The sequence below is a fragment of the Stegostoma tigrinum genome, chromosome 9, assembly GCF_030684315.1.
Source record: "Stegostoma tigrinum isolate sSteTig4 chromosome 9, sSteTig4.hap1, whole genome shotgun sequence".
Classification (NCBI taxonomy): Eukaryota; Metazoa; Chordata; class Chondrichthyes; order Orectolobiformes; family Stegostomatidae; genus Stegostoma; species Stegostoma tigrinum.
This window is the reverse complement of record NC_081362.1, coordinates 22,378,322-22,508,670: the sequence shown is the minus strand read 5'-3', so window position 1 is coordinate 22,508,670 and position 130,349 is coordinate 22,378,322. Positions and strand designations below refer to the sequence as shown.

General features: G+C 40.6%; 2 protein-coding genes and 1 pseudogene across 4 annotated transcripts; 1 reads left to right on the top strand and 2 right to left on the bottom strand.

Annotated features, from left to right (window-relative positions):
• Nucleotides 1-27,480: 27,480 nt before the first annotated feature.
• mgme1 (mitochondrial genome maintenance exonuclease 1) lies at nucleotides 27,481-57,683 on the bottom strand. The gene is made up of 6 exons (XM_048535428.2): nucleotides 57,504-57,683; nucleotides 36,836-36,940; nucleotides 34,817-35,419; nucleotides 33,314-33,527; nucleotides 30,658-30,790; nucleotides 27,481-28,460 (listed from the first exon to the last, which is right to left on the bottom strand). The coding sequence occupies exons 3-6, from the start codon at nucleotides 35,373-35,375 to the stop codon at nucleotides 28,314-28,316; spliced, it is 1,053 nt and encodes a 350-aa protein (XP_048391385.1). The 5' UTR covers nucleotides 35,376-35,419; nucleotides 36,836-36,940; nucleotides 57,504-57,683; the 3' UTR covers nucleotides 27,481-28,313.
• Nucleotides 57,684-57,823: 140 nt separating this feature from the next.
• Nucleotides 57,824-110,441, top strand: snx5 (sorting nexin 5). Of its 3 annotated transcripts, XM_048536179.1 has the most exons (14): nucleotides 57,824-57,893; nucleotides 57,978-58,026; nucleotides 70,719-70,817; nucleotides 80,496-80,606; nucleotides 81,545-81,666; nucleotides 82,063-82,186; nucleotides 90,055-90,150; nucleotides 94,615-94,720; nucleotides 94,876-94,951; nucleotides 95,799-95,838; nucleotides 100,573-100,659; nucleotides 104,974-105,133; nucleotides 105,215-105,300; nucleotides 108,894-110,441. In XM_048536179.1, exons 2-14 carry the CDS (start codon nucleotides 57,988-57,990, stop codon nucleotides 108,942-108,944), a joined length of 1,197 nt encoding a protein of 398 aa, XP_048392136.1. In that variant the 5' UTR covers nucleotides 57,824-57,893; nucleotides 57,978-57,987; the 3' UTR covers nucleotides 108,945-110,441. The 3 variants fall into 3 exon arrangements, with proteins under 3 accessions (XP_048392136.1, XP_059504392.1, XP_048392137.1); XM_059648409.1 differs by having other exon boundaries at nucleotides 57,835-58,026; XM_048536180.2 differs by lacking the exons at nucleotides 57,824-57,893; nucleotides 57,978-58,026; nucleotides 70,719-70,817 and adding an exon at nucleotides 75,193-75,943.
• Nucleotides 73,390-75,051, bottom strand: LOC125454660 (transmembrane protein 267-like; annotated as a pseudogene).
• Nucleotides 110,442-130,349: the final 19,908 nt, after the last annotated feature.

Sequence of the window (130,349 nt, the reverse complement as noted above, 5' to 3'; positions counted from 1 at the left end):
TATCATTAGAGTAGTTGACCATTATTCCCATTCTGCCCCTTGCTGCAGCCAAACTTCTGAGTTCAATAATTTGCCTCTAATTCCACAAACACTAGCTTTAGTTGACAGTCTCTTGTGAGAGACTTCATCAGATACCTACCGAAAGTTTATGTAAATAATATCCAAGGACTTTATTTCAGACACTTCAAAATAATGGAGGTTTGTCAGACATGGTTTATAATTCACAAATCCTTCCTGATCAGTTGGAAAACTTCAGGCTATCCAGTCACTCTACCCATAATTGTAGACCTTAGTCATTTTCTGTGCAAAAATTTAGAAAATGTAATATGTTGACTAAGAATTCAGCTGTTTAGAATTTAATTACTCCTTACCAGTATGCTGCCCTAATATTTTGAAAACATAAGCTATTTCATGCAATATTTAAAGTTTGCAAAATGGACATTCATCTTCATAATATAATGAACCATACTGCTGTTGTTATTGAACTGCTCTTTTTATTCACACAAAATTTCCATTTTGCTCCAGGAGGTAAAGTTAGAGATCCCCAAGGAAAAAACAAAAAAATCTCCATGAAAACAAAGACCAGAAAGTGAGGGAAAACAAGCATCACCAACATCAACATTAGGGTCCTGCAAGAAACATTCAAATAGCCAGAAATAAATTTAGTCCAGGTGTACAGAATCAGGAAAGCCACAACTTAGTATGGCTGAAAATGGGCATATTTAAAGAAATACAGTGAGGAAAAACTAGCAGAAGAAGAAATCAGAAAAAAGATGTAAAAGGTTTGGAACTCCAATAAAATCATGACTCTATAACATTGGCAGCCATCTTGTGTAAGAAAGTGTTGGTGTTGTTTTGTAGAAAGATAAGAAAACATTTATTTTCTGAAGGAAGCAGGAAACTCCATCCTGGCTGTCAAAAGCAGAATCACCCTAGAATGAATGGATAGCCATTATTTTGTTTGTTAGAACTTGGAAAAGAGCAGGGAAATTCAGTAAGTAAATCAAGAAGCTTGGACACAATAACTTAGAATGGAATAGTAAGATTATCATTAGAATCCCTACAGTGTAGGAAACAGGCCCTTCAGCCCAACAAGTCCACACTGAGGCTCAGAGCATCCCACCAAGACCGATCCCCTGTAACCCACTTAATCTACACATGCCTGAACACTACGGGCAATTTAGCATGGCCAACCCACCTAGCCTGCACATCTTTGGACTGTGGGAGGAAACCGGAGCACCCAGAGTAAACCCATGCAGACAAGGGGAGAATGTGCAAACTCCACATAGACAGTCACCTGAGGATGGAATTGAACCCAGATCCCTGGCACTGTGAGGCAGCAGTGCTAACCACTGACTCACTCATAAGTAAATACAGTTTATAATTTTAATGAAGAATTTAATAACAGTACCAAGGCAATGGAAAATTTTAAAACTGACAGTGTCGTACAAAGTTTAACAATCTTCACAGCTGGTTTAAAGCTGTATTGATGATTGCAATAACATGAAATTAACAGCATATTTAAATCAATTTAAAATTATACAGTGAGTTAGGTTGCAAATCATGTTATTAACAGACAAAACATCAAATAGATTACAAACACTTTGGAAGATATCCTAAAACCTTTTGTCAATTCACCACCTTAAGAACAAAGCAAAATTTTACAGGAGTTCAATTTCCAGGGGATTTATAGAAAATTACATTTATGGTCTCTAGAGATTATTAGAAAGCTGTGAATAAATGCACAAGAAACAAGAGTAGACCACTTGGCCCTTTAAGCCTATTCTGCTCTTCAATAAGATCATGTCTGATCTGATTTTAACCTCAACTCTACATTCCTGCATATCCATGATAACCTGTCATCCCCAGAGAGATCAAAAGTCCATCTGCCTTTGCCTTCAAAATATTTAAAGATTCTGCATCCTCTGCCTTTTGAGAAAGGGAATTCCAAAGACTCTCAACCCTCTGAGAGAGAAAAAAGTTTCCTCATTTCTGTTTTAAACAGACGATCCTTTATATTTAAACTATGATCCCAAATTCAAGATTCTCCCACAAAACAAACATCCATGTGGTAGAGTCCCTTAGTATCTTGTACCTTGTGACTCAATGAAGTCACCTCTGATACTTATAAACTCCAGATGATACCGGCCTGGCCTGACCATCCTTTCCTCATGAGGCATTCTGCTAACTCCAAGTTGTAGTCTCATAAACCTTCGCTGAACTGTTCCAATGCATCAACATTGTTCTGTAAGTATGCTGACCAGTACTGTGCAATACTCCAGATGCAGTTTCACCAATGCTCTGTATAACTGAAGCATAATTTCTGGAGTCTTGCATTCAATTCCTCTCACAATAAACTGTACAATTCCATTAGATTTCTGATTACTTGCTATGCCTACATACTAACCTTCTGTGATTCATGCACTAGAACACCCAAATGTCTCTGCATCTCCAAGCTCTCACCATTGTGATAATATGCTTTACTAAATTCTTTCTGCCAAAATGGACAATTTCATACTTTTCCACATTGCTACATTTGCCAGGTCTTTGCCCACTCACTTAATCTACCTATTTCCTTTGTAGGCTCCTTGTGTCCTCTTCACACCTCAGTTTCCTATTTATCTTTGTGCCATCAGCAAATTTAGCTACCATAAGTTCATTCTCATCATCCATATGATTTACAGAAATTGTAAAGCATTAAGGGCCCAGAACTGATCCCTGTGGCACACTACTCATGACATCCTGCTTGCCTGAAAAAGACCCACATATTCCTACTCTGCTTGCTGTTAGAAAATCAATCCATGCCAATAAATTACTCTTTACACAATGAGCTTTTATTTTACACAATAACCTTTGATGTGGCATCTTATCAAATGCCTCTGAAAATCTAAATACATGCACTGGCTTCTCTTTATTCACAGCAGAAGTCACTTCTTCAAAGAACTCCAAAAAATTAGTTAAATATGATTTCCCTCCAGCAAACCATGTTGGTTCTACCAGATTATCTTGAACTTATCCAAATACCGTGTTATAATGTCTTTAATAATAGTCTCCTAACATTTTCCCTCTGACAGATATTAGCTAGCTGGCCTGTAGCTTTTTTTTGTTTGCTTTCTGCCTCCTTACTTTTTTGAGTTTGATACTACTAAGAAGAAGTTAGATTAGTAAATTTTCCAATCCAAAGGAACTTGCCCTGAATTGAATGTTTTGGAAAATTAAAACTAATGCATCAACTATTTGACTGGCTACTTCTTTTATGACTGTAGAATGAAATCCATCATGTTCTGGGATCTTGTCAACCCCCAGTTTCAACAATTTGCATCAGTACTACTTCCAGGGTAATTGTAATTTTTTTTGGGAGTTCCTTCCTGTCTTTCAATTCCTGATTTATTGCTATTTCTGGGATTCTATTTATATTCTCTCCAATGAAAACCAATACAAAATATCTATTCAATTCTTCTGCCATCTCTTTATCCTCCATTACTGATTCTCTCGTCTCATTTTCTATAGGATTAACACTGTACTCTTTAATTTTTTAAATATGTGTAGAAAATTTTTGTAACTGTTTTTACATTCCTGGCTAATTTCGCTTGTACCCTCATTTTCCCTCCATTTTAATATTGTAGTTTTTAAAAAAATACATATTCTGTGTAATCTTCTGACTCCCACCTACATTTGCAGAATTATATATCTTCTCTTTGAGTTTGATACTACTACTAATATAGAGCTTTGAAATCAGGATTTATGAGGGACAAACTGTTTTGTTGGAATTCTTGATGAAACTCCATGAGATTTCTTGCAGCCCAAGGAAGATTTAACTTTGGAGAAAGTTATTGGAAAAAGAAACCGGAGCAATTCACAGATCCTGATAGGAAACAAAAACAATACAATCTCAAGTGAGCAACAATGTCTACTGACTTTATAAGGTATGGACACTCTAAAAAGGCATGTGACAAGCCTACCCAGAGAACAAGCCAAACACCTGACACTGAAAATGCCGGCACAGCAGGGCTCACAGACTCAATAATGTCCAGCTCATGAAGAAATGTTACGTTTGCAAAACTGTCGATCACCTGCAGAAAGTTTACAGAAGTAATTGGCTTCAGAACATCAAAATAGTGGTGAACACACATGTAATACAATAGAATGGAATAGTCACTACCAGTAGATAAAATACCTGCATAAAAGATACCACCACTGCAGAAGATACCTAAGACATTCCTGGGGGAACTAACTAATCCAGCTGAGTCAGAAAAGGCAGTTCTTATCTATATCAATTCTGTTGATTTTGTGCTTCATACAGGAACAAGTTCTACATCATTGAAGTTACTTGGCTGAAGAATTAAAAGTTTTAGCCCAAAGAGATAAGACTACATAACTCACACTATCACAGTCATATGAAAGCAACAAGTTACATTATAATGAAATGCACATAAGATGATTGAGATGTGTACAATCAATCAATTTCACCATTGAGCCAAATGCATATCTCAGTCTTAACTTCATCCAAAGACTTGGAGGTCATCAACACCCTCCCAAAGAACAACTAGCTCAGAAACACACAGCTGTCTAAACACTGCACAAACTTTTACCGGCAAACTAGTTAAGAGGAAAACTAGAAGATGTTATTTAGGTTCACAGACTCACTGCAAAACACAAGCAGATGAAACAATCCTGTGAGATCACTTATGTTGTCATAATATAAGTAATATTGTCAACAAAGAAGTAGTCACAGACTTCACAGAACTGGTAGAAATGTTCAATCTTCTGTTTTTCAAAACAGAACAGTCAATGCCAGTGACAGAAAGAATCCAGAATGAACAACAACCTTTCAGTAACATGATAGAAAATCTGAAAGTTGACTTCTCCAATCAACTACAAAAGGTAATTGAAGATGTCCACCCTGACCAAGGGAGATGAAAACTGCATATGACCTATTGGAGTCAGACTCACACACTGATCCAGAATGAGGCTAAGAAGAAACTGCCTGGTCTGAGTATCCAGGTTGCTGCAGAAAAGAGACAACCTCATACAATTAGAAATCAATTGACTGATCCAGAGATCCAGGATAATTGAAGGAAGGAAGTATTTATTTCAACAGAGCAGTTGTCTTGCAGGATGGAAATTCGGGAGAAAGAAGATCCTTCCAGACAAGGTAATGGCCCAATAACATCTACAAAAACAGGATATTCCAAGCGAAAAAGATTCTTCTATGGAGAAATGATTCACAGATTAGAACAAAGATGAACAGTCCCCAAGAAAGAGACCCGCCCTTCTTCTAAGTTCAAAGAGATCAAGAGTCTGACCATCGGCATTTGTGAACCCAGACACTTGGGATGGGTAAGGTGGGATGGTGGTGAATTTAATTAGTTATACACATCATGGAATGCAGGCCATTCAGCCCTTCAAGTCCACAATGACCCTCCCACCCAGAACCCTATCCCTGCATTTATGGCAAATCTATTTAACCTACACATCCGTGGACACTTTAGGCAACTTAACATGGATGATCCACATGACCTGCATATCTTTGGACTGTGGGAGGAAACTGGAGCACCCAGAAGAAACCCATGCAGACACAGGGAGAATGTGCAAACTCCATGCAGTCAGTCACCTGAGGCTGGAATTGAACCCAGGTCCCAAGTTCTGTGTGGTAGCAGTGCTAACTACTGAGCCACATGATTGAATAATGGGGATAGGAGCTTGCGGAAAGATGTTGTTGGCAATAGTTTTGGTGTGTCAGTGCTCTTGTTACATTGTCTCTAATCATTCTACTAATATCACACAGTCTGTGGACACAAGAGTTCTACTCCAGATTTCAGACAGTGCAGATCTATTTGTACCACTTCCCTCAGGTCCTAGTAATCATGTCTGACTATATGTAATTGTACTTATTACCGTCATACAATTAACATTTTGTAATCTAAGGTAAAAACCTCTTCTGTGAAAACTTGATGGTAGTCTATCTCTACCAGTAATCATGAGGCAGACTAAAGACAAAAGAGGATTGGTGATGGTTAACTATCACAAGTAGTCATTGCCCAGTGCCGCATACTGATAGAGTGCCAAATGACACAAGGTATTAGGTGTTTGCATCTGGAAAAGCATTATAATCACCACTCAGCCATTGTGTAGACAAAGTCCTGTCTTCACCTTGGTGATACCGCAATCATGCTGTGCGGCGCTATCATGGTAAATTGGACAGACTTTGAACAGATTAGCAACTTAAAACTGAGCACTGATGAAACACTGTGGGCCATGAATAGCAGCAGAAGAATTTGCAGTAATTGGAATGAGGTCAGTTAGGTGGATATCAAAGAATATGAATTAGAGACAAAAAACACCACAGATACTGGAATCCAAAGTAGACAAACAGGAGGCTGGAAGAACATAGCAAGTCAGGCAGCATCTGGAGGGAAGAAGAATTCAATGTTTCAGGTATTAACCTTCTTCAGGCTTATGAGTTTCCTGACTGGGGGCTATTAACCTGGTTGTCATATATAACCAGGAGTGTCAGGGATTCTGTTCACTCTAGGAGCTGGTTTTGTGCTAGTAGGATCAGTGTCATGTATTAATCACATGCAAATAAAGGGTGAGTTGGGATACGGCCTTCGTGAAGTTATTTCAGAACTATGATCAGCAACAATGTTATGACCTAGTATGTCCCTCACTTAGCATTACCATCAAGCCAGGAGATCAATTCTTGCTGAAAGAAAAGTGCAGGCAGTTAGGCCATGAGCAGGCATACCTAAAAATGAGGTGTCAATTGGGCAAGCTACAATACATGCTGAACGGTGTAACGAGTGATAGGCAGAGCTAAGCAATCCCACAACAAATGGACCACATCTAACCTCTGCACATATGCTGCCTTTGGTTATGAATGGTCGTGGATAATTAAACCAACTAGCAGGAGATTGGTCCTCAATGATTGAGGGGACTGAAGCAAGATTCCCTCTGATCCACACACCATCCTGGCTTGGAGCTATATTGCCATTTCTTCACTATCACTGTTCTCAATCATGGAACTTTCTTCCTAACAATATTGTGGGTATCCCTGCATCCTAAGGACATCAATTGTTCAAAAAGGCAACTCACTACCAAGTTCTCCAGGGCCATTAGGGATGGATAATACATGCAGGCCTAGCCAGCAACAAATATAAGAAAAATTGTGCTGACTAGTATTTCAAATTAGCCTCCTCCTGAAGCCCTCCTCATCACCGATCTGACCTTCAAACTATCTGATTCATTCCATGGCTGAAGACATTGGATACTACAAAGGCTATGGGTCTTTGGCAACATTCTGGCAATAGTACTGAAGATTTGTCACCAGAACCAGCTGTGCCTCTATCCGAATTGTTTCAGTACAGCTGCAACACTGGCATCCAACCAAGGTAATGTGGAAAATTGCCCAGGTATATCCTGTACACAAAAGCAAGACAAAACCAACCTGGCCAATTATCAGTTATTGGGCTACTCTGATCAGCAGCGTTAATGACAAAAGGGATCATTGATATGCATTAACAGCGAAGAATTGCAAGGGTTACACCTACCCGCTTATTACAGCCCTGGTCCAAACATGGAGGAAACAGCTGAACATCAGAGTTAAGCTGAAGGTGATTGGCCTTGACAACAGGGAACAAGTAAAACTGGAGTCGATGTGAATCAGGGAGAAATATTCTGCTGGTTGAAGTCATACCCAGCACAAAGGAAGATGGTTTGGTTATTAGAGTTTAATTTTAAAAAAATTATGGAAAAAGGGCTTTACTGGCTGGTCAGCATTTATTGCCCAAACCAAGTTGTCTTTGAGAAGGTAGTGGTAAGCTGCCTTCTTAAATTGCCCTTATGCTGTAGGTAGACCCACATGCCCCTGGAGACGTAATTGCAGGATTTTGACACAGTGACAGTGAAGGAATGGCAATATATTTCCAAGTCAGGACGGTGAGTGTCTTGGTGGAGAACTTTCAGATGGCGATGTTCCCATGTATTTGCTGCTCTTGATCTTCTAAATGGAAGTGGTCATGGGTTTGGTAGGTGCTGTCTAAAGACCTTTAGTGAATTTCTGCAGTGCACCTTGTAGATAGTATACACTGTTGCTACTGAGTGTCAATGGTGGGGAGCGATGCCAAACCACTCTCTGGGTAGAGTCAAGCTTCATGAGTGCGTTGGAACTGCACTCATCCAGGCAAATGGGGAGTATTCTATCACCCACTTTGTGATGATACACAGGCTTTGGCAAGTTAGGTGCTGAGTTACTCGCTGCAGTATTCCTAGCTTCTGACCTGGTCTTGTGGTGTGACAACAACTGTTCTATCTGAGATAGTAGAAACTGCCACTGCTGGAGAATCTGAGATAACAAGGTGTAGAGCTGGATGAACACAGCAGGCCAAGCAACATCAAAGGAGCAGGAAAGCTGACGTTTTGGGTCTAGACCCTTCTTCAGAATAAGGTCTAGACCCGAAATGTCAGTTTTCTGGCCCCTCTGATGCTAACTTGGCCTGTTGTGTTCATCCAGCTCTATACTTTGTTATCTGTGACTTTAAGAGGTGTGTTTTGTCCTGGTTTCTTTAAGAGACAGATTGGGGGGAATAGGTACCCAGCAGTCTATGAGAAAATAAACAACTTCATAGAATCATTCCAGCATGGAAGCAGGCCATACAGCCCATTAAGTCCACACCAATCCTCTGAAGAGCTTTCCACCCAGACCCAGCCGCTACGCTATCCCTGTAACCTCATATTTCCCATGGCTAATCTATCTAGCCTACACATCCCGAAATACTATGGGTGATTTAGCATATCGAACCCACCTAACCTGCACATCTTTGGACTGTGGAAGGAAACCAGAGCACCCAGAGGAACACCACACAGACACAGGAAGAACATACAAATTCCACATTGACAGTCGCCTAAAACCCATGTTCCTGATGCTGAGAGGCAGCAGTGCTAAACACTGAGCCATCATGTAACTTGTAAATTTTTCTTTTAATGTTAGAACAATAGAAGCAGCCTGTACAGGTGTGGTCAAACTCCCACAAAGAAGGATTTTTAACTTAGTTTTTAGCTTAAGCTGCTGGGGTTGTGAGAAGCAGCTTCGTCTCTCTACTCCAGTCTCTCTCAGAATTGTCTTTTGAACTTCTTTCTTCCTGGGTTGGAGAATTGAATGTGAGACAATCTGCTTTCTGAATTTGCCTTTTGTGAAGGGTGTGTTTATGGGACATTGCTATACTGAAACAGTTAATTAGTAATAGTTGCTGTATCTGTTGTTCTGTTGAGTTTCCCAATAGAGTTGTTATTCCAATTCCTTATTTCAGAGAATCACAGGGGCCATCACCCAATTTTTAAAAACTCATCCTATGAATGAATTCTCTCCTTTGTCTCTCACAGCAGCCTGGGATACACCAACTTATTGAGACCTAGAAATTTGTCCTCTCTATATCCACAAAACTTCCAATACCACCTCACTCCCTATATTAATCTGCTCAAGAGCCCTACATTTTTCCTGGTTATTCTCTTCCCCTTGACATATTTGTAGAATATCTTGGGATGCTCCCTAATCTTACCTGCCATTGGTTTCTTGTGTCATCTCTTTGTTCTCCTTATAGGTTGGTTAAACTCCCCCCGTACTTTTTGTACTCAACCGAGGCCTGCATTGATTTGGTCTATTTGTATCTGTGGTACACATCTCTTTCTCTTTTTATCCAGTTCTGAATATTCCTAGACATCCAGTTTTCTGGGCTTGTTGCTCTGACATTTCACCCTGAAGGGAACATGGTGGGCCTGCACTGTCCCCAGTTCCTTTTTGAACACTGTTCTGCTGTACATTTACCTTCAAATAGTTGTTCCCAATCTACTTTGGCCAGATTCTGCCTTATTTTAATGAAACCTGTCTTACCCCGAATCCAAAACCAGTTTTTTAACAGATCATCTTTTTTCTTTTCCATAACACTATCATTAAAATGCTGCTCCACTACCACTTCAAATTCACATGGTTAGCACTGCTGCCTCACAGCGCCAGGGATCCAGGTTCAATTCCACCCTTCGGTGACTGTCTGTGTGGAATTTTCGCATACTCCCTGAGTCTGTGTAGGTTTCCTCTGGGTACTCCGTTTCCTCTCACAGTCCAAACTTGTGCAGGTTAGGTGAACTGGCCATGCTATAGTGTTCAGGGATGTATAGATTAGGTAGGTTATGGGGTGTGGGTCTGTGTGGGATGCTCCTAGGGTTGGTGTGGACTTGTTGGGCCAAAGGGTCTGTTTCCACACTCTAGGGATTTTAGTCTATTCAACGGGACGTTGGATGTCTTCAAGGCAGAGATCGACAAATTCTTGATCTCAGAAGGAATCAAGGGCTACGGGGAGAGTGCAGGGAAGTGGAGTTGAAATGCCCATCAGCCATGATTTAAATGGCGGAGTGGACCTGATGGGCCGAATGGCCTTACTTCCATTCCTATGTCTTATGGTCTTTATTATTTGTTGTATTTTAGCTACAGTGGATGAGTAAAATGTGTTTCGCTTTAAGTCAGGTAGCTTGACCAATCTAATTGCTTCTGAAACACAACATCTTACATTTACCTTTAAAATAAGAAAAAGTTAGGGTCTAGACTATCTTCTGAATAGCTTGAGGGGATTTGGTCTGACCCACAACTGTAACCACGGTATTTTTATGAGGGTCCAGTTGAGCTTCTGGTCAACGGTAACCCCAGGATGTTGATGGGGGTGGTGGGGGGGATGGGTGATGGTGGCAGGATTCCTGATAAAGTCATTGATTACTCAGGGGCAGTGGTTACATTGTCTCTTATTGGAGATAGTCATTGCCTGGCATTTGTGTGATACAAATGCTACCTGCTACTTGTCAGCCCAAGCATGGACATCGTCTAGATCTTTCTGCATTTGGGCATGGATGACTTCACTACCTAAGCATCATGGAATCATGTAGGAAGCAGGCCATTAGGCCCATTGAGTGTACACCAACCCTGCAAAGAGCATCCCACCTGCACATACTCGCCTACCCTATCCCTATAACGCTGCATTTCCCATGGCTAATCTACTTAGTTTGCACATCCCTGGACACTATGGGCAATTTAGCTGCGCATCTTTGGACGATGGGAGGAAACCAGAACACCTGGAGCAAATCCACACAGACACAGGGAAAACGTTCAAACTCCACATAGACAGGCGTCCGAGGCTGGAATCGAACACAGCTCCCTGGAACTGTGAGACAGCAGGAGTAATGAGTGATGTGTCACAAATAGTGCTGAACATTGGGCAACCATTGGCAAACATCCCCACTTGTAACCTTGTGCTAGAGGGAAAATCATTGATGAAGCAGCTGAAGATGTTTCTGTTAAGGATACTATCCTGAGGAACTCCTGCAGAGATGCCCTGGAACTGAGGCGACTGTCCTCCAACAACCACGACTGTCCTCCTAACTGTCAGGTATGACTCCAACCAAAAGAGAGTTTTCTGCCTGATTCCCATCGATTCCAGTTTTGCCAGGGCTCCTTTATTCCATTCTTGGTCAAATGCGGTCTTAGTGTCAATGGCTGTCATTATCACCTCACCTTCCGAATTCAATTTTAATTTGTCCATGTTTGAACGAAGGTTGTAATGAATAAAAACAGAGGTTGCTGGAAAATCTCAACGTGTCTGGCAGCATCTGTGTGGAAAAAAATCAGAATATACGTTTTGGGTCCGGTGACCCGTCCACAGAACTTGTTGTAATGAGGTTGTAATGATGTCAGGAGCTGAGGAACCCTTCTGGAATCCAAACTGGGCTTTACTGAGCAGGTTACTGCTGATCAGGTGTTGCTTGACAACACTGTTGATGCCACTTTCCATCACTTTACTGGCGATCAAGAGTAGATTCTTGGGGTGTTTAATTGGCTAATTTGTATTTCTCCTTTTTAAAAAAATGTATAGGACATACCTGGGCAATTTTCCATATTGTTGGGAAGATGCCAATGGTGTAGCTGTAATGGAATAGCTTGGCTAGGGGAAGAGGCAAATTCTAGAGCACAATTCTTTAGTACTATTGCTGGAACGTTGTCAGGGCCCATAGCATTTGCAAAATCCAGTGCCTCCAATTGATTTTGTGATTTCATGTGGAGTGAATCAATTTGACAAAAGACTGGTATCTGTGATGCTGGGGACCACTGAAGGTCAAGCTGGATCATCCACTCAGTACTTTTGGCTGAAGATTGTTGCGAAAGCTTCGGCTTCTTTTTATTGCACTGAGGTGCTGGGCCCTTCCATGATTGAGGATGGAGATATTTGTAGAGTCTCCTCCTCCAGTGATTTGTTTAATTGCCCACCATCATTCAAGACTGGATGTGGCAGGACTGCAGGACTTAGATCTGATCTATTGGTTACAGGGTTGCTTAGCTCCGTCTTATGACTTGCTGCTTATTTTGTTTGGCATGCAAGTTATCCTGTGTTGTAGCTTCACCAGGTTAACACCTCATTTGCAGCAACACCTAGTGCTTCTCCTAACATACCTTCCTGCATTCTCCATTGAACCAGGGTTGATTTCCTAGTTTGATGGTAATGGTTGAAGGTGGGACCTGGTCTCCATAAGGATAGTGTGGTGGTCACTCTTACCGATATTGTCACAGACAGATGCAACTGCAGCCGGCAAATCAGTAAAGATGAGATCAAGTATGCTTTTCTCTCTTGTTGGTTTCCTCACCACCTGCCACACACTCAGTCTAGCAGCTATGTCCTTTAGGACCCAACCAGCTCAATCAGTAGTGCTGCTGCCGAGCCACTCTTGGTGTTCGGCATTGAAATCCACCACCCAGAGTACATTTTGTGCTCTTCCAACCCTCAGTGCTTCCTCTATGTGTTGTTCAACATGGAGGAATACTGATTCATCAGCCAAGGGAGGACAGTATGTGGTAATCAGCAGGAGGTTTCCTTGCCTGCATTTAAGCTGATGCCATGAGGCTTCACGAGGTCTGGCGTCAATGTTGAGGAGTCCCAGGGCAACTCCTTCCCATCCAAGGATATCATTTCAGAATTCCTCAGGGTGCTGTCCTAGGCCCAACATCTTCATCTGTTTCATCAATGAGCTTCCCTCAATCATCAGCTCAGACGTGAGGATTGTTTGCCTGAAACATTGAACAAGTCTTTGTTCATTTATGGCAAGGCCCGGACAACATCTAGACTTGGTCTCATCAACAGCAAGTGACACTCTCCAAATCTGAGCATTCCCCTTGATGTTGAATGGCACAAGCTATCCCCAATAATCAATATTCTGGAGATTGACCAAACACTAATCTGGACCAGTCATATAAATACTGTAGCTACAACAGCAGGACAGAGATTGGGAATGCTATGGTAGGTAACTCATCTCCTAACTCCCAAATGTCTGTACACCCATCTTCAAGGCAGAAGTCAGCAGTGAGATCGAATACTTGCCTGGATGAGTGCAGGTTCAACAACACTCCAGAAGCTTGACATTATCCAGGATAAAGCAGCCCGTTCCTTCAGTAGCAATAGCTCAAAATCCAGGAACTCCCTTCATAAAATCAGTTGGTATATCTACATCCCAAGAACCACAGTAGTTCAATAAGGCGACTCTCTACCACTTTTTCCAGAGAAATTAGGGATGTGCAATAAATGCTGGCCCAGCCAATGGCACACATTCTGTGAATGAACAATAAGAAAGGTAAAACACGCAGAGTCAGTTGCAGAATGGACAGCAAGCTGACAGCAAGGCAAAATATATACCATATATATAAACTGTAGCTAAAGCACGAAGCAGAAGAGGGGGTCTACATGGCTCAATATAGGGTTCTCAGTTGTTCAGATTTTTTACTAACCATTTAGACTTTAGAATCTAAAACATAATTTCTCAATCAGTTAGGGGTGTGCAATAATTGCCACTCCCACATCCCATAAGTAAACATAAAAAAAAACCAAATATAGAGATGGGTGATAATGAGGTAGATTGCAATAAATGAGAAGACAATAATAAACTTGGACTATGGGTTGCCAAATAATTTTAATGTAGTAAATCTGGGCTACTACTTTTGATAAGAAAATAAGGAACTTAGATAGTTAGGAATCTAAATAGAATAGTGGAGCAAAGAGGCGCTGCACGTGGCAGTTCTGTGAAATTACAGATGGAGTAAGTTCACTGGGTGCCAGGCCACGGGTAGTTATGGTGGACTGGAGAAAATCAAATATACATAAGTTGTTTCCATTTGCAGCCCCTTTTTGGTTTAAAGAGGCCGATCCTTTAATTTTGGTTGCACTTCTGTTCCAACACTCCTGATCTACAGGCATCCAGTAGAGTGAAATATAGACAAGTTGGAGGGGCAGCTCATGAGTCTGCTCCTGAGCTAAGCAGTGGGTTGTAGAGGAGCTCATTGCTCCTGACTGTTTGCCCCTCTTTAGTGGTTATGTCTGCACTCAGGTGCCTCCGGACAGGGAACGTGTGTACTCACTGGCATGACAGTAGCCTTTAGAGACTGGTAAGCACCATAGAGGCGAGGATGCATTGTCAGCCCAGACAATGCAACTTTATAGAGTTGTAATGCTGTACAGCATGGAAACAGATGCTTCAGTCCAAGTCATCCCTGCTGACTAGATATCCTAAATTAACTCGATTAATTTGCCAGCATTTGGCCAATATCCCTCTCAATCCTTCCTATTCATATACCCATCCAGATACCTTTTAAATGTTGTAATTGGACCAGCCTCCACCACTTCCCCGGCACCTCATTCCATACAAACTCCACCGTCTGCGTGAAAAGGTTGCCCTATAGGTCCCTTTTAAATCTTTTCTCTCTCACCTTAAACCTATGCTCTCTAGTTTTGGACTCGCCTACCCCAGGGAAAAGACCTTGCCTATTTACTCTATGCATGCACCACTTTATTTTATAAACTTATTTAAGGTCACCCACAGCCTCTGACACCCCAGGGAAAATAGCCCCAGCCTGTTCAGCCTCTCCCTATACCTCAAACTCTCCAACCCAGCAACATCCTCATAAATCTTTTCTGAACCTTTCTAGTTTCATGACACCCTTCCTATAGCAGGGAGACCAGAATTGTACGCAATACTCCAACAGTAGCCAAATCAATGTCCTATACAGCCACAACATGACGTTCCAACTCCTATACTCAATGTGCTAGCCCCAAAAGCAAGCATACCAAACGCCTTGTTCACTATCCTATCTACCTGCGACACAACTTTGAAAGAACTATGAATCTGCACTCCAAAGTCTGTTTGTGCAGCAATACACCCCAGGACCTTAACATTCAGTGGCAAAGTTCTGCCCTGATTTACCTTTCCAAAATGCAGCACCTTTCATTTATCTAAATTAAACTCCTTCTGCCACTGCTTGACCCATTGGCCCATCTGATTAAGGTCCCATTGTACTCAGAAATAACCTTCTTAGCGGTCCATTACGCCTCCAATTTTGGTGCCATCTGCAAACTTACTAACCATACCTCCTATGTTCACATCCAAATCCTTTACATAAATGACAAAGAGCAGGGGACCCAGCACATTTTTAATAAGTTTCTGTTTCACTAAAAAAATTCTATTGAACTATTGATTTGTGATTTATTGCAATGCAGTATCTGAACAGGGGTTATTTCATTAGTTTGACTTTCAGTTTCACAAAGAATAGATGAAGACTTACTTTGTACTTAACCCTGTGCTGACCTGTCCTGAAGTGTTTGAGAGTCAGTGTTGAGAGACATTTACTTGCTGTTTGAAAGAGAAGATGTAGTTTTTCTTTCAGTTTAAAAGGGCAGAGGCAGCTTTTGTTTCCGTTTACATCTGTTTTAAAAAAAAGTAGAGGAGTAGAGAGATGTGGGAATACAAATATGCAACCAAACAAGTTGTAACACTCTTCCGGAGAGCTTTAACCAAACGCTCGTGTTTATATCAGGAATGAAATTAAACAGTATGGAAGTTATGTTAATCATCGTATTGAATGTTGGTCAGACTATACAGATTACACTCTGCAATTGGTCATTTGTTAGGATAGCCGTAAAAATGACTGCCATTTCTCAATTTCCATCATCTGATTTTAAAATCTGGAATATTCAAGGACTAAAATGGAAAATCATTGACATAGGATAGCCACAGTTGTCACCTGAATCCAAGCTTGTAAAACTGTAAATAAACAAAAATTAAACTAAACTAAAATTAATACTGTAACAGAAAGGTGTTGAGACTCAGCTCTGTACCTTCTATTTTATTCAGGGCTTTTTGCAAATTTCATATATTGGCCGGAAGCTGCAAATTCTCCAGTTTGAGAAAAAAATGAAGCTAGACATGGGAATATGCAAATGAACTGTATTTCAGACAACAGTCTTAGGACAGAGGTCAAGAGATAGAAATAGATTTGTAACAACAGAACTGGAAGGCTTGCTTTCTGTCTCTGAAAAAAGACAGTACTTAGTAATAAAGACAAATTGGGGAATAATTTATTCACCAAGAACTCAAGGGCACCTACAAATTTCACCACTGAAGAAACAGGACATCACTAGAACGACTGTGGCCTTAGGTTAAAAGTAACACCACAAAGAATCTAATTTTTTTAAACAAAGCTGTCTGGTCTTGATTTTCCTTTTTGTACTAGACACTCCCTTTATTTACAACTTTGTACCTGTTTTTGTATGTTGATGTCACACTTTATTGTTTTTGGTGAGAATACTAATATCATTCTTCTTTGTTTCACTCAAGCTAACCTTGGTTCTTCCATTTTAATTAGTAATATTTAAGTAATTAAAAATCTCTGTTATGGCCAACCAAGTGAAGTAAAAAGGGAACCAGTTCACTACCCAGTAATAGCCTATAATGAAAACACCAACAACAGGTTTAAAAGAATGAAACCAGAGTGATGAAATATCAATTGGAGAAGGATGAACAGGCTGGCTTTTCTTTGCACTTGAAAAGAAAAGAATACGTGGGGGGCCAGATGGAGGTGTTTAAAATTCTTGTAAGTTTTAATATAATAAACAGTGTTACTGCTTGTGGGCAAGGGCTAAACTAGAAATCACTGATTAAGATACTCACCAAAAATGAAACAGGGAATTCAGAAGAAACCTCTTTATCCAGAGTAGTGAAAATGCAAAACCTCCGAACACAGGATAACTGGGTCTAATAATACAAGTGCATTTAGGGAGGGCATGTTCTCTCATGAGGGAGAGAGAACAGGAGGGTTATTTTCTCAATTAGAGACTCAGGAATCTTGCTGCTTGCCTAAGAGGGAAGAATGGGACTCAGTTTAACATCTCACTTGGAGTGTCAGCTTGATTTTGAGCTTATGTCTTTGAAGTGGAAATTGAACGCACAATCTTTTGATTTGGAGTTGAAATTCCTAAGTGATTGCTAATAACATAAATCATCATTTACCAGTTTAAGTCTGTTATTCACTAGACGGTGTAATCCTGTTGTTCAGCCTTGTTACTGTGGAAAACCACTGATGGGGGCTAGGTACAGCTTAAGCAAAAACTAAAAAAAAATTCTAAAGCTTTTCCTGAGTGTTTCCCAGACACAAGCATGTCATAGTGTTGTGTTGGAGAAGATTTCAGCTCCAAACCATTGGTCCAATGAATACTCAATTATGGTGATGGGAAAACAAACAATAAGAAAACAATGAAATTTTCTTCGCACACTGGCAGCTTTATTAAACTAATGCCCATTTCTCTAGGATTGAATAATGACAGAATCTTCATTAGATTAACAGATAATACTAATTATCTGGATTTAATCAAATTAGTATTATCTCACTTCATTCTGCTGAGACACTGACGTTAACATCGCTATGACCCAGAGAAAAATAACAAGTTTAATTCAATGTTAAGCTTCCAATGTCATGGTCTGATTCTTAGATTTTCTGTCAGGTTAATTATCTTGTCCTTAATTTTACTACAGCTGATGAATTTAAACTGATCCATTTGTAGTAAAATCCTAGGACAGTCACTAGTCCAAATGTCTTAACTGTGCAGCTTGTTCTTTAGTATCTGCTGCTTTTCATCTAATGTCACTTGCTGATGATTCTAATAACTTTCAGTCGATCAAGTCTTGTTGGTAGTTTGCAAAAACTATCCAATCAATTTCACTTAAGATAACAAAGTGTGAAGCTGGATGAACACAGCAGGCCAAGCAGCATCTTGGGAGCACAAAAGCTGACTTTTCGGGCCTTCCAAGATGCTGCTTGGCCTGCTGTGTTCATCCAGCTTCACACTTTGTTATCTCGGATTCTACAGCATCTGCAGTTCCCATTATCTCTCTCAATCAATTTCACTTTCCCTGTTCTTTCCAATGTCCCTGCAGGTGTCACCTTCTCAAGTGCTTATCTAATTCCCTTTTGAAAGTTATTATAGCAACTGTAAATATTTTCAATCAGCCTGTCCAGACATGTCATTACACACCTCTGGAGTAGGTAAGACTAGAAATTGGGTCTCCTGGTTCAGTGGCACTGCCACTGTGTCACTCTGTTCACCTTGTAACTGTAATTATTGTAAATGTAATTATAGTTTTTTGTTATTGTAACTGTGCTCACCTTACTTCAGACAGTGCGTGTCACATTATAACAGCCTGTCGCTTAATACAAGAATATCATCACACTGATAATGGGAACTGCAGATGCTGGAGAATCCAAGATAACAAAGTGTGGAGGTGGATGAACACAGAAGGCCAAGCAGCATCTCAGGAGCACAAAAGCTGACGTTTCGGGCCTAGACCCTTCATCAGAGAGGATGAAGGGTCTAGGCCCGAAACGGCAGCTTTTGTGCTCCTGAGATGCTGCTTGGCCTGCTGTGTTCATCCAGCTCCACACTTTGTTATCTAATATCATCACACTTCTAATTTTACCAATTATTTTTAATTGGTGTTCTCTGGATACTGGTCCTCTTTCCAGAGAGTTTCTCCTGATCTACTCCATCAAAACCTCTCGATTTTCTGCAGCTTGATTAAATCTCTCCTTCTCTTTCTCTGTTCCAAAGAGAACAAGCCCAGATTATTTGTCTATTCTGCCTGTTACTCCCTGCTGACAGTGTCAATAATAGAAATATCCCTTTGATTTATCAACTGACAATTTACATTTCTCCTGGGGTAGAATTCAGTATGTGTGTGTGTAGTCTTTAAGCAAGTATCTGTAGCTAAACACCTGTTTACTCAGAACTGTTATTAAGACCATAAGACAGAGGATTGGAAGGCCATTCGGCCTATCAAGTCCACTCCACCATTTAAATCATGGCTGATGGGCATTTCAACTCTACTTCCCTGCACTCTCCCCGTAGCCCTTGATTCCTTATGAGATCAAGAATTAAGACACTCATTAAATGCAATATTGCACAATGAGTATTGACTAATATAAATTAGATAGAGGGATCTTGATTACTAACACATGCTACAGGCATGATTTTTTTCCTCTCTAGAGGCAGAGGGACAAATGGCAGGAGGGGCAAGTAATCTGGTGGGTTTCACTAGCAAGACATCTGCCTATTTTCCACCATTTTAACAATCAGGTCTATGGGTGACCCTCCCAATTCATCACTCATTTTGGCCCTTAAACTGTCAATTTTGGCCATTGGTAGTTTGACGCCCTTCAATAATAAGTGTGGAGCTGGAGGAACACAGCAGGTCAAAAAGGATCAGAGGAGTAGGGAAGTTGATGTTTCGGGTCGGGACCTTTCTTCAGAACTGGTGAGAGGAAGGGAGCTGGAAAATAAATAGAGGGAAGAGGGATGAGCCTGGGGAAATGTAGATGGGATGGTGATAAATGGGTTCGGGTAGAGTGGTGGAGATACAGTTGCTCTGATGTGGCCTCCTCTACATCAATGAGACCAAGCGCAGACTTAGGAACATGATAAATCAATAGCACCTTTCAGTCACCAACTATTTTAACTCCCCCTCAAACTCCCTTGGTGACATGTCCATCCTGGTCTTCCTGCAGTGCCACAATGACGCCACATGCAAACTGGAGGAGCAATACCTCATATTCTGCTTCGGGAACCTATAGCCTGATGACCACATCCAAACCTCCTTCTCATCCCCGCCTCCTTGACCTGACACAACCCATCCATCTTCTCTCCCACTTATCAACTCAACCCACCCCACTGGCCAATCCCCACCACTCCCTACCTGCATCCATTTATCACCATCCGAACCATCTTTCCCCAACTGGACCCCTCCCTCTACTTATTTCCCAGCTCCGTTTCCTGAGCCCAGTTCTGAAAAGCCCCGACCCGAAATGTCGACTTTCCTGCTCCTCTGATGCTGCCTGGCCTGCTGTGTTTCTCCAGCTCCACACTGTGTTGTCTCCGACTCCAGCATCTGCAGTTCTTGCTATCTCAAACTACCAATGGCTTCTTTATATGCTTTCTTGGCATGCAAGAAAAATGGCTTTCCCGACTTGCAAAATTAGATGACCTACCTACCAGGTTTTGGGGCCAGTGGTGTGAGGAGTTGAGGTGTCCCTCATTTGTCCAAACCTGAGGTGGAGGCAATCACCAAAAGACATCCAACCTGCCTTTATGTCCAACTCTCCACCTCACGCATCAATCCCTTCCCATTACACAAAGTGCCACCAGTTTAGTCTTGAATTAGTTGCCACTGAAGATGTACACCCACCACATTTATAATACTCAGCACTAAACTTCAGCTCCTTTTTTTTTGTTCATTTACAGGATGTGGTGGTCGCTGGCTGGTTCAGCATTCATTGCACATCATGTCTGAGCAAGGCTATAAAAGAAAAAGACTGGACAATACCTTGCAGAAATAGAGCTAAACACTCTGTCCTTAGTCCTATATTTCCAATATTTTTCCATGTCCACATTCAGAGTAGACTGCTTGGGTGAGCTTGTAAAGCTGTAATTATGACCTGCCCATCTATATTTTTATTACATGATTGGCATTCTGAAAAGCAACTTTAAAACCAACTTAAAATTCAGCCTACATATACATGACTCAGTGATCCTTGCCATTGATATAGGTCATGTGACAACTTGAAGTACAAGCCATCACAACAAAACTCAAGATCCGTCAAAGGAGCAAATACTGACAGTTTTATTTATGAAAAATTAAGCAAAGTCAGTTGTTTGAACATGCAGAGGCAATCTTTGTGTTTCGCTTTGTGAAGGGAAATAAAAAGGAAGTGGCAAAACAAAGTTTCAAAACAATCCAAACCTTTTTAATTTAAACTATTCTATATTAATAAATTAAGTAGAAATCTGCAAGGAGCTGCTGTTCACAGGAAGGAAAAGAGAACAAATGATCTAAAACAGAATGCAACTAAATATATAAGCAATTCAACAGAATAAAACAAATCAACCAGGTAGTGAACTAGCATGCATTAAATCGGCCAAAGGGGCTCCTTATTTGCTGTAATAACTCCATGCAATTGTATGTAGAATTACTTAGAATATGGTGCACAGAAACAAGCCATTCAGCTCAACTAAGGGTTGGCATTTACCCTCCACATGTCTCGTCCAACTCCTCTTGACTGTATCAGTATATCCATCTATTTTCACTCAAATATTTATCTGGTTACCCTCTAAATTAATCTATATTATTTCACCCCAATCACTCTTTTATGGTGGCAAGGTTCATTTTCTCCTTTCATTCTGGCCAAAGAACATTGACATTATGAATTGCCATTAATTTCTCAGAAAAGGGATAGATTCATTTCCTCTGTTCCCGTTCCCTGAAAACAAGATGACTGTGGCTTCTCAGTAAATACAGACTTTAAAGAAAAATGACATCAATAAAACAAAAACCAAAATCAAAATCAGTGTGTCAAAGATCAGAAACTTTGTATTGTCAATCAAGGAAAACAGGAGTTCTGCAATATAACTTCATATATAGTTGCAGATAAAGAGGAGCCAGCATGAAGCATAATTTTTATAATTGAGGGTTCCTAACCTTTCAGAATTTCCCTACAGTATCTCAGACTTTTATTTGATTAATTCATGGAAAATGGGGCAGCACTTATTCTTGACTCTAAGTCACCTTAAGAAATAAATGGTAATGAATTGTCTTCCTGAAATGCTGCAGCCCATGTAGTGAAGTTATTTTTACAGGGCTGCTAGTAAGCATAGTTATAACTAACAGTATTTTAAACCAGGACATTGTTAGAGCAATAAGAGAGAAAAATCAGAATGGCATTAAAAAATACCTTTTGATATGATCATTGATTAGAAAAATGCTGCAATTGAGAAAGAAAAAGCTGTTTGCCTGTTGCACATTAATCAATGATGTTCCCATACCAAGTGTTATGAGAGGAGATCAACATGATTACATCTACATGATTGGAGATTTAGAAACCCTAGGTATGACACAGTACCCTGATAATCCATACATAGGCCAATAATACATAGGCCAATAGTTAAATACCATTGCAACTATCTGTATATCTTGAAAACTGAAAATATGGGTTAGTAGAATTTGATGTTATGTACAAGGAGTATTCAAGTCTCCTTGAGGCTCATGCACAGCAGAGACAACTAATTTTGCTGACATCTTTATTTCCATCCAACCAGCAGCAGTGAAAATTATGGGAGCAGGAGGATCTTTAACTTTGGCTGTAGTTCAAAGAAGCCTAAGTTAGACAAAAAAAGAGAGCCAGTGGACATGATCTACCTGGATTTCCAGGAAGACTTTAATAAGATGCTGCACAGGAGGCTGTTAAATAAGATATGAGCCCAGAGTGGTAGAGGCAAAGTACTGGCATGCATACAGGATTGGCTAACTGGCAGAAGGCAGAAAATGAGGATAAAAGCAATCTTTTCCAGGATGGCAGCCAGTGACTTGTGGAATTCTGCAGTGGTTAGTGTTGGGACCACATCTATTCACATTATACATGGACAATCTGGGCAAAAGAATGGAGAACATTATTGCGAAGTTTGCGGATAAGACAAAGATAGGTGGGAGGACAAGTAGTGTTGAGTTAGTGGGGAGGCTGCAGAAGGATTTGGACAGGCTAGGAGAGTGGGCAAAGATATGGCAGATGGAATATAATGTGAGAAAATGTTAAGTAATGCACTTCACTAAGAAGAGGTATAGACTATTTTCTAAATGGGCAAAGGGTTTGGAATTATGAAGGATAAGAGAAACTTGGCAGTCCTGGTTCAGGATTCTCTTAAGGTTAACATGTGGGTGCAGTTAGCAGTTAGAAAGGCAACCACAACTTTGGCATTCATTTCAAAAAGACTACAATACAAGAGCGGAAATGTACAGCTGAAGCTGTACAAAGGCTGCGGACAGACTGCATTTTGAATATTGTGAGCAGTCTTGCACCCAATATCTAAGAAAGGATGTGCTGGCATTGGAGGAAGGAGTGCAGTGGAGGTTTACACGAATGATCCTGGGGATGAAGGGCTTGTCATGTATCAAGTAGTTGAGGACTCTGTATCTATATACTGGATTGGGTTTAGAAGGATGGGGGGGGGGCAGGGGCGGGATCTGATTGAAACTTACATAACACTGAGATGCCTAGATAAAACAGACATGAAGAAGAGGTTTCCACTAGTAGGAGAGAATAGGACCCAAGGATGCAGCCTCAGAATGAACGGACTACCCTTTAGAACTGAGATGAGGAGAAATTTCTTCAGCCAGAAGGTGGTTAATCTGCGTAACTCACTGCCACAGAAGGCTGTGGAGGCCAAGTCAGAGTCTATTTAAGATGGAGGTAGCTAGGCTCTTGGTTGGTAACGGGATGAAAATATCCAGGGGTCTGGGGAGAAGGCAGGAGAATGGGGATGAGAAACATATCAGTTTTAATTGAGTGGCAGAGCAGATTTGATGGGCTGAATGCCCTAATTCTGCTCCAATGCATCATGGTCATGGTCCTAAACAAACAAACACTTATTTGTTGAGCAAAGTCGCACATCTACATTCCTCCTGAGTTGGACTCCATTCCAGTGGTGCTCAATAAACAACGAAAGCAGGATACACTAAATACTGTTATGAATTGAAGGACAGTAATGCTCAATTTCTGTATTTCTGCGTTCCAAGTTTTAAAAAACCGTTTGTCTTTATTTCTAGATCCATGGAACCTCTCTAATCAGAAAAAACAAAAGTATGAAATTTGCTACAAAAACAAAACATCGGAAACACTCACCACGTTTAGCAGTGTCTGTGGAAAAAGAAACAGAGTTAATGTTGGTTTTTGATTAAAATTGAGAAAAAAAACTTAGAAACATAATAGGCTTTGAGCAAGTAAAAGTATGGTTGGTGTTTGGTAGCGTGGTGTGGATAGGAAGAGGGTGCAAGATTTGTGATAGGCTGGAAGGCATGGGAGATTAACTGGCAAAATATTTCTGATGTAAAGGGCATGCTAACGCATCCAGGAAAGAAATAACAATTGTACCAAGAGGAAATGCGAATCTGAGATTTCAAAATAGAGCCATCTGAAAGTTAAAAAGGGGCAAAGAGTAAAACTAACCCAGCAGTAAAACAAATGGGACAAAAACAAAATGATAAATCAAAAAAAAGTGAGAGCTTTTATATAGAATCCAAAATTACTTTACTCAATGTTGAACTCAGAAGACTAAAATGACTAGCTGAAAGATGAGGTGCTGTTCCTCAAGTTTGCATTCAGCCCTGTTGGAACAATGTAGCAGGCTAAACAACAAAAGTCAGAGTGGAACGAGACAGAAAATCAAAACGATAGGCAACCAGAAGCCTGATTGCTCGGTCTGTGTCATATCTCCCCAATGCAGGCAAGACCACAAAATGTGCAGTAAATTTAGTGTAATAAGTGGGAGTGCAAGTAAATTGTCATTTCCAACTGGAGGGATCTACTCTCAGTTTGTTGGTGCTGCCATTCTGTCCCAACTGCAATATCTCAACCTACAATGCGATTCTTACCACTGGAGCAGCACTTCAATTGCTGTGGTTACATGGGGCAGCAGAGATAAACTTTGTTTTTTGCTGCCCATTAATTCATACTGCTCGGCTTCTTCCTTCCTCATAACTCAGTGGAGTCTGAAGACTTAATAAATGAGGTACTTTTGGTTACCAAATCACACTCCTATTTCAGAAACAAAAAAAAAATTGCTGGAAAAACTCAGCAGGTCTGGCAGTATCTGTGGAGAGAAACCAGCGTTATTGTTTCAGGTCCAGTGACCTTCCTCAGAACAGTTCTGAGGAAGGGTCACAAGACCCAAAATGTTGACTCTGATTTCTCTCCACAGATGCTGCTAGATCTGCTGAGCTTTTCCAGCCATTTCTGTGTCTTTTGTTTCAGATTTACAGCACCTGCAGTTTCATAGTACCTCACTCAGTTTCGTGGTGCAGTGTGTTGACTCATTATACCAGTCTCAGTTAACTTGTATTTTCTTCAACTTGCTCCAGAGCACCAACTATTGGTTGGAGCCATAGCCTCAATTTTATAAGCATATACTAGACATGGCCATCATAGTATCGTATGACCAAAATTAATTGCAATGTTTGGTTGCCTGTATTTCATTAAAGGCCATTCTGTAAAATCACAATGTACTTTTTTACATACTTAGGAAGAGGTGACAGCTATACCAGCCAGCATGTCTACATATTTATCTCCATTCTCACTGATTATAATAAAAGGTTACTTCACTGGTGTTCTTCCCATAGTACAGCAGTTCATTGATGGTCATATCATGTCTGAATTTCACCACAGGTGTCAGCCAGTCACTAGCTCCATGCCAATACAGCTCAATTACTAATACCTCTGGAAAAGACAGGCTCTCTTTTGATGTTGTGGCTGGAAGCCATTCCAAAAAATAGAAATGTGAGAGATATAATGAAAGAATTCTCTGAGATATTAGCATACGTGAGCAGTATCTATGGAACAGGTTGGGAGACAATACTTTGCATTACGATATCTTGGACTGTCTTCCTAGCACATAGCAATGGTGGACAGTCATTGTTGCTAGATCTTCACCCACACTTACTTTTAGTTCTGTACAGTACTGAATATGGGCACTCTATCTAATCAGATGTAATGCAATGTCATCTTCTGGAGCAGCAGGGCTACTGGAATGCTAAACAGGGTAGACATCCCAGCACCCACTTATGCAGCAACACTTCAATTTTGTTGGGAATCAAATACTTCAGCTAGTGCTATACACCTGCCAAATCTGCACACATACAGCAATGTAACTGTGACTCAGTTTTCCAAGTAGCTGTGTAGCAGTCAGGTACTCCCCATCAACTCATCCATTAGTACAAATTCAGTTCCGCTAATTCCACTTCATTGCCAGTTTGTTAGTGCACGGAGTGCAGTCAAATAGCTGCCAAGACCATGCTCTTACAGCCTATTCTGTAAAAGATGTCAGTTTAGTATTTCATTATTTCTTTGTTAAGTACCAATTGCATCAAGTTACTGGGTGCAGTTAGCCAATATTATTGGAGTCAGATAAACATATCCCAAATCAAATTAAGCTGTCAACTATCAATGTCTGGCAATGAAAGGGGCAGGAGAGCTGGGGAAACAGTGGAAACAATTATATGAGGAGCTGAGGAGCCAGAGTGACAGCCCTAAACATGAAGAACCATATTTGATTAAAAATGGCATCAAGGAGCCCTAGCAAAACTGAAATTAGAATGGGAGGGGGAGTGGAAATGGTTTCACCTGCACATCTGCCAATGTGGTATACTGCATCCACTGTACCCGGTGCGGCTTCCTCTACATTGGGGAAACCAAGCGGAGGCTTGGGGACTGCTTTGCAGAACACCTCCGCTCAGTTCGCAACAAACAACTGCACCTCCCAGTCGCAAACCATTTCCACTCCCCCTCCCATTCTCTAGATGACATGTCCATCATGGGCCTCCTGCAGTGCCACAATGATGCCACCCGAAGGTTGCAGGAACAGCAACTCATATTCTGCCTGGGAACCCTGCAGCCATATGGCATCAATGTGGACTTCACCAGTTTCAAAATCTCCCCTTCCCCTACTGCATCCCTAAACCAGCCCAGTTCGTCCCCTCCCCCCACTGCACCACACAACCAGCCCAGCTCTTCTCCCCCCACCCACTGCATCCCAAAACCAGTCCAACCTGTCTCTGCCTCCCTAACCGGTTCTTCCTCTCACCCATCCCTTCCTCCCACCCCAAGCCGCACCCCCAGCTACCTACTAACCTCATCCCACCTCCTTGACCTGTCCGTCTTCCCTGGACTGACCTATCCCCTCCCTACCTCCCCACCTATCTTCTTTACTCTCCATCTTCGGTCCGCCTCCCCCTCTCTCCCTATTTATTCCAGTTCCCTCTCCCCATCCCCCTCTCTGATGAAGGGTCTAGGCCCGAAACGTCAGCTTTTGTGCTCCTGAGATGCTGCTTGGCCTGCTGTGTTCATCCAGCCTCACATTTTATTATCTTTGATTCCTTGTTATACTGTGTTATCTTGTCATTACAAGTGCTGGTTTCTATGATAATGACCTGATGAATGTAGTACTACTGTATGATCAGTTGGGGGTGCCATGTCACCGGTTACTGGATAAGCTCCCTGAAAATCAGCACACATCAGTTGATCTCAACCATTCTCACATTTATTAAGTCCTTGCTTCCATTGAAAGATTTACGACATAGTACGGATATAGGGATACTCCAAATGATTGGTAGATAAATACATTTTAAGATATACATGTTTCATTTAACAAAACGTAGCAGTTGAAATACTGTACACTCCATCCAGATAAAACAAAATTTCTGGCATGGTTGAAAGTGCTGCCTTACAGCTGCACAATTATAAAGGCTGATTCTTCACATGACCCATTTACACAGGGTAGATTTTTCATCAAATGGCAGGGGAGTTCTTAGATTACAAGTATTTCTGTCTCAGTCCAGTGTATTCACTCCAATTCTGTGTTACTTTGATAACAGCTTATTTGGTGGAGTTCCACGGAGAGTAACAATTGTGACAGGGATGAGATTTGCAAATCAGCGTGCCTTCATCAACGTCATGAAACCTCACAAATGCAGTCATCCATACCAAGAAGGGTGATATAAACAACACCAGATTTCCCACAGTTTGTCATCTGTGACATCATAAACAGTTATAAAACAAACTATTTAAATAGCATCATTCATGACCTCAAGATGTCCCAATTAGGTACTCTGAAATGTAATCATTGCTGAAGAAAATATGGCAGTTCATTCGCAAAAAAATGTGATGTCATAACATAATAAGATGACACTTGCTTACAATTTCACTGTAAAAACAAGCTATCTTCCTCTCACCCTTCAAGATACAAGTGGCGATTAAACTCTGCACAAATGCCTGGAGATTGCTTTGCTCCACAGGATGTTTTTGGGACCTAGGTCAGTGTATCGCATTGCAGTACTCTTTCAACCCCACGACACTGTCAAGCTAGTCACACGGAAGCATGAATTTTCTCCTTGTATTTCTCCAGCCGAAGCAGCCATTTCTTCCAGCAAGCGAGGAACAGTTCACGGTCCATGAAGTGAGCATGTGCAGGTGAACCATCTTTGTAAGCCACCACAATCAGTCCCCGCTCAACCTGATAGATGCAAAAAAATGTTTCATCTCCTCTGTTCTAAAATGACACACAACAAGCAGTAAAAGCATGAATAAGAGCATTTTTAAAAAACAATATTTGCTTTATGAGAGTTCCCCAATGGTTGCCCACTTCCCAGGTTAGTTAATTATAGAACATCATGGCACTGAGCATTATTTTCGAGAATGTTGCGCTGAAGGTGCTATTTCTGTTGTTTTAGACAAGGAGAAATAATTTACTTTTCAGACAGTCACATAGAATGTCATTGATGAATTTAAATGGAATAATTTTTACACTGATGACAGGCTGGAAACCTGCTTGGAGGGATTCAACTTTCTGGCATAGGCTGATAAATGACAAGTAGCATTTACATTGCACAAGTGCCAGACAATGTCCATCACCAAGGAGAGAATCTAACGAATGCCACTGAATATCAGAGGGCAATACCATCACTGAATTCCCACAATCAACATCCTGGTACTTAGCACTAACCAGAAACTGAAATACACAGCTATAGAAATACTATAGCTATAAAAGCAGGTCAGCGGCTAGGAATCATACAGCAAGTAAATCATGTCCGGTCTCTCTAGTACATATCCATCATCCACAAGGCACACGTGAGGAATGTGGTGGCGTACCCTCTACATACCTGGATGAGTGTGGCTCCAATTACAATGAAGCAGCTCAACACCAACCAAGACATAGTAGTCTGCCTGATCAGCAATCAATCTACGCCATTCATTCTCTCCATAGTTGTACTAGCATGTACCATCTATAAGATGTACTGCAGCAGTTCATCAAACCTCCTTCAACAGCACCTTCCAAGTCCACAATCTCTACCATTCAGAAGGACAAGGGCAAGAGGTGGATGAGCACTACACCTGCACGTTCCCCTCAAAACTCTACAGTAACCGAACCTGGAATCTCCCCCTGTTCCTTTATTATCACTGGACCAAAATCCTTGCACTCGTTCACAGCAATGTGAATATACTGAACCACATGGGCTGCAGTGATTCAAGACACAATTGGAGAGGAAGATAACATCTGATGACAGAAATTGTGACAGTATTAGATAACAATTGGGACCTGGAAGCAAAGATGGGTGGTCAGCAGTTTAGGATAAATAGCATTGAAGGAGGAGGAGGAGGAGCTGGGTTTCATGATCAAGGCAGGAGGGAAGCAGGAACATGCAGGTTTGAGACTATGAGAAGGAGGGGCACTAAAGGAAAGTTTGGTCAGGCAGGCTAATAGAAGGCAAGGATACAGCAGAGGAAACCGATCGGATTAATCTTGAGCTTTGTGTCAAAAACAGTCTGGGAATTCTTTGTATTTTTTTAATACAAAAGTGGAAGAAACAGTGATTTGTAGTATAGAACAGAAAGCAGGAGTTGTTGTTGCACTTCTTTGATGGTAAGGGAGCATGGCTTTGAAAGCCATATCAGGGGGATTAACCAGGGTAAGAGAAAAAGAATGGTTTCACTGGGGCCTAGGACAAAATGTGGTGGTGAATGTTGTGCAATTCAGCAGCTGGTAGAATGGTGTGATGATTGGATAGTTAAATACTGGATAGCTGAGATTTTGAAAGTGGAGTTGTAAGTATGTTGGGATTAGTTATTTCCCCAAGACAGATACAAGTTATAGGATTCGGCTATGAAGGGAGAATTGGATCTAGAGCAATAAAAGGAAGTGATAAAGACATTGACACTGGTAATTAATAACAAAGGGATTGGCTAAATCGTACAAGATGGTTAAGTCAAAAGGGTTTTGTGTGATAATGGATTAGGCAGTCTTCGTGGAAGGAGAATCTACGTTCTGCTCACAAAAAAGACCCTGAACTACCTGTCGCCTACGACTTCAACGCACCACCCTGCTTGGTGGTAAGTTAAAGAAAAATAATTTTGGGGTAATGAGCAGATAATATGTTTAAGTGGTGTTGGTTGAGAAATAAATATTGGTCAGTAATTTTTTTCCTGCTCTTCTTCTAAGAGTGCTGTAGGATCTTGTACTTTTTCCTGAAGGAAAAATGGACCTTGAGTTAATGTCTCATTTGACAACAGCACCTTCCACAGCATAGCAGTCTCCTGTACTGGAGTACAAGCCAGCAAATCAAGAGTGGGACTTGAACCAACAATCTTTTGAACCAGATGTGAGAATCCTAGCAGCTCATATCGAATGAAAGGGGAGATTAAAATTTACTGACCTGAAAGTTATAGTTGTCATCATGGTTCAGGGCACCAGCATATGCTGCCACCTGAAGGGGGTTATCAAAGGTGTTTCGAAAATATGGCTTTGGCTTCTCAGAAGTTTTCCAGTCTATAACACATAACTTGTCCCTGCACAAAATATAACAATTAAAAGCATCTATGGAACATGTATTAACACTGATTCTGGAGTTCTTTTCTAAATAGTGATCTTTTACCTGAAAATCGCTCTTGCTGAAAGAAATCCTATTTACGAGGAGGAAGTTTATTACTTGAAAGGCAAAAGCAGATATGCTGAACCACTGATTTCCATATAGGAATTTACCATTCACCATTACTAATCCTTGAGCATTGCAGTCAGACAATGAATCAAAAAGAAAAGCAGCCTCTTAAACTGGTCAAACTGTTATAGATTGCAAAGTGCCAGGTTCAGTTAACTAGCTGTTCCAGAGTTGACTCAATTGTTAGGAACAATTTCCCTGAGCTCACTGTATTTAGAAAGGGAAAAAGCAGTCAGGTTTCCGCTTCCCACTATTACCTGATGATTCCAATCAGAAAGTTCATATTGAGCAGGGATAAGTCCAGGCAGGTTTAATTGAAATTGCTTCTTGACAACTCAATCAGTTGGTGAAGCTCTGCACCTTTAGCTGATGTCAGCATTGGTAACTTGGATGGATTGTGTCAAGTATAGATTACAGCTCAGAATCAAACCACAGAAGAAGTTCTAACCTGCCATCTACACCAGTTCCTTTTCAGTCTCGGCACATGCTCATTCCCTAGCCTTGCTACTATTTCATTATCTCAGCTCTATCAAATAACATTTCTGGTACTATCTAGGAAATTTCCTCTGCAGCCTCTCCCATAAAATTTAATGGCTGTTGTTTAATGTAAGATAAACAGAAATAGGAGTAAACCATATAGACCTTCAAGCTTGCTCTGCCAATCAATACAATTCTGGTTGATTCTCTGACTTAACTCCGCTTTCTCACCCACTCCCCATTTTCTTCAATTCCTCAAGGGAGCAAAGAATGAATTTGGGAGGCCCCAAGCTGTTTTACTTGGAAGCAGGGTAACTTACAAAACTTTTTCAATTTAGCATACCACCACAAATAAGAAATTTTAGCTCGCAAACCCAAATTAGGGTCACAAATACAGCAGATGAGGTTGAAAGGTTTCCATCCTACAAGAACTGCACGCCGCACCGATGCAAACAGCATAGTCTGAACCCTGCTCTCATGCTCTCTCCAGGTCTGGAGGCAAGTCCTGTTTGGTTCCGACACCATGAATAAATTTGACGTATGAGTTACTGATTCTCTCCTCCCCTACTTTGGATCCAGCAGAATGACAGTCTCGGCACGAGTGACTTGATCCCCGGAATTACTTTTCATCGCTAAACCATTTAAAATGGTCAGACACAAGGGACTGTAACTGAGGAGATCCTGTCCCATGGCCTATATTGGAACCAGATGTGCACCAACGTAGCAGGGTGGAGTAGCAAATTGATTCACCTTAAAAAAAAGAAAATAAAGAGAGAGAAAGAAAGAAGAGGAACAAAAAAGAAGAGATGAAAGGAAACCATGCTTTTAAAACACTATGTGCTTTCTGGACTGTTAGTGGACGTTTGCTTATACAAAAAGAGAGAGAAAACATTAGCCAATGGCTTCACCATAATCTAAGATCAGCAAGTTTAAAAAATGTTTAAAAGCTTTTGGATTCAGTTAGGAGGAGTCCAGGCTGGGGATAGATGCATGAATTGTCTCTTCTAGAAAAGGAGACTGTTTAGAGCAGTCAAGGAAATAAATTAATTCATTAAAGAGTAGTTTGTGAAATCTCCAAACCCAAGAATGTTTAGTTAGAACACTGCAGGTTATTTAAAGACTGATAACGTTTAACTGCTCAGTTGTAAGATTATGCCAGAAGATCAATCCACATCACAAAACAGGACAGGATCTGTGAAGAAGCAGTTAAGTCACACCTACAGATTGGACTAGGAACAAAACTTTCTATGGATTTTGGTTAATTGTAAAGTGATGGTATTGGTGAGAAGATGGGATTTTTTTTTACCGTGTACGAATGAAATCTTTTGAATAATGTTATATATAGACAGTTTACTTTGGCTTACTTTTTATTTCCTTGGTGTAATAAACTTGATTTATTGTTAATCAATCTACAGCCTTGTGTCTTAGTCTTTTTCTGAATCATGTCATTTTAAATTAAAAAAAGTTTACCAAATCTCTCTTCATTCTGGGTTGGACCTATCCAATAGTAGGAGAGATCATGGCACACGCGGCTACTTCATCACATCTTGGGTATTTATAACTACCTAACTCCCAGTCATAACCACCTGTCCCTGACCATTAACTAGCTCTCGAATCCAAAGAGTATAAATGTCTCCAGGAACAAACGGTCTACCACCCTCACTGTTGCTCTATTCTGTTTGCAGCTCAGATACCAATTAATTCCTCAAAATTCCTCAACCCAGATATTTAGCTTACGTGAGACTGCTGGGGATTGCATTGCTGTCCACAAACTTCCATATGCAGCAATCATGACATGCCAACTGTTCCGCCATGTCCATTTAGCCTTATTTATTTAATCTTGTAATACTCAAGCCCACAATGTAAAACATTAGATGATAGGAATGCTGGATCTTACCGATATTCTGCAACACAGTCTACCAGCCCCATGTACTGTAACGGCTGATGACTCACAACACTCTCCAAGACACGAGTTCCTGTAATGTCTGCTAAGATTCCCTGCACACTTTGCAAATACCCTGCAATTTCTTCATCATCAGTTTTTGGAATTTTGGTTGAGAGAAGGGTCTCCTCCAAAGCAGAATGGAAAAGCTTTCCTCGATTGAGAATATCTGGGGAAATATCAAGTCTAGTGTCACTAGCAGAATGGCCACAGAAATTGACAACACATTTAAAATTTGCTCTGGTCACTCGGATCGCACAGTCTTCTGCACTTAAGAGCAACAAGTGATTTTGTAAGAACTTCTTGCATGGAGAAAGGGACGCTAGGCAGTTACTGTATGTTGCTGTCAGCAGTCAAATGACGAACATAAAGTAGCACAAACAAAAACATGGACCACATTGGGTAAGATCGACCAATGCATAACAGTGAACAGTGAATGGGGTGACACGAGTGAAAGGAAAAAAAGATGAAAAAAGCAGTCATTTTAAGACCATTTGAAAATATGTTCACGTCTACAAAGGATATGTGGACAAGTGGTCTCCAAGCACACAGTCAATACAATGTAAACCCCATTAAACAACTGCCTATTTGTCAGCAAAGTAATGGGTTGGCAAAAATCTCAGAAGCACAATTGTGGCTGATGTTCCTTATCCTGCATTTTCAGGTTTCAATGATTTCAGATGTTGGTGTTGACGAGTATAGGGTTGGAACTGTTGCCATGAGCACAAATAGTGGACATTTGTCCTTGCCTCAAAACTGGAGACCTCTAATGGTTTATATTGCCACTACAGCATTAAATAAAAGAATTGCACTGGGTGAAAGTGAAGCACAGTCGTAGGCGTACAGACTAAACTTTAAAAGATAGATTACCAACATTTTGGTAAGGGGAGTTAAACATATTACCAATTAGAATGATGATCTTGAGACAATGCCAGCAGGTTTACAGAATGTTTTGCTTCAAAACATTTTCCAAAGTGTTACAAACACAGTGATGTTTTGTTAACAAATTATAGTTTAAAACAACTTCAGGGCATAACCACTAGTATTTTCACCTGAATCAATACCCACCCACATTATATCACAGAATAGATGCAGAAAAGAGTTTCAATTTGTGGGGGAGACAAAAATTAGGGGCCAGTCACTATCAAATGTAAAAACTAGTTATGGAGAAATGGTCTTAGAGTGTGGTGAGAATGTGGAAGTCACTAACACAAGAAGTAATCAAAGCAATAGTAGTGGTGCCCTTAAAGGGAAATTAAGTAAAGTTTATGAAGGAAAAAGGAGTCAAAGGATATGCTCTGGAAGAACGGAATGGCAGGAAGTTCATATTGAGCACAAAAACCTGCACAGACCTGTTGGACTGAATGTTTGAGTGGCAAGTTGAATGAAACCAGGCCAACTCAGAGTGATCACTTAATCCCTAGCACACTTATATTCAGTACCACAAGGTGCACTTACTTTTAGAATACTCCTTGAAGCCATCTTGGCCAAGCTCAGTTATCATTCTCCGTTTCCATCGCTCCAAGTAAAACGCTTGCTCCAAACTCATGGTCAACTGCAAGATGTGTGTCACACTGGGCAAGCTGGCCTTCGAGTGATCCCCCTGTGACATTAACTGCAGTGATAGTTTGAGCACAGGCCCTGGTTCACACTTAGTATTCTGGCGTTCAAAGTTCAGGAACGGAGCCAGATTTTGCGGGCTTTCAGATTCTGTATCTGCACTGGCCGGTTTTGATCTGGTGACTGGTCCGTACAAGCAGTTATCCTCATCAAGCAGGGTCTTGGGGGTCTGGGGGCTGACACTTGTTGAGACAACAGAACGGACCAAGGAGGCATATTTCTTACAATCTACTTGTTCATATTTGCTGACATCCTTTCTCCGGCAATTAAGAGATGGGAAGGTAGAAAAGCTGTGGTGTTTGAAGACCAGCTCATTCTGTGCAGCATGCCAGTATTGTTTGAAAGAGTTCTGAAATACTCTGCAGGTTGCAGCATTCAGCACAGAATAGAATTTCATTCCCCAACTTGATGGATGGAGGCACAGATCAGATAATTTTGATTCTGCAACAGAATAAAGGATTAAAATTTAATTTTTTTTCTGAAGAAGGGTCTTGACCCGAAACGTCAGCTTTCCTGCTCCTCTGAAGCTGCTGGGCCTGCTGTGTTCATCTAGGTCTACACCTTGTTATCTCAGATTCTCCAGCATCAGCAGTTCCTAATATCTCTGTTAAAATTTTGAAACATTTTCCAACAATGTAATTATAGAGTTTGATAGTGATTTTCTGTATTTCTGATTCATGACCTTAGCAAGCTGCAAGCAGTTTATAAAAAAGGAAAGCAGTGAATTAACCCTGCATATGTACAACATAGAAAAATAATGAAATAATTTGCTCCTATTGTAGCATAATTCATGGCCTCTAGATGGCCCAAACCACAATACAGGACAAAATTAAAACAACACTCCTCTCCAGCTAAAAGGGAACTAAAACCAGATTAAATATGGAGGGTTCAAATAAGATGCAAATTACTAAAAGTGGCTCTTGCTGTAAGTAATACGTAATAAAGTATCCATAATTATAACCTTAGCATCATCTGAACACTCAATTAAACTTTGCCTTTAAAAATGTACGCGTGGAGACTAAATTGTATTGAAAGTAATGGCGATCCTTCAAAGGAAGAATGACTACTGAATCAAAAATTGATCATTTAACATACAGTACTAATCTTTGTTGTATATTTAATTGCAGTAGGTAAAACTACACAAAGATCATGCAATAAGAAGGTTGCATTCAGCTGGTAAAATGTTATGATTTGCAACTTGTGTGCGCACACACAAAATTTTTATCTTGGATTGGCTATGGACCGAGAACATACACAAGCTACAAGTCAATGAGAAACTTCAGAATTTTCAGGTGGCTATCCCAGCTAAATTGTTGTATTCTGAGCAGGAGATTAATGTTATGTTGGGGATTCAGTCATGTACTGAGGTGAGCAGGTGTTTAATAGTGAATGTTATCCATTGTGGTATCATCCAATCATTATGTTCCGAAAAGATACAAAAAAAAGGCTCCCTAGTGGGCAGCTAATTTTGGATCATTCTTACTGTTCAAGACATTAGAAGTTGTCAGCTCTGCAAGAACACTTTACACAAATTAGAAAGTGAAGCATTTTAACAGTGCAATAAAAAAATTATCAACAAGTTCTCAAGTGAGCAGCCCATTTCTCGAATTAAGTATCATATCAAATATGGCATTTCACATCTGACTCAGATAAGAAATGCATTAGAACAATAAAATATAAAGCTACATGGCAAGGTTCAAAACATGCACACAATGACATTCTAATGGTTACTGGTATTTGTACTTTCAATTTCCAATAAGTACTACATTTATCGGAAGTATTAAGTAGTTTAAGAACTATGTTAAGAATTGCTATGGCATTTCTGCAGATTTGACTAATTGATTTCAAATACTTTACTTTGAAACTGGTTAAAGAAGAAAGCCACTGTAGTTCTTCAAAGGTCAACTCGAAGACAACATCCCCTGGGACCCGGCTTCAGCACTCTTGGTATCTCATAGATCCCTGTAAGTATGGAAGATTAAGAGATGATCTGATTGAGCCATTCATTACACTCAAAGGATTTTATAAGATGGAAAAGAACTATTTTCTCCAGTGGTAGTGTTCGAAGCAAAAGATTAATTTTAAATTACGTATGTTTTAATTTTTAAATGGTGACATTTGGAAGCACTCTCGTCATATAAATGATAGTAGAAATCTGGAACAAACAAAATGAAAGATTAGGTCAATTGAAAATTTCAAATCTAAAATTAAAGAAATTCTGAAATGCAAATCTTTTAAAAGGCAGGTTGGATGGAGTTAAGATATATATTTGACCATATCTGATCTAAAGGGGGAAAATGAGGCAGGTTGCAACAATAATGATGCAGCAGGAAGATGAGGATAGACTGAATTATTGTGTAGATTGATATATCGCAGCACGCCAGTAGGTGTTCCAGACTTAATCTTTGTTGGAACAATTCCCAAAGTTGGGTGGATCTATATTAAATAGATGAGAGAATTTTGCAGATGTACATCAAACTACTGTAATCACTGTTCCTCCATTCCTGTAACTTATACTTCTCTCCTGTCACCACTAATGTAGATACAGACCACATGGACTGCAGTCCTTCAAAAAAAATGCTGTCGCCAGTCCAGAAAGACATACTTACCACTCAATCAAGCAATGTCATGCATGAATTTCAAGGCCAGTGCGAAATGAGGTATGCAGACTGTATGTCTCGATGATTTGCTGATTGAGTCAAACAATATTCCTTTAGTCATTTGTAATGGGCAGAAAGTATACCATCCTCCACCATCCAACACTCTCAAATTCCAAGACAAAACATTAGTTCTAATTTTGCAATTGGGCAGCACTTGCTGAACAATCCAAACTTATAAGCTATACTAACAATCAACATATGTTAAATAATTCAAACTCAAAACATGGCTCATTTATCGTTGTCAGAATTAACTTATTCGTATGCTGGTAGGCATTCTCTGCCAACAAAAGGAATACATTCAAGTCCCCTCTTTTTGAAGGATCCATGTGCTTGGGATATCTCTAATTTCATTTGCTTTCTCTTAGGCAATGTGCCAAGTAATCAGAGTCAACATGCCAACCAATAAACAGCTTTTTCCTCAATAAATTTAATTTGCTGCAACAGCTTGAAATTTGATACTTTTCTTTTGTCCTGATGAATAGAACAGCACAAGAACAACTTTTGGCAACATGAGTCTTTTCAGCAATATAGCATATGGTGCCATAAGATCATAAGAATAAGACAGAGCAAATAATGGATTCGTACTATTTTGCTGTCATTGCTAAATATCTCAATGCATCACTATAATATTGCAATAAAGAATTGCATAATCTTTAAAGAACTTTCCAAACAGCATAGCAATTTTACCATCTGCTTTGATTAACAGAGCTAACAAGGTGTAAAGCTGGATGAACCTGAAAACCTGTTTTTTCTGAAGAAGGGTCTAGGCCCGAAATGTCAGCTTTCCTGCTCCTATGATGCTGCTCGCCCTGCTGTGTTCATCCAGCTCTACACCTTGTCATATCAGATTCTCTAGCATTTGCAGTTCCTATTATCTCTAGTTTGATTAACAGTTTGCTTTTCATGTTCTAGCCAAAAACCTGACTAGAATTTCAGATCTCTTCTTCAGCTACAAAGGCTATTCTACAAAGTAAAAAAGAATATGGAGAGTTTGTGCCCCTATCAATATTAGGAAATTTGACAACAGATTTTGATAGGTACATTAATTAAAGTTTCATTGAATATTCATATAAAGTCATTCAGCACAAATGAGGACTTTTCTCTAACTTTGGCTTAAAGGAAAAAACTTTTAGTACCATTCACGTGCTCCGACCTCTGCCCACCCACTTTGGAGCATCTTTGTCAATTTTTAAGTACATATCTATTTCCCTTTTGAAACTTTTAAACCTACTTTTATCACCTTCCCAACAGTGTATTCCAGATCTTGAGTACTGAGCAAAAATATTTCTTCTCATCCTCTCACACCTCAAATTTTTAATAATCTTGAATTTGTGTTCTCCAATTAATGGTGGGCAGCACGGTGGCACAGTGGTTAGCACTGCTGCCTCACGACGCCAGGGAGCTGGGTTCAATTCCAGCATCGGGCGACTGTCTGTGTGCAGTTTGCACATTCTCTCCATGTCTGCATGGGTTTCCTCTGGGTGCTCCAGTTTCCTCCCACAGTTCAAAGATGTGCAGGTTAGGTGGATTGGCTATGCTAAATTGGCCGTAGTGTTCAGGGTGGTGTAGATTAGGGGGATGGGTTTGGGGGGGATGCTCGGAGGTTTGGTGTGGACTTGTTGGGCCGCAGGGCCTGTTTCCACACTGTAGGGATTCTATGATCCTAATAAATTTAAAACTCTTAAATAGTAAAATATCACACACTTAGTTTTTTTTTAAAACATGGTTTACAGACCCAGTGACACGACTAAAGATCACATGTGCATCTCAATCTGCATTATGCAGCCACTGAATCATATACAATTATGTCCTATATAAGGCCACACAAGTTGAACATGCCATCATTTAGGTTTGCTTGTATAGGGTAATCCTGCAGCTCTAATGTACACTCTTTGTATTGCTTCTTGCAACAATCTTGTCACAGTGTAACTTTATACAAGTGAACAACAAACATTACAGCTGAAACAGAGCATTTCAAATCAAAAACTATTCAACAGTCCAAGTGGTGGTAAAAGTTGAAGTTTCTTTAAAAAGCACATCTTGGCATGGTTAATTAGGAAAGTAGAAAATAAGGAAGAGCAAAGTGGTCTTAATATGTTTACATGCATACAACACAGTCTCAATACACTAATATACATCTGTTGCCTGCAGTTTTCTGAAGCATGCTGAATAAAGGTTTTCAACATTTGTTAATGGATTATGAACAGAATCCTCCATCGACCTAAATCTGCATAAGCCACCTCACAGTTGTCAAAACATCTTTAGATGGACAGGGGCAGACATGGCAACTTTGTCCTTGAATGGCCTGGTGGCAGTTACATTATCAGGCTGCTCTCGTCACTTCATGAATGCTGTCCTTGTCCATTGGGATCTCAAAGATATTGAGACAGTTGTTCAACTCTATATGGTTCTTTAGGGACGTATTGGTTCTACCAGCACAGGACACTAAGTCTTACCACATCTTTAAACCCTCCAGACAGCTATTGCTCAACTTCAGGGCACTTAGAAAAATTCAAGTTAATCTGGCATTCAACACAGTCTTGTGAAAAGGAAATCATGATTAAACAATTTACTGAAGTTCTTGGTAAGAATACCATATGTTGGAGATAAAGTGGGATAAGTGAAAGCTCTGTACTTAGATTCTAGAAAGTATTTAATGAGATACCACTTCAAACGTTTTACTCTCATGGTGTAACAATTTGTCATGGCCAGAAGACTAGCTAGCTAACAGGAAACCGAGTGTGCTTCTTTTTTTTTCCTTATGAGGAAAATATAATGAATGGTATGCCACAGAGATCAATGCTGGGTCTCAATATTTTGTAGACTGAAGGGCTTGCACGAAGGGACCAAAGTTATGGTTGCTGAATTTGGCGATGACAAAAAGCGAGTCAGGAAGGTAAGCTGCAGAGAGGACAAAGTGGTTACAAAGAAAATAGACAGGTTAAGTGAGTGGGCAAAGGCCTGACAAATTATTCATTAACATAGGAAAATGTGAAATTGTCCAGAGTGGCATGAAGAATAAAAAGGGAGCATTTTATTTAAATGGTGAGAGATTGCAGAGATTTGAGATCCTGAGGGATCCGATATCCTGCTGCAAAAATTAGAATTCAGGTCCAGCAAGCAATTAGGAAAACTAATAGACTTGTTTTTTTTTATTGCGTGCAGAATTGAATGTAAATAGTGGGGCGGTTATACTTCAGTTATGCAGTACGCTGGTGTGACCCATCCGGTGTAGCATGTTTGGTTTTGATATCCTTATTTAAGAAAGCATGTAAATGCATTGGAAGCAGTTCAGAGGTTTTCTGGATTAACACCTGGAATGGGTTGGTTGTCTTCAGAGGAAAAGTCAGACAGGCAAGGTTTGTATCTGCTGGAGATTAGAACAGTAAAAGTTATGTTGATAGAAACATACCAGATCCCGAGGTTCTGAAAACATTGAACTCGAAATGCTAGCTGTTTCTCTCTCTACAGATGCTGCCAAACCTGCTGAGCTTCTCCAGCATTTTCTGTTTTTATTTAAAATCATAAGGAGTCTTGCAAGGGTTGATTAGCAAGGATGTTTCCTCTCACAAAAGAATCAAGGACCAGGGATAACTGTTTAAACAAAAATGATCAGAGAGATGAACAGAACTTTTTTCTCAGATGGGTCATGAATCTTTGGAACTCTTCCTCATAAAAGGTGGTAGAAGCAGAGAGTCTGAAAATTTTTAAAGCAGACATAGATAGATTTTTGTGAAACAAGGTAACGAAAGGTTACCAAGGAAAGGTTAGAATGTGGAGAAATCAGATCAGCCATCATATTACTGAATAGCAAAGCAGGCTGAGAGGCTGCGTGGCCTATCCCTGCTCCTAATTCATAGTTACTAACACATTGATAGTACTCTCTCACCAAATTTGGTCCTTAGATGCCAGTACTATTCACTGAAGAGTTTCATCTCCATGCCACGTATAACCACTTCAGCAAAGGGCAGTCCCGAGATTGATGTGCAGACTGCAGTCTCAAACACTTCCAGTAAGGTCTCAACTGAATGTGCCTGAGGGATCTAATTCTATTTTCTGGGGCTAAAAAGGCACATTACTGCCATGTGAGATTTGTTTACTTAAAGAGTACTCAATTTCTTATTTGGTTGCAAATAAGACCGGCATTTACACAATACCTTTTAAGATGTAAGAAATTCTAATGCATTTCACAGCCAATTAAGTAATTTTGAAGTATAATCACCGCAGTAACGTAGGGAAGCAACAGCCATTTTGCACATAGCACATATAAACAGAAATATGAATAAAAGAGCAGACAACCTGTTTTAGTGATGTTGGTTGAGGGATAAATGTTGGGACCTGATACATAAAGTAAGCAGGCAATTTTGTGCGAAGTGGAGCTGACAGTTCCATTGCAGTGTAGGTGTGAAATTCTTTAACACTCATTTACATCTTCAACATGATTATATTCTGTTAATTTACCTCTGGTCCCTTTAGTTCTTTTTTAGTCACAATCCCCTCTTGAGAACGGCTGTTTTTATCAGACGGCTTTGCTCTCAACTGTCACACCTGCTTATGTGTTGACATGGCTCCACGGAAAGATATTTTTGAGTTTATAAGCAGATCACAATACAGAGAGAGGTGGCATTAAAACCTGGGTTCTTTTTTGGGGGGGACTGGTTGGGGAATGGAAGGAGGAAGAGTCCTCTCACATTTGCAGCTTAATTTAGCTAGGCGGCTTCTTTTTGTTGTGCAGAGCCCTGAATGCCACTTAGGTTCCACTTTTTTGGTGCAAAGTGGATAAAGAATGCACATGCTTTCACTTAGAAGAGTCTACATTAAAGTTAATGTCAACCCTCACAAACTTCACTGGTATAACCACAAAACATTTCTGGTTACAGAGAAACTCTGAATAAATATCTTCCTGCGTTATGTTGCTTTTTTTTGGTAAAAAAACCTAATGGAATTATTAACTTACAGCTCTGATTGAAACAACATTCACATCTTCAATTTTACAAAGCCTTTTTGACATTATGGCATACGTACATTTGTGTACATTGAGAAGTTAGGAATCTGACATCTGTTAGGGAATAGACTCAATGGGCCAAAGGGCATACTCCATACTATATGATTCTATGGGTTTATGTGGACCCTTTCAGCTTAGTCTAGGAAGTTCAGGTGATGTTACTTCACTACAATCCAGCAACTAGTAGCTTAAGTACCAGTTAGAATTTAGCATCTAAAGTACACTTCATTTTAAAAATCTCATAACTGGGCCTGCACAGTAAACTGAATCATGCAGTTGAAGAGGAATTGGATATTGAAAATAAAAATCTGCTTCTGGATTCCCTGGGAAGGCTGACAAGAAAGGAAGAATAGAGAAGAATTGTTTTAATTACAAAGGAACAGTTCTTTACTATGACAACACATCTACTCACTATTATGCTATTTAACAATGTCAAAACACACAAATGGTAGTCACATGTTTTACATGTTGAAAAATACAGGTTGTAGAAAGCACTTTTGGCTACTTAGTCATTAAATAAGGGTCAAGTCAAAATATGCATGCCTATTACGTTTGAGAAAAAAGACATTCTTAACAATCTTAAAAGTTCATGTCCAGTGAAAAGACAAATATAGAGAGTTAGAATTTCATTCTACACTATGCATTTTTCTTGCAATCGTACAGAAAACTTTGCAGCATGGCATCAGCAACTGGTAGAGAAACCCATGTCCAAGATAGCAAAAGAAACTAGTTTTTGAAATAGCATGACAGAAGAAGCACAACTACAGATCCAAAGTCTTTCACGAAAACTTGGTTCTTGGTCACCCAACATTTTGTCAAAATGTTTCAGTTGTATCATACCCAAGCAATTTTTCCACCAAGCCAGAAGTTCCACAGGATTGGTATCTCAACTTCAATCTCTTTTCTCCTTCCCAATAATCTCCTTCACTTCAATATTGAAATCATCCGCAAAAGAACGGCATTTTCCACTCAACTTTTCTGCATGCACCCCTCAGACTTCTACCTCTCCCAACATAATGATTCAACAGCTCAATCAACAACATAAAAAATAGCAACAGAAGTAGGCCATTTGGCTCCTCAAGCCTGCCCACCTTTCATCATGATCACAGCTGACCTACCTCAGGCCTCAAATCTTTTGTGTCAGCTCCTACTAGTCCTCCACTTCCTGATATTTAAAGAGTCCACCTACCTCCTTTTTAAATACACTCAGTGACCTGGCCTCCACAAGTCTCAATAAAGGGCAGATGTCTACCCTCTGGGTAAAGAAATTCCTTTGTTTCACAGTTACAGAATAAGGGGGCATTCATTTAAAGCTTTGTCCCCTAGTCTGGGATTCCCCAGTTATGGAAATGGACACTTATCCTGGCATGCTCCCTTAGAATCTATGTTTTGATAAGATCAGCTCTCATTCTCTTAAACTCAAATGAATAAAGGCCTAACCTCTTTATTCTAAAAGCCAGTGTAGTAAATCTGTATTGAACTGCCTCCATGCCAATACATCTTTTCTTAAATAAGGGAGGCCAAAACCAGACATGGTACTCCAGGTGCAGCCTCACCATCATCCTATACAGTTGTAACACAATTTCACTGTTTTAAACTCCAACTGCCTTGCAATAAAGTCCAAGTTCCAACAGCATAGTAATATAGGCCCAATATCTTTTTGTTCCACCTCTTAAGTCTAACTGGTACCAACCACCTCTCATATTAGTGGCTTCAGCCTTGGATCTTGTATCTACTTACATAACCAATCATTTTGAACTTTCACATCTCTTCAAATTCAGAACTGCTTTTATAGAAATAGTGTTAATAGCCCAGACTTGGATAAATAGGCCCTCGTTACAAGTTTCAATACATACATTTTGTAAACAATGTGGAAGAGAGTAGTAGATTTCAGGACAAGAAGCCAGTCACAGATATAAGCATAGCTGACGAAATTTAATGTAGAGCAGTGTGAATTGATCGAAAGAATGTTAAGAACCTTCAAAATTACATCAGTTAGTCACTGAGGTGCTTGCAGGGACAAAGAGTCTGAGGGGCTTATGCACATAAACCTTTGAAGATAGCAGAATAACTAAAGAAGAGTGTTGAAAAAGCATACTTTTCATATCTTACAAAGTCGCCTTTGCTTTATTAATAGACACATGAAGCCCCTCAGCAAGGTAAATATTATAAAACACTAATCAGGTATCAGCTGGAATACTGCGCTTAAATCTGAACACCAAATGTCTGAAAGGATGTCAAGGCCTTAGCAAGAATGCAGAAACAATATGATGAGTGAATTTAATTAAATAAAGAAACTAGAAGAGAAGAGGAGGTTATTTACCTTAGCAAAGATAGTGAAGAGGATATACAGGTGTACAAAATTATAATATAGTAAATAAAGAAATACTGGTTTCAATGACAGCAGTTCAGTGATCAGATGGTACAGGTTTATGGATACAGGCAGAATAAAGATGAGGCAACTTCATTTATAAACAAAGCAAATTATTTTGACTTGGAATGCACTTCCTGGAAGGCTGGCAGAAGCACATTCAATAGTAACTTTCAAAAAAGTACCCGATGGGTCAAATATGCAGAGCAAAAGGGAAAGAGCAGTAGTGTGGCTAGATGAATAGTTGTGCGATGCACCAGAAAGATCTTCTGTGTTCATCATTCTCTCGGATTCTACATTTACAAGATGCATTGCTTCCAGTTTCAGGTCAAACACTGTCCTTCACTTTGTTTAGATCCAACCTTGCTCTACGACAACGACTGAATCTCTCACTCTTGCTCCTTTTAACTGTAAAGTACGTTGCTCTGCGTGCTCGTGCTGTTTCCTGACCTTATCTTCAGAAACTCATCACAGTCTCTTTATTCATTTCACTAAATGAAATGCCATTATTTTCCTACAAGTCCAGAATTGCAGCACTGATTATCTCTCAATCTATTCTCCCCTAGAAATCTTAATTTGTCTTCCCTTTAACTTTTTTTAAAGCTGCACCATCAAGCTTTTTTACTATTAAGAAACCAAGATCCACAACAATGTGTTACAGTGGGGTGTGAACTAAATTGTGTATCATTTTACTCACAAGTAGGAGAAAATGAAGCTATTCCATGGAATGTCATAGACTGGACAAAATGATAAAGACAGTACTGAGAATTTATGGCACATCCCTTTAATGCAGTAAATAACATTCTGCTGTATATCCAAAATTGTTTACAGTCCATTATTAAATTTTATCACCATAAAATTACCTTTGAATGTTGAGCATTTGGAATCAAGGAAGTAGTTATTCAATATCAGCAGTTCTTAAACAAATGTTGATTGCAATTAAAAATAACCTGATGTTCAGTGTGATACCATGGAACTTGCAGTCATAGCTTGTATTTTTTGAGGCTTGCCGAAATGATAAGGGAAACAGAGAGGGAGAACCTGACCCTTCCAGTTGCTAACGAAACAGACAAACTGAGATTTAAGAACAGGGATTGGGATTCTGAAAGGAAATCAAGTAGCTAGGTAAAGAAAGGGCAGCTAGATATATCCCAAGATCTCTTCTTCAGATCTGAAAGAGGTACTGAGGATGGAGGTGAAAACTGAAAGCCCAAGTGTTTTATTGTAATACAGTGGGACACATTTGTTCAGAATGCTGAAAGTTGTAAGGGAAGCCCATGGGATTTCCTTGGTTTCAGAAGAATGAGTTTCAAAGGGATATCTAAAGGAAAACACCGCAGGTCAATTGTACCCTTAACTACAAGCAGGGAATGGAGATAAGAACTGCTAGGAGTACCGGTAATGTGAACAAGGTAGATGAGAGATACAAAGAAATTTTGTCAAACAGGATGACAACGCCTTTCCCTTTAAATGATGTGGTTAAACCAATAAATGTATGCGGGACATAGGAGGTACCAAAACACTTCACTGGTGAAGGTTTGAGTTTTTCCTCTAGAGAATGCAATAAAAGCCAAAATGTTAGTAAAGGGAATAAGTGAGGAGTACAACTGGATACACAATATTACCTACATATGATGTGAATGTTAAGAGATTCAGTACTGATAAAATACCACCTTTATTTGCTGACCTCAAACAAGCTCAGGGGAGGAAACAGAGATTTGATGAATGTTGGAAATATAATTTATTTGAACCTAGCCAAAGGCAGACATTGCAAGTGATACCCTGTCTGATCTGATCGTAAGAAGTGAAGCAAGTCACAATAGTCACGTCCAGCAGGACAACAGTGGAGAAGGATAAAGGATAATTTACATTGCCATAGTCAAAGGACAATTTTGTAACTGTGATAGAGCTATTTTAGTATGAAGAAACAGCAAAAACTGATTACAGGATACAAACAGGAGTCACAGGAAACTGGTACAGATTTGAAAAATGACAAAATATTCAACGACTTTGGGAGGGAGGGGAAACTAGTAATGGATGGGAGCTTACAAGGATATTGGAGTTAAAGATAGGATTTTTGACAACATGGGCTGATTTAAAGAGGATAGGGACAATAGCTGAAGAGAGGGAGTTGTTAACAATATCAGCTAATATGAAGGCAGGGTTAGGCAAAAGTGGTGGGGAAGTAAGCACTGACGGTTTCCTGGGCGTGGCGTCAAAACCACAAGTGATAAGACCAAAAGGAGCTCAGAGATACCACGAGGAGAGGTAGAAATGAAACTAGAGAAGGACAGGATTCCAGAGCCACGATAGTTGGGCCTTTAGAGAACATTTGGTCAGATGGGAGGGATGTGGCACAGGCAGCCTTTTGGTGACAGACATTTCTGAATGATAAAGCAGCCCATGGGCTCCCCACACACACTGTTGAAAATGAGACTTGATGGGAGCGGAGTTTAAGCAGGCACTTTTCAGTACAGAAAATGAACTCTACAAACTAAGATGCTGCTATAAAGATAAGCAGATTTAGCAGATAACAGCCATTAGTGCTTTATGCAATGCAGCTAGATACAGCAATGGATGGCTAAACCATACTTTCAAGTTTGTCTTCCTTGGAGATAAGTGACAGAAATGAGACTCGTACTGGAGGAAAAAGTAGAGCAAGGAAAAGTAATGGTTTAATTGGGATGAATGTGTAATTAAGCAATAAGTAAATGTAGAAATCTAATGGTAAATAGAGAGCTAAAGTCTTGATAGATGGTGTTTCTCGTTTCTGTTAAGCAGTTTTGAAAGTGCATTTGGTTAGAAGGTAGAAGATAGTTACTTCTCATGCAATCTTCACTGACAAGCTCATCTTCAATCATCCGAATAATTAGTAATAATGAAACTTCTAAATTTCAAATCAAAGCTGCATATGTACACATGCCCAATATAATGGTATACTAGGTTTCTTGTGTTGCAGCTTCAAAATCTATTCATGCGTAATGCAGCAAGCTAAGGTTCATTTTGCACTATCCACCCATCACTGACACCTGTACTTTTCACACAAATACGATCTAAAAATTATATAACATGGAATATAAATTTAACTAACTTGTGAACAATGACATTGTACACAAATTTTCATAGCTGAAACATCATATTCTATAATTCATACTGAAGTCTGGAGGTACTCGCAGGCTTTGCAGATCTGTATACTACACAAATATTGCTGATTCAATATGATTTTCACATTGCAAGGCAAGTGCATAACAAGTCCAAAACTTCAACATGTATGCCAACCAGTGGTATGACAAGCCCTGCAAAATTAATTTGTTTATTTATAAAGTTTATCTTGTCCAGTGGACCGAACTTAAATTTCCAAATCATGCAAGGTTAACCAACAATGGAATCATACTGCACTGGGTGAATTAAACTTTTCAGAAAGTATCTAATGGGGATGGGATGCTATTCCAAGCAGATACAGAGCAATGAACCTGCTTTCGCTCTTTGCTCATTCTTGAAACGGGAAGGAATCTGCCTCCTGTCAACTATTGGACAGACATAAAGGGACTCTTCCTAGGGTGGGGTCAGACACTGTCGAGACCAGAAAAGTTAGCTGTTCGCTTCTGGAATTCCCTACTCCTAGATCTGTGCAGTACCCAGCCCTACAATCATCTCAGCTTGCCAGAATCACACACCACCCTGGTTCAGGTCTGTCTGGAGCCTCTACCCATGACCTGGAGTCAGCCTGCCCAGCTCCCAACTCTCAAGGCTTGCCACATCAAACCCCTCTCATACTCAGACATAAGAGACACCACTCCTGCCAGACAAACATAGGCCCAACTCAGAGTGTTGCATTCACAAGAAATCACCAGATATCCTAACCCTAAATGTCCACCTGGTGAAGCCAGACAATCTTTGAGGAGGAGGATAATAGCCAGTTGTACTGCTCTGTCGAGTCCATGCCAGCTTTGCGCTACATATGCATAGCAGAATAGTGCAAATCTATATACACCAAAGGTGCTCAGACAGAGGTAATGGGAGACTTTGAACAGTCTCCTCACTTGCTACCAAGTGGAATACAAGGCAACGGACATCCTAGGAAGCCACTGGCCTGTGATGAGGCTTTTATTCAATGAGGGAAGATTGGACAGGCTGGGTTTGTAGCCAGAGTTTAAAATGAGAATTTACCTTATTGAAACAGTGAAGATTCTGCAGCAGTGCTTGATTATGGTGCATACTGAGGAGATGTTTTCTCTTTTTTTTTATTCATTTGTGGGACATGAGTGTCACTGGCTGGGTCAGCATTTATTGCCTGCCCCTAGTTGCCCTTGAGAAGGCAACAAAGTGTGGGGCTGGATAAACACAGCAGGCCAAGCAGCATCTCAGGAGCACAAAAGCTGACGTTTCGAGCCTAGACCCTTCATCAGAAAAGGGGAATGGGGAGAGGATACTGAAATAAATAGGGAGAGAGGGGAGAGGCGGACTGAAGATGGATAGAGGAGAAGATAGGTGGAGAGGAGAGTATGGGGGGGGAGGTAGGGAGGAGATAGGTCAGTCTGGGGAGGATGGACAGGTCGGGGGGGCGGGATGAGGTTAGTAGGTTGGAGATGGAGGAGCGGCTTGAGGTGGGAGGAGGGGATAGGTGAGAGGAAGAACAGGTTAGGCAGGCGAGGATGAGCTGAGCTGGTTTAGGGATGCAGTGGGGGGAGGGGAGATTTTGAAGCTGGTGAAATCCACTTCGATACCATTAGGCTGCAGGATTCCCAAGCAGAAAATGAGTTGCTGTTCCTGCAACCTATGGGTGGCATCATTATGGCACTGCAGGAGCCCCAGGATGGACATGTCATCTAAGGAATGGGAGGGGGAGTTGAAATGGTTTGTGACTGGGAGGTGCAGTTGTTTACTGCGGACCGAGCGTAGATGTTCTGCAAAGCGGTCCCCAAGCCTCCGCTTGTTTTCCCCAATGTAGAGGAAGCCATACTGGGTACAGCAGATGCAGTATACCACATTGGCAGATGTGCAAGTGAACATCTGCTTGATGTGGAAAGTCAGCTTGGGGCCTGGGATGGGGGTGAGGGAGGAGGTGTGGGTGCAGGTGTAGCACTTCCTGCGGTTGCAGGGGAAAGTGCTGGGTGCGGTGGGGTTGGAGGGGAGCGTGGAGCGGACAAGGGAATCGCAGAGAGAACGGTCTCTCTGGAAGGCAGACAGGGTGGGGTTGGAAAAATGGCTTTGGTGGTGGGGTCAGAGTGTAGATGGCAGAAGTATCGGGGGATGATGCGTTGTGTCCAGAGGTTGGTGGTGTGCTGTGTGAAAACAAGGGAGATTCTCTTTTGGTGGTTATTGCGGGGGCGGGGTGTGAGGGATGAGGTGTGAGAAATGCGGGAGACACGGTCGAGGGCGTTCTTGACCATTGCGGGGGGCAAGTTGAGGTCCTTGAAGAGTGAGGACGCCTGGGGAGTGCGGGAGTGGAATGCCTCATCCTGGGATCAGAGGTGAAGGAATTGGGAATAGGGGATGGAATTTTTACAGGAAGGTGGGTGGGTGGAGGTGTATTCCAGGTAACTGTGGGAGTCGGTGGGCTTGAAATGGACATCGGGGTTTGTAGTTGGTTGCCTGAGATGGAGACAGAAAGGTCCAGGAAGGTGAGGGATGTGTTGGAGATGGTCCAGGTGAACTGAAGGTTGGGGTGGAAGGTGTTGGTGAAGTGGATGAACTGTTCAATCACCTTTGGGAGCATGAGGCGGCACCGATACAGTCATCAATGTAACGGAGGAAGAGGAGGGGTTTAGGGCCAGTGTAAGTGCGAAATACAGGACTGGTTCACATAACCTACAAAGAGGCAGGCACAGCTTGGGCCCATGCAGGCCACCCCCTTTGTCTGTAGGAATTGGGAGGAATCGAAAGAGAAGTTGTTGACAACTCCCATTCGATTCCTCCCAATTCCTACAGACAAAGGGGGTGGTCATGGGCACCCGCATGGGCCCAAGCTGTGCCTGCCACTTTGTAGGTTATGTGGAACGGTCCTGTATTTCGCACTTACACTGGCCCTAAACCCCTCCTCTTCCTCCGTTACATTGATGACTGTATCGGCGCCGCCTCATGCTCCCAAGAGGAGATCGAACAGTTCATCCATTTCACCAACACCTTCCACCCCAAACTTCAGTTCACCTGGACCATCTCCAACACATCCCTCACCTTCCTGGACCTTTCTATCTCCATCTCAGGCAACCAACTACAAACCCCGATGTCCATTTCAAGCCCACCGACTCCCACAGTTACCTGGAATACACCTCCTCCCACCCACCTTCCTGCAACAATTCCATCCCCTATTCCCAAATTCTTCGCCTCCGCCGCATCTGCTCCCAGGATGAGGCATTCCACTCCCGCACAGGCGTCCTCATTCTTCAAGGACCGCAACATCCCCTCCCCGCAGTGATCAAGAACGCCCTCAACCATGTCTCCCACATTTCCTGCACCTCATCCCTCACACCCCGCCCCCGCAATAACCACCAAAAGAGAATCTCCCTTGTTCTCACACAGCACACCACCAACCTCCAGATACAACGCATCATCCTCTGACACTTCCGCCATCTACAATCCGACCCCACCACCAAAGCCATTTTTCCAACCCCACCCCGTCTGCTTTCCGGAGAGACCACTCTCTCCGCGACTCCCTTGTCCGCTCCACGCTCCCCTCCAACCCCACCATACCCAGCACTTTCCCCTGCAACCGCAGGAAGTGCTACACCTGCACCCACACCTCCCCCCTCACCCCCATCCCAGGCCCCAAGATGACTTTCCACGTCAAGCAGAAGTTCACCTGCACATCTGCCAATGTGGTATACTGCATCCGCTGTACACGGTGTGGCATCCTCTACATTGGGGAAAACAAGCGGAGGCTTGGGGACCGCTTTGCAGAACACCTATGCTTGGTACGCAGTAAGCAACTGCACCTCCCAGTCACAAACCATTTCAACTCCCCCTCCCATTCCTTAGATGACATGTCCATCCTGGGGCTCCTGCAGTGCCATAATGATGCCACCCATAGGTTGCAGGAACAGCAGCTCATATTCCGCTTGGGAATCCTGCAGCCCAATGGTATCAATGTGGATTTCACCAGTTTCAAAATCTCCCCTCCCCCCACTGCATCCCAAAACCAGCTCAGCTCGTCCCCGCCTCCCTAACCTGTTCTTCCTCTCACCTATCCCCCCCTCACTTCAAGCTGCACCTCCATTTCCTACCTACTAATCTCATCCCGCCCCCTTGATCTGTCCGTCCTCCCCAGACTGACCTATCTCCTCCCTACCTCCCCACCCAAACGCTCCTCTCCACCTATCTTCTTCTCTATCCATCTTCAGTCCGCCTCCCCCCCTCTCCCTATTTATTTCAGAATCCTCTCCCCATTCCCCTTTTCTGGTGAAGGGTCTAGGCCCGAAACGTCAGCTTTTGTGCTCCTGAGATGCTGCTTGGCCTGCTGTGTTTATCCAGCCCCACACTTCATTATCTTGGATTTTTTAGCATCTGCAGTTCCCATTAACTCTGCCCTTGAGAAGGTGGTGGTGAGTGATCTTCTTGAACAGCTGCAGTTCACCTGCTGTGGGTTGACCCACAATGCTGTTAGGGAAGGAATTCCAGGATTTTTACCCAGGAACAGTGATATATTTCCAAGTCAAGGTAATGAGTGGCTTGGAGGGGATCTTGAAGGCGAAAGTGTTCGCAAAAATCTGCTGCTCTTGTCCTTCTAGATGGAAGTGGTTGTGGGCTTGGAAGCTGCTGTCTGAGCATCTCTGGTGAATTTCTACAGTGCATCTTGTAGATAGTACACACTGCTGCTAATAAGCATTGGTGGTGGAGGGAGTGGATTCTTGTGGATTTCGTGCCAATCAGACGGGCTACTTGACAGGGAAGCCAGAACTAGGGGCACAGTTTAAGAATTTTGAGATAGAGATTAGAAGGTTGTTCGTCTTTGGAATTCTCTTCCTATGAAAGTAACAGAGGCTGTGTCATCATATCTATTCAAAGTATAGTTAGACAGATTCAAGGGTTTTGAAGGGCAGCTGAGAAAGGATTGTGGATCAACAATGATCTTATTGAATAGATGACTGTTTCTGCTAAAAGATACACTCGCCATAGAGGGAGTGGAGCAAAGATTGACCAGATTGATTCCTGGGATGGCAGGTTTGACATGTGAAGAGGTTGGATTGACTGAGCTTCTTACTTACTGGAGTTTTGGTTTTTTTGTGAGGGCGGTGCTCATTGGAATATTTAAAATTTTGACAGGGTCAGACAGCCTGGAACGTAGGAATGATACTACCCTTATCTCGGTATCCAGAACATGGGTTCACAGTCTCAGGATACAAGACAGAAAAATATTTTCTACTCAGAGTTGTGGTGAACTTGTGGAATTGTCTACTGCAAAAGGCTGTGGAGGCCAATTCACTGATTTTTTCAAAATAAGAAAACAGATACTTTGAAGCTAAAGATGTCAAGGGATATGGGGAGACAGGCAGAGCAGGGCATGGAAAACCAGCCATAATCATATTGAACGGCAGAGCAGGTTTGATGGGCCAAATGTGTCACTCATACTCTTACCTATGTTTCTATGTTGCCAAGATCAGCAGTCAGTTTTTATAGGACAAAAAGAGGCCCTTCAGCCCATCAAGTCCATGTTAGTCATCAAGCATCCAACTATTTTAATCTCATTTTCCAGCAATTGACCCGTAGCCCTCTAAACATCCTGTTCCTCACCTTAAACTGTGCACCTGGATAACTAACCCATTTGCTAAGGGTAAGCGTTTTTCCCTATTTGTGCCTCTGCCAATCAGAATCCCTTCAGCCTTCTCTGCTCTAAGAAAACAATCCCAGCCTGTCTAGTTTCTCTTCATAGCTGAATTGCCCCAGCTCAGGCAACACCCTGATGAACCTCTTCTGCACTCTATCTAATGCAAACACATCCTTCTTTCAGAGTGATGACTACAACTGTACAAAGTTCTCCAGCTGTAGCTCAAATACAGTTCCATCATCACCTCCTTGCTCTTATATTCAGTGCCTTCACTAATAAACGCAAGTACCCATATGGCTTCTTAAACCACCCTATTAACAAGTCCCACAGCCTTCAATAAATCTATGGGCATGCACACCAACATCCCTCTGATCCTCTTTACTTCTTAAGACCCTACCATTCAACATGTAGTCCCAAATGCATCACTTCACACTTTACAGGATTAAATTCCATTTTCCAATGTTCAGCCCAATCTAAACTGTCCTCTGATCTAAGGTTTTTCACCTCACTATTTAACATACCATTAACTTTCATGTCACCAGTGAACTTACTGATCATATCTCCGATAAGCATGTGTGAATCATTAATGTACACAACAAACAGCAAGAAAATCAGTATCAATCTGTACAGTATGCCACTGGGCACAGGCCTCCAGTCATAAGAACAGACTTCAACCATTGCCCTCTGCTTCCTGCCGCTAAGCCAAATTTTGGATCCAATCTGCCAAATTGCCTTGAGTCCTCAAGCAGTCTGCCATGAGACCTTGTCAGAAGTCTCACGGAGGACCATACAGACTACATCAAATGTTCTACCCTCACCTACAGAACTAGACATCTCCTTGAATAATTCAATCAAATTTGTTAAACGTGACTACCCCCTAACAAAACAACGCTGAAGATTAACCTTTGTCTCTTCAAATGAAGATAAATTCTGTCTTCAGTATTCTCCCAAGCAATTCAAGTTTCCCTAACACACATACTGTACTCACTGGTCTGTAGTTTCCAGTAATACCCCTACACCCATTCTTGAATAATGACACATTAGCTGCCTTACAGTTCTCTGGCACCCTTCCTGTGGCCAAAAAAGTTAATGTCAGAGGCACTACAATCTACTCCCTTGCCTCCCACAGCAGTCTTGGATACATCTCACCTGAGCCTGGGGATTATTCACTTTCAAGCCTTCTAAAACTGCTTATTCATTCCCCCCTCTCAAGGCTAATGTGTTGAGGTATATCACAGTCCAGCCTCTTTGATTTCTAGACCTACATCATCCTTCTCTAATGTGAATTCAGGTGAAAAATACTCATTTAAAACCATAGCTACGTCTTGTGGGTCCTTATACAGACTGCCACTTTGGTCCCTAATGGGCCTTACTCTTTCACTGGTTATTCTCTTCTTCCTAATATAATTTAAAAAAAAACACTTTTGGACGTTCTTTCATGTTACCCATGTTTTTCCCATCCCCTTGTGGCCCTCCTAGTCTATTTTTAAACAACCCCTTGCACTTAAGGCATTCACTGTTTGCGCCTTCGGTATCTACCATTGGTTTCCTCTCTTTCCCCCAGTGTCCAATCCAGTAAATCTCTTAATATCAAGGGTCCTCTACACTGTTGGTCCCACCTTTCAATTTAAGGATACGTTGATTCTGCACTCTCACTATTACCCTTTTTAAATGTGTCCCAGTGCTCTGACGTGGATGTTTCAGAAAGTAGTTGCTCCTAGTCCACTTTGGCTAGATCCTGTCTTATTAAAATTGGCCTTCCACCAATTCAGAACCTTTAATTCTGGTCTGCGTCCTTAACCATAATAACTTAAATCTTACTGAATTATGGTCACTATTGCAGAAGTGTTCCCCTACTGCCACCTGTCCAGTTTTGCTTTCTAAAATATGATCCAGGACTACCCGTTCTCATGTAGGTCTTTCTCCATGCTAACTTAAAAAGCTCCACTAGAATCACTTTAAGAATTCTGCCTCCTTTCAGCTTTTCACACTTTGTCCATCCCAGTCAACATAGTGGAATTTGAAATCCCCTATTGTTATTAACCTCTTTTTTTCACTTTTCAAAGATTTACCTACACATCTGTCTTCAACTTTCTCTGACAGGTTGTGGATCTATAGTACATCCCAAAGTGATTCCTCACTTTTTGTTTTTAATTCACTGCAAATGGCTTAATTTGGAAAATCTTCTAACTTTTAAAAATCTTTTTTCATTTAATCTATTTTTCCAAACCAACCCGTTCAGAGACATTGTAACACAACTCTAGAGCAGGTAGGATTTAAATCCGGGCATCTTGGTCCAGAGTTATGGACACTACCACTGTGCCAAGACATCCCTTAAGGAATCTAAGATATCATTTCTCCCTCAAGCAGTAACTGACTCCTTGGTTAATACTGCAACATCACCTCCTCTTTTGTACTCATCATCTCATGGGAACATTCTACTCACTGACTACTGAGCTTCCAGATTTGCCCCTCCCTCAACTATGTCTCTGTGACATAGCAATTATATCATACCTCTGTGCCATAATCAACATTCTCAACTCATTTGCCTTACTTGCAAGATTCCTTGCATTAAAATAAATGGCATTCACCCTTGCCATGCTCCATTGTGCCTTAATTTGACTTGCATTTCTTTCTAAATGGACTTGGTTCTTCTAAACTCATTCATATTTCATCCTTTATTGTACCTCCATTCTGCATCTCAGACCCCAGACAAATGAGTTGCTATTTTTGCCAGCTGCACCAACAAACCTGACAGTAAGAATGTTGGTCTCATTCTGATTCAGTTGCAACCTGGACTTGTACAGGTCCTACCTAACCCAGAAACAAACCCTGTGATCCAAGAATCTAATGCCCTCCATCCTACTCCAGCTCTTCAGTCTGCATATTAGAATGTGACACCATAAGTCATTCAAAGATTACATTGAATGCATTTTAATATGCTAAATGCTTGTTGCAGCATCTCATCCATTTTTCTACCCATGTCACTGGTCCCAATGTGAACCATGATCACTAAGTTAAATGTTCCTCGGAGCTCATGTCCAGGATGCAGGATGGCAAGCATAATTTCGGGACAACTCTGGAAAATGTGGGATAATTGGTAATCCTGGCCACTCCATTGAACTATTTGTGCAGAACTAGGGGTAGGCTATTTGAACTAAGATGAAGAGAAATTTCTTCACCCTCAGAGCCGAGTGCCTGTGGAATTCTCTGCCACACAAAGGAGTTGAATGTTTTCAAGAAGGCATTAGATATAGTTCTTAGGGCTAAGAGTATGAAAAGGTATGGGAAAGAAGGTGGGAACAGGGTGCTGGGTGTCGGGTGATCAGCCATGACCATATTAAATGGTGCAACAGACTCGAAGGGCCAAATAGTTTTCCATATAACCGTCGACGTTCCATACACCTCGATAGGGTTAATTAACAAAAAAAATCTGTTGATCTGGAAAGTCACAAAAGACCCTTAACATCCACTATACAGTTTATTTTTGTAAGATACAGACAGATTCCAACTACATTTAAAGGGGAAGAGGAATGCTTTCCAATTTAGTTTAGTTTGGTTCAGTTTAGTTTTCAAATTATACGCTCCCCTTCCCTGTTACTGACTCTTCCCATTAACCAGCGTGTGGCCACCATACCACTCAAAACGGATACTGCTTCTCTGATAGCGATGGAGCCACGAGATCAACACATTAACCAAAAGCCCGAATAAATAAACGGTCTTACTTCCTAAAGGCTCCCGCCGCCAAAGAGCACGATAATCACAAACTGCGAGTGTCCGGCGCCATCGGGAAGCGGTCGCTGCCGGGAATTGTAGTTCATCTCTCCACCACACGAATTAAGTCAGCCAGTCAAAAACCACTACAACTCCCAGAACACATAGCGACGGCAAGTTTCTACGCTGGCGCCCTCAGAAACTGCAACCAACTCCGTAGCCGAACGGGCACGCGCGGATCGCTGCGATTTGCCGTCGCCTGGTCCCGCCCCCACCCAGTGTTGACGGACATTGTTCTGGACCAATGAAATCTCGAAATTATGCGAGGGGGCGGAAGGCCGCTTTACCATTAGGAAGGCAGCAAAGGCAGGGCTGTCGAGTTGACAAGAGTGTGGCTGCTGGTGGGATTGAGTTTTCTCAGACACGGGTCGTTAAGGGTTGGAAAGTTTGTTGCCTGTTTCAGTATTTAATGTTTTCTTTTGCAGGAGGGGAACAATGTCGGATAGCCCTGTTAACCTGAGTGAGGGTAATAAGGTATGTGAGGTGTGGTTTGGGCAACAGTCACTTGGCTGTTTCCTGTTGTTCATAAACAAATACCTTCAAGGCTTCTACTAGAATTTTGGGGATTTGATGTAATTTGTTCTTTGTCCCGAATGGTTAAAGTCTAAATGTGGTACAATTGTATGTCTCTGCGTATGGGCCGTGATAGTTTTAATGCAGAATTATTGATATTGCACTTCTACTTTTGTCTGTAGATTTGTTTCAGTTTTTAAAAAAACTGGCTGGTAACAATCTTTGTAGTTACGATATGTTTAAAAGTATTTCCTTAATTGATTTTTTTTGTTTGATTTTTAACAAACATCTATTTCACATTCATGTTTGGTTTTTTTTTATCCCATTGCCCTGCAGCTTGACTTCTTGGCTTTACGTTCTGCCTCTGCCACATTCTCCTTTCCCCCCCCTTTCTCCCCCGCCCCCAGTTCAAAATAGAACTGTTATCCTACGTTGCAACAGTAACTCGATGTTTTTTTGAAAAACACTGTATGTGGTTGTAAAGGGCTTTTGGATGCGCTGTGTTTCTCAAAAAAAAAACACTTTTTTGTGTGTGTCATGACGAAGTGTGGAGCTGGAGGAACACGCGCAGGCGAGAATTTTCTGAAGAAGGGTCCCGACCTGAAATGCCAACTTTCCTGCTCCTCTGCTGCCTGGCCTGCTGTGTTCCTCCAGTTCCACACTGTGTTATCTCTGACGCCAGTATCTGCAGTTGTTATTTTTTTTGTGTTGTTTATTCATGAAGTAACTTTGAAGCCATACCAAAAAATCTTGGAAGAGGAAGCTGAAATGCTTAAGCAAAATTTAAGCTTTGAAAATTACTTTTCTTCTGAACAACCTGTTCAGAGATATTGCATACCCATGGCGCAAATAGGACTTGAACCTGGGCCTCCTGGTTCAGAGATAGAGACATTATCACTGTGCCTCAAGAGACCCCCCCCCCCCACTAAAAGTCCCTTATCTGTACTTGTGAATCAAGCACAATTGTGCCCAATTTTCATGACTTTCCCTTGGCAGTGGGTTGTAACTAAAAGTTTATTTAAGTTTATTCTACCTTTCTTCAGCCTGGATTCCTTCCTAATGTGCCCATAATTGAATAATAAGATGCTGGATTATGAAGGATTAGCACAACTTGCATAATTTTTTGTATTCTGTGCCTCTCATTAATTGGAGAATGTTATGCTTTCTTAGCATTTCCTGGCTACAGAACATGTAATTACTTTGCAACCTTAACATAATGAAAATATGGTCCTTCACAGAAGCATTACTAAAGGACATGTGCCACTGAGCCACATAAGTTAGTGGCTTGTGTGACTAAAGGCTTGATCAAAGAGGTTTTAAGGAGTATCTTAAAGGAGAAAAGTGAAATTATAGGGAGGGAATTCCAGAGATTGGAGCTTAGATAGCTATCATTGGAGCAAAATCAGAGATACTCGAGGCCAGAAATAACTGAGTGCAAATATCTTGCAGAGTTCTCTGGATGCAGGAGGTTTCAGTGATTGAAGAACTTCAAAATATGAGCAAGAATTTAATAATCAAGAGATTTCTTGATTGTGAGCAACAGGGGCTGAGTGTTGGATGAACTCCAGTTTATGGAGGTTACAATGTGATAATGTGACAGCAAAGGCAATGATAGTTTCAGCAATTGATAAAATGAAAATGGTTCAATTCAGGTCGGTGGAAATAGTCGGTTGTGCTGATGCCATGAACGTGCAATCAGAAGTTGGGGGAGTTAGTAAGGCACCAAGAAGCTAAGCTGAAGCCCAAACCTTTTGGTCGGGTAGATGTGAATGATTTCACTTTGTCATTTTAAACAAGAACAGGGGAGTTCTTTTGTGCCTTGGCCAATATTCATCCGTTTGATAATAAAGCAATTATATTACATGGCTATTATTCAATTGTTATCTTTCCTACATTGAAATAGTAGCTATACTTCCAAAGTACTTAACTGGTTGGAAGGCATTTGAGATATCTGATTCTGAAAAATTTAAAGTGTAAATGCTGTCTCACTGAACATTGCAAATAGGCTATCAAGGAGTTGGATAAAGACAGTAGCTTGAAAATGAAGTGAGTTCCAAAAGCATCAGTTCCTTTCTTCCCAATATTTGCAGAAAGTTTCTGCTTGTCCAGTAATGGATGTTGGATAGCAGTCTGATAATTAAACAAGCGGTGGAGTTGAGAGAGTTTGTTGTGAAATAAAGCTCATTGTCATTAGTGTACTTGTGGAAACTAACTTTTTTTGCTTTTTGAGCAGCGGCATATGGATGAAAAATGGGAAGGCTAAGGAGAGATCCCTGGGGACACTAGATGTGCAGAAGCAAGAGGAACAACTGTTGTATGTGGAGGTCAACCCTGTGAAAAGCTGCTGACAGGTTGGGAAGGAAGAGAGTGGAAGCAGTCAGCAGTCACAGTCTCAAGGTGCTATTCAGAGTTCGGCGAAAGGAATTTCAGTACTGTGGCAGGGGCATAAACCTATTAAAGGGATACAAAACTGTGTCTCAGGAAAGATGGAAATAGATTTGGGAGATATCAACATCTCTAACGATTTTATAGAGGCAAGAAGGTTGAAGATAGTTGATAATGTTGAAGGACAGTGAGGTCAAAAGTTGTGTAGGCCTTATGGGGAGGTGTAATGCTGGATTTAGAAGAGGATCAATATCTGAAGTGAAAACTGTGTAGAACATCGTTGTACATGGGAGCTAGGAGCACATATAGGGTATTCTACAATTTAGGGGGAACAGGCTTAAGGGAGCAGATTGTCAATCTTGTAGATAAGAGAAGTTTTGAAAAGCTCAAGAAAAATTTAACTTCAGGTCTTGAGCTTGGTAGGGAGCACTCAAAGACATTTGGTTAAGTGGAGAGGAGGGAACAGCAGAGGAAACTGATTGATTTGACAATCTTACTGATGAGCATGTGTGCTCCCTGCACTTACTGAAGTTACAACAAAGATTTATTTACGAGTATGTCCAAGATTTGCTATTCCTGAAATCCCTTTCATAATTCTACCATTTAGTTTATGTTGCTCCCCTCATTCATTCTGCCGAAATGTCATTCAACATTGTTAAATTCAAATTTTTGGTGTCTCTACGTGTCAGCATGTTATAATTTCCCTCAGTGACTATGCTAGTTATTATTTATTTTACTTTGAAATTTGATGGTATCTGATCTGAAGTTATATTACGTATACCCAAGCCCTGGTCAGTAACATTTTTCAAAAAGAATGACAGCCTACATACCAATTCCCATGAAACACCAGTGTAATTTCTGTCCCCTCTGTAAAAATAACTGTTTATTGCTGTCTAATTAGGTATCCACTCTGTCACTAACCCTTTAAATCCTTGAGCTTTTAGTTTTGCAGAACGATTGATTTTTATGGTATTTGCATTTTTTCAATCCACAGGAGTCCATTGCTCTATTCGATGTAATGCTGTTGTTTCATTGAACAATCAGTTATCAAATCTTGCTGGGATTTCATTAATTATCCTTTAGTTTTTCACATGCCAATTAGTTTTGTCCTGGGATTTTGTCATTGAAAGTTTCCATAGCACTGATGTAGGCTGGACTGTGGTTACTTGGTTTGTCCCTCCTCGTACATAGGCATTGTCAGACCTTCATATCTTAAACTGTTCAGTTCTCTGACACTAACACATTTCTTAAGTGTGGAAAATTGTAGTTCATATTCTAAATTAATGATAGAAACATGTGGTTCCTTGGTGCCTCAGCTCAGCAAATGGATGCTCTGTACAGAAGAGGATTCTGGGTTCCATTGCAGACATGTTAACTTCTCTTTTTTTGGCTTGCAACCAAATAGCCAAGACTGGTTAGAAGGAATTAGTTTTCCAGGGTGTCTCCTGCAGGTCTTTATCAAGCATCCTCTTGCTGAAAATGTTGATATTGGTGAAAGACAGGATTGGGTTTATCTGAGATAGCATGTTGGAGCTCACTGATTCCAAAATTGAATTGGAGAGAAGAATCCTGAGGAGAGTTCAGAATGTTTAGCTTGATGATATAGTATGGCATGGTTGAAGTGTTTTGGATAGATTTCTTGCAGAAGAACTAAAAACCTTGAGAGAAAATGTTTTTGCTTTCCTTTTTTTTTGGAAAAAACTTTCACATCAGACTCTTTCTCTCTTTTTCCCCCCCCCCCCCCCCCAAAGTTACAGTTTGCTTCCTGTGTTAAAGAAACTCTGGCGCAACGTTCAATCATCAAGCTCAGATATGTGCAATTATATTTGACCATGTGATGAATCATGCTTGCATGAAGGCAGTGGATTATCGACATGCGAGCATTTGTAATTAAAACTATATCCAACTTATATACAGTCTCCACAACTTAATTTCCGTATTGAACTGAATTGTCACTTATTTACCAAGGCTTGTATGTTAATGTCACTAGTTAATGTCTTAACTTTTGTTAATGTCTTAGCTTTTGTGCTCCTGAGATGCTGCTGGGCCTGCTGTGTTCATCCAGCCTCACATTTTATTATCTTGGATTCTCCAGCATCTGCAGTTCCCATTATCATTAATGTCTTAACTGTTTGTTTATTTTGAGAAGCTATGTCAACTTCCAATATTGTAATTTACATGAAAAATTGGGTGTTATTTTTAAAGAGGGGTGCTTAGTAATCTCAGGTGGTACACTCCCCCTCCTCCCCCCCCCCCCCCCCCCCCCCCCCGGCAACCTGTTTGGGTTGTTTTAAATTGTTGTTCAGTGACTGTTATATATTAGACTGAGCCACATCAGTAGATGAACCATCATGCATCTGCCCCAAAGTCTGTGGGGCTCCCAATTGTTCCCATGTCCCTGTGACAATACAGCAGAGAATTCTGGCATTGAGAATAGAACAACTGCAACAGTCAGGACTTCTCGTTTCATATCAGTACTCTTCATAATAGTAAAATGACTGCAGTTGGAGCTCAGTTTGATCTGAGAGCAAATTGGAGTGAGATCCTTGGAAGGATCAATAGAGATTGATTTGTTCAAATTAATATAAAGGGCCAATGCCTCTTTGTAGTGATTTCTCTGCTGTCAAGAGAGTCCTAACTGACCTACGTGAAACATTGAAAAGAGCCGTTTCTTTGCAGCTAGTGATGTGCTCTTACAAGTGTGTTTTGTACAGTTTCTCTAGACAATGAGGAGATGATAGATGATAATTACTGAAAGAACCTCATAACATGGTAGGGCATGTGCAGTGGGCCACAGACGCTTTGGCTTTCTTCGGTGGTGTACCCCTTCCATGACATGGGCAATAAATATTGACTAGGACATCAGGGAGAATGTGCCTCTTAATTAGAGTCAGCAAATGTTTTACCTAACTGAAAGGCTTGAGTTTAAATTCTCTTCTGAAAGATGGTAACTCCAGCAATATTGTATTTCTCTAGAGTGTCAGCTTAGGTTTTGTGCATTAATAAGACCATTTTGCAGAGATATTGGTCTATTTAAAAAGAAATAATCTTGGCACTTTTAATTTGAAGCTAAAAATCACCCTTTACCATTTTTCTAAAGTACAATTTTAACTCATGCTTATTATAAGATTATCTTTGAGCCCAATCTTGTAGCATTGTGTAATACACTGGTAATTCTGTATATTGTATTCTTGGCAGGTTAAATTGGCACTCATCTGCACACTATCAGTTGCTAGGGAAGTAAGAGGATTGTGCTGTAAGATTACTTGATTTGATATTGCTCTTGTAGTAAGAGTGAAGTTATTAACAGTGCACTATAGAACGTTATTTGATAAATCTAATTCTGACTACTTATTTAATATCCTGACTCTCTTTCCTGTAGACCATAAGTATGGCAGGATTCTTGTTTAAAGTATTTAAACCAAAGGTAAATGATTTTTCAAAAGTATGAAATGCTGGAAACATTTAGCATGTTGGCCAGCATCTGAGTGTGTAGCAATTAATAGCTCAGTTCAATGACCTTTTATCAAAACTGGATGCCATTAGAGATGAACACTATTTAAACAAAACAGAATGAGCTAAAGGGACCAGGAAAAGAATAAAAAGATGTCCAATAGGATGAAGAGTGAAAATAATGAACCAGTTGCTGTATAGCATGTTCTAGTTATGAAGTCTGCTGCTTGCAAGGTAGAACCTTGTCTTCATGGAAGCAGTGCAGTAATATAGTAACTCTGTTCTTCTTCTGACTGGTCTATCATGGACTCCATTACCTTGACAACATTTATGCAAAGTTCTACTTTTTTTTTTATTGCCTAGCACAGGATGGCTCATTGGGCATCTCTTGCTCTTTCTAGCTGTCATTGGGCATTTTGGAAGGATTTGCAGGCTGACGGCTGACAGGTTGGACCATGATGATAAACACAGTTTCCATGGCTAACAAGTCCCTAGCCTTGAACTTGGAGCTTCTTGCCCTGAGGAGCAGAGAAGTTACCACAGACCATAAGACTACTTACAAGTAGTAACGAGCAGCAGATGATTTCAATTTTTTCAATAATTGAGAAGAGGGAAGCAATCCAAAAGCACATTGCCCTGTAAAACTAACCACAATTTAACTCTTATGAAGTGTTTTTTCTTTCTTTTGATTGAAAGTTTGATTTTTTTTTTCTCTCCAACGGTGTTAAAGGTGTTGCATGTGTGTCTTCATGGAACCAAGGCACAAGGTGTGTGAGCTGACATTGACGGTGTTACCGTGGTAATGTGTTCTAATGTCAAACACTTTGCAAGATGTGCTAATGGGTCCAGTACTGCTAAGACCAGAAGTGGTACATTGCTGTTTTTTCCAACATTGTGTCAAATTGCGGAAAAGATTATTTTGTTGAATTGTCAGACTTTCTTTTTGCAAACCATTCATCTTAGCAATCTGTTGAATTGAGACTTGAGAGTTTTTAGTTTTGGACTTACTGTCTCCAGGCAGTGATTGATCCTGTCGTATTCTGGTGTAGTACATGTATATGGGCGGCACGGTGGTTACTTGTATGGGTTGCTCAGTGGTTAGCACTACTGCCTCGCAGCACCAAGGATCTGGGTTCGATTCCATCCATGGGTGATTGTGTGGAATCTGCACATTCTCCCTGTGTCTATGTGAGTTTCCTCACACAGTCCAAAGATATGCAGATTAGGTGGGTTGTTCATGCTAAACTTGCCCACAATCTCCAGGGATGTGCTGGCTAGGTGGGTTAGTCATGGGAAATGCAGGGTTACGCAGAAATGGGTCTGGGTGGAATGCTGTTAAGAGGGCATTGTGGATTCAATGGGCCAAATGGCTTGTTTTTACACAAGGATGCTATGATTCATACTGTATTCACAAATGTCTAGTTTTAACTGAAGTTTTAAGTAGAGGGTCAGCTTTTTTAACAGAAGTGACTTTTTTGGAATAATTAATATCCACCACAACTCCCGTTGTCTTGCTACTGCAAAGTTACTAATTTGGAGGTTTTTTCCCACAAAGCCTGCTCCCAAAAGTAAAGTAATAGGGGCAAAAAAAATACACTCACGGTTGCAGAGCTGGGCAACTTCCTTCAATGGTGTGTTCCATGATTTGATCAAGTGGGTTTGCACCAGTTTACTTTAACTTCAATGGCAAACAGATGCTGATAAAGTGTTTTGATTTTTCTTGTGTCAAAAGTCCATTCTATTTCAATGTGAGATCAAACATTGCTTAAGTATATATGGTAGGTTTGATTGGCCTCTGAAAGTACTTCCTAATTTTTAAAATTTAAAGCTAGTACAAAAGCTAAGCTGACACTCCAGCAATGTTCTACTAGAAATGCCACTTTTGAGACATTAAAGACTCCCTCTGCTCCGCCACACCCTCTCATACATGCGTGCACACCTCAATGTCCCATGAAGAAGACTGGTTGGGTGCAGCCCATGTCCTGACTAATAATTATGTTTATCAATATTAATATTACTGATGATCTAGTCATTACCATGTTGCTGTGAGTGGGATCTTGCTATGTGCAAATGTTTACTATGTTGCAACAAATAATACACTTCAAAAAGTACTTCCTGGCTTATTTTGATATACTGTAATGATAGTACTAATGGAAGTCAAATGTGTTGAAGACACATTCACATCATTTACTGATGCACTGGATGTTGTACTGTAACTTGTGTAATGCTCTTGCAGTGATGAAATAGTTGTAATGTGTGCTCATTCTTGTCACGAACAAAATGGCTGTAACAGTGAGTTTCTGAGAATTTTAATGTGATTGTGTTTGTGACATTGGAGTCTGTATCATGTGCATTACCAACTGAAAGGGATGGTAAAGATTGCTGTGTCCCATTTCTGATTTATCACTAAAAGGATTCTTATTTTTCTGTAATGGCATCATTGGCCCTTACTATGGGTAGTGTTTAGCTTTGCAATTCAACCTTTAATTTTATGTCTTTCTAAATAAATCAACCCTCCTGTCAGTGGGGAAAAAAATTGCTGTAAGGTATTCTGAAGGCAGAGGAGTTAGTCTGTTTAATGTAGATGATGCTGTATTATGTGGGAAGGAAATTTGTTCTTTTTTTTAAGAATAAGTCTACTGTTTCCTGTGGGTTTGCCTTTTTTTGGATGAGTTTTGCATTTCACTTCCCAGGCTGCTATTTTGGCACCGCTGGAGTGAAAGAAGAACTTATGGGGCAAAATGGCTGCTCTTTTCTAATTCTGTAAAAACTGGTACGGATACACAATGTCAAACAAGGTGCCAGATTGGTTTTCTGTTTACAATCTTCTTGATAAAGGGTTATCTTTATCATTGGCAGCCGACACTTTTTAAGAAGCTTTTAATAAGATGCGTAGCCTCAAATTGTAGGAATAGATGAAAATAGTTCATGGTTTCGGGGTGGGGGCGTGGGGTGTGGGAAATGAATCACTACTGTAATCCAGCTACTGTTTCAATTTTAAGTTGGTTTAAATCAGTGGTTCCATAGGGCAAACTTCCTTCTGGTAAGTGTTCTATAATTCTGAAAATGCAAGCAAACCTGATATTTGAGACTTGTAATGTCTGCATGTAAAATAAGGTGCATTCAAGACTTGAGATCTTCGACTATCAAGAGAATGAGACCCAGTTGATCTGTCAAAGAAACTAGAATACCAATAAATTTTCTGGAAGTGACACATAACTCTCTCGGTTTTCTAGTTCTTGCTGTACTTGCTGTTGTTTGGTAGTCTTTCAACTTGAGACGATGGTGTGTGCTTTACTGGTCACCTCTGGTAAACATTGCCTGGTGTGGTTCAGGAGCCCAATTTTAACTTGACTGCCACATTTGCACTCAGAAAACAGTACACTGAGAAGGTGCAATATTTGTTGGTTTCTGATTTCTTTCAAATATTTGTTATTTAGAACATTGGTATTTTTGTTATTGTCCATTAGTTTACCTGAGTTGAGATTTTATTTGTAAATTTATAACTATTAATATTCTTCCATTTGAAGATTTTCTTCTGGGGGACTAGTGCTTTAGTTTCTTTCGTTCATAGCATGTGAACATTACTGGCAAGGCAAACGTATGTTGTCTATTCCTAATTGCTATTGAGAAGGTGCTGGTGAGTTGTCTTGATGTTTTGGATGGAATTTCTGGGATTTTCTACCAACAATAGAACAATTATGATATTCTAAGTGCACATGGTGTATGGCTAAGGGTGGAACCTATAGAGTGTATTTTACTTTTTCCCCCTTCATTCATTTAATAGATGAAGGCGTCACAGGCTAGGCAGCATTTTATTGCCCATCCCTAATTTCCCAGAGGGCAGTTAAGAGTCAATCACGTTGCTGTGGGTCTGGAGTCACTTGTAGGCCAGACCAGGTAAGGATGACAGTTTCCTTCCCTAAAGGACATGAGTAAACTAGATGGGTTTTTCAAACAATCAACAATAGAGTCATGGTCATCATTAGCCTCTTAATTCTGATATTTACTGAATTCAAATTCCACCATGTGCCATGGCAGGATTTGAACCCAGGACCCCAGAACATTATCTGGGTGTCTGGATTAACAGTCCAGTGATTAATACTAATAGGCCATCACTTCCCCATGTGTGTTGTCCTCATACATCTAAGTGGTAAGCTTGTCCAATTTTGAAAGAGACTATTCATCAAAGATAGTGAGTTGCTGCAGTGAAAGTTGTCAATAGTAGAAAATACTGCCATTTCTGCACAGATAAAGGACAGAATGCCAGTCAAGTGGGCTGCTTTTTCTTAGATGGTGTCAAACATCTTGTATGTTGTTGGAGCTGCACCCATCCAGGCAAATGGGCACTATTATTTCACATTCCTGATGTGTATAATTTTTAATATGGAGTTCTAGAATATAGGTCATAGGATGCCAATCTCAGCTCTAGGACTTCACTGCAGAAGTTCCTCAGTAAATATTTTTGAACTAACCTGTTCAGAGATGATACTGCACGTTTTCTAGAGCAGGTGGGACTTTAACTGAGGACTCCTGGCTCAGAGGTGGGGACATTACCCTATAGCCAGAAAAATCCAAAGATCTTCAGCATAGTGTCCCACGCCTGATCATCACCTTCAGTTGATTCAATTACCTTTCCATCATAAAAGATCAGAAACAAGACAATTTCTGTGATTTGCAGTGTTCAATATCATTCCTGTCTCGGATGTGAAGCAGTCCGTGTGCACGCAAAGTAAGATCAGGACAACTTTCAAATTTGGGCTGACAAGTGGCAACAATAATCATGTCATAGAAGTGCCAGGCAAAGAATTTCTAAAAGAGAAGTTACCAATTTTCCCTTGACATTTAAGACTATTGCAATCAGCATCCTGGGCATTACTATTTGTCGAAGAATTAACTAGTCCAGCCATATAAACACTAGCTATGACAGCAAGTCAGGAGCTGGGAATTCTGTAGCAAGTAACTCACCTGAATCCCATAATCTGACCACCATTTTAAAAATGGCACATAAGGCTCTTGTGTGGTGTGTGTTAATGTCCCTATCTCTGAGCCAGGAGGCCTAAATTCACCCGCTCCAGAGGTGTGTAATAAGACATCTCAACAGATTAGAAAATATTCTCCCTGAGGAACTCCTGCAGCGATGTCCTAGAGCTGAGACTGGCATCCTACAACCACAGTTGTCGTCATTGCTAGATATGACTCTGGCCAGTGGAATGTATTCTCCGATTTTTATTGACTTTAACTTTGCTAGGGTTTATTGATGTCATATTCTGTAAAATGTTGCTTTAATGTTTAAAGAGTAGTTACGCTCAATTCACTACTGGAATTCAGCGATCTTTTTGTGTTTGGTCCAAGGCTGTAATCAAGTCTGGAGCCAAGTGGCCCTGTGGAACTCCAATTCTGCAGAGATGAGCAGGTTACTGCTGACTAAGATAGCACAGTTAGTGATACCTTTATCACCTTGTTTACTGCCAAGCTCAGGCCGAATTGGATTATTTAAAGATCCTTGTCAGCTGGGTTACCACTGATACTGTACTGGTACAGCTTCATAATGGGCGCAACAAGTTCTGGAGTGCCATCTTCAATATTATAGCTAGGATGATGTCAGGGCCCATAGACTTTACTAGATCCAAAGTCTTCAGCATTTCTGTCTTGTGTTATGAATAAATTAGCTCAATATTTGCATTTTTGGGGACGCGTATGATTATTTGACTGCTAGTTGAAAATGCCTTCAGCTGTGTCTTTCAGACTGAATTGCTGGCCACAATCATCAGTGAGAATGGTATATTTATGGAACTTCTCCAATTTAGTTTTAGTTGTTCGTCAGGATTGAATGTTAAGTTTACAGAGATTTGACCTGATCCATTGAGTTGTGGTGTTGCTTAACTGTAGCATACTCCTTCTCTGTTTTAAACAGGTCCGTAGGACTTGGTGTAGTGTCACCTGGTTGATATCATTTTCAAAGCCTAATGTATTCTTGTAATCATCACTGAGGCATGGTAGATTTCCTGACTTGATGGTAATGCTTCATCCAGGCAATGTTCAGCTTAAAGTTACTGCGTCATCAGTTTACGAATTTTAGGTGATAATCAACTTGATCTTGCATGTGATTGACCTGAAGTCTAGAGTCCAGGGCCACTCCCTTCTAACCCTTTACCACTGTGCTCCCATCTCTGATGTATCCGTCCTGCCAGCGGGATAGGATGTATTCAGGGTAAGTGGCAGCGGTGACTGGGATGTTGGCTGTAAGGTATGATTTGATAAGTATGACGGATTGTCGGGATGTTGCTGGACTAGTCTGTGGGATAGCCCTTCCAATTTGCGGACAAATCTGCAAATATACCTAATGGAAGATAAGTGGCAGCCAACTGGCATACAGCAATATTCTCAAACAACAATGCGATAATGACAAGATTTTCTTTAGAAACATGCCAGTATTGGCTCCAAAACACCAGGGGAGAACTCCCTTAGCTGTTTCAGTAGTGGCTCAGATCTTTTTGTATCCAATTGAGAGAGCAGACTAGGCTTCAGTGACGTCTCCATTATAGGACAGTGGCTCTGGAAGTTAAGTACAATCAGGGTGATTCTCACTGCCTGTGCTTGGTATTAAGATTGGGTAAAAAATGGGTACCCAGTATTGGGCATTTAACTTTGCCAAGGCAGAAAATAATTCTGTATATTGCTTTCTATTTGAAAGGTGCCAAGATATCAAATTACTGTTTGTAATTCTCATCAGGGCTAGTATAAAATTCTACATTTCTGTATAACTATCTTGCATTGTGCACTGCAAGTAAGTGTCTCCTTTTTACTTTCAGCTAGCTTCAGTGTCCATGGAGGCAGAGCCCTCAATTTTGGTTGATATTCCTGATGCTCTGAGTGAGAGAGAGAAGGTAAAATTTACAGTTCACACCAAGGTAAGTCTGCTCCTTCACACACTGCAGAAAACATAAAACTGTCTAACCTCCGCTGTTTTAAAACCATTGTAGACAAAGTCGGATCAAAATAATTGGCTGGATTGGGTGCCTAGAACTTTTGAAAGTGGATGTTAGAAATGTCAATAAAATAGCATTTGCAAATTATAAAGTGCCAGCTGTTTACCATCCTCTGGGAAAATGACAGGAAAAATGGCTGTCTAACAGCTAACTAGTTAAAGTTTTCAATGATTTGATCCATAAAGCTGTCTGAATTTTATGACAATGTTTTCTATGAATTATATTTTTTTCTCTGAATCAGTATTTTCCCATTTCCATCAAAACCGAGCCATCAGTTGAAACAAATAATTCTGAAAAACTCGGGTCAAGCAGCATCTATTATGAGAGAAACAATGAATGGTTTGAGTCTGGTATGAGTTTTCAGAACTGAAAAGTTACAGAAAATAGGTCAGTGTTATCTTTTGGCTGATGCAGAAGACCAAGACAGCAGATGGTATAGAGGTCCAATGCAAAAGAGAAAGCGGTTGTCAGAGGTCGAGAAAGGGGACATAAAGTGTAAATTAAGGTGTGAAGGGAAGAAAATTGGTTCTTGCTATCAAGTGCAAACTGAACAGGGCAAACAGCTTTAGACCTGTACATTAATTTGACACTTCTGGATAACATTGTTCTGAAGAAAGACACAGCACTGTGAATATAATTCAATTGATTAAGAAGACCTGAAAATGTTCAGGGAATTGCAGACCAGCCAGATTAGCATTGCTGGGGGAAAACCAAATGAATCCTTACTTAGGGAAACAATAGAACAACTGGAAAAAGGAAGTACAGTAATAGATGGTCAGAATTGATTTCACAGTGCTGAACTAACCTTATTGAATTTTTTTGAGGTGGGGGTGGCGATGCAACAGATGCAGTTTGTTGTATTTTCAAAAGACCTTTGATAAGATCACCCATAAACTATTGAATGAAGTTAAAAACACATTGAATCTGAGATGGGTGGTAGTTTCCATATTTGGCTTCAAGACAGAAAATGGAGGGGAATAAAGAATAGTCATTCAGTTGTAGGGGGATCAGTGCTGGGGCCTCTGCTGTTTTAAAACTTAGATTAATGATTTAGATTTTGGAATCAAAAATCAACTTCTAAATTTACAAATGACAACATTGGAGGAATAACTGATACAGAGAAACAAGTCACAGGAGACAATTAATAAAATGAAGCTGTGCAGATAATTTGAGGTAATGTATTTTGTGTATTCCGTAATTATTTGCAAGGTGCAAGTCTAGCTGCAGTAGAAGAACACTACCTATCACTGAAGGTTGTGCCACAGGTTAGCAAGCAAGGCCTTAAAGTGAAATGGTGCAAATGTTAATCCGTTTTTGTGGTCTCAAGTTTGGTTTTTGAATGTGCGAACAAAAGTTGAACCCCCACTCTTAGCCACAAAATGCTTGCATTGGTCATCTCAGTTTATCACACCAAAGTGATACTTTTAGTGACCAGTCATTTTATAACTGACATCTTTGTTTTGGATACAATAAAAATGAAAGTGACAGGTTTGATAATCCTTTGTGATTACAAAGTATCTTGTACAATTTATTCAGTTTAAACTGTCACAATAATTTAGTCTATTTTAAACTATCACAACAATTTAATATGAATGACTGTCATGTCGTCTTGTCACGTTTCAAATCCCCCACATCATGCCAAGCTGCACTCTGTATATAAGCTGACCACCATTTTTGGAGGAATTTTGATGTTTCAAAGGATAACTTGTATGTAGACTCCAAGGTCTATCGAGAGAATAACATGTGAAATGTAGGGAAGCTCTGCAGAACTTGTGTAGAGCATAATTTATGCCCAGAGCGACTGCTGTGTTTTAGGATGCCAGCTTTTAAAAGAGAAGATATAAAGGTATTGGAAATGGTGCAGTGAAGATTTATTTGAGCAGTACCAGAAATGAGTAGGCTGGGCCTGTTGTCTAAAAGGCAGTGGGAAGACCTAATGGAATTCAAGTTATGAAACTTTTCGGCAAGGTAGATGCAGAATGTTGTCTCTTGTATGGATGAATGTAGCAATAGACAATTGATATAAGATGGACTTCAAGTAAGTACAGTATGACATCCATTAAAAACCATCTTTTTCCAAAGAGTGATAAAAATCTGGAATGCTGTGCTACAGTGAGTAGTTGAAGCAAATAGCACAGTATTAATATTTTAAGTGAAAGCTAGATAATCTGTGGAAAAAGGGATTAGAAAATAATGATGAGTATTTGAGGAAAGGAAGGAATTCATTCAAGTGAAATATAAACTCCATGAATAAGTTCAACCAAATGGCTGTTTCTTCACTGTATTCTACATAAATGATTATGCAAGCTACTTCTGTGATCTAGAGTTTGGATGCTGGGAAACTGAACCCAACTGAGATTTTGTGGCATTGAAGCTACATGAGATTTCAACAATGGGTAAATAAGACATACTCCATTAGATTACGTCCTAATAAAACAGTACACCAGCTAACATGATGTGAGCATTGCCAACACAGAACTGCAATCGGAGGAAACTATGAAATGTTTTCATCTTCATAGCACTGTTGCCATGTGATCACTGCATCATATTCAGTGAATCTGCATACCAGAAAGTATTCTGAATTATTTTTTCCTATTCATATACACAAACAATATAAGTAGGTTCACTAAATGTGTAAAGGTTTTCTCTCTTGTATTCCTTTTTAAATTATCCTTGCAAATTATCCTGTCCATTCTGACTCTAACCTATCTTGTCAAATACTCTTGATTTTATCTAGTTCTGTTGTTTCTGTGCTTTATGGAGTTTTCATTGTGTTTGTCTCCAGCTCAATTAATCTCCTTGCTAAATCATTTTTCTCAATATTTGATCTCTCTTTGCCATTAACTTTTCTATGGCATCCCTTTCTCCATTTTTGTGACCACAAAGTTCCACCCACGCAAAAGTAACACTGAAAAGTTCTGTTTTTTGTTGTCATAACCATCTGAATTTCTTAATGGTCATTTCATCTTATTAGATTAGATTCCCTACAGTGTGGAAACAGGCCCTTTGGACCAACAAGTCCACACCGCCCCTTGAAGCATCCCACCCAGACCCATCCCCCTATAACCCACACACCCCTGAACACTACAGGTAATTTAGCATGGCCAATCCACCTAACCTGCACATCTTTGGATTGTGGGAGGAAACCAGAGCACCTGAAGGAAACCCATGCAGGCACGGGGAGAATGTGCAAACTCCACACAGACAGTCGCCTGAGCAGGAATTGAACCCGGGTCCCTGGTGCTGTGAGGCTGCAGTGCTAACCACTGAGCCACCGTGCTGCCCCATTTGAAGCTGTAATTGGTATGTAGGTCCAATATGGCACAGAGGCTATGTTTCCAAAGGGACAGAACCAAAGTCCATGTCAGACACCATCGCAGACATGATGAGAAACCCAAGAAATGGTCACCATCCATGACAGAAAACACCAAGAATCTTTAAGTCTAAATAACCACCTAGCAAGTTTCATTGAAAAAGCCACTACGGCTATCACTGTAGAACAGTGCAGTGCAGGCCTTTGTGGCAGATGCAACACTTTGAGAGACACGGATCCAGTTGCAAGAAAGTGATCAACATCAATGACAGAAGACAGAAATCCAGCTAGAAGCACTTCATAAAAATCACTGATAAAAGTGTGGGGCTGGATGAACACAGCAGGCCAAGCAGCATCTCAGGAACACAAAAGCTGACTTTCCGGGCCTAGCCCATGAAGGGTCTAGGTCCGATACGTCAGCTTTTGTGCTCCTAAGATGCTGTGTTCATCCAGCCCTATACTTTGTTATCCTGGATTCTCCAGCATCTGCAGTTCCCATTATCTCTCAAAAATCACTCTTCTTTCTCAATCCAACCACAATGGCCCAAGACCACAGTCCAATAACACCATGCACTGCACTGTCTGAAAGAGGCCTAAGCCAGTAAATTTTCTGTATTAAAGAAAATTGTAAACACTGATCTGATTATGAAGCAGAAAATTCCTAGGCCTACGGTCGCGATGACCGATGCTGTACTGATTGTTTTAAGTAGAGCTCGTGCATTTTCTGTCTCCGTTGCCATTGTCATTGTGGACTGTTTTGACGTGAACATTGTACAATGCAAATATCATCCATGGTATGTTACATCAGCACTCCTCATTCCGGCTCCGTGCAGCCCGCTGCTCCGCCCCCAGCCCGCTCTAACCGGCTCCGAGACGCCCAACCCCGGCTCCAACCAGCACTGTCCGCTCCGCCCATCCCCACGCTGATTGGAGAAAGCTCTACACGCTCCTGCGTAAGTCAGAAACTGGTACCGCAATCTTTTATTTAGTTTTTGATGGGGATGGCGGGAGAGAATTAGCTTCGATTGTTGATTTTTCTAAACTTCCTTTTTATGTACTAGTTCTTATCTTCAAGGAAGTGTTTGTTCAAAATCTGCACTCGAGAAATCGGAGATAAGTGCTTTCAGCTGTACTGTTAAAAGCAGTAGATCAAGGCATACAGTTCATAGTAGAGATCCGCAAAGTGATGACTAGGGGAAAAACTGTAAATTCTGCATGACTTAAAAGGAACAGTGATTTTGAAAAGTTCTCATGGTTTATCTTGATACTTAATAAAAAGGTTCTGCGAATTAACATTTTGGGAATTAAACATTTCTGATAATTGGATATAAATCTTCAAATATTATTCACTTCTATTCCCCTCCATTTAGGTAGCATCCTATAAACTAGAAAAGGGTCAATGAAGGGCGCCATCAATTAGGAAATAGTGAAATAAGTGACCCCAAGATTGTAAGGGGAAGAGAACTAGTTTCTCAGTTTTGCAAGACTCTAACTTTACTTAGGAATAAGTAAATGATAAGTAAGTCATCAAATGATGAGTGTAGGGAGGGATATAGCAGCACATTGGAAGTGAAGGAGCTAGATGAGAAAAAAGGCAGGGGAGCAGTGACTGCCAGTGTCTCAAAGGTAAATAGTGTGTCTGGGAAGGCTCAAATTGCTGATTGGATGCCAGCACATTTTCTCTGTTTTATTTGAGTCCAAAAGGACGGTACAGAAGACTTTCCATATCTGGGAGGTGAGTTCAGCTGTATGTGGAGAGTTGGGAGCCTTGGGGGTAATACAGCCTTGGTATGAGACTCATGATTTGGAACTTTGATGCCAGATTGTGTCTAAAGTGCTGATGGATAAATCACCAAATATTCACAAGCTGTGTTCTGTTATATGGAGTGTGAGAAAGAATGTTACTAATGTGTGGTGCAAACCATTTTGATAATCTTTTGGAAATTAATTTTCAAAGTGAAGTCTACTCGTTTTTTCTTGAGCATCTATTAAGTTTTTGTTACTTCTCCCAACTAAGTTGAAGAAACAATTTCCAAATATAGGCCTACTAAAAAAAAATGCATCAAAATGGGCCTCTTTCAAATTCTGCACTAAGCAGTCAATCTTGTTGTAACTGAGCATTTTATATTAAGCCACTGAACCTATAGATTGAGTTGTATGGAATCTAAATGGACACTGAAATTTCTAAGAAAAATGTTCACAGTCAGGCTCTTCCAGGAAGCTGTCCTTCAGTATGATATAATGCCAGCAAAGTACCTAACTGCTGGCATTGTACTAGTTGCACCTTTCCTTGCTTAAGGACTCTGGAAAACCTTGGTGATATTCCAGCTGATGTCTGTTAAGCGCTTTGACATAATTTGGCCACCAGCCAATGTAAAAACAGCTTCTGAATGTCATTCTAATTGTGTGAGGCAGAACTTTTCATGCGAGAAGCCTCTTGGAAGGAGTCTCATAGTTTTGTAGAATCCTGCCATATGGAAGAAAGCCATTGGGTCCAACATTGTCCTTTTGAAAAAGGTACCCAGCAATTCCTCCCTCTGCTTTTCCTGTATCCCTGCAAGTTTTCCTTAAGTGTTTATTCAATTCTCTCTCTTCTAAGGTGTAAATGAGTCATCCACCATCACCCTAACTGGTGTATATTTACAAACTAGTGATTTGCACATTGAAAGTCTTGTCAAAGTGATTTTTGGGAGTGGATGGTTTGCTTTAGACAGTTGGGCAGAGTAATAGCAATGACCTTCACGTTGATTTCAAGCTGTCTTGTCCTCTGCATGATAAATGTTGAGGTTTTTGAGAAAGCAAATTGTTTTTAGGTTCAGGATATTGGCCAAGATTGCTTGATGTTTTCCCACTGCTCAGGGGTTCCATATAATTTGTGCAATAACTGACATGTCTTCCGGGGTTTTGTCCACATGTTTGATGAGAAGGTAGAATTTACCCATTTGAGAGAATGCATCTTTCTCCCATTAATAGTAGTAGATTTGTTAACCCAGAGATAATGGGAACTGCAGATGCTGGAGATTCCAAGATAATAAAATGTGAGGGTGGATGAACACAGCAGGCCAAGCAGCATCTCAGGAGCACAAAAGCTGACGTTTCGGGCCTAGACCCTTCATCAGAGAGGGGGATGGGGGGAGGGAACTGGAATAAATAGGGAGAGAGGGGGAGGCGGACCGAAGATGGAGAGTAAAGAAGATAGGTGGAGAGGGTGTAGGTGGGGAGGTAGGGAGGGGATAGGTCAGTCCAGGGAAGACGGACAGGTCAAGGAGGTGGGATGAGGTTAGTAGGTAGCTGGGGGTGCGGCTTGGGGTGGGAGGAAGGGATGGGTGAGAGGAAGAACCGGTTAGGGAGGCAGAGACAGGTTGGACTGGTTTTGGGATGCAGTGGGTGGGGGGGAAGAGCTGGGCTGGTTGTGTGGTGCAGTGGGGGGAGGGGATGAACTGGGCTGGTTTAGGGATGCAGTAGGGGAAGGGGAGATTTTGAAACTGGTGAAGTCCACATTGATACCATATGGCTGCAGGGTTCCCAGGCGGAATATGAGTTGCTGTTCCTGCAACCTTCGGGTGGCATCATTGTGGCAGTGCAGGAGGCCCATGATGAACATGTCATCAAGAGAATGGGAGGGGGAGTGGAAATGGTTTGCGACTGGGAGGTGCAGTTGTTTGTTGCGAACTGAGCGGAGGTGTTCTGCAAAGCGGTCCCCAAGCCTCCGCTTGGTTTCCCCAATGTAGAGGAAGCCGCACCGGGTACAGTGGATGCAGTATACCACATTGGCAGATGTGCAGGTGAACCTCTGCTTTAATGTGGAATGTCATCTTGGAGCCTGGGATGGGGGTGAGCGAGGAGGTGTGGGGACAAGTGTAGCATTTCCTGCGGTTGCAGGGGAAGGTGCCGGGTGTGGTGGGGTTGGAGGGCAGTGTGGAGCGAACAAGGGAGTCACGGAGAGAGTGGTCTCTCCGGAAAGCAGACAGGGGAGGGGATGGAAAAATGTCTTGGGTGGTGGGGTCGGATTGTAAATGGCGGAAGTGTCGGAGGATAATGCGTTGTATCCGGAGGTTGGTAGGGTGGTGTGTGAGAACGAGGGGGATCCTCTTGGGGCGGTTGTGGCGGGGGCGGGGTGTGAGGGATGTGTCGCGGGAGACGCGGTCAAGGGCGTTCTCAATCACCGTGGGGGGAAAGTTGCGGTCCTTAAAGAACTTGGACATCTGGGATGTGCGGGAGTGGAATGTCTTATCGTGGGAGCAGATGCGGCGGAGGCGGAGGAATTGGGAATAGGGGATGGAATTTTTGCAGGAGGGTGGGTGGGAGGAGGTGTATTCTAGGTAGCTGTGGGAGTCGGGGGGCTTGAAATGGACATCAGTTACAAGCTGGTTGCCTGAGATGGAGACTGAGAGGTCCAGGAAGGTGAGGGATGTGCTGGAGATGGTCCCAGGTGAACTGAAGGTTGGGGTGGAAGGTGTTGGTGAAGTGGATGAACTGTTCGAGCTCCTCTGGGGAGCAAGAGGCGGCGTTTTCCCAGGTGAACTGAAGGAGGGCTTCCTCCCACCCCAAGCCGCACCCCCAGCTACCTACTAACCTCATCCCACCTCCTTGACCTGTCCGTCTTCCCTGGACTGACCTATCCCCTCCCTACCTCCCCACCTACACCCTCTCCACCTATCTTCTTTACTCTCCATCTTCGGTCCGCCTCCCCCTCTCTCCCTATTTATTCCAGTTCCCTCCCCCCATCCCCCTCTCTGATGAAGGGTCTAGGCCCGAAACGTCAGCTTTTGTGCTCCTGAGATGCTGCTTGGCCTGCTGTGTTCATCCAGCCTCACATTTTATTAGCTTAGATTTGTTAACCCATACTCCTTGGGCAGATAACCTCATCACCAATAAGTGACTCATGCAATGGTGTAAATCAGAAAACACATCTGTGCTGGTCTTGATCTTTTGTGGAATACTACCAGATTTGTCAGGGTGCAATTTGGCCTCTGGTCATCGCTCAAAGTAAGAGTTTTGTAACTTGTGAATTCGCATCTATGCAAGACCCACTTCAGTTGAATATACAAAGCAGGTGGCTCTATGTTCAATAATGTCTGTGGACTTGCAAAGGATTGTGGTTACCTGAGTTATTTGATTTTAAAGAGGTCAGCTAAAGGGACTGTGGCATGTTTCTTGAAAGTCACTAATTTTGTGATAACTGGAGACCACCTGTCTGGGGCAGAGTTTATTACTATCAGATTGCAGCTTTTCCTTTTGGGTTTTGCTGATTTTTGTCTATTTTAGTTGATTAGCCTGGGCAAGGTAAAGAACTTCACAGTCCAACACACCTCTCTATGGGAAAACCTCTTGTGGGCCCCATCTGGTCCCTGAGGGCCTGGTCCAGACTGAATTCTTACTACCATCCTGATAAACATCCAAAAGAATACTTAATACTGTTTCCAGAGCAAGTACATTTTGGCAAAGATTCTAAAGACATCGACTTGCATTTATTGACATCCTCCTTTGTATGACATTATAGCACACATTTCATACCTTTTATTTAATTTGTTTGCCGTCAGGAACAAAGACTTGGCCCTAATTGTGGTGTTCACAGAATGAATTTCTGAAGATGGAACTCATTTTTTAAAAATCCTGTGTGGGGCTGAGGGTATTTAGAGTAGTAAACATAATGCTTTCATATTAGAAATTGTTAACCAGTTTTGCATGGTTGAGCAAGTTGACTTTATAATTAATTTCATGTTTAAAGAAATCTCTTGGCTTGATCTTTAAATCTAATACAAAGAAAGCATGTGATTGGCCATATCCAGAACTGTGTAAAAATAATTTAAATTTGTGACCCATGGGGTTGTGATATTACAGGGACAGTACAGTCATCCCATCTCAGTCGTAATGCAGCTTTTGTCATCCAGCACTTGTGTTTTTTAGAAGACCTTCAATGAGACCTATAAAGTAGCTTTATAATAAGATAGCTTGATGACTGGTAAAATTTAACATTGCCCAGATTGAGAAGATTTCAATGCAAATCACCAAGTGTCTTCCTTTCATGAACATTTTTTTATGGTTTGGCTATGGTTATTGGCTGGTAGTTGCTATATCTTTAAGTTTGGCAAACAACTCTGGACTTTAATTGTTGGGATTTGGGCATGACATGATGAAGGAAAATCAGTGACCTTTGAAACATGGGTGGAGCCAGTGATTGCTGCTAAGTGGAAAGTGATTAAAAGTCTTTGGGCACAATGGATGAAGAAATCAAAATGTCCCCATGATTGGGATATGCTAACACTTGATGTCTCCCCATTCAGACCACACTGCCATCCTTCAAGAAATCAGAGTTCTCGGTTATTCGGCAGCATGAGGACTTCATCTGGTTGCATGACACCTTGGTAGAGAATGACGAATATGCTGGTATTATTGTGAGTAGCTGAAATGTATTCAACAGTTGCTGTCCATGTGACTATGCATATGATTAATGCTTCATGTGGATAGAATCTATTATTTTCTTAATGGTGAAAAAGACAAAGTCTGCAGGGTGGGAAGCATGAAGATTGTGTGTCCAGGTAAGTATTGCTGAAAGCCAATGAACACAGACAAAATCTAATGAAAATGTATAAAGGAATATTAGCATTAATTGTTATGGTGACTGTAATAAAACGGGCGAGAATGACACTTCAGATATATAAAGCCTTAGCTGGACTCCATCTGGATTTAGTTTTGAATCTGATGAAGACCTTGGAGGTTCAATACAGATTAACCCTTTCAATCTGTTGTAATTTAAAATTAAGGGAGAACTGTATAAAGTTGACTTGTTTGTAAGGCCTTTGAAATAATAAAAGAATGTAGTGGGATAGAAACAAACAGTTTCCCAAGAGAAATTTCAAACTAGCAGCAACAATTTTAAAATTGTAGCTAGGCAATTTAAGAGTGAAATTGGAAAATAGTAATTTTTTCAATAAAGGATAGTGAAAATTTTGAACTTGTCTCCAAAAGAATTAGTAATCCTAGCAGTCAACTGAAGCCTTCTAGACTGAGATCAACAGATTTTTGTTGATTCTAGGCTTTAAAGAATATGGAGCAGAGGTTTTTAGATAGAGTTGAGGTACTGATCACCCTTCATCTAGAAAAATAATGGAAGAGGTCCAAGGGTTTGAATGACAGCTTGCTGTTCCATTTAAATGTACATTATGTGTAGCTTTAATGTTCTGTATGCCTTTTTTAAAAAAGGTTTGCGTTGAAATGTTGAACACGGGGTCAGACAAATTTAGGTACTAGAGGGCATCTGGTTTTATGTTATATGTAATTGGTGGTTAACTCTTTTAAAAATGTCTTTCGTTCCTATCCCCATCTCATTCAGATACCTCCAGCACCTGCCAAACCTGACTTTGATGTTGCAAGAGAAAAGATGCAAAAGCTGGGCGAAGGGGAAGGCTCCATGTCAAAAGAGGAGTTTAATAAAATGAAGCAAGAACTCGAAGCGTAAGCTATTGAGAAAAATGTCATCCTTTTGATTTGTGACAACTCATCTCAGCAGTTACTCTTAAGATGGAATACAAGTAGGGATGGGGATTGGTTTTAAAATCTACAGTGTAAGGACTGGGAGTAGGCTGACTAATAACGTGGTTTTTCTTTCTCCTGCTGAAGTATGACTGCTGTTTGCATTAATTTTGATCTGAAGTTGAGTATGGCATTTTAAAATGGTATTTTTAAAGTCAAATTTTGCCCAAGAATTATGTTGATTTTGTTTGTAAATATGACCTAGTCATTACTTTTACTCAGTTAAACATCATTATTTAATTTATGTAATAAATAAAATCAATTTGTGATTTAGTATAATTGATTCTCACTTTTCCATCCACTCTTCTTTTTGTTTAGGGAGTACTTAGCTGTCTTTAAAAAGACTGTGTCCATCCATGAAGTCTTTCTTCAGCGACTTGCAGTTCACAGTGTTTTGGGCAAAGACCATAACTTCCACGTTTTCCTGGAATATGACCAGGATGTAAGGCACTAAAAATGACTTTTTTTCTTCCTTGAAAGCCTTTGAGGCAGAATGTTCCCATTCTCGCTTTATTTTTAAGTGGGAGGGGTGCTGATGGTAAGAAATGAGAGCTAATTGACTTCCTTAAATCATTTATGTCTCTCCGATAAAATAAGGTTCAAAAATCATGGCCACCAGTGGTTTCAATTCAGGTTGGTAGAATTGCAGGACATTTCTTGGTCTGAAAAGGCTTTAATTTAAGTTTGGCATGTTTTGATCTATATAAGGAATTACTAACTTTAAGAACTTCTGCTCGATATGATCCTATCCACTTCTTTGCTGATGCATTAAGTTCTATTCACCATTACTCCCTTGTCCCTTAGAATAATGCCACATAAAGGCTAATTGTGCCACAACATGAAATCTCTTTAAAGGCTATCTAGTTAGTCTCACCCCATGCTCTTTCTCCCTTCATCTGCAAATGTCTTTTCTCAAGTATAATTAAGTAGTTCAAGCAATTCAGTCTACTGTGCTTCCATCAGCACATTCCAGATCATTATAATGTACTGCATTAAAAAAGCCCTGTTTTCCACTTAAAACGCTGAAAAGTGCACGTGCTGGAAATCGGAAATAAAAACAAACATGCATTGCTTGCAAAATTCAGCAGGTCTGGCAGCATTGCTGGAGTGAAAACACTTAACATTTCAGATCCAGTGGCATATCCTTCAGAGCTGATGGTAGCTATGATAAGGTTGGTATTTGTGCAGATGATGTGGTGAGGGAAGGGAATGGAGTAAATGATGGGTGGAGATAGAGCACAGAAAGAGAAATATTTGGACATATGAAGTGGGTAAGTCACCCTGGAAGAATGAATAGCTGCTAACAGGGACAATTAGTAACTGACAATAGGTTGTGTGTGGTAACAGCCCATGTGATGAGGTCTGGGGGTTGGGATAAGAGCATGGGGGAAGGTGCTCAACCCTAAAATTGTTGAACCTGATATGGAGTGCTGAAGGCTGCAGAATTCCTAGGTGGAAAATGTATTGTTCTTCCCGCGTGAGCTGAGCTTTACTGGAGTACTGCTGTAAGCCTGAGACACATGTTGGCCAGAGATCATGGTGGTATTGTTGAAGTGGCAAGCAACTGGAAGGTTAGGGTTATTTTTGCAGACTGAACATGGGTGTTCTATGAAGTGGTCATGTGGGCTGTTGCTTCGTTTCTCCAGTGTAGAGGAAACCACATGATGAGCAACCACTGCAGTAGACTAGATTGAGTGAAGTGCTGCTTCACCTGGAAAGTGTTTGAGTAGTGAGAAAGGAGGAAGTAAATGGGCAGATATTATACCTTCTGTCCTGAAAAATGACCCTGAGATTCCAGGTGCTTTCCATTTTGACACACCACTGTTCCCTGGCCAACATCTCAGGCTTGCTGCAGTGTTCCAATGAAGCTCAGTGCAGGCTGGAAGAACAGCACCTCCTTTCTGCAACGTTCTGGACTCAACAACAGGTTGAACAATTTTTGGGGCATGAGCACTTTCTCCCATTTTCTTACCCCCAACTCCCAGACACCAGGCCTTGCCATCACATGAGCTGCTGCACACAACCCATTGTCAGCTATTAATTGTCTCCATTAGCAGCTGTTCATTCTCCCAGGTTGACCTTTGCTCACTTCTTTGTCTGTCCAACGATTTCTCTTTTGGGCTCTCTGTCCACCTATTAATTTTATTCTCCCTCCTACACCCGCTACATCTTCAGAAAAATACCAACCTTTTTCTAGCTACCATTTCTTTTGAAGAAGGGTTACTGGACTGTTAACTGGATGCTAACTCTGATTTCTCTCCACGGATGCTGTGACACCAGCTAAACTTTTCCAGCAATTTCTATTTTCGATATAGTTTTCTCTCTGGTTTTTGCAGTTATTGCATTCTAACATTGTTTTGCTGGGAAGAACATACCTTTACTAATTTCACGTACTGTTTGTATTGGTCCCCAGAGACTGATTCCTTTTAAAGAGAAATTTGAACTTCGAATTGTTGGCTGACAGGTTAAGATTTTGTTTGTAAAAGCGCTTACTGTATCAAAAGACTGAGAACATGATTGACTAAATGCCATTTTCTTGCATAACTAGCTTTTACTTTTTAAACTATTTGAACAGTTTCTTAAGTATCACTTAAGAATTAGTCTCCTCGCAAGCAGTTCATGGTTTCAGTTGCTTTCTTTTTACTTTCCCAACCTTTGCCTCATTCAAAGTCCCTTTTTCATTCATTTATGGGATGCAGCTAGCTAGCCCAGCATTTATTACCCGTTCCTAGTTTTTGTTGAAGGTGATGGTGAGCTGCTGCCTTGAACCATTGCAGTCCATGTGGTGTAGGTAGGCTCACAGCACTGTTAGGAAATTCCAGCATTTTGACCTAGTGACACTGAGGGGCCAGCATGGTATTTCCAGGTCAGGACAGTCAGTGACTTGAAAGGTAATTTTTGGGTAATAGTTTTCTCATTATCTTCTGCCTTTGTCCTTTTAGGTGGTAGTGTGGGTTTGGAAGGTGTTGTCTATAGCCTTTGGTGAATTTCTGCAATGCATTCTCCTAGACAGTGTACACTGCTGCTACAGAGTTTGTGATGGAGGCACTAAATGGCACCACACATGGTGTCAAGCTTCTTGGGGTGTTGTAGCTGCATCCACCTAAGCAAGTGGGGAGGATTCAATCATACCCCTGACTTGCACATCTTTTTAAAAATTGGTGGACAGGCTTTAGGGAGTAGGAAGGTAAATTACTTGCTGCAGGATTTCGAGCCTTCGACCTGCTCTTGTAACCGCAGCATTTATATTTTTAGTCTAGTTTATATGGTCATTTTAATCCCATTTTCCAGCATTTTACTCATTGCAAGTGTACATCTAATACTTCTGAAATATTGGAGGTTTCTGCCTCTACCACTCTTGCAGGCAGGGAGTCTCAAATCCCCACCACCCTCTGGGTGAAATAAAATTTCTCCGTAACCCCTCTAAACCTCCTGCCCCTCGGCTTTAAAACTGTGTTTCTGGTAACTGATCCCTCCAACCAGGGAAAAGTTCTTTACTGCCTACCCTGTGAATAGTTTTGTAAGCTGTTTTGTTTCTGGTGCTTTAGTCAATGTCTAGTTTCTTTCATTTTTCCCTTTCTAATGGTTGATGCAATTGGGTTGCTTGCTAGCCCCATTTCTCATGGCAGTAAATAGTGGGTCTGGAATCACACTTAGTCCAGAGTACACCAGAGCAAACAAGGAAACTGCTGTCCTTACCCCTGAAGGATGTTAGTGAACCACTTGGGGGCTTTAAAGCAATCAAGGATGCTTTCAAAGAACAAAGACTAGTACAACATAGGAACAGGGCGTTGTGCCCACCAACACATGTTTTTTTTTCTAAACTGAAAACCTTTTTCCTCCATGTGGTCTACATACCTCTACTCCCTGCCTATTCATCTGTCTGTCAAGATGCCTCTGAAACATCGCTATTGTATCTGCCTCTACCATCACCTCTGGCAGTGGATTCCAGGCATTTTCCCCACATTGTGTAGTAATAAAATCATTAAACGTACTCCCTTCTACCTTAAATCTACGCCCCCTGTTAATTGATATTTCTAACCCAGGAAAAAGATTCCAATTATTCATTGTTTTCATGCCTCTCATAATTTTATAAACTTCTATGAAGTTACCCCTCATCCTTGGTTAAAGTGAAAACAAACCAAGTTTAGCTAATATCCTCCAAACCAGGCAACATCCTGGTAAACTGTTTCCATGCCCTCTCCAAAGTCTACATATCCTTGCATGGTGACCAGTCTTGTACACAATATTTCAAATGTGGCCGAACTAAAGTTCTGTACACTGCAACATGACTTGCAAATTATTATACCCTATGCCCCAATTGATGAAGGCAAACATGCTATATGTTTTCTTGATCACCTTTATCCACTTGCAGTGCCACTTTCAAGAACCTGTGGACCTGTATGCCTGGATCCCTCTATACTGGTGCTACTAAATGTTCTGCGATTTACTGTATCCTTCTGCCGTGCATTAATCTTTCAAAATGCATCACCTTGCCTGTGTCCAGATTGAACTCCATATTTTGTGGTTGTCATTGACTTCTAAATGCATGATTTTTTTTATTGAATTCAAATTATACCACCTTGCTGTGGTGGGATTCAAACCTCAGAGCATGACCTGGCTCTCTGAATTACTAGTCCAATGACAATGTCATTAGCCCATCACCTCCCCTGAGTGTGATGGTCAAAGGATTTAGTATTGGGAATGTTGTCCCACCGAGAACTACCCTTCTGCCCTAGTTGCAAAACCTCTTTTATTCCCAACCTTTCACCATCACTCACCCAAGATTTAGCAACGATGCTAGTCCTTTTAGTCTCAGCAAATGCCACCTTCTCTCCAATGACGCTGTTGTTCAGTAGATCTACTGGCCTCGAGCCTGCAGCTGTCTGCAGGGGGGATGGCTGCACCAGGATCCTTGATTCTGGAGAAGGGTTTGCCACTGACCTTTCTTATGCCAAGTGGCATAATACCGTTCTAAAAGGGTCAACACCGTGCTGTCCAACCAATAGCTGCAACTCCTTTCACCTCTTTCAGAATCTAGTAATTCTTTGAAACTGCAGTCAAAAGACTGCTAACTTAGTCCTTGAATTGACCAACAGTATCCACAGCCTGGAAGAGCAAGTGCATTATATAAAAGCCAATGGCAGGCACAGATGTGTCTGAAATCTTTCTTCCTGATCCCCTGGGAATCTTGCTGAATTGCTGCTTGATTATTTAAAGATATTGTAAGAGTTCTGTGCTTGATTTGAGTGCTTGTCTGACTGGATATTAAAACTAGCATCTTAGTATGTGATGAATCACAGGCAGTCAAGTCTATCACTATACATCCATAAGAGATTTCCTGAAATATTGTACTTGTATGCAAGATTTTGGCAGGGATGAAATATGTTTAAAAGTGAGTGTAATGAGTACATTAAGATTCTATCACATCAATAAAAGTAGATGGAAAGTTTGAAAGGCCAGCTGATCATCAAGGGTACGTAATGAGCAATTATTTTCACTTACTGAATTGGCACCAGCTGCCATAAGCATGGCAACTTGGTGGGGAGGGGGGCCTTCAAAAAGCAAATTATTTCACAGCACTGTAATGTGAATGTTTGCAATTATTTATTCCAACAATTAAATGGTGTCAGTATGAATTTTACTCGATGCCAAAAGCAGAGTGTTACAGAATTTAAAAGTTCTGTTCTCTATGCATGCACTGCATTAATAAGGCTGGCACATATTAACTATCCCTAGTTTCTGTTCAAGAATACATTTGTGCGTTACTTCCTTGAGTTATGTTTTTAATATGTAACCCAGTGGATTGTTAGGCCTTTCGCATGTCATCACCCACATAGTGTAACTGGTGTGAACCAGGCAAACATGGATGGCAAATTCTCTTTTGTGGCTCAGCGGAAGCAGCTTAACCCTGTTGAGATTATGGGCTCTGGTCTTGTGCCAGTGACTTGACTACATAATGGCACATAAGTGCTGCACTCAGTGAATGTTACTTTTTTAAATAAGACATTAAACCCTCTCCTTCTCCCCTCTCCTTTGGGTGGATGTGAAAGCTCTCTTTTGGCTATTCAAAGAGGAGATGTGAGTGTTATACCTGCTCATGGTCCTTATTTAGTCAACTGAAACCACTCGAGCAGATTATCTGATGATTGTCATTGTTTGAGAGAGGTAGCTATGCAGAAATTGGTTGTCATGTTTCCTATACTTCATAAGTGACTGCCAAAAGTTATGTGGGAGCTTGTAAGCATCATGGACTTGCAAGTTCTTCTTTCCCATGTGGATATTGGATTCTTATTTATAATTCAACAGCTTTCCTTAGTTTTGTAACTTAACCAGGATAAGGCCTTGACCTTTTGTGTTGCTGTTTCAGAATCAAAAGTACTAGCATTTGTTACTAGTAGAATTTTTTTTTTGACTAATCTGAAGCCAAAGATTAATGGTAATTGAGTGTTTTTCAGACTGGCGGGAATTATGATGGTGTCGCTAGGGGTTGGTATTAGGATCACTACACTCTGTTACATATTCATAATTTGCACTTGAGTACACTAGGCATAATTTCAATTTTACATACTTTATTTTCAAATTTTAGACGAACAGTGAAGGGGATTATGTGAAGTTTGAAAGTTTAATGAATGGTGAAGAGAATAGTAAATCATTTAGAAAGTGTAGCCTTTTGAGGTCAGGCATCTTACTAAGAAATTGAAGAGGAATGTGTGATGTGATTTTCTTTTTGGTAGGAAGAATCAATAGGGCAATATGGACTTAATGGTAGAATTTTGAAGCTGGGGTGGATATCTTGGAACTTTGGGGTGTCTGTCCCAGCAGCTTGGTGTACAAGTTGAAAATGCTTAAGAAATATGAGATTCTTCACTTTAATAGCGAGAAAGAGTGTAAAAGTAAGTTAGTTATGCAAACTAATTTGGTTTCAGCTGGGGTATTGTTCAATTCTGGGTATCACACTTTTGGAATTATGAATCAGCCTTGGAGATGGAGGTTAAGAATGATAGGAGAAACATTCGAGAGATGAGGGACTTCAGTTATGTGGAGAAGGGAGGGAACTAATTCTGTACTTGGAGAAAAAGTTGAGATTTTATAAAAGTATACAAAATTATGAACATTTGTACATTAAAAAGGAAATTACTTGCCATGGCATGAAATGACAGTCACGGGACAATAATTTTGCATGTTTTTGGTAAAAGAATCAGATACAATTCAAGAACATTACTAAACACTGAACTTTAATACAGACTGTGTTGCCAAGTGACCAAAGGTTCACCAATGACATTCTGAAGGGAATTGAATTATTTTTTGATTTTGGGCGGTGGGTGGAAATTGCATGGCTACTGGGATAGAGCTGAAGAACGAGATGATTTGGATGCCTGTACCAAAGAGTCAGCACAAACATACTAGACAGAATGGCCTGCTTCACGTTGCATTATTCTATGATTTCCTTCAGTTGTATTTTTTTTTTGCTTTTTGTGAAAAATATACAGTAGTTATGACACGGGAGGCCATTCAACCCATTGTGCTAGTTCTTTGCAACACTTGACCAGTTAGTCCCAGTATTCCTGCTCCTGTTTCACAGCCCAGCAATTTTTTCTCTCTGTATAGTGATTCAGTTCTCATTTGAAATATCTGAGCAATTTTTTTTTTAAGAAAGTCAGTTGCAGGATTGGCAGGTCTAGTTTCCTGTTCATGTTAGTATTAATTTGTCAAGTTCTTCAATACCTATGCATAAATTCATTAGCTGAGGCGCTAGACCTTATATTTTCATCATCTATGATCAGAAATACTGGAGAACCTCAGCTCTGGCTGCATCTGTGGAGATAGAAATGGGTTAATGCTTAGAGTTTTTAATATGACCCTTCAGAACCAAGGGATCTTATTAACCCTGTGCTCTGACCACAGATGCAGGCAGACCTGCTGAGGTTCTCCACTTTCTCTTTATTTCAGATTTGTAGCATCTGCAGCATACACTCTTGTTACAGTGAGATATCCTAGCTTAAAAGTACATAAATGATATCAGTTTCTGCCAGAGCCCAATGACTTCAAGTTTTGTTCTCAAAAATAAGTGATGATTTCACAGAGATGAACAGTGAGAGGAATCTCGTGCCAGTTTTTAAATCTGTCTGTTGTGCTAAGTGCTAATGTTTATAAGCATATCCTGTAAACTGAGCCTCAGCTGTCTACTGAGAAAGTTGTTTTAAAACAACTAAGTCCTTCAAGTCCCCAAAACTTCCGCTGTTCAACTAAATCATTGCTATTTTGTACTTGACCTGAGTGTAACCTTCTTCTGTTTTTGTATCTTAGCTAAGTGTCCGAAGGAAGAACACAAAGGAGATGTTTGGTGGATTTTTAAAGAGCATGATGAAGAGTGCTGATGAAGTACTCGTCTCTGGAGCCAGGGTAACTTTGACATAACTCACTTTTAAAGACCATGGAAATTTGGGATATAAATATGACTTGAATTTTGGCATTTATGTTCATATCAAAGTTAAGGTTATAAGACTAAATTTTTTTTGATAAAAAATAGTCAACTTTTGAATAACGTTTTTGAGGTTGAAATACGCCTTCTCGCGCTGGTTGAGCTGAGTAGACCACTCCTGCTTCTGTTTTCTCTCTACCTGTTTCAAATTGCCTCATGATTACAGCTGCCATGTTAGCGACTGGCTGTGCCAATCAGACCCCCAAAAATAGCACAGAAGAAATCCCAAATATATTTATTATTATAAATAATACTATCTGGACATGAGCATAACTCCTGTATAATTAAATTAATCAAACTTGTCAGATCCATCAAAGATGTACCATTTCTAAATTTCAACGTTTTCACACTTTACTCCATAGTCCAGAAAACAATACTGCTTAGCAGCAAAACATACACTCAACCAAAAATCAGCCTCCTCTTTGCCTTCAGAGCCAAATAACACATTGCAATCTGCGTCTTGAATGCATCATTATAAAGGCCATCATTGTCATCAATCATGTTGTCATTGCTCGTATCATTTCACGAGTGATTATCTTCTGTATTAATCAATCACATTTGTTGTTCTCTACATTTCTTGAATGATTTGATAATCTGCATTCCAATTTCATCCCAGGTTGGCCAGAACCCATATCCCCACCCTGTGAACAATCGTCCAGCCATTCAACTTCATACCCGTGCTATTCTTGAGCTTCTCTTACATTAGTGGGATGTATGCAAGGCCGGTGTTTGTTGCCCATCCCTAATTTCCTTGAACTGAGTCCAATGCTAGTCCATTTTGGAGGACAATCAAGTAAGCCACACAGCTGTGACTGTGGAGTCTCATGTGGGCCTGGCCAACCAGATGGAACATTTCCTTCTCTAAAGTGATAGTCAACCATCTGGGCTTTTGGGTCCGTTGATTATGGTTTCATGGCTTCTGTCATTGAAACTAGCTTTCAATTTCAGATCTGCATTAATTTGAATTTAAATTTAACAACGAGCTGTCAATGTGGGATTTGGACTTGTGTTCCCGTGGCTTTAAATAAGAGCAGTGTTGGAGAAACTGAGCAGGTCTGGTAGGATCTGTTGGGAGAGAAACATAAACATTTGAGTCTGTTGTGACTCTTTAGAACCCAGAGCATTAATTTGGGTTCTTGTTTACTAGTCCAGTGATATGACCACTGTTGTCATCTTCCCCCATCGTTTGAGAGACTTCCAATGATTGAAGAAAGCTAGTTAAGCTACCAGTTAAAATCAATGCAGTAGCACTATTTTGTGATCTATTGCTTGCTGTTTTGGCTGATGTGAATATTTTCAATTCTTATCCATGTTCCTTGTGCAATTCTGGTCTCCTGTCACAGTACAAATTTGTTTCAGCTTTTTTAGACCTGGTACATAAAGACTGGATTTCAAATCTGCAGTATCTAACCTTTAGTATCAGGATTCTAATAGATTCTCAAGAAACTGTTCATTCTGGCCATTTTCTCTGATGTATTCTGCAGTCTAATCTTCCAGCTTTGGCCACATGCTAGACTTTACTCTGTGCATTTACTGTCAGACATCAACCTAAGTTAGTCTAAATTCAGGGGTTGATTTATCACTGGGTATGTATGTATGTTTTAAAATTCCTTGCCAAAAGTTTGGGTTGACTTTTACGTGCAATTAATCATTACTTGAGCATCTACAGTAAGTGCAGTCATATTGGAAGAATGGTTCAGAGAACTGTAGTAGGTGAAGTTGTGTAGATTTTTAAAGGGTGTCATCTCTGACACGAGAAGATGGCTACAGCATTTAGACCCAGTTCCGTGGACCGCACTGGACCTTCATCTTAAGGTCGAACATGTGCAATCATGGCAAAATGGCCAGCAGCCTGGCTACAGAAAACAAATTAGGCAATAAGTTGGGTATTCACACTGTCAAAAGGTAGAAGTCCATTCCATGCAGATCAATGCTGAATATGTTGCTGGATCACAAGCTACATAAATGATTTTAACTTGAATTGGAAGTACACTTTCAAAATTTGCAGCTGAGACTAAGCTTGGCGGTGACTGTAGTTAATACTGTGGAAGATTGTGGAATGCGAGATGTTTAACGTGTAGAGTTGGGTGTGTAATTGGAAAAGTCATTTTAATATAGACAAGTGAGAATTTGCATTTGAATGGAATAAAGTCACAAAATCCTTGGAAAATAAGAATCAAAGTGGGATTAAAGAATCAGAGCTATGTATACAAATACATTAATCCCAATGTAATAACACCTTAATAAGGCCACAACTAAAATCAAATGAAGTGCTAGAGCTGCTTTGTAGAATGACAGGTGAAACCAGAGAAGTTAATGTTGAATTTGTAACGTACCTTGGATTAACTACTTTTGGAGTACTGCGCACGGTTCTGGTCTCGATTTTTTTTTTTGAAAAGGATATTGAGACACTAGATAAGGTGCAAGTAAAATCCTCAAATATGGTACCAGAACTAAGAGATTAGACTTGGCAAGAAAGGTTGGATTGCTTAGGAGTTCCTTTTTTAAAACAGGAAAGGCTGAGGGTTGGCTTAAACGGTCTTGAATATTGTGAAGCTATTTGAAAGGCTAGATGTAAGGAGATGTTGGCACTTGTGTGGAAACCACGAATAGGTGACACCTCTATAGTGAAAACAAAAAATGCAGTGGGTAATTTGAGAGAACTTTCCTTACCTGGCAAGTGACAAAGTCTAATTAGACACGAGTGTGCGTTAGACTGATGGCATAGCTGCCAGCAGAATGGTAAAATAGAAGCATGCAAGTCCCTTTAACTCGGCTATGGATGTTTCAAATCACCCTACATTTATAAGGGTCCTTGAGTGATAGTGACCCTACCTCCTGGGCCCGAGGGTAAAGTTCAAGTCCCACCTGCTCCAGAGGTTATGTCATAACATGTCTGAACAGTTTAGTTTTAAAACATTCTAATAAAGATACATTTTAAGGGCAAATTAGATAAGCACTCCAAGAGAAAAGAATAAAATTGTTTAGAACATAGAACAGAATAACACAAGAACAGGCCTTTCAGCCCATAATGTCTATGCCAACCATGATGCCATTCTCAACAAATTCTATCTGTCTGAATGTAGTCTGTATCCCTTTATTCACTGCCTGTTCCTGTTCCTGTGCCTGTCTAAATGCCTCTACTGCCTCCCCTATCAACACTTCCCAGAAACCTACCACCCTTTGATTTTTTTTTAAAAGAAGATTAGCATTGCACATCTCCTTTTTAAAAACACTTTTCTCTTCTCAGGTTAAATGTATGCCCCCTCCTATTTGACATTTTCTGGGAACAAGACTCTGATAATCCATCCTACTCATGCCTCTCACTACTACTATCAGGTTAGCCCTCGGCTTCTGTACTAAATTAAATCGTTGCAAAGTATCTGCAGCACCAGAACAAACCAACTTCGCTTCGCAAGCCTTTTCCCATTCCTTTTCATCTAACCTTAATCTCTGCTCCTATTTCCTTCTCCCTTTTTTCTCTTTACCTAACTTCATGTTAAATGTGCAGGCAAAGTTAAGAGAGACAAGCAAAAACTTGAATAAGGCAGGTTAATGCCAACAGATCCCATGAGCCAAATGTCCTGTTTCTGTGCTGGTAAATGCTATGCAATGTTTTAGTTTGAGCACTATTTCACTGTAGTCTGACAATTTGACTGTGCCAGAGCTGTCTGAAACTGGGCATCATTGCATGCTTTTTTTAAAAAAAAATTTTCAACAAAGCCAGGTTTCCCCAGGTAAGCTTGGAATTTTAGTGTCTGTAGTCAAGGTTACTTCAAGAGAGGAGTTCTGTTAGAGACTAGTTTGGATGTGGGCCATAGAAATGGGCATAGAACATTCATGAAAAAGCAGAATGTCCTATGATTCAATTTTAATCATGGTAAATCTGGAACTTATCTTCAATTTACCCACCTTGGTTCCATACTGCTTGATAATCTTGCATAACAAATAATCAATCTCGTTTCATTCTGAAATGTATAATTGATTTTTAGCCTTCAGCTTCTAAAGGGTTGGGGTGTCTTTGGGGTGGGATTTCAAGATTCCTGTTAGCTGTTTTGTAGAACATCTTGACGTCACACTTGAATGGGCTTGTTCCAATTTTTATGCTTGGGAGCACTGAGGTCATAATTTATAATATGATCAAAAATCCAAGGAGGAATTCAGAGTGGCTCAAATGTGGAACTTGTTACCTCTCAAGTAGTTGAGCATAGCCTGAATGCATTTAAGATGGAAATAAGAAAAACAAGAGATGGCAATAGTATTGGATGTAATGAGGTGAGAGGAGACTTGTATTGAGCCCAAAACTGATCCAGTTGGGTGAGTGGACTACTTTTGTACTGTACCATGCATGTAAACAAGTAGTAACTTTTCTTTTCCTTGTGCAGGATGCTGATGAGTTCTTTGAACATGAGAAGACCTTTCTTGTAGAATATGGCATGAAAATTAAAGACTCAGCAGTAAAGGCAGAAAAAATGACAAAAGTCCACAAAAGTATGTAGCAGTGTGCCTGTTTATGTTTCACTAGCTTTTGTAAAGAATTAATAGCTCTTATGCAATTTTTTCTTAAAAACAAAAAAGACAGGTTAGAATAAATTGAGTTGACTGCCAACCCTATTTATTTTGATGGGAACTGTCTCTTTCTCCAGATGTTTCTGATGATTACCTTAATTTATCCTCTTCCTTGAATGAACTTGCGATAGATAATAAAGCTCCACTGAACAAGTAAGTCCTTTCCTCTTCCACATAACCATGTCCTAGTTGAACCTGTTAAGTCATGTACCATCATTGCAAACACCCACAGATTCATTTTTAAAAAGAAACATTTTAGGCGCCCTGGACCAACAATATGTACTTGGTGTTGGTGAGATAATCTTCTGCCTTGAATCATTGCAGCCTGTGTGGTGAAGGCACTCCAACAATCCTATTCAGTAGAATGTTCTTGGATTTTGATCTAGAGATGCTGAAACAATGTAATGTATAGTGTGTGGCTTTCCAGAATTGGTGATTGTCTTATCATGCAACTGCTTTGCTTGCCCTGTTCGGTTGTTTTGAGGTGCGTAGAGTGTGTTGTCTCAATTGTTGTGGTGTTTCCTGTGGACAATACACATAGCTGATGGTGAAAGATATGGATGTTCCAATCAATCAAGCAGATTGGAATTTTCCTAAACTTACACTTTAAAAATGCCTCAACAGTAACGAGACATATACTGGAGCTTTAGATTCTTGATGACCTGATTTGAGAGAGTGAGCAAAGTTTTAAAATGTGTCCGAATGTGAAGGTGCGAGTGTGCTGGAAGGTTCGTGCTATACAGCACAGAAGAGGTCCTTCAGCCAAATGAATCTATACCACCAAAAATTATGCATAATAATTAGACAGCAGGGATTGAGGCTCAGAAGTTGTTTCTCTGATGTGTGTGGCATAGAGCAGGTCTAAATTAGAAGTGGAATGTTTTTGTCTTTAATTTATATGTTCATTACTATGTCAACCTTTTGTATCAAGCAAAATTGTTATTAAAATAATGTGGGCAATATGATTAGCTCTTTATGAATATCTGATTTCTCTTTCTAGCTACTACATAAAACTTTCAGAGCTGTTTGAAAAGCTCAGGGTAAGTCTGGATTATAATTGCAAGTAATAACTTAAATTCGCTAAGTTTTTAAAAAACACGTTATTAATAGAAATTTGCTGCTCTTTTGTGGTCTTTCTTGCTTAAGGAAAAGGTGAATCTGTTCCACGTTCGGTTAACTCATGAGTGATCTATCCGATTGCATTTTGATTTGGAAGGTGTAGTCCATTTGGCCCCTCCAGCATACTCCATAAGAGTTGTAACTCCCCTCCATTTTACCTGTCTTCGTTCCGTATCTCTGATACTCTTGACTAACGCAATCAGTCAGCCACAAATGTTAGATTTATTAAATTGGTTTCTTGCCATAGCTTATTTTGTAGGAATTGCTGCCAATCATTATAATGTAGTGGATGGTACTTTGGGATCTCACCTTTATGTAACCCGATGAGCAGATGACTGTTTGTTTGAATATTAACTTCAGATGAAGTAACTCCTTCCAGTTAGTTGTATCAGAGATAATGGGAACTGCAGATGCCGGAGAATCCGAGATAATAAAGTGTGAAGCTGGATGAACACAGCAGGCCAAGCAGCATCTTAGGAGCACAAAAGCTGACGTTTCGGCCCTAGACCCTTCTTCAGAAAAGGGGGTGGGGGAGAGGGTTCTGAAATAAATAGGGACAGGTGGGGAGGTGGATCGAAGATGGACAGAGGAGAAGATAGGTGGAGAGGAGACAGGCAATTTAAAGGGGTGGGGATGGAGCCAGTAGAGGTGAGTGTAGGTGGGGAGGTAGGGAGGGGATAGGTCAGTCTGGGGAGGATGGACAGGTCATGGGGCCAGGATGAGGTTAGTAGGTAGGAAACGGAGGTGTGGCTTGAGGTGGGAGGAGGGGATAGGCGAAAGGAAGAACAAGTTAGGGAGGCGGGGACGAGCTGGGCTGGTTTTGGGATGCACTTGGGCGGGGAGATTTTGAAGCTTGTGAAATTCGCGTTGATACCATTGGGCCGCAGGCTTCCCAAGCGGAATATGAGGTGCTGTTCCTCCAACCTTCAGTTGGCATCGTTGTGGCACTGCAGGAGGCCCAGGATGGATATGTTGTCGAAGGAATGGGAGGGGGAGTTGAAATGGTTCACGACTGGGAGGTGCAGTTGTTTACTGCAAACTGAGCATAGGTGTTCTGCAAAGCAGTCCCCAAGCCGGCGCTTGTTTTCCCCGATGTAGAGGAAGCCATAATGGGTACAAGCAGATGCAGTATACCACATTGGCAGATGTGCAGGTGAACCTCTGCTTGATGTGGAAAGTCTTCTTGGGGCCTGGGATGGGGGTGAGGGAGAAGGTGTGGAGACATTTAGTTTTGAACAACAATGTTACTCAAAAAAAGGCTCTCAAACTTGAATTTGTATTAATCTGAATTTTCACAAGTATTGACATCGTTGGAAAACCCCTACTTCATTGCCAGAGATCCGGGTTCACTTCCACCCTTGGGTGACTGTGTGGAGTTTGAAAATTTTCCTCCTCCCTGCATGGTTTTTGTCTGGGTGCTCTGCTTTAGCCCCACAATCCAAAGGTGTGAGGGTTAGGTGGATTGGTCATGCTAAGTTGTCCGATGTATGTAGACATGTGCAGGCTAGGTGAATTAGCCATGGGAAGTGCTGGATTACAGGGATAGCGTAGTGGGGGTGGCTCTGAAGGTGCTCTTCAGAGGGTCAGTGTGAACTTGATGGGCTGAAAGGCCTGCTTCCACACTGTAGGAATTCTGAATTTTTTGATTCTGTTAACTGGGCAATCTTAAATCAGCCAAAGAAAACATATCACTTAAGAGATTTAGTTCTCTGGTTGTTTAGTCACATCCTCAGTCAATAAGCTGTTGCTGTAAGATTGGAGTTAGTATAATCCTCAGAGATAGCAAGAGTTAATTACTGCTAATTTCCTTGTCATCTTTCACTTTCTAAGTTGAAGAGCCGTTAACAAGAAATGGTTTGTGAAGGACAAAAACCAAATTAATGAGTTATGATAAGTCAGAAGATGCAATGAGAATGTTGGAAGGGCATTGATGTTTTTGAACTACTGTAGTAGCTTTTTAAAATCCATTCAAAAAAAAAAGGATGGAACATTTGCAGGAAAAATAACCATGGTTATTGAGTTTCCTGGACTTGATCTCCATCTCCCAAGGTTTTTGCCTATTTATGTTTGGGCTGTTGTCTGTCTGTTTTGCCTTTCCCAGGAGATCGCTTTATCTTCAACTGGCTAGTGGGCTAATATGGTGCTTCAGGAGTCTCAATGAATAGGGAAGGCCTAGATGCTCTTTCTCTGTCTGTTGTACTCGTATTTTTAAAGTCAAAACTTCGTTCCCTGAATGTGATCGAAGGGAAAACCGAAGAATATGCAAAGCTATTGGGAAGAGACAAGGAAGACAGTGTGAAACTTCACTTGCTCTGAAGACATGTCTTGCCCACTTTTAGAAGGAAACCAGTTGGCCATCATATCTGCTCTGGTCAACAAAGATCTGATGACACCAATCCCATTTTCCAGCTCTTGGCCCATACCTCTGGCAATACAGTGAATATCTTCCTACTTGGAGATAGTAGGAACTGCAGATGCAGGAGAATCAGAGATAATGAGGGGTCAAGCTGGATGAACACAGCAGGCCAAGCAGCATCAGAGGAGCAGGAAGGCTGATGCTTCGGGCCAAGACCCTTCAGAATTTTCTGAAGGAGGGTCTAGGTCCAAAACGTCAGCCTACCTGCTCCTCTGATGCTGCTCGGCCTCTGTGTTCTTCTATCTAGTTATCTGTTATCTTGATACTCAGAAAATGACTGTTAAATGCAGGATTCCAGCATATGGCACAATATACATGTTAGAAATAGGCTGGTGAGGAGTGAGACTGGGAAATGCAATGGAAAAAGGATAAATGCCTAGTTCTTCACTGTTGGAAGACTGTGAAATGTTCTAATTTAAATTGTCTTGACTGAAGGGTTTTTGGTTGTTCACTAAGTATTATAAGGGATAAGGAGCAAAAGTATATGAATGAAGTAGTGAACCTGAAATGCCATGATCTAAATGAATGCTGGAACAGGCGTGATGGGATGAGTAGCCACTTTTGTGTCCCCCCTCCCCCCAGTTTCTATACAGTGAGGTGTTCATGGATGTTTACAAATTATCAAACAACAAATTATTCCTTGGTAAAACTTCCATTTCTTTTTAATTTGCTACTGCCCATAATCTGACTCTTAACTTAAGCAAAAGCCAAAATCAAAATTTCAATAAGGCACACCCTACTCCCTTGCTACCTAGTGTATGCCATTGTGGTGTTTCTCCTTACCACATGCATTGTAATTAAAAGTCCCAATTTAAATGCTCTACATGTGAAAACCCATTTATTTCTAGTAGCAACAGTTTTGTTTTTGGCATTTAGCTACTGAAGAATGGTGTACTGAGCAAAGTCGGGCAGTAGAGGTAGAGTTAATCCTTGTACCAGGAGTGTGAGGAAGTTCATTCATGATTCTTCTGTTTCTGTTCCAGATGTTGCAATAGACCAAGTGCAACACCATTTAGGTGCTAAACTGCCTATTTGGGTCAGGATTTATACCCAGAATACCAAATTAGTTGCCAGTTTTAGCTAGTTGGTGAATTTATAACAGTTTTGACATCCAGAAGACTGAGTGCAAATGGCTGACCAAGTAGAACTGAAGAGAGGACTTTCAGGAAATTTTACTCCCTGGATGTGTTGACCTGGATCAGTTTCATGAGCAACTGATGCAGTTAATTGTATTGGTCTGCAGAGGCCTGCCCCTCAAAAAATAGTATCTCCTGAAAAAGCTGTGCAACACCAAATAAGCTCCACCAGTGGAGAAACTAGAGGTTGTCGATGAAGTCTCGCCTTCAGGATTTGCTTATCCTTCCAGAGATGATGGCAGCATGGTGGGTGTGTACAATGGTAAAACCTTCAAGCAGTTTGAAATCAAGACTGAAATAATTGGACGTTATCTCAGTGTTCTCCATCACTTACAAGCCTGTCAAACTCGCCAGATCTGGTATTGATGCCATTCAGTCCTCTAGTTCAAACCTCTAAAATAAATTATTTGCAATGGAAACTGCAATTAAAACTATTTGTGTGCGTCACTGACCCAGTCAGCGTGTATTACCCAAATGTAGTTGCCCAAGAAAAGATGATGGATGACTTAAACGTGCTGCTGTCTGTGGTTCTCAAGCAGTTAGGGAGGAATCTTAGAACTTTGTACTTGCCACTCTTTTATTGATATGTTCTATTCAGATTGTGTATGAAATTGGAGGTGGTACCATGCATCTGCTTTTGTTCTAGATATAGTACGTGCATTTGAGGGATCAGTGAATATCTTGGTGAATTGCTGCAGTGTGTCCATTAGTACGCAATGCAGTCACTCATCCTTTTGAAGGTTTACAACCGCGTAAGGCAACAAATTGACTACTCACAACAAAAAAGAGAAGCGCTAATTTCATCCACACTATACTAATGATACATGGGGTGATCTTTAATCAGCTCTTCAGACAGTGATCTAATTACATGTTCTGTTTCTCCTCCTGCACCTGCTAAATAACTCTTAACCATAGTAATAACTTATTACTGAACATTTATTACCACTTCCTCTTTTGATGGGCAATGAAGCTTGAACTTTACATTGGATGTTTAAATTTCTGGCTTGAATTGGCCTGATGCTTAAACTGGCTTATTAACAAATCAGTTCCTGTTTTACTGATTTGTTTGTTTTTCTCTTTCCACCATATCCACCATTTGACAGAAAGTAGAAGGAAGAGTGTCAAGTGATGAAGACTTGAAGATGACAGAATTGTTAAAATATTATATGAGAGACATACAGGCAGCAAAGGTAATATAATTAAGGCATATTACTTTTCAACATTGCCTCTAGATTTGTAATCCTGGAAGCCATCCTAGACTTCAGGATTTGTTTCTAATATTTTACTGATATTATTATGGCACTTACATAATGATGCTGTGATTTTGCTTTCTGTTACAGTAAATGTGAATTAGGAATGCTGTTTATCTTACCATATACATTTCCCTGTAATTATGTTTTTTTTTAGTTTTTGGCTAAGATCATCCTGTTGCAATTTTCAAATTACATCACTTGATCGTGATTGGAATGAATAAGAATAAGTTCAATAACTCATCCTGGTGCTTTGACCCAAGAGTGAGGAGCAGAGGTAGTCTTTGATCTAACTATGCTGAACTCCACTTTCCTGCCTTTCTCCCCAAAACCCCTGATACCCTTACTGATTTTTAAAATCGGTAAAACTCTGCCTTGAATATACTTAACCCAGATTTATCTGCCTTCTGCGGCAAAGAACTTTACAGATTAACTACTCTCAGAAGAAATTCTTCTTTATTTGACATAAATGGACAATTCCTTACACTGAGATTAGCACCCCCACCCCCAACCAGACAAATGACCTAACCTACTCAACCTGTCCTCAAAAGACAGTCTCTCCATCCCCAGGATCAGCCTAGTGAACCATCCTTGGAGTGCTACTGATACCGTTATGTTGTTCCTTAGATGATAGGACTAAAATTGTTCACAGTATTCCAGCTGTGGTCTGACTACTGACTTGTATAATTCTAGTGAAACCTCCTGAATTTTTATTCTGGTGTAGAAACATTTTATCTGTTCCTAACATTTCAACTTAGTTTCTTATTGCATAAATAGAGCAATTTTCATTCAATTCTGCAACACAAAATTTGGATTTTAGTGGTTTATTGACTGCATCCTCAAGATGTTGATATGTAGAATTCTGCAAGATTTCTGTGTGCTGGATCAAAGGTATCTTCCTAGGCCTTAACACTTGTGGATTACTGTGTGCAATAAAATCTGTTCTGCTTGGTTCATTTACATACTACTATAACATCTTTTTGGCTCCAAATCTAAGCTATTAATTAGTAAATTCTCCAATAACACCTATTTTTAGATCCATGTGATTTTTCTTTTCAACAAGCCAACTTTCAAATGAACTTGATCAGAACAGACACTACTTGTGTTATTTAGACACAGAAGCACTGTTTCATATATGATTTTGTATCTTTTGTAGCAGGGATGTATTGTTTTGGCAATATAATAATGGCCACCTACTAGGAATAATAGCCTAGAGTGTTCATGCTTTAGATGCTGAGATAACAGCGTGAAGCTGCTTGGCCCATTGTGTGCATCCAGCTTCATACCGTGTTATCTCAGATTCTCCAGCGTCGGCAGTTCCTACTATCTCTGTGACACTTTAGATGCTGACTGCCAGACAAAGATCGATTTGTTTTTAGTATGTAAATTGTGCATTGTAATATAACCTGCAGTGCATTGGTGTCTTCCTGTTAAACACATGTTAACCCAATTCTGAAGAACTCAGCTTCTGGTCATCTTTTAGTAGCAAATTCATTCAATCTTGTTGTGGTGCTACATAAATGTAGTCACAAAACAGTCATTTCTTGCTTATTGAAGCATCCTCCTAGTGGGTAATGTCTTAGCATGAATAGAGGATTAGTTAGCTAATAAGTGCAAACAATAGGCATCAATGAGCCATTTTCAGTTTGGAAAGATATGATAAGGGGGTGCTGGAAACTTGGCTATTTAAAGTCTGTACCCTTAGATAAATTTTGTTGTGATACAAGGATAGGTAGGAAGTTAAGTTGTGAAGTGTATAAAAGTAATCTGCAATGAGATATAGCCTGAGAGTGGGCAAAAACCTAGTAGGTGGAGTAAAATCTGAACTTAGTGATTTTTGGTAAAACAAATTAAAAAGCAGCAAGTTACTTAAATGCGTAGCAATTGCAGAACTCTCTAGGCACGGGGATCTGTGTGGTTCAGCACATGAATCACAAAAATTTAATAGGCAGGTACAACAATGAATCAGAAGGCAAATGGGACATTTGTTTTCCATATAATGGAATATAAAAGTGGGAATGTTTTGCTACAGTTCAGGTGGGCATTGGTGAGACTATAGCTGGAGTACTGTGTTCAGTTTTGGTCTCTGTCTTTACGAAAGTACGTAATTGTGTTAAAATCAGTTCAGCAAAGCATCACTGACCTTATTCCTGGGATGACAAGGTTGTCTTATTAGGGTTTGGGTCTGTATCCATTTAGATGTTAGAAAATGAGAAGTGGCTTTATTGAAACAAAAAATGGTTTTGAGTGGACTTGGCAGGGTGAAGGCTGACATGATGTTCCTTGAGGGGGAGACTTAGAACTAGTGGATATAGTTTTAAAAATAAGGGTTCTTCCATTTAAGTCAGATGAGAATTTTTTTTTTTGAGGGTTGGGAGTCTTTGGAACACACTTCTTCAGAGTGGCGTAAGCAGGGCAATTGAATATTTTTAGCACTGAGGTAAATTGACTTCCTTACTAGTCAGGACTAAGAGTATTGGTGTATCGGTAGGAAAGTAGAGTTGAGGTCACAGATCAGCTTGAATGGTGGAGCAAGCTTGGAGACATTTGGTCCCATTCCTTCTCCTAATTCCCATGTTCATCTGAATCTCACAGCATTAGAATGGGAGATCATCTTCAATTTTGTGTCCTAAGTTTTTTTTTTGATAAGAGCTATCCAATTAGTTCTAATCGTCTAGTCTCTGCCTGTCACCCTGTTTAAAAATTTCACTTTCAAGTTTTAATCCATTTCCCTTTAGAGTTCAATCTGTTTCCACTACACTTGCCAATAGTGTATTTCAATCACAGTTTGCTGTATTTGGAAAGATATCAAGTTGTTAAAAAATCTTAATTTCTCTTCTAAATTCAGATACTTGGACAAAGTCCTTTGTTTTCTTGTTTTGGATTATCTTTTCTTGGGCTGGTTTGCTGTGCCAAAGTTCCTAATAACTTTAACACTGCAGTATTGCCCTCATGTCTAGTTTGGGAGAATTGCATCAAGTTTAGGAACAGTAGAAGGTACCTTTACAAGTTTTAGTCACATTCATTGTTGCACAGTATTTCTTCAACAATACTGTTAATGATTTTCAGCCAGTGGGTAGTTCTCAGGTTTGGTTTTGGCGCAGCTTAAGAGGGCTGAATGTTCTCAGAGTTGCCATGTGTTCCAAGATTAAATACTGGAAAGTGCCCTCCAAAAATGGGCTGCTTTGTCAACTATAGCTTAGCCACTTGCACTCGATCCTCTTAAAGATTACAATTAGAATACATGGATTCAAAACCCCTTTAGAAATTTAAATACACAATCTAGATTTGAACTTTAATGTTCCATTGACAAGAGATGCTGTCTTTTGGCAGAGATGACTTCACAGGTGGATGTGAAAGTCCCATTTTGTAGATGAAGCTAATTTTCCCCTGTGTCCCAGTCAATATTTTATCCTTAACACAAATCACTGTAGCAAGTTATCTGCCCATTATCCCATTTCTGTTTATTGGAGCTTGCCATGTACAATTTGAGAGCTTTAAAAATTATAATTTAGTTAAAATTTATAACATTCCTGTTAAAGCTTTGAGGTCAGACCAACCCCTTTCTGTGAAATTCAAACAATCAAATCCAGCAGTTTATGAAGTATAAAGTTTAGTTTTCATGTTAGTAAATCTATGATTTCTCCAGTAGCATGAAGTGATCAGACATCCTGACCTTAGTGCAAAGATTTACATTCTGTGGTGCATGACATTTAATTGTGGAGTCAACAGTGGTACTAGTAGTTCCACATAACATAGTCATTGTGTAACAAAACAGGAAGTTAAGTAAAAGGTTTTCCGATATAATCCCCTTCCTAGTGTTTGAAGGAACTAGTGTAATTTACATAAAACCCAGATTTCAACAAAACAGAATATATCTCTCACATTTGACTTCTAATTTCTCCATGGAAGGAATCCAGAGCAAAGGGACACAACTTAAGAGCTAGGCTACGAGGGATCTTTTGAGTGGTTAGTGGAAATTTAGAATTCTATCTTGCAAGAGACATGCCTAGTGAAGGTAAGAAGAATAACAAACAAATAAAGGTAAATAGAATTAACAGATCAACCTTGATCTGATTAAATGGCAAAACAGTGCAAGGGGCTGAATTGCTGCCCTTCTGTTTAAACAACATTGTAAAATTGAGGTTTATAAAGTTTAATTTTACCTGTATTTGGACTGTTAAATCTGCATTCGGTTAGAATAGATGTACTTTATTTAAATGTATACTAATGTTTAACTTTTCTGTTAATCAGGATCTTCTATACAGGAGAGCAAGGGCACTTGTTGATTATGAAAATGCCAACAAAACCTTGGATAAGGCTCGAATAAAGGGTAAAGATGTGAAACAGGCAGAGCTCCAGCACCAGCTATGCGGTCAGAAATTTGAAAAGCTTTCAGAGTCTGCAAAGCAAGGTACAAGATCCTAAATGTCTTAGGAAGCCCTTCACCACAGTGTAAGGATGGACATTAAACTTTTTGTTCTCCTGTTCTCAGAACTAACTGCATTCAGAGCCAGGCGAGTAGGAGCATTTCGAAAAAACTTGATTGAAATGACTGAGCTGGAACTGAAACATGCCAGAGTGAGTAATCCACAACAGGCCTGACTTTGTTTATGGCTTAACCAGCATGTACAGGTACCCAGCTGTTAACCACATCCTGTTGTTAATATTTACGTCTAAGATTTACTCTCTCATCCAAACAATGTGCTTGCAAGTTTATTCACAGCATGTTAAGGGCAACGTTCCTAAGTATAACCAAGGAGTGCTAAGGACAAATTCCTTTTTGTGCAGCAAGTATGAAACCAATATTGTCATGATATCACCACAGGTGGCATTATTGTCATGAGCGAAACTACACCTTTTGCTCCTCCAGTCACAAATAAATGCTGGAATTTTTTTTTGTTATCTCCGTAGCACGCTTTTGGGCTCTGCACCCATATCCTCTTTGCATTGAGGATTGTTCTCTGATTTCTGCTGTTTGACACATTAAATTCATACCAGCTTTCTGTGAGAGCAGCCCAGCTAGACACTTCGTCAACCTTTCCCACGGGCCTGCAAATTCTTTTTTTCCAATTCTTATTTAACTGTGTCACCTCCATCGCCCGTGCAGATAGCGCATTCCAAATCATCATTTTTTTTAAAAAAAACAAACAAGTCCTCCATTTGACTATTTTTGTAAATCACCTTAGTTCAGAGTCTTCTAGTTCTCAGGAATTCTATCAATGGGAACTATTTTTCTGTAGCTACTCTGTTCTGAATCTTTGATTTTGAATGCCTGTAATCAAAACTTCTCTCAACTTTCTCTAGCAAAAATTGCCCTAGATTCTACAATCTAGCCAGATAACTAAAGCCTATCATCCCTGGACTCCTTCTGTTAAATCTTTTCTGTACCCTCGCCAAGGGCGCTTTGAGCAGAATTGGGCACAATACTCAATTTTTTTTCAATACCATCTTCAATCACTTACGAACGTGTATTCATAGGTCTTTCCCTTCCCACACCTATTTTAGAATTTTACCTTTTTGTGTAGTATTATATGCACTTTCGAAGAGGAGATGGCTCAATTACAGGGAAGGTATATTCCCTCAAATGGGAAAGGTAGAAAAGCCAAATCCAGAGCTCCCCAGTTGACAAAGGAGCTAGAAATTAAAATAAAGAGGAGATGAATGTGCTAATGACAAGTTGCAGTTAGGAAATAAAATTGAGAACCAAGAGTAATATCAAAGATTCAGAGGAGGGATGAAAAAGCGAATAGAAGCAGCATCAGTGAGGAATTGAGGAAAAAAAACTAGCAGTCAAATATAGAGGTGTCTCAAAGTTGTCTTTGGCCATTATAAATAGTAAGAGGTGATAAAAGGAGAACTGGTTAGGGACCTGCAATGGGTTTTAAGGCTGGAGGCAGAGAGCATAGCTAAGGCATGAAATGAACACTTTACACCTGTCTTCACCAAAGTGAGAGATGGTGACAGGAGGAAACTGCATTACTAGAAGGATTTAAAGTTGATAGGGCAAAAGTGTTGTTTAGATTGCTGAAGATAAGGCACTGGGTCTGGATGAAATGCATCGAAGGATTCTGAAGGAAGGGAATGGAAATTTCGGGGCAGTAGCCACAATATTTGTCTTGTGTCCTCTGGAGGGATCAGGAGACTTGAAAATTGCAAACATTATGGATTTGTTCAAGAAAGGTTGTAAGGATAAGCCCAGCAATTGCAGGCTAGTTAGTTCATCTGCAGTGGTAGGGAACCTTGTAGAGACAATATTCTTTATAGAATTGCAAATTATTTGGGGGGGGGAGGGGAGAAAAGTTTGATTAGAAAATCAGCATGGATTGCTAAAGGGGAATCCATGTTTAACCAGCTTGCTGGAGTTTTTGAAGTAGTAACAGGCTCATTTGAGGGAATATTGTTAATGTAGTGTACGTGGGCTTTCAAAAGGCATTTGAAACAACAACACTTAACAGACTTGAGGAAAGTTTATAGGTCATGAAATAATGGATCAGTCCAAAATTGGTTGAATGATTAAAAAATAATAATTGTCAATGGACATTTTTTGGGTTAATGAAGGCTTGTTGTGAAGTGCTGTGGGCACATTGGGACTCTTTTCCTGGTGTACATTAATGGCCTATATTTGCAAACTTTGAAATGGTCTAGTCCCCTGCATGACTGCACTTCAGAGAATTGGAAACTGTGGAGGATCATAAAGAGCTCAAGAAGGACATAGAAAAATTGGATAGGTGGCAGATGAGTTTTCGTGCAGAGAAGTGTGAGGTGATGCATGTTGATAGGAGCATTGAAATACAATAGAATTGTAAGGGTAAGAGGCAGGAAAAGGACCTGGGTGTACGTGTGCACAAATCATTGAAAGTGGCATAACAGACAGAGAGCAGTAAGTAAAGAATATAGTATACTCTGCTTTATTAATAAAATTCCCTCGTGGAAGCAGTCTGCACTCACCTTCTGAAGAGCATCCCACCCAGACTCTTTCCCCCCCACCCTGTCCCTGTAACTCGACAACAGTTGGGGAGCGGCGATCTATTTCCAAGCCAATATTATGAGCAACTCGGAGGAAAACTTCAGGGTGGTAACGTTCCCATGTATCTGCTGTTGTCCTAGATGGAAGTGGTGATATGTTTGGAAGGTGATGTCTAAGGATCTTTGAATTTCTCCAGTGCAAATTTTAGTGTTCACTGCTGCTGCTGAGCATCAGTGGTGGAGAGAGTAGATGTGAATTGATGTGATGCCAATCAAGTCCCGAGTAGTGTCAAGCTGCACTTATCCAGGCAGCTGGGGAGTATTCCGAAAGGGCCGTAGAGTACAACAGGAAGGAGTTGATGTTGAACTTGTGTAATGTACTTCTCATTCCTTAGTTGGAGTATTATGGGTGACACGTTAGAATGAACGTATTGGAGACGGTGCACAAGTCACTTACCAGAATCCTTCCGGGGTAAGGAACTTCAGTTATGAGGATAGATTGAAGAAGTTGGGACTGCTTGGAGAGAAGAGTACTTCAAGGAGATCTGATAAAGGTTTACAAAGTCATAAATGGGCTGTTTGGGTATAAATGGAGAAGCTGTTCCTGCTTATAAAAGAAACAAGAACATCTCAGCATCTCTTTGAAGGTGCAATCCTGTTGGTTCCACATCCCTGTTCTTTCTACATAGTCTGCCGCATTTTTCCTTTCTCAAGTGTTTATCTAAAGCCATTTTTTAAAAAAAGTTACAATTTGAATTAACTTCCTCTTTCCTTTTTTGTGGTGCACATTTCATGCCATCATATTTTGCTCATAAATTTTCCTTGTCATGGACTCAATGAATTGTGCTTTACTTTGCACCATAATGATTCTATGACTGTGTTCCCTTTGAAAATATCTTAAATCTCTGCCCTTTGATCACTGACCCTCATGCTGCAGTTCCTCCTATTTGTCCAGAGCCCCTCAAATTTGAGCACCACTATTAAATCTTCTGTGAAGAACAATTCCAGCTTCTCTAGTTTATCTCAAATATGATAAATATCCTCTGCACTCTATAATGCCTTGACACCCTTCCTTGAAATGTGATGTCAAGAAAGTTTACATAACTTTATTTTTTTGTACTCTGTTTCTAAAAAGGAGTAGTTTAAACAGCTTTGATCGACGAATTCAACAGTCATCCTAGATTTGTGCATTCTGTTTCTTTTAGACCAATGTACAGATGATACAAAGTTGCCTGGCTGCGTTGATGAGTAATTAGTGCCATTTGACTGGACGAGGGCAGGAATCAACGACCTCATTTGATGCACAAGAAAGAATTTATAATTTGCAGCCTGAAGTCATTGCACATTTCTGCTGCAATATCTCTTGTCGTGAAATAGGCTGTGCGTGCCCCTATAATCCTTTATGGTTTGTATCTCTGCTGCTGTTTAACTCCTAAAAGCTTGAATAATGCGCAAAGTAATACCTTTCTTAAAAAAAAATCTGAACGTTGTTCCACACAAGTGCCTGCTGATTGTAGAACTTCACAGTGACTTCCAAGACTGAAGCTGGACCAAATTTTATATGTTCATGTTCATGTACATTGCTTAAACTTGGTAGAAATATTTGACACTAATTGGCATTCAACTTGTATTTGTACCCAGGTTGTTTAGCCAATGCTTTAAATCATGTTTAGGGTTTTAACAAATTTTCCATTTGTCTGTTCAAGATTACCAAACGGACACTGCTGGTTTCAGCCTAGACTAAAATCTTCCCATTTTGACATTGCGTGATTTCAAAGCTCTTTGCTTTAAATTTAACTTTATTTATCTTAATTTTCTCAAGAAAACTAAGCTTGGAGTTAATGTTAGTCATGCTTTTGGTTCCTGGGTTCAATTTGTAAAGAAAAAATGATTGAAATTTGAGTAGTTATGCCCATAGAAAGCAAATGATCCATAATGCTTATGGTATTCTAGGATTGTACTAGTTGTCTAGCACTTGTAGGGTTAATTTTGCCCCATCCCACCCCATCACTCTATCCTCACTTCAAAATCAGTCTTGAAGTTAGTACTTAATATTTTAGATGAAAGATTCAAACTGCGGAGAACTTGGAATGTTTGCTTCTCTTCTGCCAATGAATTTTTAATTTCTCTCCTCTCACCAATTACAGCAAAGTCAACTCCAGTTTGATTTTCTCATTTTAAAGACTGAAAATTTTAGATCACGTTGAAAGACGCTTTGAAGTGCATAGTGGACCTTTGTTACTCTTTACTTTTCCTATCAATTTGGGTTGAGAGATGAAGTGGAATTACGACATTTAGTTTTCCTTTCTAACATCAGTCCAGTTTGTTTGAACCATCGGGAGGATACGAGGCTGGGTGCAAACTAAGAGGCTGTCAATTACGAGCTATGAGCTCTTAAGGAAATTCCACTTCTAAAACAATAAGATGAGGGCAATAGCTAAGACACTGTGTCTTTTCTGTATTTTATCCTACGATGAAGGGAAGAACCCAGATGCAGAGGGTGTGATATTTGATCATTCCTGAAGTTAGCTTTGAAGGACACAATGGAATGTTTTTGTTAAAGCTCTTGATTTTGTAGTTTGTTTTGCATTGTTCTACATTGATCTGAATTGTTTTCTGCATTTCCTAATAATTAATGGAAAACAGGAAGTCCAATGTGAAATCTAAAATTTGAGACTGTTACATTCAGGGCACTTTTGGTTATGTTGTTGATGTCCATGTATGTGCATATATGAATAAATGCTAATAATGCATTAACATTGTGGTAACTTGAGCCCAAACCAAGTCACAGTGTGGGAGGTACCCAGAGTAAAATTCTATCCAAATTGATCATTTGTGTCCTGCCACCTGCCTTCCTCCTTAGGTTAGCCTTTGCTTTTCTATTGCACCCACATTCCCATAACCCCATCTCTTCACCCACCCATCAGCAACCCAACAGCACCCTCAGAATTGATCTTGTACTTTGCCGTCCTTTTGAAACCAACAGCATTTCTTTGAGACACCAAACCTATTTGTGGTGGTGGAGGCATGGGTAGCAAGTTTGCAGATGACACCAAAATTAGTGGTAAAATGGACAGTGAAGAAGGTTATCTAAGATTACAAGGAGGTCTTGATCAATTGGGTCCATGGACTGAAGCATAGCAGGTGAGTTTAATTTAGTAAAATGTGAGTTATTACATTTTGGTGATATGAACAAGAACAGGATTTAAACATTTAATGTTGGAGCCCTAGGTAGTTTTATAGAACAAAGACCTAAGTGTTCAGGTACATGATTCTCTTGAAATTTATATCACACATAAAAAGTTGTTAAAAGGTGTTTAGCACATACTTGCCTTCATTGCTGAGACTTTTGGGTACAGGAGTTGGGAAGTCATGTTGGAGTTGTACAGGACATTGGTGACGTCTCTTTGGACAACTGTGTGCAATTCTGGTCACCCTATTGTATGAAGGATATTATTAAACTGGAGAGGGTTCAGAGAAGATTTACCAGGATGTTGTTGGGCATGGAGAGGTTGAGATGTAAAAATTGTCTGAAAAGTCTGGGACTTATTTCACTGGAGCATAGGAGGTTGAGAGTGACCTTATAGAGATTTATAAAATCATGAGGAGCATAGATAGCACTGACAAAAGTCTTTTCCCTTGGATGGGGGAATTTCATAACTAGGGGACATATTTTTAGGGTGAGAGGAAAGAATGCAGGTACAGTTACAACATCCGAAAGACATTTGGACAGATACATGAGAGGTCTGGACGGATATGGACCAAATGCAGGCAAATGGGACTAGTTTAGTTTGGGAACATGATCGGCATGGACTCGTTGGACCGAAGGGTCTGCTTCTGTATTGTGTGGCTCTGACTCTGATTAGCTTGTTAGGTCAAGTTTGCATTGTCAGTTCTGAACTGTGCTCATATCCTAAAGGAGAAACTGAAACCAGCAAACAAGTAGCACGTAGGTTGTGATAACAAGGTGTAGAGCTGGATGAACACAGCAGGCCAAGCAGCATTGGGAGCAGGAACGTTGACGTTTCAGGTCTGGACCCTTCAGAATTGGAGGAAGGGAAGGGGATTCTGAAAGGGCGGAGGGAGAGGGAAGATGGATAGGGACCAGATAGCTGGAGAGGAGACAGACAGGTCAAGGAGGTGGGGATGGAGCTGGTAAAGGTGAGTGTAGGAAGGGTGTTAGAATGGGGTTTGGTCTATCAAGGGAAGATGGACAAGTCAAGGAGATGGGAATAAGGCTGGTAGTAAAAGGTGGGGGTTGAGGTGGGAGGAAGTATGGACAAGTCAGGGAGGTAGGGATGATCTGGGCTGGTTTTGGGATGTGGTCGGGGGTGGGGAGATTTTGAAGCTTGTGAAGTCCAAATTGATATCATTGAGCTGCAGGGTTCCCAAGTGAAATATGAGGTGCTGTTCCTGCAACCTTTAGGTTCCATCGTTGTGGCCCTGCAGGAGGCCCAGGATGGACATGTTGCCCAAGGAGTGGTTCACGACTGGGATGTGCAGTCGTTTGTTGCGAACTGCACACAGGTGTCCCACAAAGCAGTCTCCAAACCTCTGTTTGGTTTCCCTGATGTAGAGGAGGCCACATCAGGAACAGCGGATACAGTATATAACACTAACAGATATGCAGGTGAGCATCTGTTTAATGTGGAAGGTTTTCTTGGGGCCTGGGATGGGGATGAGATAGGAGGTGTAGGGGCAGATGTAGCACTTCCTGCGGTTGCAGCGAAAGTGCCACAGGTGGTGGGGCTAGTGGGGAGTGTGGAGCAGACAAGGGAGTCATGGAGAGCAGTCCTTCTGGAAAGCAGACAAGGGTGGGGAGGGAAAAATGTCCTTAGTAGTGGGGTCAGATTTTTAATAAATGGAGATAAGTTTGGGGCAGGAGCAGGCAGAGATAATGGGTTGACCAGAGCAGTCAGGTTTGTGGATTTTGGGAAGGAGATGGAAACGGTTGGTGAACAATGAGGTTGGCGGGGGGGGGGGGGGGGGGAAGAGAAGAGAGAGGAGGAGGAAAGGGGAAGAGAGGGAGTGGTTTCAATAAGTGAGGATAATTTCGGTGGGGCAAGAGCAAGTAGGTTGTGATGTTTTGTAGCACAGGTAGGATTTCTCCCTCCAGATGATGACATTTCTAACAAATCTGATAACACATTTTGTTGGTATTGTGCACTGATTCACAGATATATTTTGCCTTATTTAGTGTTTTCTCCCTGAAGACATGTCTGTGCTGTTTTGGAAGGAATTTGACCAGTAAAGATGGTTCAAAACTGCTTTGTGATCGTTTCTACTTATTGATTTCAAGCATTTCCTTGCCCAGAAGTGTACAGATATCACCCAGAAAGCAAGTGGTCACCCTCTGTGTGATTTATAGCAGACAACCACTCTGGTTAAAGCAGCAGACTCTGCTCTCCTCATGCCAGTGGAAACCAGACACTGCAATGTTAACCTAAACACTTCAGGAATCTGAAAAAATTTGGATGCAGTGTTCATTTTGTACTCTACTACATAAACAGCAATAATCCTTTAAAGTAGCTTTCCCAATCTCAGGACAGCTAAAAGCAATTTACAGCCAATAAACTACTTTATGGAAATGTGGTCACTGTCACTAAGGAGGAAATATGGCAAAAAATTTGCACACAAGATTCCAATATGATAGTGATCCGATTGGCCCTCAACCAATTTCACGTTTTTGTTTTTTTTAAGAAAATTTGTTTTTCAGGTGGATCAAGGCTCAAAGTAAAGGCAGAAGGTGCTCCAGTTTCATGACTCCATCAACCGATAGCACTGCCAAAAGTGCCACATTCCTTATATATTGCCTTAGAGTTTCCCACTGGAATTTGTGCTGATAATCCAGTAAAGATGAAGTTGCAACCTTCTAAGGTGAAGAGAGAAATCTAGCCACTGGGCGCATGGCTGTTGAATCTAACTACCAGTAATATTGGATGAGAGCGAAAATTAACATTTTGCTTCATTGCCTGGTTTCCAGTCCAGCAAGTTGCTGGGTACCTATTGGCCTTCAACAGATGTGTTGCACATCTTCAGATAGCTGAACTTTTAAGCAGTTTTGACAGTGTGGGATTTGAGTAACTTACTGACCCAATGTTTATGCTGATACATTCAAGTGAAGTTTGGATTTAAAATAAAGCCAGAGCAGCAGGTGCCGTTATGGTCTCTTGAACTTTTTCTGCCAGTCAATGTAATCATCGCTGACGCCAGCTCTACTTTCCATTCAACACCGTGTCTCTTGATACAAAAAAAATGATTTCACTTAAATAAAACAATGAGCTGAGCATCCACAACTCTGGGACAGAATTCCATTTATTTACAATACTGAGTGAAGGAATGTTTCCATCTCAGTACAAAAAGACCAGCCCCTTATTCTGAGATGTTGACTCCAGTTCTGCATACTGTAGCAAGGGATAATACTGTTGTGGCTGGTTGGCTCACTAAGCGAGTTCATTGTTTTTCCGCAGATGTTTCATTATCCTGCTGGGTAACATCCTCAGTGCAGCCTCCAATGAAGTGCTGTTGTGTTTTCCTGCCTGTTATTTAAACTCTGAATAACAGGTGGGAATACACAACAGTGCTTCATCGGAGGCTGCATTGATGATGTTACCCAGCAGGGTAATGAAACATCTGCGGAAAAACAGCAAACCAGCTTGGCGAGAAACCATTCACAACCCAGGCTACAAATCTATTCTAAGACCTTAAAGGGCTAATGCTATCTTGGTATTTATCCTGGCAAACTGTGTAAGAAATCTGTATGCTTCAAAGAGATGGCAGTTCCTACTATCTCTGTTCAAAGAGGTGGCTGCTTGTTTTACCAAACACCTGAGAATGTATGTCAAATCTACTTGGTCTTCACATAGGTCAGCCTTCTGTCAGGGCCAAATCCAGTGAGCTTTCATTTCATGCACCTCTCACTCAAAGGTGCTTTATGTAAGCTGATCACAGCTGCATAATATTCCATGAAATACAATATATAGTATGTAATGACTGCAATTGCACAGTCTCAAACAGCATTGGTTGCAGCAGCACAATTTCACTGACTTTTGGAAAGGCAGATTATATATTTACTTTAACAACTGCCTTTAATTGGTGCTGAGAGATCTACAGGAAATTGCTAGGAGGACAGAAGTCTGCAATAGTAATATGTTGGCAGAGAGCAACAAGTTTATGCATGCAGTGATTTCTCCATGCAATACACTCCTGACTTGCTGGGCATTTTATATTGAATTCTTACTGACTTCTCCAGTGTAATCAGCATTTTTCCAAGCACACTGCCAGTACTGAGGCTAATTGCTGGCTGGAGACGCCTAGGCATCAGTCAGTAAAACAATTCAAGGTCTTCCACTTGCCTTGTACGTGAACTAGGCAATCTCTGGCAAAGGTACCCAGATTCTGTGCAGCAGTTGTTTGTGACTGAACACTCATTGTCATAAAATGAAGGGGAAGATGCAAAATGGGGAATATTGTGAAGCAGGGAAAGCTTCATTGTCTGATTTTTATCAACTGTCCAGTCATGATGTGAATAACCGTTCCATGATATAACCACTTTTTTAATATCAAATTTATAGGTTAGTCCTATACTGTGGGAAGGCTTTATGGGTTTAAAATCCATGTGTTGAGGTGGGACTACTCTGCCTCTGGACATCAGTGCCTGGTCACTTGATCCTGAATCTGGGGCTAGAGTGTGTTGTCACTGGTTGGGATTATCTGGGACAAGGTGCAAACCTTGAGCTTTCAGACTCAGCTCATAATATAAAACACTTGTTTAGAGGAGAAATTTGTGAAACTTTGCAAGATGATAAACCAAAATGTTTCACTGCAAGAGTAAAAATAAAGCTGAAGTATTCTCCCTGACCAACACCTTGAAACAAAACTTTACCTGATAATTAGCTCATGTTTGTGGGATCGTGGGAAATGTACCTTTCATAGAAGTTGAATTGCAGCTGTCAAACTTCAGTTCTTTCTTTCCTACACATTCAGTTTTTAAGACATAGCCAAAATATCTGCAAACACTCAACACTTAAGGAGCTGATGGTCCATGTAGTTTGCATTTTACATGTAGACTAAATGTTTTTGGAAATGGCCTTTGGGGACTGGGTAAATTGTGCTGACAAGTGTCCAACTGGTTGGCGCTATATCTGAGTTCATCTGTCAGAGGGTCTCGGGACTTGAAACGTTAATTTTGCTTTCCCTCCACAGATGCTGCAGGGACCCGAGTTTCTCCAGCAATTTCTGTTTTCATCTTTTTTTTGGCAGCTTGCTACCGTTTCAACTACTATAGAAGTGGCAAGTAAAAGTTTTCTAAAGGAATCCAATTCTCAAGACAGGGACAAGTAGCGTGACTGAGAGATTAAAAGAACCACATGAGTAACGAAGAGATTACTGGAAAAGATGTTGTATAATTACAGAAGGAATATCAAAATCAGTTGCCCCACCTGGCTTGGAACAGTTTGATATAGATATTCTGGATGAAAAGATTAAATGTGGGGGGGAAAATATTCTGTCGATCTCGTTCCTGTAACTGTTCTGTCTCTTAAATTTCACTTGGAATTTTAGTGCTTGTATGTGAAGTTATAACCTTATTTCAGTCAAATCGTTTCTAAGGTTCAACTGTATCCAGTGTTTCTTAACTCTTACCGCTGTTTTAGATATCAAGTCATGTTCCAGCTGCAGTTTATATGAAGGAACCAGAATATATTTTCTACATGCCATTTATTAAAAATTAACTTTTAACACTCTCTGGAGGAAACACTATAAACCCTCTCCAGCAAAAGAGTTGAACAGCTCCTGCGTATTAATATAGTTAAGGGTTTAGAAGTGTCTTTTGAAGAAAAAGCAATTATCTTTCCTGTTGACACTTCCTCTACACTTCAATATGTACCTCTCCTGGACTCACAGTAACGTTTACCTCCGGTTTTGTAGTTACAATTAAAGCTACAGTTTGTACGTTATTTTCTTTGTGAATTCCTTTTCACTGGCTCGCTCTTCCAAATCCACAGTAAGTCCTATGGGCTTCCTTTGCAACTTCCAACATTCCAAACAAGTGTCTGGCTTCATTACAGTGAAAATACTCGGGCCTTCAATTTTTACTTCATTCTCACCACCTTCCTTTTGACTTGGGGGAGGGGAGAGGGCACAAAGATTCCAGGATACTCCCAGCAGTCCCTTCTTTACCTCCTTTCACATTCCCATCTTTATCCTTTTGTGTTAATGGGAATGACAAAAATGGTTTATGTTAATGGTTGGGTCATAATCATTATGCATTTCTACTGCCTGTTTTGCAGTTGCTACTCTCTGATCTTCAACCTGGGTTCTAATTATCAAAGATAATGAGTTTTTAAATTCTTCAGTATCTTCTCTGAGAGTTTCAAACATGGTATTCTGCCTTAATGCCCATAACCACTGATCAAAGTTATTTTGCTTTACCATTTTTTAAAATTGAATGATTTATTGTCACTTGTACCTAATGAACGAATATGGTGTAAAGTGGAATAAGTCATGGTGCTGTGCCACCATTTTGATTTACAGACAATATTAAGATAAGAAGACTGAAATTATGTGTGCCCAGACTGTTCCTTCAATTTCAACACCTCTGCATGTTTGCTTCAAGAACTGATATGTGCCCTGTATGTGCCCTGAATAGCCAATGAGACCATAAATTTTGTCTGTTCAACTTATCAACTGCACAGACTAAGTCCAGTTTTCCTTTGGCCACTTCATTTGACTCATTATTTTCTCAGATGTCAAAGAGAATATCTGCGCATCATTTTCTCTAATTTTTTTGTGGTGGCTTTCATCAACTTTTCCTTACTGAACTTTAGATTTGCCTCATCACAACAACCTTCAGTATCTGAAGTCTTATTAACTGTGTTATTTTAATCTGGTCTCCCCTATCTCCCTTTTTCCCTTTTCTTTATCTCTCTCTGCTGAATCTGTAGCTCCATCTTCTTAAATTCTTCTTGACCCCTTCCCCACCCCCCCCCCCCCCACCCCAGTCTTTTCATCTCCATACTCTTCAATTCCAAGGATTAACTCCCCTATAGGCCTCTAATGATTTTAAGGCTCTTGTTTGTTTACATTGTCAATTTTAGATTCTAGAAGATTTATCAAATGGTCTGGAACACTTTTTTCTGGCATTTCTTACGTGGAATGTGAAACACTGGAAGTATTCCACAGACACCTTGCACTAATAAACACTGATTTAGAATTCCTCTCCTTGGCAACCACTTCTGCCGATAAACAGACCCAGCCATCTGTGATGATTTAAATCTAGTTTGGCATGTTCAGCTTAATCCTTTGGTTATTCAGTCGATGGCATTGACTCTTCAGGCTGAAAGTAACTCTTAAATTCTGTTAAATTTAGATGAATGTTTGAATATTTTTGCAGGTGATTCATTGTTGCTTTGCTGAGAGTTGTGCCCTGCCCCTGGAATAGTGGTTAACTTATGAGTAAAGGTTGTTTGAACTCTGAACAACATTGAGTTTCAGAGATTGAGGTGAAATTTAAGCTGATTTATTTGGGCAGGTGTGGAGCAAATAATTCATGGTGAACAAACATCTCAAAATTAGACCTAGAATCTCTAAGGTTTTTCGAGTAGATTTGTAGCTTGGGTTGCGGATGTTGTGGTTGGTTGGCTCGCCGAGCTGGTTCATTGTTCTGCAGACATTTCATTACCCTGCTGGGTAGTATCATTAGCGCAGTCTAGAGTCTAGGCCCGAAACGTCAGCTTTCCTGCTCCTCTGCTGCTTGGCCTGCTGTGTTCATCCAGATCTACACCTTGTTATCACATCTTTTAGCTAGCTTCAGTACTTATTAGTTTAGAGCATCCTGTATTCCTTCTGGTCCTTCCATACTTCAACCAGGTTTTAAGTGGAGGCACCTTGGTGTAGAATTTTGCTTAAAATAAACAAGTTCCTGCCACACACTAGAGAAAAGTGCTGGGGTTGGCTCTGACCTCATCATTAATTGAACCTTTTTTATGCTTCTTTAAAATTATTTGTGTTGTAGATGGTGCTGACATTTATTTTCCAGCCAGAGCTGATCAGAAAGTGAGCTGCAGTCCTCAATCCTGGGCTATGTGGTAAAGGTGCTTCCATGTTACAGTAAGGTAGGGAGTTCAAGGACTTGAATTCAGCAACAGTGATGTATTTCTGTGTTAGCATTGGAAGTGTGTGTGGAGATTACCAGTTTGAACCTGAAAGTGAAGCTGCATGTTACGGGGTAGAAAAATTGAATCTCTTTCAGTTCGGTCTACCATTCTAGGAATTGGAGGAGTTGTCCTGAAATTCTTCCTTCTCCTGCTAGATGGGGCTAGAAAGCTTTTTGTTTAAAAACACTAAGTATTTAGCTGTCTTTTCATTTAAAACGTAGTACATCAGGAAGCTGCATGCAGAAGAGAATTGCTTGAAACCTGAGAATTTGTCTTGAGTTTCCATGAAAGCTGCCCCCATTTGTCTTTCTCCTTTTTGGGTTCACCATGCTTTATTTGAATGAGTGACTGGCCCATAATATTTTTGAAGTTTGTGCACCTGAGCAAATTTAACTTTGGCCCACGTCACACTGTTTGGAATCCTGTGTCTTCACATCCTGAAAAAAGTGCTTTTACATCCTGGTTCAACAGGGTGTGCTTGTTCCACTCTCTGCTGCCAAGATCTGATCATCTGACTCAGTTCTTTATGACAGAGTTTTATGTACTATTTCTCTTCCCTGCAGAGAGATCCGGGTGCTAATTGTCAAAGTTACCGATTTAGAACAATTAGTACAGGAACACTAGAAATTTTGGTTTGTATTTATAAGTTTATACATGTTTTTGGATCAAGAAAAGAAATCTAAAAGGGCATTTTTAAAGTAACTTTTTAAACTCTACCTCAGTGGTGAGAATGTGGAATTTGGAATAATGTGGATAATAGCATATAAACATTTACTGGGGAGCCAGATGTGGGGAAAAGGAATTGGAAGGATATTTTTTTTAAAAAATTGGATCGGTACATGGATGGGCAGGATTTAGAGGGCTACGGACCAAATGCAGGCAATTGGAACTAGCTGAGTGGGCAGCATGGACCAGTTTGGGCCGTTGGGCCAGTTCCAATGCTCTATTACTCTATAAATTGATATACTGTCTGGACAAGAGGAAGTAAAATGAGAAGTTGATTTGGTAGGCTAAGTGGATGTTCCTGTGCTGGAATTCTATGCAGACTCTGGCTAATTTACAATGGAAACTCTCCATAGTTGCAGGGGCTGGACAGAATTTCAAGGGAAGTTAGAGTTACAACATTGTAATAGTGTTACAGTTGTTCAGAGGCTGAGCAAAACACCTTCTGGAGGACCTTTCATTGCCACTCTGCAAGGATGTGTCAACTGTGAAGGGACAGCAACACTGGTTCTGAATTATCTGAAACTAAAAGGGTTAAGGTGTGAGAAAAGTTTTTGAGCTCTAAATGACGTTGAATTCAGAAGATTGAGGTAATTTTTGGAGTTTATTTGATAGGGTAGATGTAGAGTAGGTAGTTCATCTGTTGGGGAACAGGCATACTCTTAAAATTAGAACTAGGATGTTGAGAAGTGAAAGATGGGACTATTTTCAACACAAAAAATAGGAGAAAGCTAGAATTCTGTTCACTCCTCTCCCCTCCCGCCCTTCTCCCCTCCCCCCAAAAAAACCAGAAAGGCTGTAGATTACATGGCGGGAGACTGACTAGAAGATTATTGGAATAGAAAAGGCTAGAGATAACAAAGGTACAACTGATAGCTCACCTGTTTAAAATTAAGACCAGCCTGGAAATGGGAAATATTACAGAGACAGAAATTGATCTTGGTAATTACTGGATTAGGTTACAAACGCTGTCAAGGTTGACTTTATTTGTGGTTACCAGGGAATGTTATACCTTTTACTATTATTGACACACTTAGAAGTGAGAAAATAAAGCAGATTCTGTTGCTTGGCAGCAGTACAATTTCATTTACAAGCCCTGCATTCTGTGTAACCTGTTTCAATGGGATGACTCTCTTGACCTTCTTGACCACAAATCACTGATTAAAATGGTAATATGTAAATGTGCTATCACCACCTTGGAACAGATTTTTGCAAACAAATGCGCAATGTTGTTAACAGAGAATTATTCAATACAAATTTGTGCTTTAGTTATTGTCAGGCTGAGTAGGCAAGAGTCTAGCAGCATAAGTCATTAAATGCTTTTCACCAGAACATGCTCCTTGTAAAATCACAAACATGATTTGTTGCTACTAGTATTTTGCTTGAACGATTAGCATTCACTCTGCTTGTGTTGTGTTGAACGATTAGCATTCACTCTGCTTGTGTTGTGTTGAATCTGTTTGCAAGTCGTCTGTTCTCTGGATGTCCAGTTTGAGATGTTGGTCAAAACAAAAATGGATCACAATAGTTGTGAGGGGATCGACTGCCCACTATAGTGGATTCCATAGAGACCTTGGCTAATTGTATCAACTGCCAGTGATAATGGGAACTGCAGATGCTGGAGAATCCAAGATAACAAAAGTGTGGAGCTGGATGAACACAGCAGGCCAAGCAGCATCTCAGGAGCACAAAAGCTGACGTTTCGGGCCTAGACCCTTCATCAGAGAGGGGTATGGGGAGAGGGGGAGGCGGACCGAAGATGGAGAGAAAACAAGATAGGTAGAGAGGAGAGTATAGGTGAGGAGGTAGGGATGGGATAGGTCAGTCGAGGGAAGATGGACAGGTCAAGGAGGTGGGATGAGGTATTCGGTAGGAAATGGAGATGCGGCTTGAGGTGGGAGGAAGGGATGGGTGAGAGGAAGAACAGGTTAGGGAAGTAGAGACAGGCTGGGCTGGTTTTGGGATGCAGTGGGGGAAGGGGAGATTTTGAAGCTTGTGAAGTCCACATGGAACCCTGCAGCCCAATGGTATCAATGTGGACTTCACAAGCTTCAAAATCCCCCCTTCCCCCACTGCATCGCAAAACCAGCCCAGTTCTTCCCCTCCCCCCACTGCATCCCAAAACCAGCCCAGCCTGTCTCTGCCTCCCTAACCTGTTCTTCCTCTCACCCATCCCTTCCTCCCACCTCAAGCCGCACCTCCATTTCCTACCTACCACCTCACGCCGCCTCCTTGACCTGTCCATCTTCCCTGGACTGACCTATCCCCTCCCTACCTCCTCTTTACCTATCTTCTTTTCTCTCCATCTTCGGTCCGCCTCCCCCTCTCTCTCCCTATTTATTCCAGTTCCCTCTCCCCATCCCCCTCTCTGATGAAGGGTCTAGGCCCAAAACATCAGTTTTTGTGCTCCTGAGATGTTGCTTGGCCTGCTGTGTTCATCCAGCTCCACACTTTTGTTATCTTGTATCAATTGCCATCTTGTTATTGACTCTTTAATAACCACTTCCAGTCAGATACAGAATCCCATTCTACTTGCCAGTGAGTTAATGATCGAAGTTAGTTTCTTCAATAAATAGGGGTTTGCCGATGTCAACGTATTTCCTATTAGAAAGCTGTTGTGCGTAAAGGAGAGTAATATGAGAGTATTCTGTAAATTTTAATTAGGCCCCCCCTCATCCTGCTAAACTCCATTTGAGTACAGATTTAGTTCTCAACAACTCCTCATATGACAAGCCTTTCGTCCCTGGTGTCATTCTTGTAAGCCTGCTCTGGACTCCCTCCAATGCTAGCACATCCTTCCTTAGAAACTGCTCACAATATTCCAGATGTGGTCTAACCGGAACTTTATACAGCCTCAGCAGTATATTTCTGCTTGTGTGTCCTAACCCTTTTGAAACAAATACTAACATTGCATTTGTTTTCCTAACTGCCAACTGAACCTGCGTGTTAACCTTAACAGAAACCTGACCTAAGACTCCCAAGTCCATTTGTGTTTCAGATCTCTGGAGTCTGTCCCCATTTGGAAAAGTCTACACCTCTACTCTTCCTACCGAAGCCCATAATCTTACTCTTTTCTACATAGTATTCCATCTGTCCCTTCTTTGCTCAGTCTCCTAAGCTATCCAAGTCCTTCTGCTGCCTCCCCAGTTCCTCTGCAGTACCCATCCCTCCATCTATCTTTGTATCATCTGCAAATGTATCAAAATTGTTGTGAGTTTCTTTGTCCAGACTGTTAATGCGTATCGTGAATAGTTATGCTCACATCGTGGACCTCTGTGGAACTCCACAGTCATCAGCTGCTATTAAAACAGACCCCTTTATCCCTGCTCCCTGCCTTCTGCCAGTCAGCCAGTCCTCTATCCATGCCAGTACCTTGCCCCTAATAGCATAGCCTCATCTTATTTAGCAGCCTCCTGTGAAGCAGCTTTTCAAAGGCCTTCTGGAAATCCAAAATAGATCATGTTCACTGGGTGTCCCTTGTTTAACTTGCTTATTACCACCTCAAAGAATTCTAACAGATTTGTCAGGCATGACCTCCATTTGACAAAGCCCTATTTTACCATGCACTTCCAAGTACTCGGCAATCTCACCCTTAATAATGGACCCTAAAATCTTACCAATGACTCATCTCTAGCCAGTCTATAGTTAGTTGTCTTCTGCCTCCGTTACTACTTAAGCAGAGGTGTTACGTCAACCATTTTCCAGTCCTTTGGGTCCCTTCCTGACTCCTGTGATTCCTAAAAGATCACCACAAACGCCTCTACAATCTCCTCGGCTATCTCCTTTAGAACTCTGGGGTGTAGTCCATTTGGTCTGGGTGGTTTATCCACCTGCAGACCTTTCAGCTTTCTCTATACTACCTCCTTAGTGATGGCCACTGCACTCAACTCTGTCCCCTGACTCTCCCGAAGTTTAGGCACGCTGCTTGTGTCTTCCAATGTGAAAGTTGATGCAAAATATCGATTCAGTTCCTCTTTTTTTTTTCCTCAGTTCCTGTCTCTCCAGCCTCCTTGGCCCACTGGAAAAATGGCCACAATTGCCCTTATCTTTCAGATATCTTAATAAAAACTGTCACAATCTCTCCTTCTATTACTACTAGCTAGTTTACTGTCATGTTTTATCTTTTCCCCCTATTGTTCTTCTTAATTATCCCATCCTGGTTTTAAAAGTTTAGCAATTCTCTGACTTCCCAATAATCTACACCACAGTGTAGGCTTTTTCTTTTGCTTTTATGCCATCCCTGACTTTTTTTGTCTCATGGTTGCCTCATTTTGCCCCAAAGTATCTTTCTTCTTCCTTGGGATGAATTTCTGTGGTGCATGCTGAATTACTCCTGCCATTGCTGCTCCACCATTTTTCCTCTAAGCTTTCCTTCCAATTGGTTCTCCCCCATGTCTTTGTAATTACCTTTACTCAATTGTAATACTGTTAGATCTGACTCCAGCTTCTCCCTCTCGAGCTGCAGGGTGTATCCTATTATATTGCGGTCATTACTCTCTAGGGATTCCTTCACCTTAAGCTCCCTATTCAGGACTGCCTCATTACACATCATTGAATCCAGAATTGCCTCATGGGCTCTACCACAAGCTGCTCCAAAAACTAATCTCGTAGACATTACATGAATTTTTTTTCTTGGGATTCGTAACCAACCTGATTTTTGGGCTACACCTGCATATTGAAATCCTCCGTGCTAATTGTAATTGTGCCTTTCCTAAATACCTATTCTATCTCCTGGTTTGTTTTCTTCCTCACACCCTGACTACCGCGAACCGGCTTGTACGCAACTCCCACCAGGCTTTTTTTTTCTTTTTGAAGTTCCTGAACTCTCAGATTTTACACTTTCTGACTTTATATCACTTCTGGCTATGGATTTAATTTGATGTCTTACTAACAAGTGAAATCCACCTCCTCTCTCCATCCATCTGTCCTTTTGTTAGGATGTGTATCCTTGGATATTTAGTGCCTGGCCTTGATCCCTTTCCAGACACTCTTCCACAATGATACCCACAACATTGTACTTAAATGCATGCATTTGTGTTTTGCCCTCCTCCTCATAGTTGTCCCCCAATCTACTGTGCCTGAAGTTAGATTCCTGATCCTTTTTATACTCTTACTGGTTCTGGAAACCTTAACCTTTGCTGAGCCCTCCCCCACCTTTAAATTTTTCTATAATTTTCAATGCAACTGAACCCACTGCTTCCCAACCCCCCCCACCCCTCTCTTCAGTTGAAAGCCCGGTCTAGTCGTACAATTTGCCAGGACTTTGGTCCCAGCATGACTTAGGTGGAGCCTGTCCAATCGGAGCAGCTCCCTCCTTTTTCCGGTCTTGCTGCCAATGTTCTGTGAATTCAAGCCCACTTCTTCCACACCAATCTTTCAGCCATGTGTTTACCTCTGTCATCTTGTTGGACCCTGTGCCAGAATATTATTACCCAGATTGTAATCTGGGCATTCTTAGTTTTGTTTTGGTTCTGACTTTTAATTTCATCCCTAACTGCTCATATTACCCTCTTTCTCCATATAATTCTTGATACATACTTGGACACAGCAACTGAACCTTTGCCCTCCCACTTGATGGTCCAGCCAAGATGAGATCACTGAATCTGTACAGTGTGCAAGCAGGGCATTCATTAACCCTCCGAAACAGCATCCCACCCAGACCAATGCCCTACCCTACCTGTGTATTTCTCACCCCGAACACTACTGCAATTTAACCTGGACAATCCACCTAACCTGCACAGCTTTGGACTGTGGGAGGAAACTGGAGCACCCAGAGAATGTGCAAACTCCACATAGACAGTCACCTGAGGCTGGAATCGAGCCTGGGTCCCTGATGCTGTGAGGCAGCAGCAGCAGTAACCACTTAGCCACCGTGCCACTAGAACCCAGGCACTAAGCAGGCAGTACAGCTTTTGGGACTGTCAATTCTGGTCACCGAACAGTGACTGTTACCCTGACTATACTATTCCAGATCACAACTCCATTTTTCTTTTCTCCCACCTCTTGAGTGGCTCATTAAGTGAGAAGTGGGGATGATGACTGATAATTGTGCAATGTTCAACACCATTTGTGATGCCTCAGAATCTGAAGCTGTCAATGTCCAAATGCAGCAAAACTTAGACAACATCCAGTTTGGGTGTGACAGAGGCAAGTAATATCCACACTTCATATTGCCAGGCAATGACCATGTCCAACAAAAGATTCTAGCCATCACCCCTCGGCCTTGAATGGTATAACCATCAATAAATTCCTCACTAACAAGGTTTCTGTTGACCAGACATTTAACTGGACGAGCTGTATGAATACAATGGCTACAAGAACAGCTTACTGGCTAGGAATCTTTGCGGTGAGTAACTTCCCTCCCAACTCCCCAAAGCCAAGGCACAAGTCACTAGTGTGAGTGAAAAATTCCTATTTGCTTGGATGAGTGCAGCTCCAAGAACACTCAAGACACTTGACATCATCCAAGTCAAACCAAACCACTTGATTGGCACCACATCCACAAGCACCCACTCCTTCCCCTACCAATGCTCAATAACAGCAGTGTATGCCATTGACAAGGTGTGCTACAGAAGTTCAAATTTACCAAGGATCCTTGGTTAGCACCTTCCAAATCCATGATCGTGTACAGCCATACTGACCACCTTGATGTGGAAATATAGTGCTGTAACTTCAATGTCATTGGGTTAAAATCCTGGATTTGCCTCTCTAATGGCAGTTGTACCACAGGTTCAAGAAGGTATCTTACCATCACCTTCTAAGCACAACTATAAATGGGCAAGAAATGCTGGCCAGCAAGTGACACTGGCATGACAAGTGAATTTTTAAGAACTGCAACCCTATCCTGTCAACTTTTAAAAATAAATACTTACCAATATACCAATGCAGTTTTTCACAGCTGAATAGCCTGAACCTGTGGTAACAATCACCAAAGACTGCTGACTGATTTGGCTGGCAGCTTCTGGCAGAGAAGGACTTCAATGTTGGGGTTAGTGATTTGCCAAGAAGTCCAGCCACTGATCAACTCTCAAGCGCTTGATCCAATGTGGTTTCTCACTCGTTGGGGTGGTGTATTAGCCACCCCTGAAGTTGCTCACCATTAAACTCAGAGCAGAGAACAGTAAATTAACAATTACTTATTTTCAGTACATTCTGTCAACATCACTGCACATGAACAGCCCATCCCCTTTGCCTGTTGTTAAGAATGCTGTAAATTCCTTTGCAACATCAGATTTGGATTTTCAAGGAAAGAAACTGTAACTGGGAGGTTTTGACAAAAGTGAGCTTTGCTCATTTTGAAAAGCTGCTTAAGTAGTCGAGAGAACAGACTGCTGAATCCCGTAACAGGATGTGCCTTTTCCTGATGCCAATGGGTTTATTCTTTAGCAACTGTTAATGAGCTGTATGTTTAACTCTGTTACTAACATAATTCTGACAGTGAATGTTCTTGTCCATTTATAGATAGAAATATCAGTACAATTAGGCACAAGCTTAAGTGTTTTTTTCATTTTGAATGCACTGCTCTGAATTACAGGAAATCTTTCTCCCAGACAGACTGGGAGTGCCCTTCAAAGTTTTTGACCTTAAATAACACTAATGTGAAAATTTGTTTCTTTACTTGGATGCCTAAGTATATGTCAGACTAATTCTGGCTTCTTATTCTACATTTCTGCCTGATTATGGTTGTATTTAAATACTGTTAGGCTCACAGTAAGGTAAGGTCTGTTGGCAGTGGAGTGGCTCATGCTGAATTTGTTCATCTGGTGTCAGTATTGAACAGCATGGGGCAGACGTAGAGCTCAAAACTCTCTTTGTGAAGCACAAACAAAGTGCTAAAACTCCCATGTCAGCCGGATGTCGTCAAACCTGCTAATTTTCCCTGAATAAATGGTCCAATTTCAATATGTGTTAATGTAGGAATTTGACAAGTCTTGCTTCAATTAATACATTTTGAACCCTGGCAGCTAACATCAACAACAAAAAAAATTGCATTTATGAAGTGCCCTTTGTGTCGTTAAGTAGCTTAAGGAATTTCACAAGAGCATTCTTCTTCTTCAGTTCTCTGCCTGAAGGCAGGCTCAACTCCACCACCACAATCTCAAACTCATGGATGGTGAGGAGGCAGGACCCAAACAGGGATCAGGACTCCTGCGGGCATGTTAGGAGCTCTGTGTTGATGGCATCAAACTAATCAATAGCAGTCAAAATGCAACTCGATCCATCCCATGGAGCCCAAACTTCGGTGACACCATGTACTTTAATGCAACTGGAGCCATGGTAGAAGCTCCAATGTTCTTTCCAACATATGATTGACCAGGATTCTCTCACCTTCCATTGGTATGTGTGTTTGTGTTGGAAAGATTTATGGGTCAATACTCAACCTGTTTGATTAAGTGGTAACCACATCTTTTCTGGCCATCAAATCCTGGATGGAAGCTGAGGTGGCTGCTTCAAGCCACATGACCAGCATTCTTGAACAAAATTTGAACAGAACACTTGCTAAAACAGACTGTTCTAATATTGCTGAAACTCATCTGTTTTCACTGAGTGTAGTTCAATGGCTGTCCATTTCCTGGAGGATCAAATGTTGATTAAAATGTGTTTTAGCCCAACAAAGGCATGCCAGATGTCAATCTGATAGAATAAAAGCACAACACTCTTGCAGCCAGGAGTGAGACAGAGTTATTCTGGCCTTGCCCAGGATCTCAATAATAGAATCAGGACAGTGAAAAGGAGGAATTTAAAAACAATAAAATGGCACTGTTCCACAACACAATCTTTTAAAGATGTTGTTAGGGAAACTTTACTTCCCAAACTGTCCAAAATGAATGAGTACACAACGTGTTTCTAACGAAATATAGTAACCTAGAGAATATTAAATTTAATTAAGTTAATGCTTTGAAGACTACCACGTGACACAGCAAGTTTTCAGAATTCAGTGAGTGCCTCCTGATTGCTCCCACTTTGACTGTTATTTAGCTGGAGTGAAAGTTCTAACTAACTAGCAACTGAAGTTAGTTTTACTGAATTGTCAGTGGATGTGTAGCACTGAACTATTTCTTATCTCCAACTCAAATGCTCATTGGTGAAATTTTCTGTTCCTAACCCCATCTCCATGATAACTGTGTTGGATCCCCTTTTGTTTTGCATCCTGACAGTTGTCACAAAGTTGACAATGTTTTGGACTTTGAATGTTCTGTACTTTGCATATGTCAGCAATTTAATGATATAAGGTCGGTACAATATTCCATCTGTTTTCAGTGTTATTTTAAAAATATCTTAAAATCATACACACTTAACTGCAAGGGAAGAGCAATTTCCTTCAGTTTATATAACGCCAGCTGTGACTCATATCCAGTACAATGCTAATAACCCATCTGAGTAATACACAAACAACTTTAGTTGATCAAAACGTTCTAATAGCATCCATATTTGGTATTAACAAAATGATTGCCATTCCACTGACTGATTATCAGCAATAAAGTTCATGTTTTGATACTTGGATTACGGCATTCCCTGTAGCACTCACTGTAATCCCAAGCTCCAAAAGGCAAGTTCACTTTGTGTCAAAGGAAGCTATTGTGATCACATACTTTTGGAGATTTAAGCTGATTCAGTGCAGTGGATCCACCGAAAAGAATGAGATGGTAGGAATGAGAAAAATTCATTCCGTTAAAACTTATACCTACGCTTGTGTTACATTCACATTTAACTGTTTTATGCTCTTGTGGCTGACTCCTATCTTTGGATCTCAAACTGGAGTAAGCACTACTGTCCATTACTCTTCAAGAAGTCCTGCTTACAATTTCTATATTGGATCCTGACAGCAATGCATCATATCTAAATTTCTTTGCAGGATTGGGTTACTAAATGTTCTTAAATGCAATTCTTAATTTAGATAAAAGCCTTTTTGAAACTTAGTTGGAGGGTTAGAGCTATCCAAATAGTCCCAAGGGCCTGCCTTTTCAGAGTCCTACAATTTTTCTCTTCTAAGTATGAACCCACACTTTCTGAAAAGTACATTTGAATTTGCTTTTTTTCAGCTGTGATCATGACTACTTGTTACACGAAATATTGTTGAATTCAGCACTTTTTTTTCTGATTATCTTAAATCTATGTACTCTTGTTACCAACTCTCCCACTTGTGGAAATAATTTTTGCTTATCTACTCTATCGAATACCCTCAGATTTTCTCTTAAATCTCCCTTTCATCTTCTGTTCTAAGGAGAAGGGTCCCACATGCTTGATTTCATTGTTTCAGTATCACAATGCATGTTTTTGTTGTTCACTTTTTCTGTGGCTTGAAATCATTTAATATTGTCACTGAGTCATGACTACGAAGTGCTGTATTCCTGTCTATGGAGCCAATTTCCCATTGTGATGGGCTTTCCCTGACTTTGGGTGAGACAAATCGCCAATATAAAAACTAACAAAGAAAAGAAGATTACAGTATGAAAGAAAGCTAGCTAGAAATACAAAGTACAGTAAGTAAGAGTTTCCATAAATATTTTAAAAACAGTTAACACAGTGAGTTTGATCCAATAGCAATAGCATCCAGCAATTAATAATGGAAAATGAGGAGAGGCAGATAATTTGGACAAGTATTTTGCAAAAATATTACCTACAGAGGATATTTCTGACATGTTCACGTCAGAAATGAAAGGAAGGAGAGAAATTATAATCACCGGGAAAATGGTACTGAGCAAATTGTTGGAGCTGCAGGTTGACAAGTCCCTGCATCCTGAAAGATTCCATCCCATGCCTTAAAAGAAGTGAGATGTG

Coding starts and splice junctions, on each gene's coding strand:
- mgme1 (XM_048535428.2), bottom strand. CDS start 35,375: ATGAAATTCTATTCTGTGCTGAATGCTGCAACCTGCAGAGTATTTCAG. Junction 33,528..34,816: donor CTTCAAGGAGTATTCTAAAA/GTAAGTGCACCT, acceptor ATATTTCCCCAG/ATATTCTCAATCGAGGAAAG. Junction 28,461..30,657: donor ATGACAACTATAACTTTCAG/GTCAGTAAATTT, acceptor TGCATCTATCAG/GTTGAGCGGGGACTGATTGT.
- snx5 (XM_048536179.1), top strand. CDS start 57,988: ATGTCGGATAGCCCTGTTAACCTGAGTGAGGGTAATAAG. Junction 80,607..81,544: donor ACGAATATGCTGGTATTATT/GTGAGTAGCTGA, acceptor CATCTCATTCAG/ATACCTCCAGCACCTGCCAA. Junction 100,660..104,973: donor GAGACATACAGGCAGCAAAG/GTAATATAATTA, acceptor TCTGTTAATCAG/GATCTTCTATACAGGAGAGC.